This window comes from Onychomys torridus, chromosome 8 (genome assembly GCF_903995425.1).
Source record: "Onychomys torridus chromosome 8, mOncTor1.1, whole genome shotgun sequence".
Lineage (NCBI taxonomy): Eukaryota > Metazoa > Chordata > Mammalia > Rodentia > Cricetidae > Onychomys > Onychomys torridus.
This window is the reverse complement of record NC_050450.1, coordinates 9,054,512-9,173,786: the sequence shown is the minus strand read 5'-3', so window position 1 is coordinate 9,173,786 and position 119,275 is coordinate 9,054,512. Positions and strand designations below refer to the sequence as shown.

Genomic DNA, 119,275 nt, shown 5'->3' with positions numbered 1-119,275 from the left:
CTCCTCTGCTTTAGGATTTCCCTCATGGGAGCCCTGGTTTCTGCTTTTGTACCAGATGGACAGTCCAAGTTGGTCCTCAGGCACATTTGTAGATCCCAGTGACTTTCCAGAGAGCTAGCTATAGTCACAGTCCTGAGGATAGAGTACATAGATTTGGGAATCTATCATATACTGCATGGAGCAAGGGGGAGGGGGCTGAGCATGGCTGGACCTTCTCTTGCTTTGGAAAATACTGTATGATCTAAGAGTTTCTACTTCCTTTGCCTTCTATAATAGTGGTGGAAAGTTTTGTTTCTTCCCTGGGTGCTGCACCAGACAGGTGCATTTGCTGAGAAACTGTTTTATGTCCTTGCTACCCAAGTGCCAGGATTAAAAGCATGCACCACCATACCCAGCCCTTGTTGTGTCTTCTATCCTCTGGTACCTTGCATAGGCCTGAGGCACATACTATCATATGATCTCTATGAGTTTCAGCTAGACTGGTCTATGTAGAGTTCTAGTCAGGGCAACAGAGTAAGACCCTGTCTCAAAACAACAAACTGCCCACATGCTGACAACCTGAACATCAATTTATACCTGAAACCAAATGCAAACTGTTTGTCAATGCTTAAAAAAAAATACAGTCCTAGCCAGGTAGTGGTGGCAGATCCCTTTAGACCCAGCACTCAGAGGCAGAGACAGGCAGAACTCTGTGAGTTTGAGGCCAGCCTGGTCTACAAAGCAAGTGCTAGGACAGCCAGAGCTGCACAGAGAAACCCTGTCTCAAAAAACAAAACAAAAAAGGTTTTATATGTATGGATGTTTTTGCCTGCATGTATGTTTGTGTATCACATGTGTGCAGTGCCCATGAAAGCCAGAAGAGGGCATTAGACCTAGAACTGTTTGTGGTTGTGAGCTGCCATGTAGGTAGAAATCAAACCTGGGTCCTCTGCAAGAGCAACACATGCACTTAAGTGCTAAGCCATTCCTCACCCTTTTCAGGTGTTTTGTTTGTTTAGCACTGTTCATTGTGTAGCCCTGCTTGGCTTGGACCAGATGAGTCTCGAACACATAGCAGTCCCTGCTTCTGACTTCCATGTGCTGGAATCAAAGATATGTGCTACCATGCCAGTTCTCTTTCTGTTTTTTGAAATAGTATCTTGATATGCAGCTGGCAGGTCTCAAGCTTGTGGCAATCCTCCTGTCCTGTGCCTCTCTAGTTCTGGAATTACAGATGACTGCACCACCATACCCAGCTTCAAACGATTTTTTAAAAGCTGCTATGAGATTGGAACCCAGGACTTTGTCCAAAGAAATCAAGTAATTATTAATAAATATCTGTGGTTAAGAGATCAGTGTGAGCTGGGCAGTGGTGACACATGCCTTTAATCCTAGCACTCAGGAGGCAGAGGTAGGCAGATCTCCGAGTTCAAGGCCAGCCTGGTCTACAGAGCAAGTTCCAGGACAGGATCCAAAGCTACACAGAGAAACCCTGTCTCGGGAAAAAAAAAAAAAAAAAAAAAAAAGAAAGAAAGAAAGAAAGAAAGAAAAAAAGAAAAAAAGAGGTCAATGTGAGGGGCTGAAGAGATGGTTCTGCAGTTAGTGGCACTTGATTCTCTTCCTAAGGACCCTAGTTCAGTTCCCAGCATCTGTTAGGAGGCTCAAGCTGTCATTAATACCAACTCCAAGGAATCTGACACATCTAGACACCACAGGTGCCTGCACTCACCTGCACATACATACTAACATGTAGATACATACACCTATGCATAATTAATAATTGATGGGTGGTGGTGGCCCATGCCATTAATCCCAGGACTCAGGAGGCAAAGACAGGCAGTCTCATCTGCAAAGAGAGTTCTAGGTAAGCCATGTATATCTGTTGTTGTTTTTTGTTTGTTTGAGAAACTTGTCTCAGAAAACTAAACTCAAAAAAGCATAAAAAATAAAAAATCTTTAAAAATGAGGTCAGTGTGAGAAATGGAAAGCCCATGAGGAAGCACACTAAAGAGGGATAGGATCTGAGAAAAGCCAGGGGATAATGACCACAAGAAAGGAGATGGAGATGTCACAGGGAGAACCTTTCCAGGAAGACAAGCTGAGTACAGTTCAGACTGCTTACAAACAAAAGCAGCCTTTCCAGTGGAGACCTATCTCCACAGTCAGGAAAGGAGAACGGCTTAAGAAAATACTGGTAGGGGTTGGAGTTTTAGCTCAGTGGTAGAGCGCTTGCCTAGCAAGCGAAAGGCCCTGGGTTCAGTCCTCAGCTCTGGAAATTTAAAAAAAAAAAAAAAAAAAAAGTACTGGCTTCCTGATGACATTAAGTAGATGAAGAGCTGATAAAATCATGAGCAGTAAACACCTTTAAACACTGAGGAGCTGATTTATGCACAGAATCCTGTGGGGGACCAGCCCCCACTTTTTCCCCCAGGGTACTCTTGAGGAGTGAGGGATAAGAGACTTAGAAATGTAGAGGGGAGAGAAACAGAAACACAGGAGAGCCTCAGGAGGGCCTAGCTTCTTATCCACAGCCTAGATTTTTATTCAAAAGGGCTTTCTATAGCAATGCCTGGGATGAGGCAAAAGACCTCCCCCTGCTAGAAAAACCTAGTGCAGACCCTTCCAAACACCTGGTCCCCAGGCCCATGGTCCATCATCCTCTTCTGTAGTCCTGCTGGTAAAGCAAGCTCAGATCTCACTAGGAACTCTGTGGGCTCCCACAGGTCCTCTTCTTAATATTTTAAAGGGCTCACCATTAAGAGCTCACAGCAATCTCCATAGCTGTCACACCTCCCAGTGAAGGAGTGGAGGATGATACAGCTGGAATATGCTTTTTTTGGAATGGGTCTAAAGTGACTACAGCAGTCTTAGCTGCACCAAGCCCTTTTTTAAACCAATAAACTCTTGATGCAACTGCAAATGTAACTGTGTCAAACTTAAAGACTCCCTTAGCTTCAAATATAAGCAGGTTAATGTAATTCTAACATAAATATTACTACACATAATTACAATTCTCTCAAAGTTACATCCAAAAGCAAACTCTTAATAGAACCATTAACACTTTAAAAACTTTAGCAAAAATATACTTTAAAGCAATCTCTTAATAGAACCACTTGCATTTATTGCTAAATAGGGTAAACTTCAAATGCATCTGCATCAAACTTAAGTACTCCCTTATCTTCCCCAAACCATGGTGCATCAATATCAACAGATTAACATAATAACTAACATAAATATTATTATACAATTACAATTCCTACAAACCTACATCCAAAAGCAAACTCTCAATATAACCATTAACACTTTAAAAAATTAGCAAAAATCAAAAAGCAATTTCTTAATAGAACTATATAAAACACAGGGTACATTAACACAACTTGATATCAGTCCTCTCAAGGGACAAGAAAATATTTTTTATAATTATATAGGCTGAGGAATATTAACTCCCCCTTTATAATTTTTTTTCTTTCTTGGAGCTGAGGACCAAACCTAGGGCCTTGCACTTGCTAGGCAAGTGCTCTACCACTGAGCTAAATCCGTAATCCCCCTTTATATTTTTTTCAGCTGTATCTTGAGCTTTAGAGAAAAAAACTTTTCCATTTAAACAGTTCTATTTTTAACACAAAACAGTTTGTGAATAGACTCTATATACATAAGTAAAGTCAAAATTATCCCATTGCAATTGAATCACTCCTGTCCACCTCATAAGTCCAAAAAGTTCAAAAACTCAATTCTGGTACCAGTCTTCCAAATATGAAGAAACCCACAACCAAAGACTTTTTGCAGTTAACAATTCCAGTTCAAACAAGCGTTGCTGAAACTTCACTCTTAGCAGTATTTTATGGCAGTCTTTCCTGAGAAACCTTGCCTCAGGAAAAAGCTATTAGCTGGCTGGGGTAGAGTTCTTTCAAAAGAGACTTTCTAACTGCCAGCATGTTAGGGACCAAGATTTCAGGAACCAAACATGAACCATGGAAAAGTACTAGCTAAGCCAGAGAACAAGTCATAAGCCCACTGCCCTTCCCCAGAGCAGTAACACCTGTTTACTAACTGGAGGCTCCCAAAGATAAGAACATTCTACAGTCAGGTGCCATGGCAACCGAATGTAAAGAGCATTCCACGGTCAGGTAGCCTAGCAACAGAACAAATGGCCCCTGACCAGTGACCTCAGCAAACATCTTGCAGTTGCATGACCTGCACGTCTGCCACGTTCTGCACTCCTTCCACGTCTCTTCCCCTTCCCTCCTTCCTGCCCCTTCCCCTCCTATGCTATATAAGCCATGCGGAGAGAAATAAAGATTGGCAGCTTGATCAGAATTTTGTCTTGCTGTCCGTCTCTTGTGTCCCCTGTCTTTCATTTGCTCCCACAGGTGGGTCGCCCCCGTTGAAACCCCGCTGGCCGGGGCACCAGCAAATAGAAACTGCGAGGCTTTCACAGCTTTCACAGTCCCAGTCTGTCTGTGCCTCCCTTAACCCCTGTGTCCTGAGGCCCTGAGGGCTTTCAATTACCTCTTGCCACAGGGTCTCAAGAAGCCGCCCCTGCTACTATGAGCCGCCTCTCTCAGCACCCAGGGTCCGGTAGGAAACTCAGCCATGGCCAGACACAGCTGCTGCACCCGGGCTGCATTACCTGTTCTGCCCGTAGTCCTTGCATCCCACGCTCCGCTAAAACGCAGCTTCAGGCTCCCAGGTGTTCCCCGAAGGCACTCAGACTCAGCACCTGTTCTCTGACTCTCCTGGTGTGTGCTCCAAGGGCATCTTTCTACGGAGTCTTTGTCTCTGGCACAGCTGCCATGGCACTCTGTGCTCTCACTCTCCAGCTTGGTGCTCCTGCCTCTCCCAAGGCGAATCCGACGGGCTCCGGCCGCCAGGGACTGCTGCTCCCAGAAATAGACCTGCTCCAGCTGGGGTCCGAAGTCTTTGGCCGCTGTCTGCTGTTTGCCTCTCTCTGGGCAGGGCATCTCCACTCTTCACTGCAGCTTTTTTCACAGGAGAAAGCTTGCAGACCCTCGCTACTCACACTGTCTCTAAGGTGTCTGCCACCTGCGCTGCATTGGTGCTCCTCAGGTCTCAGCTGCTGGTTCCTGGCTGTTGCTGCTGCTTGTGCTGACTCTGACATCTGCTGCTTAAGAAGCTATGCTGCCCATCAGGTCTCAGCCGCCAATGCCTGGCCACTGCTGCTTGAGCTGGCCCTGGCGTTCGTTGTTGTTGGCGGCTTCTGAAGCCGCTGAGACTGCCAAGCTCACAGTCTGCCATGGATGCTACTTTCTCTGTCCCAGGTCTGGACTAGGGAATTTCTAAGCTTACACTAAGTTCCTTCCTACTAAGCCTATACAGTTTCTGTATACCTAAAGCCTATTCTACCCTAATATACCTAAGCCTACATTTCTATGACTTACTTAGACTACCATACTACCATTTTTAAACCTAATTTTAATAGATAGATAGAGATTAAGGGAGAGAGAAAAAGAAATCTAGACAGAAAGAGATATATGCTGCAATCTCACTTGGGCATCTTTCAGCCACTTTACTTTCACTCCCAAGAATAAAATACTACATCACCTTTATTTTTCAATTCCTTTCTTTTAAAATTTATTTATTTATTACACATACAGTATTCTGTCTACATGCCAGAAGAGGGCACCAGATCTCATTACAGATGGTTGTGAGCCACCATGTGGTTGCTGGGGATTGAACTCAGGACCTCTGGAAGAACAGCCAGTGCTCTTAACCTCTGAGCCACCTCTCCAGCCCTATTTTTCAATTCCTTATCAGCATGCCTCCTTATACCCAAGACACTCCCTCTCTCCTTTTTCGAGGTCCCTGGTTCCTGTTCATGGTGTCATTTGTGGGGTACCAGCCTCCACTTTTTCCCCCAGTGTACTCTTGAGGAGTGAGGGATAAGAGACTTAGATAGCCGGGCAGTGCTGGTGCACACCTTTAATCCCAGCACTCGGGAGGCAGAAGCAGGCAGATCTCTGTGAGTTCGAGGCCAGCCTGGTCTACAAAGTGAGTTCCAGGAAAGGCACAAAGCTACACAGAGAAACCCTGTGGAGGTGGGGGGAGACTTAGAAATGTAGAGGGGAGAAAACCAGAAACACAGGAGAGCTTCAGGAGGACCTGGATCCTTATCAACCAGCCCAGAACTTTATTCAAAAGGGCTTTCTATAGCAATGCCTGGGGTGAGGCAAAAGACCTCCCCTGCTAGATAAACCTAGTGCAGACCCTTCCAAACACCTGGTCCCCAGGCCCATGGTCCATCATCCTCTTCTGTAGTCCTGCTGGTAAAGCAAGCTCAGATCTCACTAGGAACTCTGTGATCTCCCACAGAACTCCTTCTAAATATGTTTTATTTTTCTGAGACAGGGTCTCTCTCTGTTGCTTTGACCAGTCTGGATCTCAATCTGTAGACCAGGCTGGCCTTGAACTCACAGAGATCCCCAGCCTCTGCCTCCCAATTGCTGGGACTATAGGTGCTCTACACCACACCCAGTTAGAAAATACAAAAATCAAGATTTGTTTATATTTATATAATTTTTAGAATTTGACAAGAATATATTTTATTTTTTCATAAAAGTTCTAATAGAAATAGATTTTTCTTAAAATTACAATTTCAGGGAAAAAAACCCCCACAATTTCAGAAAGCAAAATCTGGATTGTTATAATCCATCACACAATTTACAAAGAATAGTGAAGGAGTAGATCTTTTTAATTGTTGGGGGGCAGACTATGTGCATGGGAACGCAAGTATCAGTGGAAGTCACAAGTGTCAGGTCCCCATAGCTGGAGGTAAGGGTGCTTGTGAGGCATCCTAATGGATGCTGGGGCCTGAACTTGAGCACTAGGCACTTTTTTGTGTGACAGATCTCTCTTTGTAGTTTTGGTGTCTGTCCTGTTACTCGATTTGTAGACCAGGCTAACCTCAAAGTCACAGAGATCTGTCTTCCTCTGCCTCTTGAGTGCTGGGATTACTTACAGGCCTGCACCACCACTGCCTGGCTGCTTTTTTTTTTTTTTTCCTAATAGAGCTTACTAAGTTACCCAGAATGACTTTAAACTCAATCTGTAGCATAAGACCTCCTGACTCAGACCTCCTGAGTAGGTGGGGTCATAGACTTGTATGACCAATCCCAGAACAAAAATTTATTCTTGCTAATGTTTGTGACTTGGGCCTATAATCCCAGCACTCTGGAGGCCAAGGCAGGAGGATAATAAATGCTACGCCATCCTAAGAAACATATGGATGCCCTGTCTCAAAAAAACAAACAAAAAAAAGTGCTTGAGAATATGTCTCCATCGAGAGCTTGCTTAGTATACAGGAAGCACTGGGTTCAATTCCCAGAACCACAAAAAAACAGACGTGGTGGAACAGACCTGTAATGCTAGCATTTGAGGGGAAGAGGCCTAAGGATCAGGAATTCAAGATAATCCTTAGCTGAATAAAATTTGAGACCAACATAGGCTACATGAGATCCTCAAGGAAGAAAGAGAGGTGGGGTAGCTCTTGAAGGCAGAAGACCTAAGTAGAATATTGCAGATCAAATGTAAAGTTCAGGACATAGGAAAGGAGAATTTCAAGAAAAGAAGTGAACTAAACAAGTTCAACATCAAAATGTTAAAAAATGTTTCCCCATTAAACGCTGAAAGCTTTCTTACAGAATCTTCCAGGAGCACCCTGGTAGCTTCTGATACATTATTTATTTACAGTCCAGCTATGTACCTCAGTTTGCCCTCAAACTCATAATCCTTCTGCCTCAGCTTCCCAAATGCAGATAATGCTAGCCCATAGGACTGTTTTTCCCCACCACTTGTTCTGGGAATTGAACTTAGGGTCCACATACTAAACAAGTGCCCTGCCACTGAGCTACATCCTCAGCCAGCTTTTTGGTTGTTTCTGGGTACCAAACTCAGGTCATCAGGCTTGTGAGGCAATTACTTTCACTTTTACCCACTGAGTCAACTGGCTAGCTCATAGCAATTTCTTAAAATATTTTCTGAGTATTTTGCCTGCATATATGTAAGTGTGCCATGTGCCCAAGGAGGTCAGAAGAGGGTGTGGGATCATCTGGAAATGAGTTACAGACAGTTATGAGCTACCACATGGGTGCTGGGAATTGAACCTGGTTCCTTTGCAAGATCAGCAAATGTTTTGAACCACTAAGTCATCTCTCTAGCTCTGTACTGATTTTTTCCATAGGTATGTGTCTGTATTGTAAGTGGCTGCCTACAGGAGCCAGAAGAGAGTACTGGATCCCCGAAGCTGAGGTTACAAGTGATTGTGAACTCCCACCACGTGGTTGCTGGGGACAGGTGGTCCTCTGGAGGAGCAATAATCACTCTTACCTGCTGAGACATCTCTCTGGCCCTAAACTATTTTTATTTATGTGTATGTGTGTGCCTATATATGTGTATGCACATGTATGAGGGGATCAGTGGAGGCAACAAGATGTCATCAGAGCCCCTGCAGCCACAGCTACATGGAATTATTATAGAAAATGGAAGAGTTCTGACTGAGTGAAGTCCAGAGTTAACGTGTCTGTTGAGATGAGCCAGCCATGTCAAGGACCCTCTGTCTCATGGGAAAATGACAAAAAGCCCCTCCCCTGGGGCTGTGAGACTCAGAGGGATGGCAAAGCCTTCCTTTGCTCCATGTGCTGATGTTGATAGTTGTGTGTAGATAGTGTCTACCAGAGTTTAACCCCTGGATATTTACAACCTGAAGAGTGCTCCCTACAGAGTGCAATCCTACCAAGATTGACTAAACCTGCCTCCTTGTTCATTTGTATGCAATAAACATGATGAGTCTCTGGGGCACTACGGCTCCTCCATCCGAGAGTCCAGACTATCTGAACCTACCTTTCCTGTGTGTCTAGTATTTGTCTGTTCTGCACAACCCAAGAAGGCCCATCTCTGGAGCCATGCTGGATGGAGTAGGTTCTGGTTCAGCTGGCACGGGTCTTGAAGACTGAACTCAGGTCTGGAGGAGCAGTAAGAGCCCCTTACAGCCATTTCTCCAGTCCCCCATTGTTGAGACAGGGCCTTATGCATCCCAAGTTTGTCTCCAAGTTGCTATGAATCCAAGAATAACCTGGATTTCTCAGCCTACTGCTTCATTCTTCCAAGTGCTGAGATTACTGGAATGTACCACCATGTCCAGTTCTTATGCAGTACCATTCCAATTTTATATTCTTCAGTCATTAATATAGTCATTTTCTCAAAAGTGGTAACTTGATGCCCTCAAAGCTCTAAAGAGTGTGAGAATCTGCACGGGGTTCTTCTTGTGAGCACACTGAAATTCTTCCCCAAATTTATGTACTGCATTGTCAGATGAATGGAGTAGTGGAGGTGAGGCCGGATCCAACATGCACTATCAACTTGAGTTTGTAACATCTTTTAGACTTCCTATCCCCATCCAATGAGTGCACCTGCACACTGCATCAATGAGAAATCTGCACTTTGGGAAAACACTGATAGGTGGGGAATCATGCTTTTATAGTGAGTGGGAAAATGGATTTGGATTGCTGAGCTGTGATGCCCTCCGTATAAAAATCTATTTGGAGCAGGGAGGTGGTGCATGCCTTTGAACCCAGCACTCCAGAGGCAGAGGCAGGTGGATCCTGGGTTCAAGGCCAACCTAGTCTACATAATGAGGTCCAGGACAACCAGGGCTATACAGAGAAACCCTGTCTTGAACCTGCTCCCCCCATAAAAAAAACCCCACAAAATACCAAAAAAACCCCAAAAACCAAAAAACAAAAATCCTGTCTCAAAAAAAAAAACAAAAAAACAAAAAAAACCCACCCCAAATTATATTCAGAATCTTTTAAATTAGTCCATTAACAAACCATTAAAGAGCTGGACAGTGAGGGGTTGGAGAGATGATTAAGAGCATCGACTGCTTTTCCAGAGGACCCAGGTTCAATTTCCAGCACTCACATGGTAGTGAAAGGACCAAGCAGATGCCATAACAGGCTGTCAGTCTTCTCTCAGAGATCAGGCCTCAATTTCAGTTTTCTGAGACTTAAGCAAAGTTTCTGGGAGGGCCGGGAACAAAAAGTAGCTACCTTTCTGCATGTACTCTGACTGCTCAAGGTTCATCCAGTTGTTTACTGTCTGGGGCCCCTCACCAACTTAGAGCTATGTGCATTGGTCAATATGAATGTGCAAGGCCAGCCAGCCTCCAAGGCAGCTCAAGGACAAAGCCTGGGACTTGTTCAGGCCTGCCCAAAAATGATAACTGTAACCCCCAACCAGTAAATTCAATGGTTACACACCCTCACTCAATCATATGATGCCAAGGCTTGCACCACCCTGTTTGCAGTTTTTCCCTTTAAAAACCCCTCACCCTAAGAGCTCAGAGCTGTCCTCCTTCATCTGGCTAGCCAGTATGTTAGATGCGGACCAAATCCGGGCTTGCTTGTTATCGATAAATCCTTGTGTGTTTTGCATCAGATATCGGCTCTGTGGGGGTTTTGCTCGGGGGTCTCGTGTCTAGGCCACAACAGTAGCTCACAATGTCTGTAAGTCCAGTTTCAGGGGACCCTCACACAGACATACACTCAGGCAAAACACTAGTGCATATAAAATAAAAATAAATTAAAAAAAAAAAAAGAGCTGGACAGTGGCAGCACACACCTTTAATTCCAACACTCAGGAGGCAGAGGTAAGTGGATCTCTGAATATGAGACCAGCCTGGTCTACAGAGTGATTTCCAGGATGGCCAGTGCTGTTATACAGAGAAACCTTGTCTTGAAAAACTCAAACAAATCATTATGGATGTGGAAAGGCCCTATGGAGAACTAGGGTTGCAGGGGCAGTGTGTGTGTGCAGTATCGTGGCCACTGGTAAATCACTGTGTTCATACAAGCAGCCATAGTGAAACTGCATCAAACAGCACACAGACATGAAGTGGAAGCAGGGCTCAGGAGACTTTCAGTGGGACAGAGAAGGGGACAAGGAACTAGCAAGAGTGGAAGGGGTGGGGCTGTGGTAGTTCTAAAGGGGAATCCTGGTGGAACCAGACAAAAGTGAAGTTGGGGAACAGAAGGGACTGGATAACCCCATTACAGCAGATGGACAAAGACGAGGGCAACAGAGTCTGGATCCTCAGAGTGTGGGGTGTGGAATGTTCTTGAGTCCTATAGATATGTCTCAGGATACATAACACTGTGGAAGTGGGTCCCAGTGGGAAGAAATAGTACAGCTAAGAGGGCATGAGAGATTTGGATAGAATTGAAAGACCCATTATTTCTATGTGCGTGTGGACACAGCACTGGCACGGGTATGGAGGTCAGACAACAGGTTAGTTCTCTCCTTCTACTGTGTGGTTCCTGGGGGTGTCAATCTCAGGTGGAGCCATCTTGTCAGCCCAGGATTGTATTTAGATACAGAAGGTACCAATCTTGAGTAAGTTGTCTGGGTCTCCTTTGCATATGCTTAAAGTCGCAGGAGTTATTGTTAAGAGCCAGGAAGAGTAGCTAGGCCTTCAGTGATGGCAGGGAGAGAACAAATGAGTGGGAGGTCAGCTGCTAACGACTCCTCAGAGGGAATCTATTGTGCCACAGAGAACAGGAACAAAATCAGACAAAGGCTCTTACCTCTGGGTATTTTTGCTTTTGTGCTTTATTAGGAAACCACCTATTAAAAGTGGCGATTTTTATTCCTATTTAGTGTTCAGATTTAAAAGTTGAAGGGACTTAGGATTGAAGTTCAGTTAGTCACAGTCTGGTGCTGGCCAATACTAAAGTCTGGGAGGAGTATAAGTGACTCTCCGCCCTCCGTCCCCCTGCTGTCAAATTCTCATGGTTGTTAGACACAACTTGCACATGGCTGAGGACAACAACCGTAACGCTTGCAACTATCATGCATATTCCAACAGAGAAAGCCACTAGGCGGGAGGACCTGTAGAAAACGAGAATGAGCCCCAGAATCATAGTCAGCACTCCCATGATGAAGACCAGTGTGTGCCACCAGGAACATTCATAGAGGGACAGACGACGACGAACAGGCTCCTCCTCCCTACTTGGGGTGCTGCTAGTATCATCCACCTGGAGAGGTTGCTCCATTGCAGTTATTTTCCTGCAGTGATTGAAGGGGAAAAGATTACAGGTCAGAAACAGCTCAGGTTTATTTAGAACCGTGTGGTTGGGGTACGCTTGTAACCCAGTACTTGGGAGGCTGAGGCAGGAAGATTCAGAATTCCCAGCAAGTTCAAGCTTCTAGTGAGCTCAGGGCCAAGGCTTTTTCAGTAAGAACGTGCTTCTAAGGGGTGATCTACACAAGGCACTAAGAGTGTCTTTCAAGGGCTGGAGATCTCAGGGGTTAAAGCACTTGTTGCTCACACAGAGGATCCAGGTTCAATTCTTAGCACCCACATTGTGGCTTATAGCTCTCTGTAACTCCAGTCTCAGTGGATTTAATTCCCTCTATTCAAGGGCAGCAGGCATGCATATGATTCACATGCATGCAGGCAAAAACACTTATACACATAAAATAGTAAGTAAATCTTAAAAAAACAAAAAACAAAAAACAGTATTTTAGGCTGGGCATAGTGGAGCACACCTTTAATCCCAGAGCTCAGGAAGCAGAGGCAGTCAGGTCTCTGTGAGTTCAATGATGGCCTGGTCTACATCTAAGGCTAATGTAGAGAAGACCCTGTCTCAACAAAGAGTTCCTTTCAAGAAGGCCAGACTTAGCCAGGCCATGGTGGCACACGCCTTTAATCCCAGTGCTTGGGAGGCAGAGGCAGGTGGATCTCTGTGACTTCGAGGCCAGCTTGAGCTATACAGTGAAACCCTGTCTCAAAAAAAGAAAAAAAGTTGTTTTTTTTTCTTACAGTGAGAAGGGTAGGGTGGTGGGGCTTCAAACATGGTAAGGAAGCCCTCTACTCCTGAGCTACACCCACAGCTCCACTGTGGTTCTCAGTGGTAATAAAAGATATCATGTAGTCAGGTGTGTTGGCACATGCCTTTCATCCCTGTACTCCTGAGGCAAAGGCAGGAATTTCTGTGAGGCAGCCTGAACTACATGTAGAGTACATATAGGACAGCCAGAGTTACATGGTGAGATCTTGTCTCATGGAAAAAAAAAAAGATATTGTTTCTAGGTGTTAGCAGGTCATTTTGAGACACCTGGAACGGCTCCAAAGAACAGAGCACCGACTTGGGACACTGAAATAAGTAACCACCGCTTCTCCCCAAAGTGTTTTTATTGTCCGACTTCATCCAAGAAGTGAACTTCAAAGGTTCATGTGGACTGGGCTGAAGCGACAGCATGCGCCTGTAAAGCCAGAACTCGTAAACTGAGGCAGGAGGCATTTGGATTCCAGGCCAGACTTGGTACACAGTGAAACACCTTCTCAAAGCAAACAAATAAAACCAATAAAAAACAGAAACAAAACCCTCTAAACACTACCAATAAAGAAGAGGAGGGGAAGGGAGAGGGAGAGAGAGAGAGGGAGAGAGAGGGAGGGAGGGAGAGGGAGGGAGAGAGGGAGAGGGAGAGAGAGGGAGAGGGAGAGAGGGAAAGGGAGAGAGGGAGAGGGAGAGAGAGAGAGGGAGAGAGGGAGAGAGGGAGAGAAGGAGAGAGGGAGAAGGAGGAGGAGGAGGAGGAGGAGGAGGAGGAGTGGGGGGAGGAGGCAGCGGTGAAGGAGGAGTTATGAAAGGTTGTGTTGTGAGCAGCCATGTATGGGTTGGGAATAGAACCTGAGCCCTCTACAAGAACAAGTGTTCTTGACTGCTGAGCCATCTCTCAGTCCCCAGAAATTCAGAATCTTCAGAAAAATAGCCCAGAAATATGGATAAGAACCCTCTCCCCATGCAGAAGTGCCAATTGTAACTTAATGTGCATAGATGCATAAAGCTGTGAAGTTCAGCAGGGTATCTTAAGGCACCTTCAGGTAACCCTAGCAGAGTGCAGATAGTGTTATGAAAAAAAATGACTTTTCTCACCTGGCACAACGGTAGCTCTTAAATAAGCCAGCAAATGCCAGAAATCGTTTCTTCCAAAGCAGCGAGGATTTTCAAGAGGAAGTGTCCTTCAGTGGAGAGTCAGTGTGGCTGTGCCTCATTTTTATGCATTAGGCCCTTGATTGCAGAATTGAAGCAACATGGACTCTCACGGTAGGGGGAGGGGAGCTCATGCAACACAGTATTTTCTTCATTCATGCGCTAATGTGAATACCTCAGCTGTTTGGAAGTCCCTCACTGGACTGTCCTGTGTAAAAGGAAAGGCTAACATTGGAAAGGTTTTACAATGATGGCTTTCATGCTTGTCTTCACCTGCTGAGGATTTGGTAAAGATGTTACAATTGTGATATTTTCATTTTTTTGGTTTGTCAAGACAGGGTTTCATTGTGTAGCCACGGCTGGCTGTCCTGGAACTCATTCTCTAGACCAGGCTGGCCTCAAACTCAAAGATCCACCTGCCTGTCTCGGTGCTGGGACTAAGGGTTAAAGGCGCCACCACACCCAGAATTTTTTTTTTTTTTTTTTTTTTTTTTTAAGACAGGGTCTCTGTAGCTCTGGATGTCCTAGAACTTGCTTTATAGACCAGGCTGTGCTGGAACTCACAGAGATCCTCCTTCCTCCACGTCTTAAGTGTTGCGATCAAATGCTGGCATCAGGATTCCCAGTCCAGGATGCTATTACTAAGCATAGGCGATTTGCAGCTCACACACACCCTAGCTCAGCATTTCCCAGGCCAATCTGAGCACAGCAATCATCTGGCAGCTCCCAACTCTGCCAGACCATGCTGGGTGCTGGGTTTCCAGGTTTGTGTCATCACGGAAGGCTGTTTAACTAGGACCATTTCAAAACAAGGTGTTGTGGATGCTAACCATTCTACCACTGAGCTCCCTTCTGTCGCTCCTTCTCCAGTCCTTTTGTTACTATTTTTTTTAAAGGTTTATTTATGTATTGTGTATATGTCTGGGTGTTTGCCTGCAGGCCAGAAGAGGGCACCAGATCTCATTACAGATGGTTGTGAGCCACCATGTGGTTCCTGGGAATTGAACTCAGGACCTCTGGAAGAGCAGTCAGTGCTCTTAACTTCTGAGCCACCTCTCCAGCCCCTTTTTGTTACTATTAACTAGAAATTTTGTCAAATAGTAAATATTTAAATGGAGTTTTAACTTTTTTTTGGGTGGGTGGGGGAGCTGAGGACCGAACCCCCGGGCCTTACACTTGCTAGGCATGCGCTTTATCACTGAGCAAAATCCCCAACCCCTTAACTCGTTTAATATACCCCTCAAGCAAAATCAAGTGCTTGAAGGGCCTTTTTTCCCCTTTCTGTGTTGTGTAGCTCTGCCTGTCCTGGAACTCACTCTATAGACCACATTGGCCTTGAACTCAGAGATCTGCCTGCCTCTGGCATTAAAGGTGTGTGTTACCATGCCTGGCTCAACAGAACTTTTCTTTTTTCTCTTTTAAAGATTTACTCAAGGGGTTGGAAATTTAGCTCAGTGGTAGAGTGCTTGCTTAGCAAGCACAAGGCCCTGGGTTTGGTCCTCAGCTCCGACCAAAAAAAAAAAAAAACAAAAAAACAAAACTCATTTCTTATGTATCCAGAATTCATTACAGATGGTTGAGCCACCATGTGGTTGCTGGGACTTGAACTCAGGACCTTTGGAAGTGCTCTTAACCTGAGCCATTTCTCCAGCCCCAGAACTTTTCTTTTAATTAAAAGTATTTCATTCTGACAGGTGGTGGCAGGACATGCCTTAAATGGGTGAAAACAAGAAGGCTTAAGATATATAATCCAACCACAGAATTCATTTAGTGCCCTTGCAAGTGCATCCACGTTCTTTTGACAGCCTCTCCCATGAAGCAAGGCCTTGTACTCCCATGAGGTAGTACATAAAACCCTTCAACACACATGCTAGCTCATTACTAAAACTAACCAGACAACAATCTGGGACACACAAGAAACCTCTCAGCTCCCTTTTGTAGTTTACTTTTCAAAAATTATTTTTTTACATGTTTGGGTGTTTTGCCTGCATATATATATGTACATCTCTGTACCATTTCTGTGCTGGTGCTGGAAGGCCTCAGGTCCCTGGAACTGGATTTTCAATTGTGAGCCATCATGCTAGGAATTGAACCTGGGTGCTCTGAAAGAGCCAGTGTTCCTGACCTCTGAGCCATCATCTCTCCAGCCCTGCTGTAGTTGATTCTTACATATCAATCCCCTTACTGGCTACTTAGAATGTTTGCATAAGATAGTTTAACCGTCTAAGTGACGGTTAAATTCTCCCATGCAGAGGGAAAGAAGCTGCTATATGTCTTCAAGTTAGTCAGGTGAGATATGAAACACCACAGTATAATGCCATTTACCCAGAAGCAGATGTCATACTTTAATTAAAAAACCACAAACATACAGAATCACTCTTATCAGCAAATACACTGAATAATAAAAAATAGATTTTTTTCTTTTCCTCAAACCCCAGTTTTTACAAATAGAAACATTAATTCAGGACTATCTCTGGAAACTTTACAAAAATATTAAGTCTAGGACTCACTGTTGAACAAAGGCTGCAGTGGGGTCAGGACCAGAGGACCTTTTGTTATGTGAAGGTGCATGGTACTTTTTGACAGTTCTGGGTACTGAAGACAGGACAGGACTGTGCATATGGCAGCAGTGTTACACCACCAAACCCAGGACTGAAGTTTGGCCTTTCAAGACACTCCTGCTGAACTCCAGGCTCCCTTCAAGCTCATGCTTCTTTGGCCTTGGCTTGAATGTTAGGGATGTAGCTGTGTATACCCAGTCTTGGCCAAGTTTGTTTGTCTGTTGAGACAAGGTCTCACTACACAATTCTGGCTGGCTCAACCCACACAGATCTGCCTATCTCTACGTCCCCCAGGGTGTGCCACCACACCTTGTCTAAGTATTCTTGAAAAGCTTTTAGGGTAACCCTGATGGTCCCTGCAGGCCAAGGAACCTGACTTTAGTTTGAGTGGGCCACTTGGGGTTTTTTGTCTTTGGGTGTGTTGGAAGATTTCCTGGGAGTGAAGAACTTGGCCTCTGGCTTTCTGATTTCCCGCACATCTCTTTTTGTCTTCTTCCCAGAGGCTTCTGGGGTCTCTGTCGATGGTAGGGCCTTCCTTTTCTTGCCCTGAGGTATATCTGGATCAGGCCTCTTTTTTGGAGATTTTTTCCCTGTGACATTTTCTTGCATCTAGAACAACAAAGAACAAGATTCACAATCAAACTTAAGGAGCCACAATTCTGACTGTAACCCTGTAAGTATAACCTCAGCATGGTGAATGAGGAATGGCCTTTCTATTGTCAGATATTTGCTTTCTGTCTTTTTTCTTTTTGAGCCAGGGTCTCCCCTGGTTAGAACTCATTATGCAATCCAGGCTGGGGTCAGCTTCTGCTTCAGACTGAATTACAGGCACATAGAAGTTTCTGAGATAAAATTTCTTTGTGCAGTTCTAGCTGGTTTCGTACTCTGCACCTGAGTCCTGGGATTAAAGGCACACCAGCAATGCCAGTTTTTATTTTAGAATATACCTCTACTTTTTGTTTGTTGGCTTTTTTTTTTTTTTTTTGGACAGGGTTTCTCTGTGTGGCTTTGGAGCTTGTCCTAGAACTTACTTTGTAGACTAGGCTGGCCTCCAACTCAGAGATCTGCCTGCCACTGCCTCCCGAGTGCTGGGATCAAAGGCAGGCACCACCTCCTGGCTTTTTTTTTTTTTTTTTTAAAGTTGCCAGGTATGGTGACACAAATATGTAATCCTAATACTTTGGAGGTAAGCCTGGACTAACATAGCAAGACACTGTCTAACAAACAAAAACTTTAAATCAGTATGTTGTACTGTGCTAGCAGCAGACACATCCTGTACTTAAGTGTTCAGAGTGCACGGAGGGGCCACATGGATTGACCACTCTATATAGGTACCTGGTACAATGAATACCTACATATGTGAGATAATACTTCTAGAAGATACCCTGTCATAAAGTAACACAGGCCTTTTACATTACTCAAGATACTCCAGGATAAAGTAAATCAGTATCTGCCTTCCTGATTAACTCTAAAACTTCTAAAACTTAGCACTGTTTGCCTGATGCATACTAGCTACTAATACCCACAAAAATACCTTCACATTGTCTTGGTCTGGTGTTTCTCCTATTGGTACCAGCTGTGGAATTGTTTCGTCACACTCATCTGTCCCTTTGGGTTGTGCTTCTCCTTTGCTGGTCTTTTTCTTCTGGGATCTTGGTGCCTTCACGGGAGCACTGCTGGTTTCATGTGCTAAGTCATCTTGAGTTAGAAGAGATTCAGCCTTCTTGGATTTTTTCTTTGACATTTTGTTTTTCTTCTTCAGCTTTTCTTTTTCATGCTTCATTTTTTTTTTTAGTTCCTACCAATACCAGATAATAGTTGAGCAGGAAAAACATCCACAGAAAACATGACAGATTAAGAAGCTGAATCCTTTCCCATACAAACAGAATGCACCATTTCCAAGCACTTAAACCCCAGTTCTACTTGTTTGGGGGTTAACAGATGTTTCAATGTGGAGCCCATGCTGGCTGGTCTTTAACGTAAACCTCTCCTACATACATGCCACATAATAAAATTACTGACATGCTCTACCACAACTGGCTGTACATGCACACACACATGGTAGCTGAAACCTGAAACAATAACATCAGAATGTTAGTACATGCTTGTAATCCTAGCTACCTGGGAGGCTGAGGCAGGATGATGGCAAATTCAAACACCAATTTGGTCTACCTACATACTAAAGTTAAGAAGACTTAGATTCTATCTCAAATAAAAAGAAAGAATTGGGGACAGTTCAATATCCATCATCAAAATGTATGCATGTCACTGAGGGGTGAAGGGTAAGGGAAAGAAATTAAACCCTAGTACTTACACTAAGGAAGCAGAACCCATGCCCACTGGCCCTGGCTTGGTCTGAATTATTATTACTTTTAAGTAAGTGTGTACATACATACCACAGGTCAACTGAGGCTCTTCAGGAGCCAACCACTTATTTCTCTTTTGGTTTTTCTATACAGGGTTTCTGTGTAGCCCTGGCTGTACTTGAACTCAGAGCATGTGCTACCACCACCCAGCTTGACACCCACTTTCTTGTTGGGATCTGGGATCTGGGACTTGACAATCTGGCTACACTAGGCTGACTGGCCAGAGCCCCATTGGATCCATCTTTCTCTACCTCCCCGGAACTGGGATCACACTCAGATACCATGCTTCATGGCAAACACTTTTACCAACAGAGCCATCTCCCCAGCCTTGATCCCCCAGTCTCCAATGTGCCTTAGGGTGGTGGTGGATTCTCCGTACTTTCAAGGCTTTTGCCACACAGGCAAAATGCCAATTACTCTTGTACCTTTTTACGTTTGGTTTTTTTTTATTTTTTTCAGACAGGGTTTCTGTGTAGCCCTGGCTGTCCTGGAACTCACTATATAGATCAGGCTGGCCTTGAACTCAGAGATTCACCTGGCTCTACCTCGCAAGTGCTGGGATTAAAGACCCGCCTATTTCTTTTTTTTGGTTTTTCGAAAAAGGGTTTCTCCGAGTAGCTTTGTGCCTTTCCTGGAACTCGCTTTGTAGCCCAGGCTGGCCTCGAACTCACAGAGATCCACCTGGCTCTACCTCCTGAGTGCTGGGATTAAAGGCATGCACCACCACCACCTGGCCCGCCTGTTTCTTTATAGACTGTCAACTGCAGTGATAAAGAACTGGAATGTTGTAATTGCCAGTTGGAATCATCCTTCAATGGCTGTGGGAAGCCCTACCGTAAATTTAGGTAGTAGGTTCTAATAGTAACCAACATACTAAAGAGCATGTAGGAAGGAGGAGGAAAGGCTATCTGTAGAGCCGACTCACCCAGCTGCCGCTATCAAAGCTCCCACAGCTCTCACCAGGCTGGGAGGAGTGTGCGGTAACTCCTCACTCTTTCACTGCCAGCTGCAGACTGTACTTTCAAGTTTTAAAAAGTTAGAAAGTGCTGGGCAGTGGTGGCGCACGCCTTTAATCCCAGCACTCGGGAGGCAGAGGCAGGTGGAGCTCTGTGAGTTTGAGGTCAGCCTGGGCTACAGAGCTAGTCCAGGACAGGCTCCAAAACTACAGAGAAACCCTGACTAGAAAAACCAAACCAAACCAAACCAAACCAAAAACCCAAAACCAACCAAACAAACAAACAAAAACCAAAACAAACCAAAAACCAAAACCACAACCCAAAAAACAAAAACAAAACTGCAAACCTGCTGCTGTTTTACCGAGCAAATGCGGCTCTAAAGTTACCAGCCTGCTTCTCTGGCAGCTGCCCCGCTGTTTAGTCCTCAATCTGGCAAGAGTTCTTTAGGCTATGTTGCTGCCGCCAAATCCAGCTTTTAACTAACCCTCTATCGTTCTATTTATCTATAAGAGTTAAAGGCTGAAGTGAAACCCGAGGGTGAACAGCAACTAGCTGACAGCTCTTTGCAAGTGGCATCTCAAAGAGCTTTGTGTCCTTCCACTCTACCCAACGGACTCGCACTCCACTCGGTCCCTCCCTACTACTTCCTGTGTCCACTGTCTAGACACCCTAGGGCTCTCTATGACTACTTTCGCCAACTAGGTGCTAACTTGGCCTCTTGACCTAAGGTTGATTTTAATTAACACAAATGCAGATTCGGGATTCACAGTGTGATCAAATATCCCACAACAGACAACTTATTAAAGAATGAAGTATATATGGTGGTTTGAAATAAATGGCCCCTATAGGTTCTTCCTGGTCTATAGAGGGAGTTCCAGGACAGGCACCAAAGCTACACAGAGAAACCCTGTCTCAAACAAACAAACAAAAAAACAAACAAAAAAACAACAAAACCAAAACAACAAAACCCCACAAACAAAAAACCCCAAAACAACAACAAACAAACAAAAAGCCCACACCAAGCCCAGTATCTCTTCCTGGTGCAGGTGGATTTGGATGCAGACCTCTCAACCCCTCTAGCACCATGTCTGCCTGAATGCTGCCATGCTGGTAATAGACACTTAAACCTCTGAAATGTAAGCCAGCTCCAATTAAATGCTTTAAATGCTTTAAGAGTTGTCATGGGGGGGGGGGGGGCGCGCTGGGGAGATCGCTCAGTGGTTATGAGCACTCACTGCTGCTCTAAATGTCCTGAGTTCAATTCCTAGCACCCACATGTCAACTCACAACTGCCTGATGCCCTCTTCTGGTGTGAAGATATACATGCTGACAAAATACCCATATAAATGAATGAATGTAGATAAATAAATCTTTAAAAAAGTTGCTGCTGGGTGGTGGTGGCGTAAGCCTGTAATCCCAGCACTCGGGAGGCAGAGGCAGGTGGATCTCTGTGAGTTCGAGGCCAGCCTGGTCTACAGAGCTAGTCCAGGACACGCTCCAAAGCTACAGAGAAACCCTGTCTTGAAACGCCCCCCCAAAAAAGTTGTCATGGTTGTGGTGTATCTTCATAGCAACAGAACACTAAGACAACACGTAACTTCTATAAACAAAGACATGAAACATCACCAAAGTTAAAAACTCAGTAAAGCAATTAACATAATGAAAGAGTTCACAAATCACACTATTCTAAAAGAATATTAATCTCCACATCAACTTTCCGTCATTGTATTGGATACAGCATCTGCAGCACTAAACCCACAAATCAAATTTAAGTTGGGGCTGGGGAGATGGCTGAGTTGGCAAAGGGTTTGTATGCAAGCCCAAGGATCCAAACTCAATCCTTGCCACCCACATAGAAGACGGGTGCTGTGACTGATGCCTGTAATCTTAACTGTGGTGGGTGAATGAACAGACAGGAAGACACTTGGAGCTCTTGGACAGCTAGCCTCGCCTGTCAGTGACCTTCACCATAAGATCCTGTCTCAAAAACCAAGATAGGAGAGCAACCAGGAAAGACATTCAAAACACATTCACTGTGTGTTGTCACCTGGGTGGTGGTGGCCTTTAATCCTAACACTTGGGCAGAAGCATAAGCAGGTGGATCTCTGAGTTTTAGGACAGCCTGGTCTACAGATCAAGTTCCAGGACAGCTGGGGCTACACAGAGAAACCCCATCTCCATAAAAACCAAACCAAACTAACAAAAATGAGATGGCTTAGTGCTCTTCCAGAGGACCTAGGTTCAATTCCTGACACCTACATGGCAGCTCTCAACTTTAACTCCAATCGCAGGTGATCTGACACTCTCAAAGATGTACATGCAGGCAAAAGATCAATGCACATAAATAAACCTGAACTTTTTCCCAGAGAACCCACCTGCCAAGCACATGCCTTACCACTGAGCTATGGTTTTAAATTGATTTAAAACTGAGTCTTGTAACATAGCACAACTGAACTTGCTGTGGCAGAACAAGATCTGAACTTGCTATGTGCTCTTTTGGCTACATTTTTTATTATTGTTGTTGTTTTGTTTTTTTGAGACAAGGTTTCTCTGTGTAGCCCTGGCTGTCCTGGAACTCACTATGCAGATGAGGCTGGCCTCAAACTCATAGATTCGCCTCCCTTTTTCTCCCAAAGGCATGCCCCACTACCACCAGGTTTATATTACACTTTGATTGTTATGCCCACCCAGTATTTTAACTTATACTAACCTTTCTTCTCACGCTACGGAAGGATAAGATCTTTTCCCCCTGACACGTGACAAATGAGGAAAAGATGGGAAGGGAAACTGACTTCTCAGTTTTCAGGAACAAGAGTTTCACACTCTGCCATTTCTGAAACAAAGAAATAATGTCATCTACCTATACACTGCTGTTTCTTTTAAACGTTAAAGACTATGCTTGCCATACTGTACCTCTGGTAGTTTTTCTGAAAGCATTTCCAAGACAGCCAGGATGTTTTCAATGACATGCTGAGTCTCCATTCCAGTGTGACCAACACGTACAGTACTAGAAGTTAATGAATAACAATTCTTAACTTTTTAATTTTAAAACTCCATTTCATGAAGAAAACACCACCATGCTGTGCTGAAAGAATCACACAGGTGGAACAATGAGATTGCTTGGGACATAAAGTAACTTGCCACACAAACCTGACAACCTGAGCTCAAGCCATGGAACCCGAGGGTGGGAGTTCTATCTCAGTGAACTAACTCAGTGCATGAAGAAACTGCCCTGACATCCACAATGCTGGCCACCAAAGCTGTTCTGAGCAGAATCACTCCAAAAGGGTCACTGCTACCTAATAGTGCTCATGTCAATCTACATGGGCCCTTCTCCGGTAAAGAGTTCCTGCCTCTCACAAATAACATATTTTACTTATCAAAGACCAAGCCCATTCCCGCAGCTAAGGGACAGGAACAGACAATGAATGGGAAGCTCAGGAAGGCTCCTGTAGCAGTGGGCCTGCCCACTCCCTCACCAGAGCTTCACTGTGGTGGCATTTTGTGGAGTGTCAGATACTAGCTGCTTGTCCACTGTGCATGTGCACAGAGTTGTTGTTGGTACAGGGGAAGAAAGAAGACAGGAAACCACTGTGCTAAGCAAAGAGAACATAAATAATTCAAGAAACCCAAACTCACTATGCAACACAGGCTACCCTCAAACAAGAGGCCTCTCTTGGCTCAGCATCTGTGGTAGGACCATGTGAGCCGTTACATTTGCCATCTCCAACATTCTTTGTGACTCTGACATCAGCCTATAGCCAAGGAAGGCGTAGAGGCCAGACCCAATGAGAACTCTTAGTTACTTTACTGAAACCAATCAAGGGCCTTCCGGCTTGCAGGCAGGAGGCACACACTGACACTGTCATTGATGATGATGTAAGGCTGGAAAGCAATCACTATCCTTACTTTGTAAAAAAAAAAAATTTTTTTTTAAAATCTGGGCATGGTAGCACAAATACCTTTTTTTGGGAGGGGGGCATACTTTTAATCCCAACGTTCAGAGTAGAGGCCAGAGAATCTCTATGAGTTCCAGGCTAGAAAAATTATATACTGAGACCCCATGACAAGAGCATTTTATTACATTTTAAAAAAGGTTTTTTTTTTGGGGGGGTTGGGGATTTAGTTCAGTGGCAGAGCACTTGTCTAGCAAGAGCAAGGCCCTGGGTTCGATCCTCAGCTTCAAAAAAAAAATTTTTTTTAATTTATTGAGACAGGGTTTCAGTACATACCCTTAGTAGACCAAGTTTGCCTACGACTCAGAGATATACCCACCCCTGCCTTCCTAGTGCTAGGATTAAAGGAATGTGCCACTATGCCTGGCTTATTTTAAACTGTGTGTGTGTGTGTGTGTGTGTGTGTGTGTGTGTGTGTGTGTGTGTGTGTGTGTATGCATGTGAACTTTTGGCCCTGAGACATTGAGTCCCTTAGAGGAAAAATTACAGGTGATTATAAGCCACATCTCACAGTGGATGCTGGGAACTGTATTTGAGTTTGTATTTATCTTATGTGTGTGTGTGCTGTGTGTCACAGTGTGTGGAAGTCAGAAGACAACATGCAGGTGTCAGTTCCCTCCTTCTACCATGGGAATCCTGGGGGTCAAAAACAAGTTCCCCTGCTTAGTGGCCAGGTGCCTTAACCCTGAACCATCTTGTTGACTCCAAAGGTCTTCTCCTTAGCCTAGATGTAAGGCTGTACCTAGTTCTGGACCCTGGGTGGGAATAATGAAACAAAGGGATGTAACCACTTCCTCCTAGCTGAAACATGCCTCCAACAAGTCTGCACAGGCACGTGACACAAGAGGCTCTTCCCCAAGGCTATGTAAGCAGCAGACACTTTCCATGGAGGTGCCTATAGCTGGACCGCAGTGGTGCAGAGCCTTCAGTGATACAGCTGCGCCTGCCAGACAAGTTTCAGCACATAATGTCACCAGTACAGCTCTAAGCTGCTTATCAAGACAGACTCGTAGAATCATTTCTTTGTTCTATGGTTGGTGTCCCCACCTGGGGTGAAAACATATTTATTCACATCTTTCTACCCAGGAAAAATCAGACAATGATGACAACGGACTTGTTAAAGTTACTTCTGAAAGAATTTTCTTAGGAATCCTTTTTTTTGTTTGTTTGTTTTTTGTGTGGCTGTCCTGGAACTCAGAGATCCACCCAAAGCTATGCACCATCACCACCTGGCATTTCTTAAGGTTTTAATAGAAGGACTTGGTTTCATTAACACCACCCTTTAAAGAAAAAAGTAGATTCAGTTACCATGACATGTAAAGTTTCAAAAGGTACACACAGATGTTCTTCTTGTTACCTGCAAGAACCATGTCTGGAGATGTTTAAGACGGTCCCTGTGATACAGTGGTCAATCTCTTTGGACAGATTCTTGGACAGAAGGTTTACAGGTACTGGAACTCTATAAAACACAAATATCAGAACACCACACACAAAACCCCATGCCACTCAAGTCCAGTCACTACAAATAACTTACTTCTTCCTCTGATAGAAATGCCTTCCTATGTGTGTGGGCAGATGCCGTCTAATCCTTTCATCAGTGATGAAGACATCAAAGCTACCTAGGAGGCGGAGCTTGGCTTCATAGGCTTTATATTCTGTTTTTAAAGTTTTAAAAGGGATAATCTAGAAAACAGAAACAAGAGTCAAACCATAAAACATTAAGAACTTGAAACAAGAGAAGAAGAAATATTTAACACTTCCTATTCAGGTCGGTTCTAGATCCACACCCATCTCAGTTTAGTGAATCCCTGAGCACCTCAAATGTGCCAGACACTGCCAAATGCTGGGGACCCAGGACTGTAGTAAGTATAGTATTTTAAGGTGTGCCACTTTTTTTTTTTCCTTTTTTGTTTTTTTAAAGATAGGATTTCTGTGTACCCTGGCTGTCCTCGATTTGTAGACCAGGCTGGCCTTGAACTGACAGAGATCCACCTGCCTCTGCCTTCCAAGTGGTGGGATCAAAGGCGTGCGCCACCACCGCCTGACACGGTGTTACTTTTATTTATGTTGCATTTGTTTAACTCTGTGAAGCTGTGTTACTGCGCCTGTGTAAAATACCTGTTGGTCTAAGAACTGGCCTATAGTAAGGCAGGAGAAAGGACAGGTGGGGCTGGCAGGGAGAGAGTATATAACAGAAGATACGCACGCATGTGCGTGCGTGTGTATAGAAGAGCATACATAGGAAAATGGGAGATCTAAGATGGAGAAGCCAGCCACCCAGCTACATATCAAGCCACATAGTAAGAGTAACATTTACAGAAGTCAGAGAACTGGAAAAGCCCAGAGGAAAAGGGTAGACAGGATAATTTAAAATAAGGAAAGCTGGCTAGAAACTAGGCCAAGCTAAGGCCAGGTATTTGTAATTAAGAATAAGCCTCCGTGTGATTTATTTAGGAGCTGAATGGTGGCCCCCCCAAAATGAGCAAAAATCTCCAACAACACAGAACAAAACCCCAGTATGTAGGCCAGACCGTGAAAGAGAGGACATATCTTGTTTCTTAGGAGTCTCAGGTTGGAGAATGCTAAATTCAAAGCTGGCCTAGGCAATTTAGCAAGATGCTATCTCAAAACAAAGTAAAATAGGGGCTGGAGAGATGCTGTAGTGGTCAAAGAGCATTGGCTGCTCGGACAGGGACATTGGCTTCATCCTCAGTACCCACACAGTGGCTGACAGCCATGTGTACATCCCCCCAACTCCAGGGAATCCAAAACTCTGCTGTCCCTCATGGGTACATGCACTTACCAGATGCACATAAACATGCAGACAAAACAACCAGACACATTTTTAAAAAGCAAATGATAAAGGAGAATCAGAGAGTAATAAAACACACAATCACCAAACAGAGCCAGAGGCAGACACATGACTCTACAAGTATGGAGGGATGGACACAAACAACTATGTTTCTAAATAATGTGCAATGAGACTGCATATGGCTCAGCGGTTCAGAGCTCTGACCGCTCTTGTGGAGGGCACAAATCCAATGTCCAGCACCTATGGAAATAACCTTCTGCAACTCGAGTTGCAGGAATTCCAAGCCCCTCCCCCCACCAGCTACTGCACTCAAGACAATTAAAATGAAGATATAAAATCTGGCCAGGCAGCAGTGGCACACGCCTTTAATCCCAGCACCTGGGAGGCAGAGCCAGGTGGATCTCTGGGAGTTTGAGGCCAGCCTGGTCTACAGAGTGAGATCCAGGACAGGCACCAAAACTACAGAGAAACTCTTGTCTTGAAAAACCAAAAATATATAAAATCTGACATGCATTTAGTTTTTCAGCCACAAATCAGAATAGCCCCTTCATCATAAGCAAAATGTAATACAGCCAACCAAAAACCATGACAAGTAGACTAAAAAGAGCAAAACAGGGGCCGGAGAGATGGCTCAGCAGTTAAGAGCACTTGTTGCTTTATGAAGGACCTGGGTTTTATTTCCCAGCATCCATCAGGCAGCTTACAACCACTTGTAACTCTAGATGATACCCTCTTCTGGCTTCCAAGGACACCTGCACCCACATGGTACATATATGTAAGCTTTCAAACACACATACCCATAAATAAACAAACTAAAATAAAATAATGCAGTGTATCATATTTCATTTCAATTAGATCTCTGGAAGGACTTCAAAGTAGTAACAGGATTTCTACCTGAGAGATGCTATTAACTCCATGCTTTTTCAAAAGCTTTTTATAGAAACATTCTGTCTGTTCAGGTGATTCACAGTCATCTTTGGTAAACAAACAGACTTCTGACGAATCTGATAGAATACTATGAGGCAAAGCCCTGTAAAACATGACCAAAGACAAGGAACAAAGCATTATTCCAAATAATGTGTATTATCCAAAACATACACATTTTCATTTAAAATAATGTTTGAGGAGGGGGGGATGTACCTTGGCACATATGTGGGTTCAGAGGATAACTTACTGGAACTGGTTCTCTCCTTCCACCAAGAGATGTGAACTCCAGTCACTAAGCCTGGTTAGCATGCATCTTACCTGAACCACTCTGTCAGCCCCATTTAGCCACACTTTGATTTTTTTTGTACTTAGCAAATATTGCTCTGAATAAAAGCAAGTTAGGTGTGGTGATGGTATGCCTATAATTCAAGTTTTTTTTTTCCCCCAGAGCTGAGGACCGAACCCAGGGCCACTGAGCTAAATCCCCAACCCCAATATAATTCAAGTTTTAAGAGACAGAGGAAGGAATGCCAAAAGTACCAGGCCAGTCCATTCCCCCCCTCCCCAATCAATTTAAGACAGGTAGGGGATGAACAGAGAAAAAAGGACCTCCCCTAAGTAAGAGAAATCACCAACGTGTAAAATTGAGCAAAGATATGGGAATAAAGAATGCAAACAGAGGACTGGGAATGTAGCTCACGGGTAGAGCAGTTACCCAGCATAAGACCTTGGTTCCACCCCCCAGGGAGATAGCTTAAAGTATTTACTGTACAGACAAGGATCCATTCCCTGAACCACATCAAGGAGAAGCCTGGTGATGAGCACTAGTTATCTCAGGGAAGGTGAATGATTACAGGAGGATCCATGGGGCTCAGTGGTCAACTAGGCCACCTAGTTGGTGAGCTCCAAGCAAATGAGACCTGCCTAAAAAGGGGGTGGATGATGCTCCCAAGGAAGTCCTCTTCCCCTCCATGCTCATGTGCTCATATACCTGAAAACATGTTTACAGACATATGTGTTAAAGCAATGTGGGGGCTGGAGGAGTGGCCCAGAGGACCCAAGTTCAGTTCCCAGCACCCACATAGCCATTTACAACCATCTTTAACTTCATTTCCAGGGGATCTGATTCTCTTCTGATTCCCACAGGCTCCTGCACACACACAAATATTTGGGAATCAAAAATGTCTCTTTTCTAAACCTCCCTGAGCCTTCATTTTTGGAGAAAAACAAGCTATACTCCTACATGCTGCTTTGATAAGAATAGCAAGCAGGTTATCACACAAAATATAATACACTTCGTCAAGTAACAAGTTTGAGAGTGAACACAAATTATTTTTTCTCAGTAAAAGGCTCTCAGAACCAACTTATAATAACATGATTATTTGTTTTCTTTTTCCTTCTAAATCTGCCTGCATCAGAGGAATCTGACCCAACATATCTAAGATGAATATAAATACATACTGCAGGCCAGATGAATGAATCAGTGGGTAACACACATGCTTGATGCCAAGCCTGACAACCAGAGCTCAATTCCAGAACCAATATGGTAGTAGAGAAATTATATTTATTCTCTGACTTCCACATGTGTGCACCTAACTGCCCCCTCAAATAAACGCAACTTAAAAAATTTTTTTTTATTTATTTAATTTCAAGACACGGTTTCTGTGTAGCCCTGGCTGTCTTGGGAACTGAACTGCTCTGTAGACCAGACTGGCTTTGAAACTCAGCAACTCAGCAGTTAAGTGCACTTGCTGCTTTCCCAGATGATCTGATTTCAGCTTCCTGTACTCACACTGGGCTGTTTAAAACTTTTCCTGGAGGTGATCTGACACTTTTTGGCCCCTGCAAGCACTGGACATATGTGGTACACATTCACATAGACAAGGCTGGCTTGGTGGTGAACACCTTCAATGCCAGCATTCAAGAGGCAGAGGCAAATCTATTCCTTTGAGTTTGGGGCCAGGCAAGCCTTTGTAATGAGACCCCCCCCTCCCAGTAGGAAGAAAAGCCAAAAAAATCTGAACAGATAAATTAGAACTTACACTCGGACCCGCAGTTCTTTCTCTGGAATTTTCCATAATATCACCATTAGAAACAAATTCTCATTCTCATTCAAAAGTAACTCATTATTCTTTTTTCTTGACTTGGAGTGTACAAACAGAACTTCTACTGCCTTTCTAATCTGCAAACAGAAATAAGTCAATTTTCTCAATTTAGGTCAACCGTTGCTCCTACACACACACACACACATTTATTTCCTTTGCTCCTCTTTTTACTGGGCAAATATCAACCAGCATACTGGGCTCTTAGAATTTCAGTAGTGCAATTTAAGAATCCATCAAAAACACCCAAGGTTCCTGCTTCTGGGATCTGTTCATAAGCTGTCCTTTCTACTTAAGGAGAACAGGCTATAACCGATGCTTTCTTCTGCCCTCCACGAGGGAAGGAACAATCACGAGATGCGCATAGTGCTCGGAGGAGTAATTGAGCATCATGTGCCCGGCCCTGAGCACGCTACTTTTCACACGTGCGCGTACAAATGTCCTGTAATCCTGCAGAATTGAGCGCAGAGGAACTGCTTCAATAGGAAGCAAACAGGCCATAGGCCTGAGGGAAGCAAACCCGCCGCGGTGCGTTTTCAGCGACCTTCTTTGGGCTCCGGGGCGCCCACCCAGTCTCGGGCCCGCTCTGGATTTCCAGGCCTCTCGCTCAGCACCTCGTGCCTCACGCAGGCCCTAACTACCCTGCTTCCGGATCGCTGACTCCCAAATCACTCGCCTGCTCTTTGTCCAGATGTTCCAGAGCGGCCGGGGTCGCTCGCACGGCGGTTGCCGTGTCAGCTAAATCCGGGGAAGAGAAAGACGCCGAGGCCTCCATGACTGCCTCGTGCAGAACCCAGGAGCTAGGAATACCTGCGCACGCGCAGGCCAGGGGCCCGGAACCGGAAACCAAAGGGTAGGGCCAACGAGGGGGGGGAGTCTTGCGTCATTTCCTGAAGGATGTGCTTTTCGGTACACAGGCTTCCTTGCCGGGTAGTTTGCAGTGAGGACGCCTGAGCCGGCGCCTCTCCTTCGGTCCCGCTCTTCCTAAGGCGCCAGGTCTTGCAAGCTGTCCACGGAGGACAGCGGGAGAGAGCCTTGTCCTCAACCCCGTGCCGTCCCCTGAGGCGCAGGAAGCTGTGGCTCCTCCGCCCGGTTGTGGCTTCGGGCGTCATTTTCACCAAATTGGTGGTGTTCTGGTGAAACACTGAGGAACCGCGAATCCCAGGAGTGTGAGGAACAAAAAGATGAGTCGGTCTCGGAAGCGTCTGCTCAGGTAAGCCCCTGGACTACCAATTGATGTAAAGGCGGATAACGCGGAGGAGAACACTCCAGAATGTCTCCTTTCTACCTCTCTCCCTCTCGCAGAGGACACCACCTCCTAGAACCTTCCAGGACTGTTAGAAGCATACTTTATTTTTTTTTCTCTTTACGAATAGATACAATTGAGTTTTCTTTTTAAATTAAGAGTAGTTTAAAAAAAAAAAAAAAAGCCGGGCGGTGGTGGTGCACGCCCGTAATCCCAGCACTCGGGAGGCAGAGGCAGGTGAATCTCTGTGAGTTCGAGGCCAGCCTGGGCTACAGAGCGAGATTCAGGACAGGCACCAAAACTATACAAAGAAACCCTGTCTCGAAAAACAAAAACAAAAACAAACAAACAAAAAAGAGTAGTTGTGGAGCCTACCCATTGTTCTTACCTTGCCTCATGACATAGTATCTTTGCGGTTCTTGTACCGGAAGCTCTGAATAGTACCATGAGTTTTTATTTTGTTTTGTTTTTTGAGACAGGGTCTCTCTATTATGCTTTCTGGATGTCCCGGAACTCTCTCTGTACACTAGGCTGGCCTAGAACTCAGATTCTCTTACCTCAGCCTCCCAAGTGTTGAGGTTAAAGGCATTCGCCAACACACTCCACTTACTTTATTTTTAGTCAATATCTTGCTGTTTAGCTCAGGTTGTCCTGAAACTTGACGAAACCCTTCTCTTCTACGTCCCACATACTTGGATTACAAGAGTTGACTGAGTCCCCACCCCACTTTGTACCAGCACAGCTACGTTTTTGAGGCCTGAAGAAATGGAGTAAAATGTTCTCCATTGCCAGTTGTTTTCCGAAAACACGCCTTCTGTGAAAGAGTAATGTTCTGCTGGTGTCTGATAAGGACCTTGTCTTAAGTCAACTTTAATTCAGATTCTTCAAATGTAGAAGACATTTTGAAAAAAGTCATTGGCCCCTACTTCTACTTGTCTGTTTTAGAATCTAGTATAAGATGGACTTTTAGCATATTGTAGTGAATTGTTACATTGTGCTTGAGATAACCAGGCTTCCTAATACTCTCAAAAGAGCATTCATTGGTGGTATAAGGTGTTCTGCTGCCTGAATGCAAGTTTGAGAACCAGACCTTTTTTTTTTTTTTTTTTTTTTTTAAAGAGATTTATTTTATTTTATGTGTGTGCTTGTGTGTATATCTGTGGACCACATGTGTGCAGTGCTGGTGGAGGCCAGAAGAGGGTGTTGGATCTAGAACTAGAGTTACAGATGGTTGTAAACCAGCATGTGGGTGCTGGGAATCAAACACAGGTCTTCTGGAAGAACAACCAATGCACTCAACTGCTGGGCCATCTCCAGCCTCATGCACCATACTTTTGAGCCAAGGAAATGGCATGAAAGTGTTTGGAAACAGTAAGTGACTAAAGCCAGAGATTTGCAAAATGGAGGGATGGGATATGAGACTTTAAAAATTGACAGATTAACTAGTTATCAAACTATAGTTACACTTGAGAGAAATCATAAAAATACTAATAGCAAAGGAAAAGTGGTGGATTATGCTTTAATAAAGTTAATCTAATTGTGGTATTACAAGGGGAAAGAGCTGACACACTGATCTGATATTCCTACTCCCAAGTAATGGAACATCAACATACACACATCTTTCAATGTGGGCTGATTTAGTGGCTTGGTTCTTTCTTTCTTTCTTTCTTTCTTTCTTTCTTTCTTTCTTTCTTTCTTTCTTTCTTTCTCCTCTCACAGAGATCCACCTGCCTCTGCCTCCGGAGTGCTGGGATTAAAGGTGGTCGCTACCACCGCCCAGCGACTTGGTTCTTTCTAATACAGTATTGAAAAGGTGATAGGATGTCAAGCCTGACATGGTACTTGTTATCTTGGGGCAAGAGGATTGCAATGAATTCTAGGCCATTCTGAGCTATAGAGCAATACTCTTTCTCAGTGTCATTTCTGAAACTAGTCCCCTGATTACTCTCTTGTGTATAGTTTTTCTCTTGACTACTCCCTCGTATTCATTCCTGTGTAAGGCAACCCCTGGGAAAGGGATGCCATGTGTGAGGCTGCTTTGGCAACTAGCTAGTAAACACACACTTAAAGTTGGAAGTAGAGCTTTCTTGGCAGACACATGAGAGACTCCAAGCCAGAACCATCCAGCTGTGCTGTTCGCAGCTTCCTTTCAAAAACCGAGTAAGCTTGTGCTAATTTTAGCTGTCCCACTAGAGTATTTGTTCTCTGTCAATAGGTATTTGCTAGAAATTTATAGTCCTTTTGGCTTTAAGCCCACTTACATATTCAACTATGTAACTCTTTACACCTCACATTCACCAAGTTTTACCACAAACTCATTTTCAGCTCCTAACCCTGCTGCTTTTCTTGTATTCCTTCCCAGTACTGGGTATTGCTAAGACAAACATGAGAATTGTCTTTAGCTCTTTTCACTTCACTTGTGAGTGTGATGGATAGTAGTGTGCTGTGTGGGCTGGTGCTCATGTCACTAATATCAGCACTTGGAACTATACAGAATTGGGAACTTCAAGGTAAGCCTCAGCTCTCTGGAATGGTTAAGGCCAACTAGAGCTACACAAAACCCGACTCTTGCTGGGCGGTGGTCGTGCGCACCTTTAATTCCAGCAGCTCAGGAGGCAGAGGCAGGTGGTTCTCTGTGAGTTCAAGGCCAGCCTGGTCTACAGAGTGAGTTCCAGGAAAGGTGCTACACAGAGAAACCCTGTCTCAAAAAACAAAACAAAACAAACAAACAAAACAAAAAAACTGTCTCAAAACAAAAGAAAATAAAACCTTGGAGGTAGATGGAAACCTAGATTATTCTCAAATTCCTGAGCCTCAATTGCTAGACAAATGGATGGTATTAATAAAATTTGAAAATTAAAATTAAAGGGAACAGATTTGGAGGTTGTCTGAATGGATTCTTTTACTGGTGAGATGACTCAGCAGGTACAAATACTTGCCATCAAGCCTGGAAACCTCTGTGACCCAAGGAACACATATCATGAAAGGAGAAACCAGATTCCTGTAGGTTGTCCTCTGATTGCCATGTGTGAGCTCTATCACATGAGCCGTGGCACGGATGTGCCCACATGAATGCACACACATAAGAAAATGCAATAAAAATAATTTAAAAAATATTCTTTTTCGTGCTGGAGAGATGGCTCAGAGGTTAAGAGCTGTTCTGCTCTTCCAGAGGTCCTGAGTTTCCCAGCAACCACATGGTGGCTCACAACCATCTGTAATGAGATCTGGTGCCCTCTTCTGTATACATAATAAATTAATAAATCTTTAAAAAAATATTCTTTTTCACTATTTCAAGTTTAAAGTTCCAGTGATATGTCTAAGTAATTCTGGGATGTGGAGAAAAATGTTTCTGAGGGGACTGGAGAGATGGCTCAGCAGTTAAGAGCATCTAGCTACTCTTCCAGAGATCCTGAGTTCAATTCCTGACAACCACATGGTGCCTCACAACCATCTGTAAGGAGATCTGGTGCCCTCTTCTGGTTTGCAGACATACATGCAGACAGAATACTATATACATAATAAATAAATTAAATCTAAAAAAAAAATGTTTCTGAGGAAAACAAAAAGAACTTAGCAGTCATCTTCATAGGGAGTGTGACAGCTCTGGAAATAAATTTGATAATAAATTAGTAAGAACAAAAACAGAGCCATAAAGAAATCTTTCATTGTAGATTAGGAGGAAAAAGAGTCAAGAAACAGAAATATCTGAAAACAACTAGGTGGTGGTGACACACACATTTATTCCTAATATTCAGGAAGCAGAGGCAGACAAATCTGTGAATTCCAGGACAGGATGGTCTACAAAGAGAAACCCTGTCTTGAAAAATGGGGTTGGGGAGGAAAGAAAAGAAAATGGCAGGGGGACCCAAGCATAAGGATGTGTCATGTTTCTTGAAGGCAGTGAGGCACCAGTTTACAAACTGGATGCTGCCCTTGGTCTTGCTGGTGGCAATAGCAGCATTGACATCTTTGGGAACCACATAACCATGGTACAGCAGCCAGCAAGCTAGATATTTTACCATGGCAAGGGTCACATTTCACCATCTAGTTGGTTGGCTCAAAGCAGGCATTGGTGATCTCTGCTACAGAAAACTGCTTATGGTAGGCAGAGATGATAGGGGTATATGTGGCCAGAGGGAAGAGGATGCCAGGGTAGGGCACCAGATTGTCTGAAATTCTGTCAGATCAACATTCAGGGCTCCATCAAATCTGAGGAAAGCAATCATGGAAGACACAAGTTGACTTTTAAGGTGTAGGTGGGGTGCTCAATGTCAAGGTTACTACTAGGACAGATGCCATAGATGGCCTTGTCTACCCTGAAGGCACAATCAGAGGGCTCCAGGGTGGTGTGGGTGGTGAGGATGAAATTGTAAGGCTCAACCACAGCAGTGGAAACCTTGGGGGCTGGGTAAGTAGAGAACTCCAGCTTGGACTTCTTTCTGTGATCATCTGCAGGGAGGTGAACCCAGAGCCAGTTCCTTCAGCAAAACTGTGGAAAACCAAGAAGCCCCGAAGACTGGTGCACTGGTCAGCTAGTAAGCAAATCCGGTCTGAGACCACAAGGTCAGTCCTCTCCTTGCCTGTGATGAGCTGCTCAGGGTGGGGAGCTGTCAGTAGGTACCAGTGCAAACTTCATCAATAACTGGATTTCAGGGCTGCGAACACTGCCTGTTAGGCTGGATGCCGTAGAGTTCCCAACGAGTATTGCTGATCTGGATACCACCCTGACCAACTTGGATGGAGATGCACTCACACATGGTAGCTACGGGTTAGAAGGTGAGGGTGACAGAAGCAGACAGCTGGTCCCTGTCACCGTCCCAACAGGTAAGTAACGCAATGAGGCTATTTGCTAGTTTGGTTTTTATTATTATTATTATTATTATTTTTTAATCTTATTTTTTTGTGGTTTTTCGAGACAGGGTTTCTCTGTAGCTTTGTAGACCAGGCTGGCCTCGAACTCACAGAGATCCACCTGCCTCTGCCTCCCAAGTGCTGGGATTATAGGCATGCGCCACCACTGCCCAGCTTTATTTGCTAGTTTTTATAGCTCCTTTTTCAGGATAGGTAAGAAGCCTTTCCCACCAGCTCAGTAACAGCTAATGTGGTTACTAATGGAGATCATTCCCCGATTCAGCCTTCCCCATTTTTTGAGGTCCGATAAGAGGCCTGGCCTTCATGGCCAGAGTTTCTCAAGGAGTAGCTAAAACTATGGGATACATGGAGATCACACTATGTCTATAGGTCAGAGTTTAGGACAGGTAGAAAGAAATAACAGAACTATTAAAGAAACGGTAATTAAATTGTGGGAAGAAACTGGCAAAGGAGTGGACAGAATTTCTCCCTACTGTTTGTTTTAGGATCAGGTCCAGCCCCTACCCTGACAAGTGGACACCATTTGAAATATTTGGCCAAGCACCTCCTTATTCCTGTCAAGGGAAGGCCAGATTTTTGGACTGTCTAATCATCCCTTCCTCAAGTCCTTACAGGCACCATAGCAGACAACTAGAGACACCCAGAGTCATCACGCCCACAGTCTCCACCACCCTTGACTGAACCAGCACACAGGTTGCCGACCTGGGGACTTGGTGTGGGTCTGCCACTTACCCGGCAAGACTCCGGGACCTTCCTAGAAGGGACCGTATCCTGGGATCCTGACTCCGCCAGGAGCTGTCAAGGTAGTGGGGACTGCAGCTTGGATCCACACTCCCATCTAAAAGTGGACACAACCAGCCATGTGGAAGGTGACAAGTGGAAGGTAATAAAACTCCAAGTGCCCTCTAAGGGTGTGGCTCAACTCACCTTGAACTGACACAGAGGTTGGGGATCTTGATAGGTCACTCCTATATGTGACCAACTAAAAGTGTTGACTGAAGTCTGGGATTGGGAACTGTCTCAAACAGCAGATAGGAAAGTAAGAGGTGTTTTCTGGAATGCCAGCTCCCAACCTGTGTTTAGATTCCATCTATGTGATTTCTTGAATAACAGTGAACTTATGGCTGAATGGGAAAGTTATAGTGCAGTTCACACAGGATGTGAGACCAAAATGCTAGAAACATCCTTCTGGTCTTCACCATTTTATGCATGCCTGGCCCATGTTTTATTGTCATAATTTATGTCATAATTATATTCATTCATTTATTTATTGTCATACGTGGGAAAGAGATTATCATTGCTCTACCCCAGGCTGTGAGACTGAGTCTGACCAGGGTGGATATAAAGACCAGTTTATTGGGCCTAGAGAGATGGCTCAGTGGTTAAGAGCACAGACTGCTCTCCAGAGGTCCTGAGTTCAAATCCCAGCAACCATCTGTAATAAGATCTGGTGCCCTCTCCTGGCCTGCAAGGACACATGCAGACAGAACACTTTATGTATAAATAAATAAATAAATCTAAAAAGAATTTATTTGCCAGGCGGTGGTGCACGCCTTTAATCCCAGCACTTGGGAGGCAGAGCCAGGGATCTCTGTGAGTTCGAGGCCAGCCTGGGCTACCAAGTGAGTTCCAGGAAAGGTGCAAAGCTACACAGGGAAACCCTGTCTCGAAAAACAAAACAAAACAAAACAAAAAAGATCAGTCAACAGGTATATCCTTCTCAGGATTGCAGACCCGGGAGCTGCAACCCCTTCACTTTAAAGATCATGACCTGGAATGAATTGAGCTCAAAATACTGGCTTCCAGGCTTTGTGTTTTTTTTTTTGTTTGTTTGTTTTTTTGGGAGCTGAGGATTGAACCCAGGGCCTTGTGCTTGCTAGGCAAGCGCTCTACCACTGAGCTAAATCCCCAACCCCGGGATTTGTGCTTTTAAGAAAACTAAGAAACAGTCCTGGTGTAAAATTCACTCTACGGAAAAGGGTACCATGCTACCTAGCCAATCCTGTAGATCCTGGAAGGAACTGGCTGCCTCTCCCAGAGACTGTTATCTTCTTTCTCTGTCCTCCCTTCTCAGGCCACTCCACCCATGATAGTAAATCAATCCACAATCACAGTCAAGGGGCTACAGTGACAGACTCAGTCACAGCCCTGCTAAAGAATGGACTTCAAGTTTTTTTGGTTTTTTGTTGTTGTTGTTGTTGTTTTTGTTTTTCGAGACAAGGTTTCTCTGTGTAGCTTTGCGCCTTTCCTGGAACTCACTTGGTAGCCCATGCTGGCCTCGAACTCACAGAGATCCACCTGGCTCTGCCTCCTGAGTGGTGGAAAGGCGTACGCCACCACTGCCTGGCGGACTTCAAGTTTCATCCCCTGATGATGCCCCTGAGCTCAAGACCTTGAAGTTAATGCATTAGTGGATAAATTATACACACCTTAGCCTAGGAAGAGATTGTTAGCTTTGTCTAGTTCCCAGGCCTCCCTTTTATATGGGTGTAGGGGTCAGTCTCCCTATTATCAACTAAATTGTAAACAGAAAGGAACTAAACTCATCCTGGATTTCCAAAGAACAGGTACTTGGTGAATCTCTTCCACTTAGAATTACCCAGCTTCCAGCTTCCCTTTATAGCTATGCCTGTAATACTCAACTGTACGCCAGTTGGTCTGAACTTATTAAAATGTACTTCCCATCCCTTTTAAAAGCATACATAGTGGGCCTGTACATTTGAGCTACAAATCCACAGAAAAACTAAGTAATTGTGATGTTGCTTTTTAAAAACCCTTCCCTCAGGGGTTGGGGATTTAGCTCAGTGGTAGAGCGCTTGCTTAGCAAGCCCACGGCCCGGGGTCGATCCTCAGCTCAAAAAAAACCAAAAAACAAAAAAAAACCAAACAAACAAACAAAAAAAACAAAAACAAAACCTTCCCTCAATCCCTTTTGGGTGGTATGCCTTTGGTTTGGCTTTAAGGCTGTCAACCTGCTAGCAATTTAAATAAATTCATCTAATTATACTCTGGATTGAGTCTGTGGTCCTTTCCTGCTGTCTCAAACTCTGTAACAGCTCAGTCTCTCAGGCCTTTTTTTTAATTATTATTTTCTTAACTCTCAGGTTTTAATCCTTCTGGGGCACTGGTTTTAAAATTTTGGTCTCTCTGTAGTGAAATTCTTTAAAATATTTCAGTTTTTCCTGGCCCCTCACAATCTGGTTCTATTTTTGTGCTGGGGTCCTAGTTGTTAAGGCAGGGTTTCATGTAATGCAGGCTGCCTCAGAATCTGCTCTGGGTTACCTCAGGCTAACTTGGAACTACTGATCTTCCAGCTACTAGGATAGGCTGATGGCACTGTGTCCAGAGATCTGTTGAATTTGAAACTGTTTTCATGGTTCCAAGGAATCCATCCCCCCACCCCAGACAGAGTTTCTGTGTAACCTTCCTGGAGGTCCTTGGAACTCTTTGTAGACCAGCTTGGCCTTGAACTCACAGAGATCTGCCTGCCTCCCTCCCAAGCGCTGGGGATAAAGGTGTGCATTACCACCACTGTCCGGCCCCCAAGGAACTTCTTAGTCTTTTAAATTTTTATGCCTGTCAGGAGGACTAGTGAGTGGGTTTTGTTGTTGTGGTGGTGGTGGTGGTGGTTTTGTTTTTGAGACATTTTCTCTGTGTAGCCCTTGCTGTCCTTGAATCCACTCTGAGATCCCCCTGCCTCTGCCTCCTGAGTGCTTGGACTAGAGGGGTATGGTACCACCAATGCTCAGGAGAACTAGTCTTTTTGGTTTTGGTTTTGGTTTTTCGAGACAGGGTTTCTCTGTGTAGCTTTGCGCCTTTCCTGGATCTCACTCTGTAGCCCAGGCTGGCCTCAAACTCACAGAGATCCGCCTATCTCTGCCTCCCGAGTGCTGGGATTAAAGGCGTACGCCACCACCGCCAGGCGAGAACTAGTTTTTTTTTTCTTTTTTTAAAAATAACATTTATTTTATGTCTATGAGTCTCTCTCTGCACGTATGACTTTATGCCAAAAGAGGGCATCAGATTCCACTAGAGATAGTTGTGAGCTGCCACATGCTTGAATTCGGGACCTCTGGGATCTGGGAGAGCTACCAGGTCCTCTTAAGTGCTGAACCATCTCTCTAGCCCCAAGAGAACTGTTTTGAAATCTGAGCAATAACCTGCAGATTTACTGCTTTTGTTGTTGTTCTTGTTGGGGTGTGACTTTGACTTATTAAGGGGAGCCCACCTCCCCCACTGGCTAATATTTTAGGACAAACTAAAAACACTAAATTTATTCATGTTTTTAAATTAACTCAAGTCATCTTAGGTTAGGGAAGCACTTCACTGAAGACTAAATAACTCAAATTAATTTAATTATTTGTGTTTGATTCTAGAATATAACCCAAGGCCTCTTCCTTGGTAGGCAGTCACTTTACCAACTGAGCTTTCATGGGGGCAAAGACCCCAAGGACCACTTGTCAAAACTTGAGTCTGAATTTGAGAGCCCTTATTAAGTCAGCCATCAGCTGTTTGGAGAGAAACAGTTCTCACAGAGCAACTCCAACTGCTTTCTGCAGGGAGCTTTTATTTTTATTTGTTTTTGTTTTGTTTTGTCTTTTTGAGACAGTATTTCTTTGTGTAGCCCTGACTCTCTTGGAATTCACATTGTAGACTAGGCTGAATTTTTTTTTTTTTTTTAAGTTTTATTTATTTATTATGTATACAGTGTTTTGTCTGCATGTATGACTGCAGGCCAGAAGAGGGCACCAGATCTCATTATAGATGGTTGTGAGCCACCATGTGGTTGCTGGGAATTGAACTCAGGACCTTTGGAAGAGCAGCCAGTTTTCTTAACTGCTGAGCCGTCTTTCCAGCCCCCGGCTGGTCTTGAACTCAGAAATTTGCTAGGCTCTGCCTCCTGAGTGCTATGATTAAAGGCATTTCCCCACTATGCCTGGTCTCTGTAGGGAGCTTTTAAAGGCACAAAACACCCTGGTTGGCAGCTGCAGATGTAGAGCAAGCAAGCAGTTTAATAGAAGCAAAAAGCTGCACTTACCTGGACCATCTTGACCTCAAGCTCCTGGGACTGGGTTAGGTCATTTTCTAAGGGATTTTCCCATAGGAAGGGTAATATAAGTGGAGGGAGTGGTGGTCAATACTAAGTCAGGCCTTAGATGGCTGCAGTGGGTACAAGAGGGAGGAACCTTGGCCCCATCACAGCCACAGCCCTACAATCCATTCTTGTTCTTACTCTATCCCTTTCTCCCTCCTTCCTCTCCCTTTCTCTCAAGATAGTGTCTTACTATGTTGCCCTAGCTGGCCTGTAACTCACTGTATAGACAAGGTTGGCCTCAAACTCAAGAGATTTGCCTGCCTCTGGAGAGCCTGTAATTGAACCATAACCAGTCATAACATTTTCTTCAATTGATGTTGCTTCTACCTTTTCTTCCAGAATTTTTTATTTAATCCTGGCACTTGGTAGGTGGAGGCAGGAGGTTCACTACATAGACAAGTAAAACATAAGACTTATTCTCAAAAAAACAAAAATGTAGCGGCACATGTAGTTAATTCCAGCACTTAGAAGGCAGGGGCAGGTGATCTCTAAGTTTGAGTCTAGCCTGGTCTCCATAATAAGTTCCAGAGCTACATAGTGAGACCCTGTCTCAAGAAACCAAAACAAAAAACATATGCAAAAGAAAAACAAACCCAAAAACAACAACAAAAAACCTATCAAGCACAAGATACTGTTTGAGCACACACAAGATTAATATCTACACAAACTCTTTATCCATATAACATGGTATTTCTGCCATTGAAAATAATGAAGTTTGGAGCCGGGTGGTGGTGGCACATGCTTTTAATCCCATCACTCAGGAGGCAGAGGCAGGTGAATTTCTGTAAGTTCAAGGTCAGCCTAGTCTACATAGCGAGTTCCAGGACAGCGTGGGGTACACAGAGAAATGCTATTACTATAAACCAAAAAAAGAAAAAGTAATTTAAGTTTGGACCAGTGATATAGATGGCAGTACACCCACTACCTATTTTGTGGCTTGACTTTTTTCCCACTAAGTGGGAAAGAAAACTGACATATTAGCAAGTGGTCTTCTCATCTCTACATTTGTGCCATGACATGTTTATCAAGCTCCGCATATAAATTGCAATTTAAAAAGACAATAATGAAGTTTTAAATTAACATAGTAATTGAATTCCAAATTACACATATTTATTAAAGAATCCTATAGCCGGTGTTGACACACACCCTTAATTGCAGGCAGATCTCTGTGAGTTCAAGGCTAGCCTGGCCTACAGTGTGAGTTCTAGGACAGCCAGGACTACACCAGAGAAACTTTGTTTTTTGTTTTTTTTTTTGAGCTGAGGATCAAACACAGGGCCTTGCGCTTGCTAGGCAAGTGCTCTACCACTGAGCTAAATCTCCAACCCGAAACCTTATCTTAAAAAACAAAAAGAATACTATAGTGATAATAGAGTTGCATGCATGTTCAGTGGTTTTTTTTGTTTGTTTGTTTGTTTTTGGTTGTGTATGTGTGTGTGTGTGTGTTTGAGACAGGATTTCTCTGTTGTGTTGGTGCCTGTCCTGGATCTCACTCTGCAGACCAGGCTGGCCTGGAACTCACAGAGATCCACCTGCCTCTGCCTCCTGAGTGCTGGGATTAAAGGCGTGTGCCAATACTGCCCTGCCTCAGTGTTTACATAGGTGCCTGGGATCTGAACTCAGGTTTTTATACTTGTGAAATACGTGAATTATTTGTAAAAAAACAAAAAACAAAAACAAAAACATGGACTAGGGTGTAGTCCTGGTAGAGTACCTACCAGTCATGGTAGTGCCTAGTCTGCACTGCAAAATACAGACGATAAAATATTTGGGGAAGAAATCAGTGCAATTAGGGTGGATTTGGAGGAACTCTGTCATGGTACATGTCTGTAGTCCTGGTATTTGGGAGGCTGAAGCTGCCCAAGCTACAGAGAACTTGTTTCAACAATCCAATTACTTCAGCCTCATACACAAGCTGAGATTAGAGGTGTAGTGACTTGTTCAGCTACAGTTCCCCCACCCCCTCACCCCCATCTATCTCTCTCTTGGTTTTTGAGACAAAGGTTCTCTGTGTAGACCTGGATATCCTATAACTCACTCTGTAGGCCAGGCTGGCCTCAAACTCAGATCTCCCTGCCTCTGCGTCCTGAGTGCTGGGATTAAAGTCCTGAGCCACCACTGCCCAGCACTTTAGTAGGCATTTCTATATGGAACAATCGGGCAACTTTTGTAAATACCATTTACTTCATAGTAAACATACAAAGCAGACTTTAAAGTCATTTCAAGTGTTCCAGTGTCCAGGTCTCACTAAATACTATGAAGAATCTAAAGTTGATTCTTTCTAAAGATTGACCGAGATGATTCTTTGACCATGAATTTGTGTGTGTGTGTGTGCGCGGCGCCCCTTTTCCCATGTGCCTGCCCGTGTGGACATACACATAAAGAAGGTTTTTTGTTGTTTTTTTTAAAAGAATGACTAAGCTGGGCATGGTAGTATACGTATACCTTTAACCCCAGCACTTTGGAGGCAGAAGTAGTCTGAGCTCTGAATTCAAGACCAGCCTGGTTTACAAAGGGCTGTTACATAGAGAAACCCTGTTTCAAAAAACAAAAACAAAAAATTAGTAAGGAAGCTCCAAATGTTGGAGAAAAATCCCAAGTGTCAAAAAGAGAAAAAGAGAGCTGGAGAGATGGCTCAGGTGTTAAGAGTGCTGACTCTTCTTCCAGAGGACCCGAGTTCAATTCCCAGCACCCACATGCCAGCTCATACATGTAACTCCAGTTTCAGGGGACCCCCACACCCATGGCAAAACACAAATACACATAAAAATAAAATCCTTCTTCCAGAGGATCTGAGTTCAATTCCCAACAACCACATGGTGGCTCACAACCATCTGTAGTGAGATCTGGCGCCCTCTTCTGTATACATAATAAATAAATAAATCTTTAAAAAAAAAGAGAGAGGAAAAAAAGACAAGTTATACTTTGCTGAATTATTCAGAAAAGCAGGCCAATTTAAACAGGCTACATGACTGCAACCTAGTAAGCTACTCCTCAGAAGCAGTTTGATGTGTGGGGTCTCTGCAAACACCAGGGTCAAAAGAGTTATGATCCATAGGAGGCAAGAAGGAAATGTAGTTCAAAGCGACTCAGTAGCCAGTATTGGTTCAAACTTCTAGAGACTGGCATCAGTCCATTTACTTTAGGCATATTTAAAGACAGTACTATTTGGAAAAAGTTTTCTGGTGTAACACAATCCCACATACACAGGAAGCATAATTTGAAACTCTTCTCAAAGTACATGTCACTTCTTCCATGAAGATGGGTTCTAGAGATGGGCTACATGTGTCATCTTAGGGGCCTAGGGGAGGATCTGGTGTGGTCTCGGTTATGCAGATAGTGTAGAAGTCATCTGAGCTAATAGCCATGTTGGGAGCAGGCAAAAGCACCTTGTCCTGAGTACTGCCATTTTGACTTCAGACTCCTTTTTACCTTTAGGGTGAAACAAAGTTCAAATTCCCAAGTCCTAAGAAAGCTGGGAACTTTCCAACGGCTGACCTACCTGCTCCTTAAACCACAGAAAGTCTGTTACGCATGCTTACACTGTTCCTAACAACAGAAAGAACAGATGAATTATTGGTCGAACTCAAAAGCTTACATTCTGTGAGTTGTCACTGATCGAACACATAGGGAAACCCCCCTAATCTTTGAATCTTACATGCTGAACTGAATGTTTGGGGACACAGCAGCTCCGGAGTCTGTCCCTGACCAGTTTCTGTTGTGCTGTCCAGTAAAAAAATCTTGCTTTGAAAATCCTCTTGGGTCTTCTCTGCTTGATTCAGAGCCTCAGACCCACAACAGCCACCTTGGGTCCTGCTTGTGGGAGCTTGGTATGGTCTGGCCAGCCTGGTCTAGAGTGAGTAGCAGGGCAGCCAGGACTAGTTCACAGAGAAACCATCTCGAAAACCAAAGATGCTAAAATGGATTTTCCTTCAAAATTTCCTTTTAAGTTCCAGAAACATCAAAACTTACTTGTTTTCTCTTCTTCTGTCCTAGTTTGGGAATTCTATAACCGTTCACTATAAAACTATGTATAATAAATACAACTGGTGCTATTTTTCTGCTTTGAGCTGGTCTAAAATAGGTTCCCTGTGCCACTTTCTCTAAAACACTCCACTGCAAGTCTTGTGCCTACAACATACAGTTCCTGTGTGGTGCCCAAAGACAAAATTAATGAAATTAAGAGAATTCTTGTTAACAAGGAATCAGTTGTATGTATTGGTAGATAGTGTTGGAATCCTAATTATTGAACAGAAAACCACAGGATGGGAAAAAAAGCTACAGCTCAGTAGGCAGTGTTTTTCAGCATGTAGTTTGATCCCTTGAACGCCAGTGGTACTTGCCTGTAATCCCAGCATTCAGGAAGTGGAGTCAGGAGGATTTGAAGTTCCAGGCCAGGCCAGAGTACATGATACTGTCTTTAAAAACAAGGTAAAAGTCCAATCACTTGGAAGACTGAGCTAGACAAATCTTGAGTTCAAGTCCAGCCTGATCTCCATAGCAAATTCCATTCCAGCTAGGAATACATAATGAGACCCTGTCCCCAAAACAAAAACAAAGAAAAATGGGAAATTGTTGGGAAATGTCACAAACATGGTTTCTTTAGGACTTTCTAATACTTTGTGTGAGAGAGATACATGCCTGAGGCGGCCAGAGGCATCAGATCCTCTGGAGCTGGTGTTAGGCAGATTTGGTGGAAACAAGTGCTTTTAATTGATGAGCAGTCTCTCTAGCCCCTATTTAGAACTTTGAGGAGCCCTGCTCACAAATTTTGTTTAAGCTAAGACTAGTTTAATGGCTAGACTCATGACCAAAATTCTGACCTTTTGTGTAAGGACAGCTAAAGCAGGAACCCACTGTGTCTCATGAAAGTAACTATATGTATGAACTGGACTATGGTGATACATACCTATAATCCCACAAAAATCAGGAAACAGAAGCTGGACAATCACTACAAGTTTGAGGCTAGTTTTTTCTACATAGTGAGTTCCTGTCTCAGCCTTCCCTCACCAAAGATGAGTGTACAAAGAAACATACTGTTGCCATTCAATTAACCACTGTGTTTGCTGTGTCTGCCAAATTACTCATCCTTCACGATAAAGAAGGGCACATACCATTTGGTCTCTTGATCTTTATTAAAAATCCTGAATTTGTAGAGGTTCATAGCTTGGACAGAATAATCACTGATATTTCTCCAATTGTATTCACATAAAACCACACAATGTGATGTTATTTATTATCAAGTATCTCTTCTAACCCTTCCTGGAGGGCTATTTTTGTTCTGTAAGGTTGTCATATAACCATACAAAAAGCCTCACACACCAAACAAACTTTTAAATTCTGTGATAACATCCTGTTAGGTCCATCCAATAAGTCTGTTAGATATTTCCAATACTTGATACAAAAATATCATAGAGAAAGTAGCACAGAGTACAGCAGGTGATTATAAACAAAGAGACAAGCACATCAAAAGGGAAGATGACAATTTTTACTGTTACAAAACGAAATTTTTAAACTTCAGTCATTTGAGTAATTGCAAGAGCAGACTAAGGGCTTAATCCTCACACAGGCACCAAATCAGGCACAGTAGGTAGCTACAAAGCATAAGGAAAGGGTTGTCTTCCTACCTAGAACACTCATTCGTGCTTTGGAATTAGGCTAATAGCCCACCAGACCTAGCCAGTTCTCTTTCATCTTATCTTGTAAAATGGGCTCTAGGTATTAACCAGTTCAGTAAAAAGGAGTCACTAGGTCCCAGCCTGAGAGATCCATATTAGTTAAGAAGTGTGTATGTTTCTGAGCCCAACATGTCCCTTCAAATGCAGACTCGCAGGCTCAGAGCTTAGTGTCACCTAACACATGTGGGAGAAATGGGGGTGAAGACCATGACCTGAGGAGGGCCAGAGGGCTAGCTCCAGCACAGACATTCTTCCCCGGGCAGCAGGAAAGGAGGTAGCAAGGACTTAGGCTGACATCTGAAGCACTAAGCTAATGTGCCTAGCAGAGGGGTGCCTCAGGAAGCACAAAATGCCATCTGCCCATGCAGTCCACAAACCTGAGGTTTCCAGGTCAAGATTTAAAGGGCACAGTGGCATGTGTGACAAGGCAGAAAAAAGCAATACTCTTCTGAATCTGCTTTAAGAAGTCCATGTTTTCTGCCTAATCAGGCTTAGTGACTATTTACTTTTCCCTTGCACCGGAAAACAAGTTTTAAATCTCTACCCCCATACTTCCACACCCTCATGATAATCCTTAGTAAATAACTTGGCTAGCATATTATTGTTTCAAGGACGCATAGGATTAGAGGTATGTGAGAAGTATATTTATTGAAGGGAAGACTTATTAAGTTCCAGGATTCTAAATATTAAGAATAGCCCAGAACAAAACCCATCAAGTATCAAATCTACCTTATCTGAATTCTGGCAATAAATTGGTTCAAATGCAATCGACTGAATTACTACTGGAAAATAACACTTCCTATTCCACACACTATGAGATCTAATTTAGCCAATAGCTAAATTTAAACCTATTAAATCATGAATTGTGCATATGTAATTATACCTATGGCAAGATTTCTAAAAAACAAGATCATGAATAATCAGATGGCATCTGTTAGAATCACTGAAAAATTAGCTGGAAGAAATCAATACAGTATTTTGAGGTAACCATTCCTCAAATGCAACTGATTGCTTTCTATCTACTTTACATATAGATCTGTGAGAGGATTAGTTGCAGTTTATTCTAATAAGGTAGGCCAACAATGAATATGAACATCTACTCATTCTACAGTCCAAGATATAGTACTGTAACCAGAATTTTCACAAATGGTATAAAGGTTGGAAGTTTCTAACAGTGAAAGCTACAGTTTTGTCCCTTGACTACCTAAAGCTCTACCCAAGGCAATGAAGTTATCATTCATGAAGCAGCAGTGAGCAAGAACATGCCAGTGAGCAAAGTTGCTGGAGTGCTGCCATGTGTAAACAGTCATCCAAGATCATGGAGTCATTAATTACTAGTGTTCCTGGAGACTGCCGAGGGACTATCCCCCCCCCCCCATATTAATCTTGGGTTCTTAAGTTATAAAACTGTATCTGGTTCCAAGTATAGGCCAAAATACTTGCAGCACTTCAACTGATGATAGGAATTGTTCAACCAAATAACTTTCAAAGTCGCACACTATAAAGTAGATCTAAGTGGTTCTCATAAATAGCAGACACGATGAATCAATTATCTTGTTACACTGAATAGCTTGTACTTCAGTTTACAAAGATTTTACATGTAATTATTGTGTACTTCAAGATTTTTAATTGAAAACAAGGGGGAAATGTGTTTAATCATTTACAAACAGTTACTTTGTCATTGAATTTCAGGCAGTATACACTCAGCCCAACTTCTTGTGGTTTGGATTGATATAGACCCCCCCCCCCACACACACACAAGATAGCAAATTCTGTATAAACAAAAGATGCTGTATTTTCTCTTTCACAGAAAAAGATGACAGTTAAGATGTTTTTAAATGCCATCACTTAAAAATCAGATATGCTCACTTAAAAGATTAAAATAACCTAGCATAAAAAAGTTGTGTGATGAAGATTAATGTACAATGGGTGGCCCCAAATCATGATGCTACATGCCTATGTTAAATATAGTTGAAAAAACATGAGATCTTTAATATCCAGAATGTGTAGTTATCCTATTTTGCATTGTCAACCACATAAAAAGTTTATACTTGCAAAAGACTGAATGATAGCACACAACTGTATTGCTCTTTAAAAATCCAATATCTGCACACATTCCAAGTTTACTTCAGACAATTTATGTCCTTATTCAAATAACAATCTGATATATTAAAAACTATTTTAAAACGGGAAGTCTAATTAGAGATACTTTTTTCAAACTTCAAAGTCCTTAGTATGATGTTAATTCTGATGTGATATAATTCCAATGAAAATCATTTACAGTAACCTTTGTACTTATGTTATCTTGTAGAGGTAGGCCTTTCACAACGCTGTCTAAGCCATTCCACTTAAGGATCCTGGCAGCATGCACATAACATTGTAACAGTGTTAAGTGTTTAAGAGCAGACATAACTTGTTTTTAAAAATATGTTTAATTTCAAAAGGGAAATCATTGGAAATAATTTCAGTAACTTAAAGGTTCTAGAGATTCATAAAGACTCAAGCGTTTGCTAATATTCTATTAGCATGGAAATATCAAAAACCATTTTGATCTCATTAGAGCTCCCAAATGTCACAGAAAAATAAAAGCCCAGATATTTGCAGGCATCATAAAAATTAAATTTCATGCAATTTAATAGCCATATGTGTAGTTCAAAGCTGGAGGGCTTCCCTAGGCCCTGTTTATAAGACAGCAACTCATTTATCTCTGCAATTGGCATTTCATTGTTCAGAAAAGACTTGTGTTTTGTTCTATAACTGGAGAGGAGATACAGTTGGCTAGGCTTTTCTTTTCTGGGGAGTAAGATTACAGGGATGGGCCATGCCAATAAACGTAGTTAAAAAGAATCTTAGAAATCACCATGTAAAAGAGGTCAAATCTCATAAATGGAAGCACACAATCAACATGAAGGAGGCTTCTAACAAACCCAGAGACTGTCTCTTCTACTTCCCATTTATTCTCACAAAAAAATTCCGGCATACCTGTAGTAGTTACCCTTTAAACTAAATCCACCACACCACAATGCTGCACTATGGCTCTTCCAAATCACGGTTAGCAACTTACAGCTTCTATTTAAGAAAACTCAAATAACTGAGCTAAAAACCTATCCTGTGCTTGATTCTACTTGTTCATTTTAGTGTGAGAAAGACTCTGTGCTCATTTAGTCACTGGATTGAGAACCGGCATGAAGAAGCAAGGCTCTTCCACCCTTCAAAGTTACTGACAGTGAGTAACTTGTGGCACTGGCATGTGTAACAGATGGGCTTTGTACTCGATGCATGTAGCTCTTAGAACAACTCACGGGAGCTGGCCAGTCTTGGCATGCTTTCTTTTCTGTGACTGCCACTCATGTAACAAGCTAATGGAAGTGTCTGGAGGGGACAGTTTTATTAAGCTTTACCTAGAAAGGTGACAATAATGTGTTCGCTTACTGTGTTTAAGAAATCATATTAAGATATAAATTGGCAGAAAATAACCAATAGACCAATTAATAAAGCAGTGTCACAGTTGCACAAAGGTGTTTATGTTTGCAATGACCATCAAAATAAGGGATCAAACAACACATTCTTTTCTTTAATACAAACGTGAGCAGTGTTTGTAAATGCCCCATTTAAAGTGAGTGGGTAGGGAGCATTTAGAAAAATCCAAGTAATAAAATGTATTCATTTACTTGGCAGTTAAAAAGATAATGCAACAATGTTACATTGAGATAAAAAACAGTATTCAAAAGCAATTCAAATACCGAAAAGGGTTTCAAATTGAATATTTTATTAACATGGTAGTTGTCTTTTTAACATGTGCACACACACTCGCACACTCAGAATGATCTGCCTGGAGGGGGGAAGGCTAACTATGCCTAAGGGGAAAATGAAAAATAAAAAAATTCGTGTTGGTTTTCATTATTGTAGGCAATTATGTCCACATCACTTACAAAGCTATTGCCAAATCTGTCCAGGGAAGCAAAGTTTGAAAGGGGGGCAAAATCTTGGGGAAAATTCAACAGTGGCATAGCAGAGCTCTCAATATGAGAAAGCTGACATAATGTGGACTTCTGTGAAGTTTCTCTGCAAAATATGGGGAGAAGTTTATCGATGGGCAGAAAAGAAGAGAGGGCGGTGTGAAGGAGGCTTTTGCAGTCAATATTCCTCACAGTATTGTGCAGGGTCATCAAGAAAATGCTTAGTCTTTCTCTGGAACCAGTTTCAGAACTTTTCCAATTGCAATGGTCTTACCTAGAAATGAAATTTTGAAACAGACAAACAACACCTTTCAGTAGTTAGCAGCAAGGTTATATACTGTAATAAGCCTCACTAACCAAAACAAATATAGTTGTTGTGCAAAAATTCCTGATTGAATAGCTTTATCCACCCAGACTATAGTAGATTTCATCAGGCTCTAATGGCTAACTAAGATTATTTAGAGCTGGGCACAGTCCAAATGACTAATCTTACCACTTGGGTGGTATTTCAAGTGATCTCTTGATTTCACGGTTAGCTGGGCCTTACACAGAAATGATGCCTCAAACAAAACCAAACCAAACAACAAACAAACAAAAAAACCTGTTAAACTATGAAGTATAAGGAATGTCACTATCAACAAATTTGGAAGATAAGGTGTTTAAAGTGAAACCATGACCTAGTCAAGCTTTGGGGGGAAAAAAAGGTAAAAATCAGCTGGGCGGTGGCGGCGGTGCACGCCTTTAATCCCAGCAACTTGGTAGGCAGAGCCAGCCTGATCTACAGAGTGAGTTGAGTTCCAGGAAAAAACCAAAACCAAAACAAAAACAACAAAAAAAAAAAACAAACCCAAAAACAAAACAAAAAAACCACACAACAGTTTTATACTGTATTCTCTACCATGGCTTAACGATATTGAACATTACCATTTTAAACATTTATCTGGATTTCTGTTGAACCACAAAGGTTTGCATAGTTTCCTAGTTGCCAGACAGGGAATTCACACTTGTAATGCCAGCCCTCAGGAGCCACGGCAGCAGCAGGACTGCAGTGGAGTGGAGGCCTGCCCAGGCTCCACTAGGAGACCCGGTGTGAGGTACAGTTTGGCTTGCAGAGTGCTGCCTTCAATGTATGCAGTGCTGGCTTTGATTCCCAGCACGTAGGAAATAGAGGCAAAAGGGTCAGAAGTTCAAGATCATCAGATCATCATAAGCCACACACACAGTAAGTTTGAGGATAGCTTGGACTACATGAGGACTCATCTTTAAAAGTTAGAAATTTTATCCCACAAAGAAATGTTCCATAACAATCAATTCGTTTTCATACCAAGGAATGTTCAGACTGTTAGAGGAAAACTACAGCTATTCTGCATCAATCAAAGGTAGATAGAAATGGATGCCCCCAAGGATGTGGATTACACATTAAACAAACAAATCATGTAGCCCTTGTATTCTTGTTTACTATAGAAGTCTTCATTATAGAATGTCTTAGTAAATTAATTTTTCCCCAAGTGTAGTATTATAAAATGTTAAAATTAAGTCTATAGAGCATTACTGGTACTATATGGTAATTCCATTTGTTGTTTAATATATCCAACTCAATATACTTATCAATCTGACTATTACAGAACACACATCTGGATTTTCTTTGAACCAGCTGTAATATGGACACTACTCAGATAATGCTGACTACTAAAACCTGACTGGATCAAAGACAGGGAAAACCTCTTACCCTCATCTCGTAAGGTAAAGCGCCCCATCTGAGGGAAGTCTTTAAAGGTCTCCAGACAGATGGTCCCTGCTGTCCTCAAACGCGCAATGCATACTTGATCTTGTTTCACAAAACGGGGTCGAGTCTTACTTTTTTCTCCTGATTTTTTGTCTACCAAGCAGATTAAGGCCTAGCCAATAAAAGAGGGTAAGAAATAAAATTTAATGTTAAATATAAGTAACTCAAAGAATAAATTATGTAGCCTGGCCATGTACTGAATACCTGTAATCCTAGTACTTGAGAAGCCAAGGCAGGAGGATCATGAGTTCCAAGCCAGCCTAAGCTACATAGAGATATCCTGTCTTAAAACAACAAAAACAAAAGACAGGTAGCAAGATAGCTTTTCAAGCAAAGGTACTTGCCACATAAGTCTCTGGACCCGAGTTTAATTGCCAGAGCAGAAGTGGAAGGAGAGAGCAAACTCCACGTGTACCATGACACACCCATCATCCCCGCCACCCAAAAAAAAGGGGGAAAAGTATAAATGTATTGTTGATCAGAAATTATCAAGAATCAGCACTCTTCCAAAGTAAACAAGCCAGTTATCCTAAAAACAAACTCACTGTTATTTCGACTTCCTCGATACAGGTATGAATATGCAGCACCGCATTATAGCCTGGGCAGATGATGGATTTGTGCTCTATAATCACTATCTGTCAAATTAAAAACAAAACAAAACCCCCACAGCTTTATCTTCAATGCTCTAAAGGTATAATATTCCAAGAAGCAACAGAAATCACTTTTAATATGCTATACCTTGTTATTTTGTTGAAAGGATAGCTCAAGTTGCCCTACCAAAGTTCCCCATTCAACATTCTACTGTCTAGAAACTGGCAAGTGCCTGGTTTATATCTCAGTTCAACAGGCAGATGTTGAGAAGTCTTCATCCTCTACTACCCATGGAACTAATGTAACAAATCACCTCACACCAGTTATGTGATCTGCCCATAGCTTATCCATTTCTCAATGCCCAAGGCCCAGTTAGTATGTACATGGCATTAAAAACAACAAAAAGGGCTGGAGAGATGGCTCAGAGGTTAAGAGCACTGAATGCTATTCCAGAGGTCCTGAGCACCCACATGGTGGCTCACAACCATCTGCAATGAGATTTGGCGCCCTCTTCTGTGTACATGATAAACAAATAAATCTTAAAAAAAATACAACAACAACAAAAGTAAACTTAGTCATACTTTTCAGGGGAAAGGGCTGAGATTTATTATTAATGTGTATGAGTGTTTTCCTTGGATATTTGTACGTGTACCACATGCACACATGCTTTTTGCTTAAAGAGGCCAGAGGGAGGGTGCTGGATCCCTTGGAACTGAAGTTACAGGCAGTTGTTACCTGCAGATCCTTGGAACCGAACCCAGGTCCTCTATGAGAGCAGCAAAAATTCTTAACCACAGAGCCATTCGCCAGTCCCAGTTTAAGCACACTCAGAGAGTTCTGTCAGGGCATCAGTGTTTTGCTGTCACTCTCCCAAGAAGGTAAGTGTGACCCAAGTCTAAAAACATACTGGCTCTGGAATAGCAAACTATGCAGTAGTCAAAAATTAAAGCCATTTAAACTAAACTTATTGATGATTTATCACTGTTACCTTTACAAAGTAAATAATATTCTAAATTTTAACAATAAGCCAAAAAATAAAATGGAGGCTACAAAAAAATCCCACCTAATAAATTCTTATAGCATCTTGAAATGAGTTTGACTACTTTAGTTCCTCTGATACTGGTCATGTGGCAAGTCAGCCCAAAGGCACTGAAATTCTAACCACTTAGGTTCTAACAACCAAGATGAATGTGGTGACTTGTTTACCTGGGCATCAAATGTGCGTCCAGAATGACAAAGATTATTAAGATCACAAAGGATGAATCCTGGAAGAATCTCCTCTTCTTCAATTCCTTTCAGTCTGATTTTGAGGTTTTCCCCTGGGGCTACAGAATCCGTTTCTACATCATCAGAAAGTATTCCAAGAACTTCCACATTGTGCTTAAAAAGAAAGCAAAGTTGGAGGTTTGCTGAAACATGCATGAATTATATAGGACATAAAATGACTCCAATGTTCACTTATTAAGAAGCTACAAATTCCCAAGCCAAAATAAAAATTTAGAGGGAAGAAAAGGGCTCAATCCCAGGGCCTTGTGCATGTCAGAAAAGTGCTCTACTACTTGATACAAAGATGAAACTGTCACAACTTGTAATATCATGTTCTAACAACTTCTAAATAGAATACAGAATAAAAACTCCATTTTCAAAATTCCAACACTGATAGTCCTGTCAACTTGACGACATCTGGAACCTCAGGGAGGCAAATGCCCAGGCACCCCTGTGAGGCATCCTTGTATAGAATTACCCCAAGTGAGCTCCTGAGGGAAGAACCGTCTTTACTGTGGTGGGCTCCTTCCCTGAGCTGGGGACCTGCACTATAAAATGGAGAAAGGAGGCTGGGCAGTGGTGGCGCACGCCTTTAACCCCGGCACTCGGGAGGCAGAGCCAGGCGGATCTCTGGGAGTTCGAGGCCAGCCTGGGCTACAGAGTGAGTTCCAAGACAGGCTCCAAAGTTACACAGAGAAATCCTGTCTCGAAAAACCAAAAAAATAAAATACAATAAAATAAGAGGGGCAGCTGACACTAGCATTCATCCTTGCTCCTGGTTGCGGATGCACTGTGACCAGCAGCCTCAATCCGTAGCCTTGACTCTCCTGCTTAACTAAGAGCTGAAAGGAAACCTTATTCCCTTGAGATGCTTCACTCACCAAAAAAATGTATTGTATATATGGGTGTCTTGCTTGCATGCATGCATGTATGTGCCCCATTGGTGCCTTCAAAGGTCAGAAATAACAGCAAATTCCCTGGAACTGGAGTTATGTTTTGTTGGGAACCACTGTGTGGGTGCTGGGAACTGAAAACAGGTCCTCTGCAAAAGCAACAGGTGTTCTTAACAACTGAGCCGTGTCTCCAGCTCCCTTGATTTGCTTTTAAAAAATTATTTTTTGGCCGGGTGGTGGTGGCGCACACCTTTAATCCCAGCACTCAGGAGGCAGAGCCAGGTGGATCTCTGTGAGTTCGAGGCTAGCCTGGGCTACCAAGTGAGTTCCAGGAAAGGCGCAAAGCTACACAGAGAAACCCTGTCTCGGAAAACAAAAAACAACAACAACAACAACAACAACAAAAAACAAAACAAAAAACAAACAAACAAAAAACACGTTCCTCAATCACTCCAAATCTCTTATTTGATTTGCCCATATCATTAATGGGACAGGTTGATAGTTTCAAACTTTCATGGTGCACCTTCTAGCTCTAACATGCTTGAAGGATCAGCTGACTCTTCCATTGTCACTGAATAAAAAAAGACTCATGTGTTCTTATATTTCACACTGAGCATTAATAAAATAATTATTACTTATAAAAATTGGTGGAAAAGAAGTTTCTGAAAAATTTGGAATCTGATATTTTCAAGAACGACCGTATGAACACAGGCTAAACTCTTACCTTATTTGGCATCATTACAAGCTGCTGGCCTTTACAAATAGATCCAGATTCCAGCTTTCCCAGGACCACAGTCCCCATATCCTATTGAAATTTAGAATAAAAAAATTAAAAACACACAGACTTTTATTGCTGGTTATAGCAGGTGAACAGCCCCAAGTGAAATTCTATAGGATTTATCTATCAAGTAAAGTCTTTAGTTTAATAAGTGGCAGAATGCTTATGATATTTTTTTAAGTCTAATCTTTTTGCCTTTATATATAATTTACTTATTTTTATTTAATCGGCATTGGTGTCTTCCCTGCATGTATGTTTGTGTGAGGGTGTCAGATCTCGGAGTTACAGAAGGTTGTGTACTGCCATGTGGTTACTGAGAATTGAACCCAGGTTCTTTGGAAGAGCAGTCAGTGCTCTTAACCTCTGAGCCTTCTCGACAGCCCCTTATTCTTAAACACAGAGGAGGTGATAAATACTCCCACAATAATATGTATCTTATGCCTTAGTATTTAAATAACAAGGAATGCCCAAGGTTCAAGAAGAAAGCTTCACGCAGATAACCACAGAATTTTATGTTGAAAGATCTGAATTGTTTGTACAGATCTAGACACTTATCTGTTGGTAAACTTTAGAGTGGAGCTAAATGAAAGACAAAAGACTTAAAAGTAGGTAAATATTACATGAATTGGTACTGTCAGAGTTTAAAGATTAAGTTGAGGGCTTGGGATGAAGCTCACTGGTAGATAGCTTACCTGATCTGCACAAGGCCCTAGGTTAACGACCCTGTATTGCAAAACAAAATACCTAAATAACAAAGTTGAAAATCCAACTGAAACCAATGAAGTGGATTTTTTTTGGTAGGGGTTTGAAGTTTTTTTTTTTTTTTTTTTTTTTGAGACAGGGTCTCACTATGTAGCCCTAGCTAGCCTGGAATTTGCTATGTAGATAAGGCTGGCCCTGAGTTAAAAGATCTACCTGTCTCTGCCTCCCAAGTGCTGAGATTAAAAGCTTGTACCACCACACCCAGGAAGTGCACACTGACAACATAAGCCCTCATGTATTGTTGTACTATTATAACTTAGTGCACTATTCTTGCAAGGCTGCTTATCAGTATGTACAATTTTTAAGGTGAAAAAATTTTCAGAACAGCCTTTTCATTGCATCAATATTGCAGCTAAAAAATGACTAGTTTACTAAAAATATACAAGTTAACCTTGTTGAGTAAATCATAGCCTTCCATATGCAAGCTCTCAAAAGGACAATAAACATTGTTCCTAATACATTTTTTATAACTTTTAACAAAACACAAATGATTTCAACTCCCCTGAAATCCAGTAACTTTAATATTTGAGGTACCTTGTACTTATCGACAATTGGCAGCCTGATTGGTCCATCAACTGATCTATTGAAGTTTGGCAAATTATCCAGATATGGAATAAATGGTAAGCCACTGAGAACAGAACAATATCCATCCATTAAAGAAAGTTAACAGTAATTTTTTAAAAACCTATGCACATTTTTCATTTATTTATTTATTTATTTATTTCCATTTCATGAAATTTACACCTCAGAAAACTAAAATAAAACAGAATACCTTACTTGGCCAGATATGGTGACACCACCACGTAATCCCAGTACTTGGGAGGTTCAGAGTAGAGGTGAAGAAGTTCCAGGCTAACCTAGGCTACATAGTGAGATTCTTGTCTCAAAACAGAACACAACAAACCAAAAAACTACAAACACACTTTTGGATGTTCGTCTATTTGTGTGAGTACATGGATATGGAAGTCAGAGGACAATTTGCAGAAGTCAGTTCTCTCCTTTAATGATCTGGGCTCTGGAGAAAGACCTCAAGTCATGAGACTTGGCAGCAAGGACCTTGACCTGCTCAGCCATGCTGGCCTAACTTCCCAATAAATTTATGTGATGTCTAGAAAAAAGTGACTTGTATAGCCCACGTTATAATACTAACCACACGAGGATGATTTTGCTAGGTCTTCTTGACTTGTCTCAAACTCAGACGTCTTGCCTTACTCAGTCCTCAAGTGCTGGGATTATAGGCATGTACCACCACGCCCAACTCTGTCCCCTAATTGTATGTACTGTGACATGTTCTCCGTATCAGATTAGGGTTCCATAGGACAGTTTCCCCTTTACTCTGACTGTGAGGCAGCACTGTCTATGGGGGCCGTGTGTTCTGCAGTAATCAAAAACTGATTCTAACATTTGTGTGCAAGTTCAAGAGATTCACAACAGCCAAAAAAGAAAGAAAACCAAATTTTTTCTGTCCAATTTCAAAGTGCTACAGTAAGCAAGACTGTACCGTCTTAAGATAAACGGTTAAGTCTTAAGATAAACAGAAGAGAAGTGAGTGGAAAAACAAACAAGCAAATAACATTTATGGCCATCTTATTTCTAATGATGATGATAATGCAACAGGGAAATTATACCAAAATAATGGGATTCCCATATACCAAGCAAATGAACCTAGCTAGGTAAAGACCATAAATAAACCTTACACAAAAATTAACTCAAAACAAAACAAAACAACAAACAAAAAAATGAACTGAAAACTAAATAAATATAAAAGGAAAAAAGTTTTTTAGATTTGTCTTTTTTTCTTATGTGTGTTAAATATTTTGTCTGTTCGCGCATGCACAGGCGTGTGTGTGTGTGTGTGTGTGTGTGTGTGTGTGTGTGTGTGTGTGTGTACTAACCAACAAGACAGCATCAGATCCCCTAGAAGTGAAGTTGAGCAATGATGTGAACAATCATGTGGGTGCTGAGGACTAATTTCCAGGTCCTTTTAAGAGCAACAAGTGCTCTTACCTGATGAGCCATCTCCAGCCCCGAAAACCTAAAATCTTAACACTTAATTACTCTAGAAACTAAACTGGCCCCATCCTCTTTCTTCTGTAAGGCTAAATCTTTGTGACCTTGGATCAGCCGATGCTTCTTAATATTTATTTATTTATTGTGTATGTACCATGGTGACATGGTGCACATGTGGAGCTCAGAGGACTGGCAGAGGTTTGTTTTCCTTTTCTACCATGTGAGTTTCAGGGAGTGAACTCAGGTTAGCAGTCTTGGCAGCAGGCACCATTAATATGCTGAGCCATCTCACTAGCTATGTTTTACAAAACAAAACACAGATGTGGTGACTCACATCTATAATTCTAGGACTTCTGAGAGAAGATGGGAGGCAGAGATAAAGTCACGTGGAAGATCACAAGCCAGCAGGAACAGAGTGTAACGGCAGAAACAAGAGTCTCTGTCTAAGCAAGGAAGGTGAGGACTAAGCTCTAACAGGTGCATTCTAACCTCCACCTAGGCACATGTGCACCTGCCCTCATACACACAAGGAAAAACAGGAATGGAGGGTTGAGGATAGTTCACTGGATTCACCAAACATGAAAAAAATCAAAGAAGGGAAAGGTAAGAATGAACTTAATATAAACACTTGCTAATTACCTAGTAAGGGACTTGTACATAAGAAACCCTTCTGGGATTTTGTGTGTTTGAGTGAGTGGGGCTGGGAAATTGAACTCAGAATCCTCATGCTTGTAAGACAAGCAATCTATTGACTTGAGTAATAGGCCAAAGCCCCCGTAAAGAACTCATAGGGCAGCTAGGTGGTGGTAGCACATGCTTTAATCCCAGTACTTGGGAGGCAGAGCCAGGTGGATCTCTGTGAGTTCAAGGCCAGCCTGGTCTACAAAGTGAGTTCCAGAACAGCCAGGGTTACACAGAGAAACCCTGTCTCGAAAACAAAAAAAGAACTCAGATGGCTCACTGAGTATAGTGCCTGCTATGCCAGCACAAGGACATGAGTCTGGACCCAACACCAATGTAAAAGCCAGGTGGTGGCATGCATCCATAATCCCAGCACTGGGAGGAGACAGCCTGATCCCAAGGCTCACTAGCCAGGCACTCTAGCCAAATCAGGTAGTTTCAGGCTCAGCAAAAAACTCACAAAAATAGCTAGTGTCAACCTTAGGCCTGTACATACATAAACATGGGCAAAGCACATCTTCTTACACACACAGCATACACCACAGACACCCCTGCACGTTACACACACAGCATACAACACACACACACACCTGCACATTACACACATTAAGTATACAACACACAGACACCCCTGCACATTACACACACAGCATACAACACACACACCTGCACATTACATACATAAGCACACAACACATAACTCCTGTGTATTTCACATATTAAAAAAAAGAAAAACACATAAGCATTTTAAAAGTCAAAGATCCTGGTATTTTTCAAACCAAGACTACAGCTAAAATTTCCTCAATTACCATTTAGATATGCCCATCCTCCTTTTAAAAAAGTAATAAAAGGTTACTCACATGTACCAAGGACAGAAATCTGATTGCTCTTTGAGATTTGCTCCCGTCAGTCCTGAGCAGGGCATAAAATGAATGTCCTTTTTTGGATTGAAGCCAACTTTTTTCAAGAATGGTACTAGTTTCTCTTTACATTCTTCATATCTATGAATATTTAGAAATAACACAATTATGCCAACTGAGTGTTCACCAGGGAACTAGTGTTTCACCAGGGAACAAATGAAAGCTTAGAAAAACTGGAATAAATAATGCAAACACTAACAAAACATCCTTTTCTTCACCAACATGCCTGTAAACAGCCAGGAAAGCATCCACGCTTACCTCTCGTTACTCCAGTTCACGGTTGGATCATCCATCTTATTAATAAGCACGATTAAGTGTTTGACACCTGCTGTCTTTGCCAACATTGCATGTTCTCTTGTTTGTCCTCCTTTTTCAAATCCGGTTTCAAACTCTCCTTTCCTGGCCGAGATTACCTATTCCAAGAAATCAAGTAATTTATTCTTAGACATTCAGATTCCCCCCACCCCACTACGAAATCTAGCAGCAAAACATGTATTCTTTAACTTCTATTAAGTTTCCAATGGGCGGTTGAGGTGCACACCTTAATCCAAGCACTTGAGAGGCAGAGGCATTTGGATCTGAGAGAGTTCAAAGCCAGCCTGGTCTACATAGCAAGTTCCAGGACCCACAGGACTGTTACACAAAGAAACCTTGTCTCAAAAACACAAAACACACACACACACACACACACACACACACACACACACACACACACACACACACGTTTCCAAGATAATGGGAGCATGTGTGCTATACAATGAGCATGTTGAAATGGCTTAAAGATTTGAGGGTTTGGGTTGAGTAGGTATGGCCCATTGGTAGAGTTACTTCTTTTCTTTTCTTTCTTTCTTCCTTCCTTTCTTCTACTTTCTTTCTTTCTGGAGACAGGGTTTCTCTGTGTAGCTTTTCACCTTTCCTGAAACTCGCTCTGTAGCCCCAGGTGGGCCTACCTCTGCCACCTGAGTGCAGGTATTAAAGGTGTGTGCCACCACTGCCCAGCCTGGTAGTTATTTCTATGGGCTGTGCCACACAGCCCAATGTTTTCCCTAACCCTTCAACTTCCATAAATCTAGGATATGTACATAAACATTTCAAATACCGTCTTTTCAGGTAAAGGATGTGAGGTGATATGTATTTAACAATTTCATAGCCCCAGGTTCAATCTCTGTTGTGTATGCATACAGGTGAGTGTAGGTGCCTGCTAAAGCCAGAAGCATCAGATACTTTTGAAGCTTGAGTTACAGGCAATCATGAGCCACCTGATGTGGAACCTGAGAGAACCTCAGGTTCTACGCATGAACAGTATGTCCTCTCAAGCACTGAGCCATCTCTGCAGCCCGCACTGTGTTTAATCTCTAATACTACAATCAAAATGAATGTGTGCTGATACATACTTGTAATCCTAGCATTTAAGAGTCTGAGACAAGAGGATAATAAGTTTGAGGACAGTATGTACTACCAAGCAAGAAGGAAGGGAAGGAGATATAGGGTTAATTTCAATCTTTGTGGGCTTAGCATTAAAAGAAAAGACAGGCGGCGCTCTGTGAGTTCAAGGCCAGCCTGGTCTACAGAGCTAGTCCAGGAAAGACTTCAAAACTACAGAGAAACCCTGTCTCGAAAAACCAAAAAAAAAAAAAAAGGAAAAGACAGAGCCGGGCGGTTGTGGCGCACTTTTGATCCCAGCACTTGGAACGCAGAGCCAGGCGGGGATCTCTGTGAGTTTGAGGGCAGACTGTTCTACAGAGTGAGATCCAGGACAGGCTCCAAAACTACAGAGAAACCCTGTCTCGGGGGAAAGACAAAAAAACTGCAAATAAACCACTAAATTCTGACACAGATAACAGCTACAATAAAATGTTCAATGTATTTTTATAAGCCAATTATAAAGAGTTCTTGGGGAGGTAAGAGTGACAAAAATGAATATTATGACTATGTGTAGTGTTATAATGCACTACAACTTCCTGAGGGTAAATTAGAATATTAAAGTTAGGTTGTGGAGTACACCTTAAATCAGAGGCCAGTAAATCTGAGTCTGAGGCCAGCCTGGTCTACATATCAAATTCCAGGCCAGCCAGAGTTACATGGTGAGACCCTATTTCACAAATCAGTGCTAGAGCACTTGCACAGTAATATATAAAGGTCATGGGTTCAAGCCTTACAGTGGGAAAGAAAAGAGGAGGACACATGCACCATTAATAAATACGCCCAAATACAAACAGCCCGGAATAGAAATGTCTTTCTTACCAGTACAGCCAAGTCAGCTTGAGAGGCACCACCAATCATATTTGGGACAAAACTCTTATGGCCAGGAGCATCTAGAATTGTAAAATGCTTCTTTTCGGTTTCAAAATAGGCACGACCCACTTCTACCGTTTTACCCTTGTCTCGTTCCTCCTGATTTGTGTCTAAGGCCCAAGACAAGTACCTGGAGGATATTTTTTAAAAAAGAATACGATTATCATTAAAAATATTCTTCTACCAAGAAGCATGTAACTATGACATCCAGTTTCATCTCCACTATTCATCTGTGTCATAAGACTAGTAAAATAAAACCAAGAAAATTAAATATGCATTGTTAGGATGCAAACAGAGCCTATACATAGTGAGCTAGTCCATAAGCAACATTATTCATAAGAGGAAACTGACCACTTAGGGAGAAAGACTACTTAAGTGCTGGGTGTGGTATTACACATCTCTAAATCCAGTATCAGAGAGATGGAAGCAGGAGAATAGTGAATGTTTGAGACCATCCCAGCTACCCATCAAAAATCCTGTAAGAAAGAAAAGAGATGACAGAGAAAAGGAAAAACAAAGATGAGCCATGATATTAATGCTGTGGTTTGAACGGAATGTCTCCCAAAGTCTTGGGCATGGGATATTCTGGTCCACAGTTGGAGGCTTAGAAGGTGTGGCCTTGTGGACGAGGTATGTCATTGAAGGCTGGCTTAGAGAATTTAAAGCCTTACACTATTTCAGGTTCACTCTCAGCCTGTGTGCTCCAGCCACCATGGTGGCCTGCTGCTATGCCTCTCAGTCATGTGGATTTGTATCCCTCTGGAACTGTAAGCCCAAATAATTCTTCCTTCTGTAAATTGCTTCTGGTCATGGTGTTTTATCACAGCAGTAGAAAAATAACTATTACAACTAATTCCAGTATCACAGAGTGAAGTCAACACCTCCTTATTTCACTTTTCTAATTATGTAACAGAATACAATGATTGCAAAAAACAGGACATTAAAGCCAGAGCGTGTTTCATACCTGTAAGCCAATACCTGTAATCATTTAAAGACTAACTACAATAAACTTTGAGGCCAATCTGGGCTACAAATGAGCTCATCTCAAAAAAAACAAACAAACAAAAAAAAAAAAAAACAAAAACATATTTCTCCACAAGGCCACCATTCACAGCATGTTGGAACACTGGTTACTTACTATTAACTACTGATATGCACCAGTAATGACATATGCCTTTGATTCCAGCACTTGGGAGGCAGAAGCAGGCAGATCTCTGTGAGTTTAAGGTCAGCCTGGTCTCCAGAGTGAGTCCCAGGACAGCCAGGGCTACACAGAGAAACCTTATATCGACAAACAAAACAAAACAAAAATTCTAGTATTACTACACAATGTGAGAATTATCTACAGAAATTGTAACAGCTTGTAATCTTTTAGTCTAATACTAATTAAGACTTCCCATTTGCCAGGCATGCTGGCACACCCCTTGAATCCCAGCACTCAAGAATCAGAGGCAGGCAGACCCCTGAATTTGAAGCCAGCCTAGTCTAAATGATGAGTTCCAGGTCAACCAGAGCTACAGAGACCCTGTCTCAACAACAACAATTGAGTACAGAAATGTGGTCCTTTCTGAAAAGGAGCATTAGTGTCGCATTGAGATAAGGGCTGCAAACTTAAGTGCTAGGGACTTAACCCAAGTTTCTCATACAAGCTAAGCATTCACTGAACTACTCACCTACACTCCCAAAATGTGTAATTTTAAAAAACAAAATAAGTAAGGTCACAAAACACCCTCCTGCATGCGTTTGCATGTGTGCTCGCAAACACACACACAGGATCTTTTCTCTTACCATTGATGATTTTTTTTCTTCCAGCACTTATTTACATAATGATCATATATCCCATGTACAATCATAGCTCTTTTCTCTCCAAATACCACTGCAATGTTAAGTTTTAGTCTTGCTTAGTATAAATTTCGTAATATCAACTTTTTCCTCCCTTTGGTTTTGAGACAGTTTCTCTGTGCAGCCCTGGCTCTCCTGGTCACTCTGTAGACCAGGCTGGCCTCAAATTCAGGGGTCTACCTGCCTCTGCCTCTGAGTGCTAGGATTAAAGGTGAGCACCACAACTGCCTGACAAGAAAAATATAATCTTTTAATGGTTATACAATTGCTGAATTAGATGGATGTCTTAAAATTTATTAAACAATTTTCTTACTTCCAGATCTTCTTTATGTAAGTTAGGAAGTTATCATCTCACATCATAATGTGAGAATAAGAAAACTTTGCCTTTATTATATAGTATTTTAGATGTCAAAAATTTGTTTTAAATCACTTCTATTGAGATAGGGCCTCACTATGTTGCCCAGGTTGGCCTCAAACTCTTGGTGTCAAGCATCCAGAGTACTGGGACCATAAGCATGTATCACTGGGCCTGGCTGAAAATATGCATTTGAACAGACTACAAAAACATTAAGGGTACTGTGTTTCCTTAAAAGTAACTTCTAGTATCATAAAAGTTTACTATACCAGGTTTCTCTGTTTTTTTCTTTAGCTTCTCGTTCATATTTCTCAAGTGTCCTTTTGTCCACCATTCCAGTCAAATACCTGAAAACAGTTAAAGACAAAAAAAAAAGAATACGCTTTAGTGACTCAGTACAGTAAGGGAATTGTTCAGCACTTGAAGAGACTCTGAACCACAGGAAAATGGGTATTGAGAGAAGAGCCGCCCCCTTCATCTCTGTGCAGAGCGCAGTTTGCAGCAGCCAGCCTTCCTCTTCCACCATGGGGAAGTCACCCAGGGACTGAGTCCAGGTGGCTAGCTTTGGTGACTTTGCCCACCGAGTCATCTCACTAGCCAAAAACCCAGCTCTTTTAAAGTCAATGTGCATTTGTAGAGCCAGTATAATATAAAAAGGATATTTGTATCATTTCAAATTATTAGATGAGAACAAAAGTACTTCACAGTGAAAAACACAGTCAACACCTTACAGAGGCCATGACCTGAGCTCACATTAATACTTTGTAAACTATATTGAGTATGTACAACACAGTTCATAGCATCATCCACACAGGACACAAAATATAGTACGTCTTCTGTGACAATCTTTTTTTTTTTTTTTTAAATTGGTTCATGTTCCTGGAGTTGTGTCCATGCCAGTGGATGCCCACACGCTCCAGAAGAGAATTTGACATCGCTGCTGCCGTTGTTGCTGTTATAGCAGTGGCGGCCACTGCTGCTACTGTTTCTGGGATTGCCATTTCATAACTGGTTACTACAGCTAGCACAGTGGAGACCCTGACAGCAAAAGTAGCTACCACAGTTAATTAATCTTTCATTCTATTGGGCATGACAAATTGAAATCTATAGTTATATACATTTTCGATAGGCTTTGAAAGTTATAAATTTACAAACTCAAGTTCCATTTGCTTTTGGGATACCATCTTACAAGGACTCCAATTTGCAGTAGGGCTCGTTAAGGAATGACTCAGTTGCCTTTAGCCTACCGGCTATGGGTGGATTAGGACTTCTGTTGGTCTTTTCTGTGTTGAACACACAGATTTCAAGCCCAGCACCATTTTGAGATCTTTGGCAGCAGTTAATTCTGCAGCTCACACACAGTTGAGCCTGTATGTTAATGAATATTCAGAGATGGGTAATGCCTGGGGGCCCTCACCAACCTAAGACAGAACACCTGTGTGGCCTGGACAGGTGTCTCCATGATGGGTAAGGTGACCTGCTGATGTCCCATGCAACCTAAGTCAGAAGCTCATTTTTTAGTAAAAGGGGGGACCTGTAGGTCCCTGGCCCCCGTTTTGGGTAACTGTTGCTTTGCTTGCTGACCTTGACCTAGATATCCTCCCTATGCTAATTCCCTGCTGGGTTCCACCCTCCTGAATGCTTAAGGGAAGTTCCTGGTCTGTGTTTCCTGCATGTTGGGCATTAACAGCTTAGATGCAAGACTGTAAAACATCAGTAGCGAAGTTCTGCCCTCTGGGGTTCTCCTTCAATAAACGACATTTGACATTTTAAAAATATATATATTTTATTTTATTTTTGGTGCATTTATGTTTTGCCCTCATGTATGCCTGTGTGAGAGTGCCAAATCCCCCAGACTGGAGCTACAGACAGTTGTGAGCTGCCATGTGGGTGCTGGGAATTGAACCTGGGTCCTCTGGAAGAACAGTCACTTCTTTAAGCCATCTCTCCAGTCCCTTCTGTGATATTCTTGATACAAGAAAGTATCAGTCCTGTCCAAACCACAGAACATTATATGAAATAACCAGTTCACATTCTTTAAATTACTAAGGCCAGGGGTCAGAGCCGGCTCAGCAGTTAATAGGTTTTCTTTTCTTCAGGAGGACTTCAGTTCAGTTCACAGCACAAACATTAGGCAGCTCAAGTCACCTGTAACTCCAACTCCAGGAGAGCCAACACTCTTTTCTGGTCTCCTGGGGCATTACCATACACATACATTTTTAAAAAGGGAAGGGGGCCTGGAAAGATGGCTCAGTGGTTAGGAGCAATTGCTGCTCTTGCAGAGGACCCAAGTTTGACTCCCAGCAGCCACATGGGAGCTTACAACTGCCTGTAAACCACAATTGCAGGAGATCTAGCACCCTCGTCTAGCCTGCTCAGGTACATACATGCACATAATATATATAATACAAGTAGGCACATGAACACATACACACAAATGCAAATCATTTGTTTTTTAAAGATGACAAAGACCATAAAAGAAGGAAAACTGAAAATGTTACAGATTGAGGGCTCTGGAGATATACTAATGCTATATATATATATATAATTCAAGATCATAAGAAATTAACAATGACAAAATTGGTGAAATTCAATAAAGATCGGCTGTTTAATTAATTAGTTAATTAATTAGTTTGTTTGGTCGGTTTTTCAAGACAGGGTTTCTCTGTAGTTTTGTGCCTTTCCTGGATCTCGCTCTGTAGACCAGGCTGGCCTTGAACTCATAGACATCCGCCTGCCTCTGCCTCCTGAGTGCTGGGATTAAAGGCATGTGCCACCACCGCACGGCTCCTGTTCAAATTTTTTTTTTTTTTTTTTAAGCTGAGGATCGAACCCAGGGCCTTGAGCTTGCCAGGCAAGTGCTCTACCACTGAGCTAAATCCCCAACCCCCTGTTCAATTTTTTAAATGACCATCAGATGTCCTGTTGATGTTAAAAGTTGCAATGCAAACTTGAAGATTATGGTGGCACCCTGCAGCCTGGCATCCAAACCAACCAACCAATGAATCAACTAACACCAACCAAGGTCAAGCTTTTTGCCTCTGAAATGTTTTTGTTGTTGTTGTTATTTATTTATTTTTCCAAGAAAGGGTTTATATATGTAGCCCTGGAAACTCACTCTGTCGACCAGGCTGGTAATGAACTCACAGATCTGCCTGTCTCTGTCTCCTCCTGAATGTAGGTAGGGATCAAAGGTGTATGCCACCATCACCTGGTATTTTTTTCTTTTTGTAAGCAGTGCTGAGGACTCAACCCAACACCTTATGTATGGTTGCTTAGTTAGTACTCTTGATACGGATTTATATCCCCAGCCCTGGTTTTCCAGTTTGATTATAGTTTATGTATGATTTTCACATTAGGTTAAACTGAATAAAGAGACTGTGGAACTCTGTATTGTTTCTGGTATCTTTCTGTAAGACCAACACACATGTACCCACATGCAAATGAACATGTAAGACAAAAAATTTCATGTTAAAGATTCCGCAGGATACATTAAGATCATTATATATAATATATATCCTCTAATTTATATGTGTACAAATTCTAATGTGCAAGCAGTGAAGTTCTGTCAAATGGTTTTTCAAAGTGAGATAATTTTAAAATAGCTTTTGTCAATGTGAGACTATTGTCTGAATAGCTTCCTAGTAATGCATGCTAGCTGTTATTCAATCCAAATCCAAGCTCCTGTCCTTCTCATCCCAAATATTACCTACATAATCACCTACAGTATGATGTTCTTCACAATCTGAATGTAAAAAAATCCAAAGCAGTGAAGAGGCCACCCTAACTACAGCCCATCAATAAAAAGCATACTGTCTAAAACATCATCAAATAGGTATAACACCTGCAACCACAGAACCTTCTTAGCTAACTGAAGATCTCTCTTTTAGGGACATTTTCAAGAGTAACAACAGCAGGATTACCACTGAAGACTATCAATTAGGCAAACCAAAAGCATGGCCTTGGGTCCTCTGATGACCAACTCCGAACAAACAGGTCCAAATTTTAAGAAATCCCAATTTTGGGACCTTTTAAATAATTACAAAAATGTACCAAATTGGGAAGGTAGCTCAGTAGGTAGTTTACTGCACAAGCCTCAACAACCTTAGTTCATATCCCTAGAACCCAGACACAGCAGCACACATGTCTGTAATCGGTTAGAATTCTACCCTTACTCCACTTGTGAAACCGCACATGAGCAATTCAGGAGTTAAGCAAAAGGTCTTGCATCTTACAACGTGTGCACAACGTGGAACCACAATCAGTGCATGCATAGTATAGCTCTGCATGAGTGGTATAGCTCTGTAAGCCCACCTGTGCCCGCTCACCAGGAACCCTTAAAAAGCCTGATGCAGACCCCACCCTCTCTCTCTTTCCCATTCTGCTCTGCTCTCTCTCTCCCAGCCCCTTCATCTTTCTCTCTGCTCCTTCCCAGGCTTGGTTCTCTTGTATTCCACTCCCACACCCCTAATAAAGCTCTCTACTACTAGGCAGTCTTGGACGTGCCTCATGACCTTTCTGCCTGTAACCAGCGCTGCTTATCATTCATTCCAGCCATCCCTTTATAGGGATCGGGAAGCTGGGGGGTTGGGGTGGAAGGACAGCTAGCCTGGTATACACAGCAACCAACAAGAGACCCTACCTCACCCAAGGAGGAAGGTGAAGACTGGGGATTCCCTTTGTCCTCTATATGCACAACATGGCATGCAAGTGCTCCCCCCAACACACACACATGCACAAAGACATATACACACATGTAAAAAGATTTTTAAAAAATTGTAATACCAGAATGCATTACTAGAGGTCAGTCAGTGTCTTTGCAAGTAGGTAGCTTGTATAAAATGGTAAAACTTAGCCAGGCGGTGGTGGCACACGCCTTTAATCCCAGCACTCGGGAGGCAGAGCCAGGTGGATCTCTGTGAGTTCGAGGCCAGCCTGGTCTACTGAGCAAGATCCAGGAAAGGCGCAAAGCTACACAAAGAAACCCTGTCTCGAAAAACAAAAACAAAAAACAAAAAAGGGCAGAACTTGGGGGTAGGGAGATGGCTCAGTGGTTACAGCACTTGTCACACAAACATGAGAACAGAAGTTCATATCCCCAGAACCTATATAAATGTCAGGTGGGAGAGGCAGGTCTGCCATGCCAGTTAGTCCAGCCTCACAGGCAGGGACAGAATTCCAGCGTAAGACGACCAGTGAGATTAGCCAAATCAGGGAGCTCTGGGTATGACTGAGACCCTTGCCTCAATGAATAAGCCAACACCAATCTTGGATCTCTGCATATATGCAAACACATGTGCAGACCAACACACATGCATAGGCTATAGTTAGGGTGACCGTTTCACTTGTTTATTTTTTTTACATTCAGATTGTGAAGAACATCATACTGTAGGTGATTATGTAGGTAATATTTGGGATGAGAGGGATGGGGGCTTTGATTTGCAGTGAATAAAAACCAGCAGGCATTACTAGGGAGCTTAATCAGTGTATACACACTCTCACCACCACCCTTCTTTGATTGAAAAAAAAAAAAAAATCTTGGAATGATGGCCAGACTACTTGCCTTTGATTAAATCTACATACATTTCAGGAGCGAAAGAACAGTTCGCTCCTGAGTCAAAATCAAACTTTGGGTTTGGGAATATAGCTTATTTTGTTTGGTATTCACAGATCCTGGGTAGGAACACCAGCACCAGGGGCAAATGAAAACAGGAAGCTGGGGACTAGCGAGTTGGCTCAGTGATTAAAAATGTTGTTCTTGCAGAGGACCCAGGTTCATTTCCAGGCAACCCCATAGTGGCTCACAACCATCTGTAATAGTACCAGGTAATATGACTCTTTCCCTTTTTTGTTTTTTTGAGACAGAGTTTCTCTGTATAACATCCCAGCTGTCCCAGAACTCACAGAGATCTGCCAGCCTGTTCCTGGGATTAAAGGCGTGTGCCACCATTGCCCGGGTGATATGACTTCCTCTTTTGACTTCTGTGAACATGAGGCATGCACACAGTGCACATACATAGTATGTAAACACATATAAATAAAATAAAAATACATCTTAAAATAAAAATACATCTTAAACAAACAAAAACAAAACAGAAAGCTTTCATTACTCCAAGAAAATTATAGATACACCGCAACTTGCCATGATTCTCTCTTACTCCATCACCAGTCAAAAATACCTTTAGCCAGACACGGTGGTGTTTAATCCCTACACTTGGGAAACAAAGGCAGGAGGACAAGTTCAAGGCCAGTCTGGGCTACATACACAGTGAGACCATGCCCCCAAAAAACCAAAGTAATTTTATTTAGGCATTTTGGAGGTAGAGCAGCAGAAGGATCAGGAATTCTGGGTCATCCTAGACTACATACTTGATTAAGGCCACCCTGGGACACATGCTTCCTCAAAAATAAAGAATAATAAAGCACCTAACCTTGCTTAGCCTAACTCCCTTCTACAAACCCAGAACACTTACGTTAGCTCAAGTCGGGCAAAGTCAAGTGATACAAAGCCACGTAATATGAGAGTGCCGAATGTCTCATATATAGACACCAAAGGACACACTCACGTGCGTGTGCGCGTGCAAACACACACACACACACACACACACACACACACACACACACACAACTATTTAGCTGACACTAGCAACAGTACATTGTAGAGGACTGTTTAGCTTGGTGATCAGTGACTGGGAACTATCACACACTGTCATTGTCAGCATCATAAAGGAGGATCAGACCACCTAGGAAAAGACCTACGTTCAAAGTATGACTTCCAGTTACAGCCAGGGACCATCTGTATATTCAAAGCCAGCTAAGACTTCCCGTAATCTTGGGTTCTACATTAGTTTTCATAAAGTTTTAAGAGGGCCTGGAGAAATGGACCAGCAGTTAAGAGTACTTGCTGCTCTTGGTGAGGACCCAGTTCCATTCCCAGCATCCACAACAGACAACTTAAAACCTCCTGTCATTCTAGTCCCAAGGAGATTCAGTAACCTCTTTTGGTCTCCCCAACCACCTGCATGGATGGTTGCACAAACATAAATGCATACACATACAAAAACAACATCTTTAAAATTTTGTTATTGTTTCCAGACAAGGTCTCATTATACCACTCTGGCTAGCCTGCAACTCTACATACAGACAAGACTGGCCTTGAACTCACAGAGGTCCATCTGTTTCTGTCTCCCAAGTGCTGGGATTAATTAAAGATATGTAACATCATGCCTTGACAAAAATTTTCTTAAAGGGGGGGGAAGGGGGAGGTGGTCTGGAGAGACGGCTTGGTGGTAAGAGAATTGCCTGCTCTTCCAAAGGATCCAAGTTTAATTCCCAGCACTCACATGGCAGCTTACAACTGTCTGCGACTCCAATTCCAGGGAATCTAACACCCTCACACAGACAATACATGCAGGTACAAGACCAATGCTCATTAAAAAAAAAAAAAAAAAAAAAAAAAAAAAGTTATTAAAAGAGAACAACAACAACAACAAAAAGAACAACAACAACAAAAAAGCCAGGAGGTGGTGGTGCATGCCTGCATGCCTTTAATCCCAGCACTTGGGAGGCAGAGCCAGGCGGATCTCTGTGAGTTTGAGGCCAGCCTGGGCTACCAAGTGAGTTCCAGGAAAGGTGCAAAGCTACACAGAGAAACCCTGTCTCGGAGAAAAAAAAAAAAAAAAAAAAATGGAGGAGGAGAAGCAGCTGCCAGGTAGTGGCACACACCTTTAATTCCAGCTATTCATTATTCATGTGCAAACATCATCACCACTACACACACATACACACAAGCACATACACATACCATATTTTGCTTTGTTTTAGAAATACAGTGTTCCATGAGAGTCTCACAGTGATTAAAACTAATGATCATACTACAATAAAAATTACTTAACCTCTGCCTTCCCTACACAGATGATTTATGATTAAAGTTTCTAACTTGAAGTGCTGACCAATTTTTATCTCCCTTGTCTGGCAAAATGAACACTTACAACATCTGAAATTTATCCAACCAGATTAACTCTACCATTAGATAAAAAGAGACTTACATTATTTGCCCTCCAATGGTTGACTTGCCCGCATCTAAAAAGAATAGGAAAAATATGGGAACACAGGTTAAAAACAACCACCAATATATACAAATATAACTACAGGGATTTTTTAGCATACACAATCAAGTCTTGCAAAATCAATTGAATTGTAATAGTAATTTCAGGATCAACTTCTAGGGACCCTCTCCCTTGTACAATGAATGAGGCTAGGATTCCCCATAGGGCAATGATGATTGAGAAATGCTTTCCTAATAAAGAAGACATAATTTAACTCAGGAGGCTGAGGCAAGAAGAACATGGGCTGAAGGCTACATAGTGAGTCCCTGTCTCAAGGTGGAGAGATAACACAGAATTCAGTATTTTCTTCTCACAATTTGACAAGTTAGAAATCATATAATTAAGCAAAGTCTTGTTTTGCTAAGTTAACTAAACCAGTTACTTAGCAAAACATCCAGAAGTTACTCTAAATTACTAATTTCTTATTTCATACAAAATTAAGCTGACTAGTAACAATGTTAATCCCATTAAAATCATATCAACTAAAGAACAAAAAACATGCACATTTCTTGGATACAAACTAATTATCTATTACATTCTGAAGCTTATTTTCTTCCAGTTTTTATGCCATTTCAAAACAGTTCATCTGTCCAAATTTCAAGAACAAAGCATTGGTTTTTTGTTTTTTTTTTTGGGGGGGGGGTCAGCTGAAGCAAGTTAAAAAACATAAAACCAGCGGTGCATACCTTTAGTCCTAGCACTCAGGAGGCAGAGGCAGAGAAGAAGGTGGATCTGTGAGTTCCAGGACAGCCAGAGCTACACAGAGAAACCCTGTCTCAAAACAAACAAAAAAACACCCAAAGCACTTTACATGTGACCCTGCAGTCAACTCCCACTGTGTGTGCATGTGGACAGAACATTTCAGATATTTCATTATTTTGACTCAGTTTTACTCTTTTACATCTCCAAGCAGCTAACAAGATGTTTTAGACTTTGATGTCCCCAATAACTCTGGTCATTGTTTATGAGATCTGTGAGAACAACTTACCGACATGACCAATGAATACTACATTTACATGTTCTTTCTTAGGAGCACCTGGGGATGCCACCACAGACTTAGGTTTTGGTATTTCTTCTTCTTCCTCCATCATTTCTTGGGTACTTTCTTCTGGTGCTCTTCCATCTCCTGAGGAGCCACCCCCAGGCTCTGCTTCACTTATTTCTTCTTTGTGCTCCCATGATTCTTCTGGGGACATTTCTGTCTCTCCATTTTCTACTGAAGAAAGGTATTTTAAATCAATATCTTGAAAAAGACTTGCCTGCACTTTAAAGAGTCTTTAAAGTGGCAAATACAAGTCACTTAGGTCCCTATCCTGACACCCATGACACAGGCAGAGATGGCTGGGTTTTCAAGCTGGCCTCATTGCTGACAGCCCATACCATAACACACAGCTACACTTAGCATGGTGTTATTTCCTAAGGGTAGACTACATGTAAATAAGAGAGCCATCATTCCCAACTGCACCTACTCCAGTATCAAGATGTCCTGACTGTGGGGAAGAAAAGGAAAGTATAAAAACCAGAATAAGGTATGTGAAAGAATTTAGGAAATAAATTTTCTGTGTAAATAATAACTTTTGGCATTAACTTTGATAATCACCTGGGAAATAGAAAACTTAAAAGAGTACTAAAGTTATTTATTTTTTTTCCGAGACAGGGTTTCTCTGTGTAGCTTTGCGCCTTTCCTGGAACTCAGAGATCTGCCTGGCTCTGCCTCCCGAGTGCTGGGATTAAAGGCATGCGCCACCACAGCCCGGCTAAAGTTATTTTTAAAAGGATGGAAATTTTGATGAAATGTTAGACTAGGCATGATGGGATATGCCTGTAATCCCAGCATTCTGAAAATAGAGGCAATAAGATTAGTAGTTTAAGGCTACAAAGATCTAGCCTCAAGAAACAAACAAACACACAAAGTCAAGGGAACAAGCACTATGTTTAAATTAGCGAACACTTTTCTACTCGATTCCACTTGCAGTCACTAATTTGTCTAGGTTGTGTTAAAATCCTAATATCAAAAATTTCCTTTTTTTTTTTTTTTTGGTTTTTCGCAACAGGGTTTCTCCATGTAGTTTTAGTGCCTGTCCTGAATCTCGCTCATGTAGACCAGGCTGGCCTCAAACTCACAGAGATCCACCTGGCTCTGCCTCCTGAGTGCTGGGATTAAAGGCGTGCGCCACCACTGCCCAGCTAATATCAAAAATTTAACCGTGGCATAAGCATAGACATTTCAGTCATCATGTGAATCTTAAATCTGGAAGTTTCCTATTACTGTATTAATATGGTCAGAAATTCTTACCAACAGGTTCTGAAAGTTCCATGCTAACAGATGAATTTGAACCTAGAGGAAAAATTGAAACAATACATATTCATAAAACAGTATCTAATTTTACCCATCATAGACAACTTAATGTTTTTTTGCTTAGACATTAAAAAAGAATTACCTTCACACAGTAATGACTGTTCTTGAGAGGCCTCCACAGGGGCTGGTTAAGAAAAGTAAGTTCTATTAGGAATTGAGTTAGCTTTTGACATATAATAAAAGTAGAATAAACTATCACAAACCTCAGCAACTCAGAACAATGGCAGCTAACTTGGGTTTTTAAATCAGAAGTCTGTTTAGCCTACTTTTCAAAACTCTATCAACTGCAGACAATTAAAAGAAATCTGGGCACCAGCAAGGTGGTTCAGCAGGTAAAGAGCTCACCACCCAAACCTGACAACCTGAGTTCAATCCCTAGAACCCACAGAAAGGTGGAAGGAGAGACCCAATTCTACAAAGCTGTCCTCTGGCCTGCACACACGGGCCATAGCATATTCACACCTGCACTTACACAAAATGGTAATTGAAAACTCTACTGACAGCAGCCAACTTTCAATAATGGAAATGTTAGTCCTACTTTCCAAAACTTTCCTTCACAGGTATTATCAACGTAACACAAAGCCCACAACAAATACTATTATTGGACTGTACTTAATCAATATGCGGCCTCTTCTTTTTCTTCTGATAATCCACCAACCCAACAAGGCTGTAATTGCCATGTTTATCAAATCCAAGTAATTTGATACTAAGATAAATGGCAATTGTTTGAAGCCTCTAGAATACATACATTAATATATTCAAAAAAAGGTGATTCTTGCCCGATGTGATTCCAGGAGGCAGAAGCATGCTGATCTCTGGGTTTAAGACTACCCTTGTCTACACAGCTAGTTCTGGGACAGCCAGAGTTACATGGAGAAACTCTGTCTCAAAATTATTTTGTTTGTTTCAATACAGGGTTTCTCTGTGTAGTTTTGGCTGTCTTGGAACTCACTGTGTGGACCCAGCTGGCCTTGAACTCAAGAGATCTGCCTGCCTCTGGTGCTGGGATCAAAGGTGTGAGCCACCAATGGTCTCATAGGAGTTCACCTACCCACAGCTTGGTAGCCTAAATGGGATCAGTCTGGGTCCTCTGCATATGTGTGATCTGGGTCCCTGCCTGCCCATAACAGATACTTGGTAAGTGTTAATTGGTAGAACTGAGCTGTGGGTAGCAGTTTCCATTGAGTGAAAAGTGACAGCTGCTGACTCATTCAATCCTCTCAGCATGTCTATCATTTCAACACTCTAGTGATAAACCAGCAGGATTTCAACCCAGGAATTCAGCTCAGTTTTAGGGTCCTACCACTACTCTGTTACTTACTGCCTCCTTCGCAAGATCACTACCTGAACTTCTCTGGTGAGTAATTTTTCCTTTCCCTTAAATCGTTCTTCAAAATGGAAAAGCAAAGCCAGGTGTGGTATACCCAGCTACTCTAAGACTGAGGTAGGAGGATTCAAAGTTCAAGGCCTGTCTGGGCCTTGAAAAAGAAAAGCAAAAAAGAAGGGCTGGCAGGATGGCCCAGTAGGAAAGGCACTTGCCACACAGCCTGGTGATGTGAGTTGTTCATTGGAGGTACAGTTTAGTGGTAGAACATATGTGTCCCGAATTAAAATGATTCTCCTAGGTCTGGGGATATGGCTCAGTCTGAAAAGCACTTGCTGCTGCTCATGTATGAAGACCCCAGATCAGCTCTAAGTGGACACAAAAGGTCCAGTGTAGTGCACATGCTTATAATCCCAACCATGGGGATGGCAGAGAATGGGCTTGCTGGCTTAGCCAGTCTAGTCTAATCAGTGAGCCCCAGGTTCAGTGAGAGACCCTGTCTCAAAAAAATAAAGAGGAGGGGCTAAAGATGGCTCACTGGTGAGAGCACTTGTTGCTCTTGCAGAGGACTCAGGTTTGATTCCTAGCAATCAAATGGTGAGGCAGTCACCCAAACACCAAACCATCACCAAACCCCAGTTCCAGGTGATATGACAGTCACCAATGTGGTACATAAACATTCATGCACACAAAAAGTTGATGCACGGGGCTGGAGAGCTGGCTCAGAGGTTAAGAGCACTGGCTGCTCTTCCAGAGGTCCTGAGTTCAATTCCCAGCAACCACATGGTGGCTCACAACCTTCTATAATGAGATCCAGTGCCCTCTTCTGGCCTGCAGGCAGAACACTGTGTACATAATAAATAAATCTTAAGAAAAAAAATTAAAAAAAAAAAAAAAAGTTCATGCACATAAAGTAAATTTTTGGTTTTGGTTTTCTGAGACAGGGTCTCTCTGGTAGACTTGGCTGTCCTGGAACTTGCTTTACAGACCATGGCCTCCAACTCAAAGATTTGCTTGCCTCTGCCTCCTGAGTGCTGGGATTAAAAGCGTGCACTGCTACCACCCAGCTAGCACATTTAACTTCCCCCTCCCCACCCACCCCCAGACAGGATTTCTCTGTAGCTTTGGAGCCTGTCCTGGACTAGCTCTGTAGACCAGGCTGGCCTTGAACTCACAGAGATCCACCTGCCTCTGCCTCTGCCTCTTGAGTGCTGGGATTACAGGCGTGCGCCACCACCGCCCTGCTCACATTTAACTTTTAAAAAATGATTTATATATTTTTATGTTCACTGGTTTTTGTCTGCATGTATGTCCTTTATGAGGGTGTTGATTCCCCTAGAAGTGGAGTTACAGACAGTTGTGAATTGCCAAGTGGGTGTTAGGAATTGAACCTGGGCCCTTCAGAAGAGCAGTTAGTGCTCTTAACCACCGAGCTATCTCTCCAGTCCCAGAACATTTAATTTTTAATGAATTAACTTTAGCAGTTTTCCTTTCTTTTTTCAGTTTTTTTCTTTCTTTTTTTCCCCCAAGGCAGGGTCTTAGCTCTGCTTGACCTTGAACTCAAGAATATCTATCTGCCTGCCTCTGTCTCCCAAGTGTTGGGATTTAAGTATGTATGTACTGATTGGTTGATTTTGTGAGTGTGTGTGTGTGTGTGTGTGTGTGTGTGTGTGTGTGTGTGTGTGTGTTAGAGAGAACATATGCACAAGCAGATGCTATAGTGGGAGCATGCACATGCATGCAGGTCAGAACAATGTTTTAAGAGTTGATTCTCCATTAATGGGGGCAGAGTCTCTCTTACATTTGCTGGACTATTGGGGTGATTCTCTTCTTTGCTTCTCACTTTGCAAAGTAATGTTGGGATTATAGATACACACCACAACAACTGGCTTTTCAACATGGGTTCTGGGGCTCCATCTCAGTTTGTTAGGCTTATATGGCAAGCCCTTGCTTGTTTGTTTTTTATTGTTGTTGTTGTTTTTAAAACAGGGTCTCACTTTGAGTTCAGACTGGCTGTAAACTCATCAAGTAGCCCAAGCTAGCTTTGAATTTGGTGGCAATCTTCCTGCCTGGATTATAGGCATGTGCCTCCAGACCTAGCTTCGTTGAGGTTCATGCTGGTTCCCTGCATTTTTTTTCTACCTCACTCCATTGCATTCACCCAATTTTTTGTTTTGTTCTGTTTTCTGAAACAGGGTTTCTTTTTGTAGCCCTGGCTGTCCAGGAACTCACTATGTAGACCAGGCTGGCCTTAAACTCAGAGATCTGCCTGCCCTGCCCCTCAAGTACTGGGATTACAGACTGCACCACCACCACCTGGCTTGAATTTTTACTAAGAATGAATACAGTAAAAACCATTTTTGGATGTGACAGCTTTCTCATAGAGGGTTATGGAAGTGCCTTACTCAGGAGGTTGGAGTATTCCTTAAATAAGAAACTAAACATCTCCAGCCCTCAAGGAGACCAACCTATCTCACCAAAATTGCATGTTGAGAGTTCTTTCTGCTATAGGCAATACTGGAAAACAGTGAAAGACAACAGAACAAAGTCTGCTGAACACAGAAGAACACCATGGTTTGTCTTAATTCTCAAACATTCAAGACATAGAAATATGGCTAGACATTGCAGCAAGCTGGTACTGTTACTCATGAGGGTGAGACAGGAGAATCACTGAATTTGAGGCCAGTCTGAGATTCACAATGAGTTCACAGCTAGCAAGAGCTACCACAGTAAGACCCTGTAAACAAACAAATACAAAGTAAAGTAATGAGACCTGAAATCCCAGGTACTCAGAATGTGGAAGCAGGAGCACATGAAACCCTGAGTTCAAGACTAGTCTAGGGCACCATGAACAGACTCAAAGTGAAGAAAGGAAGGGATAGGGGTGGGAGAGGAGAGGGGAAGGGCACAGGTACAAAGGCAAAGAAACCTGTTCAAAGCCTTCTACTATTCCATCCATCCCACCATCCATCCATCCAGCCAGCCAGCCATTTATTTGCCATCTACTTTTCTTGAATGCAGAAAGAGGTAGTTATAGTACAGCAGTAAGACAAGAGATGTGGGAAATTAGACCAATGGACCTAGTTTTGAAAAAATAGAGACTGATTTTTTGTTTGTTTTTGTGAGAAAGGGTCTCACATTACATAGCTCTGGCTGTCCTGGAACTAGCACTATAGATCAGGCTGGCCTCAAACTCACAGAGATTCACCTGACTCTGCCTCCCAGGTGCTGGGATTAAAGGTGTGCACCACCACCTGGCTGAGATTTTTGATGTTAAATTACAAGGACCTTTCCTTGTAATTAGCAGTCATTATCACTAAAATAAGCTTTGAAACCAGAGCCAGCTCCTCCATTTATTCATGGGCATAATCTTACTAATGTATTTTAACCTGTAATTTTTGCATCTATAAATAAAATGGGCTGGCAGTATCCCAGCATTGATACTGCTGAGACTAAGTGGTAAACTGTAGTGACTACTCCGTCAATTTACAACAAGCATTTCAGAGTCCTACACGTATTACAAAACTTTTCAGAATGGAAACATTAGAAAGGCAATTCCAGCGCTAGTCTGTCAGAAAACCCATGCTGGTTATAGAAACTGGCTATAGGCATTCCCTTCTTCACCATTAAACAGCATGGTGTGGCAGACAGAGCCCTAAACTAGCAGCTGGCAAATCAAGACTCCAGATTCAACTGTGTCAATAACTCTGGGAGTGATTTAGGCTTCAATTTCCGTATCCAAAACTGAGGCTGTATTTCTGCTGGAGTCATTTTCAGCCCTAATGTTCGAAGAACCTATTAAAGCAATGCCTGATATCAACGTGACTTTCTGTAGCGTAACAAAAAAGGTCTTATTTACAATTTTATGTCTCATCTACTTCAAAAGCAAAAGTATATTAAAATAACAAGCCCAAACCACTCCAGATAGTGTCAGTAAGATACAAAAGATAGAAAACATTGTCCTACTACCAAAATCAACTACCCAAAGATGGACAGATTGCTCAATTATATGCACTTTTTTTTTCTTCACTTCAAATGAAATGACGTTCAGTCACCTAGTTGCAAATAAGCTATAGCAATGGAAGATGCTTAGGAAAGTCTTACTGTTTCTTTCTTTCCCCCTGAAAAAAGAATTACGGTGGGAAACAGTAACTAGTTCCTTTTAGAACAAAGCTTTTTATGAGTAAACAAACTATATCTACTGCCAAGCTCCTCAGTTTAAATCCACTGAAAACAAAGACAAAACTTTTAGGAACTCAAACCCACTACTGTTTGGTAAGAAAGAATCCAATAGTAAGATAGGCAATATTCTACTTTGCCAAATTCCTGGAAAAATTAAAAGTAATCCCAGCACTTGGAAGGCTGAAGAGAGGGAGGAGAGGTGAGTTCCGGTCCAGCCTGGAAACACAGTAAGATCCTGCCTCAGAACAAAAGCAAGGCATGCCTGAAGAACACCTGGCAGCAAACAGACACATCTTACGATTTGGAGAACAAGATTGAAACCATTTACTGAGGGATCCTGAATCGCCACCATTCTCTTGCCTCCACATCCTTTGCATGTCTTGGCACATCTATGTTAACTCAGCCCAAAAGTTTACTGAGTCTTTTTCATTCCTTTTCTCTTCAGCCAGAAAGATAACTCTATTTTTAACACTTTTAAGATAGTTCCTCCCTGGCAAACAAAGGCAAGCAAATCAAGGTTGTATTCATTCTTTACAGTATTTCCCTAACTTGTCTTGAAAATCTGATACTGTTTCTCTAGTGTCAAGCATCTAGATCTAACTTAGGGTCTTTTGATACTAGACAAGTGTTCTACCACTGAGCTATGTCTCCTGTTGCCCTAATAATTCTACTTTCAAAATGTGTTGTTTTACTATTACTGTGTGTACATGCATGCATGCATGTATTCCACAGTTTGTGTGTGAAGTTGTTTCTCTCTTTTCCACTTACTTTTGTGGGTTCCAGGAATCAAGCTCAGGTCATCAAGCTTGTCTGACAAGTTTTTTGTTGTTGTTTTTAAACCTAATCTTGCCTGCCCTGTTCATGTTGTACCATTTCAAAGAAGTAATATATAAAAATATATACTAACAGCACTAAATAAAATATGCTCCAAAGGTTTGTTTCCAGTCAGAATCTCAGTTTACACAGCCACTCAACTGAATACTAGCTAATGCTCCCTAAATCCTCACACTCAAGCTGTCCATATGTGTGAAAACATAAACCAAAACCCAAACATCTAATCCCCATCACTGTGACAGTCTAGGAACAATACTTATTACCAATTTTTTCCTACTGTCCTCTACTTAATATTCCAACAAGGCCTACCAGTGTCTTTACATCTTTATTCCTGCAGACATTTAAATTGTAAAACAAAACCCAAATCAAAAACATAGGTTGGGAGGTTGGGCAGATGGCTCAATGTGTCAGAGAACTTGCTGTTTAAGACCTGAGTTCAAATCCCCAGCACTCACTTTAAAAAGCTAGGCATCACTCACTTTAAAAGGGCAGTGTGGTACTACTATAGGCACAGGTATATATATATATATATATATCTCAGTGCTGTAGTGCTGTGGGGAACCAGAGGGCCAGAGATAAGAGCTCACTGGAGTTTAACTGACCCCCAGCCTAGTTGCCAGTTCATAACAGATCCTATCTAAAAGGGGTATGGCTGAGAGTAATAAAGTAGGACACTCTATGTCTTTCTCTAGTTTCCTTGAACCCCACACACAGGTACAACACACACACACACTCTCTCTCTCTCTCTCTCTCTCTCTCTCTCTCTCTCTCTCTCTCTCAGGCTGACATGTGTAGCTAGATGGTCGAGTCCTTGCCTAGCATGTACAGGAGGCTCAGGGTTTCACCATCGGCACCATTGAAAATAAAAGACTATCCAGTCTTAAACAGGAACTGGTTAACATAATAAGGTATAAGAGTTCTGCAGAAAATAACCATTATTTGTACTTTGGATACTTGTACTTTGGATACTCTCTAATCTTCTAGCCTTTTTAGAAGAACCTTTTGAAACTATCCAGTGATCAGAAAGCCAGGCAGGCACAGTGGCAAGCACCAGTATTTTTCACAGCCTCTGGCTCAAACAGGAAGACTGAAAAGATAGCCTGGGCTATACAGTGAGACCTCAGTGGTAGAGCACTTGCCTAGCAAGCACAAGGCCCTGGGTTCGATCCTTAGCTAAAAAAAAAATCCAAAACAAGACTAAGGATGGAGCTCAGCTGTTAAGAGTGTATACCTAGCATGCACAAATCCCTGGGTTTGAGCCCCAACATCATGTACACCATGTAACTTGCATGTGGTGGGGCAAGCCTGTAATCTTCGCACTTGGGAGGTAGAGGCAGGAAGGAGTGTAGCAATGGGGAGACCAGCCTAGGCAACATGACCTTGTCTTCAAAAAAAATAAAAAATAAAAATCCATTAAGTGATAATGGTTGCTTAACTTTGAGAGTATACTAAAACTTAAGTAAAAACTTTCCAATCATTTTTAAGACCTCTATTTTCATTGATAGTCACTAGCCCAATTTCCTAGGCTCTGCAGAAAACTGGACTTAATGGATTATGCTTACTAACACTTAAATGAGTTCTACTTAATCATTGTTAGGAATTTGGCGTTCTCACATTTCAAAGAGAACGAGGTCAACACCGGGTGGGTTCCCAGTCCTTACTGGATGGCTGGAGACAGGCATACCATCTAGCAGCCTTCCAAGGAGCATGTGAAGACTCGGCACCAAGCCCTCCTCTACTACTTGTTCAGGCAGTGCTGCATTTCAAAGGGAAAAAGACAAGTCACCCTGTCTCCAGGAGAAAGGAGAGACAGTTGTCAGTAGCAGGCCCAGCCTGAAGGTTGTTCTAGAGCCCCACTCCCTCGTACAAACACCGACCACAGGCTGTCTTGATAACGAGGAAACAGGCCACATACCTTATGGACAATTTCCTCACCATCAAAGCATTTGGGTTCCCCTTAGTGAGGTGCAGGCTAGGTGCTACTGCCTTTTGTTTTCTCTGCTTTCCCCAAGCAAGATCCACTGACGGCAACCTTTTTTTCAACCCAAAGTTCCCAAACTTTAGTCCCACAGAGCTCTAGATTTCTACTCAGGCAATATTCAGACATCACACACAGAAGGTTTTTATTATTTCTCCTTGATGGGTATAGGTTCTTACTCTAGCCCAGGTGGATCTGGAATTCATGGAAATTCTCCTACCTCAGTTTCTCAAGTGTTGTGATCACACAACAATTAAAAAAATTTTAAGCCAGGTGTTTGTCTTTAATCCCAGCACTTGAGAGGCAGAGGCAGTTGGATCTCTGTGAGTTCGAGGCCACCTGGTCTACAGAGCAAGTTCCAGGACTGTTACACAGAGAAACTCTTTCCAAAACAAAACAACAAAAAGAAGTTGAGTTTCCTAGTTTGAAGGGAAAAACATCAGCCACACACAAATAAAAGAGATGTCAGTCAACAAAACAGTCAAATCCCCAGGGTTTGTGGAGGGCAGTAGGTATGTCAAATCAGTCCTGCATATATAGCCCCAAAGTTCACTGTTCACCCCACCCCTAAACCCCCTTTCCCTCCTGGAGAGCAACTAAAGCAAAAGTTCCCCAAGTAACAATTCCAGGAGAACTTTATTTTTTGGTTTTTCGAGACAGGGTTTTTCTGCAGCTTTGGAGCCTGTCCTGGACACACAACTCACAGAGATCCACCTGCTCTCGAGTGCTGGGATGACAGGCTTGAGCCACCACCGCCAAGCTTTCCAAGAGAACTTTTACTTATTTTTGGTTTTATTTATTTATTTTTTTTCTGAGAAGGATGCTGCCAAATAGTTCCAGTAGTCTTCACCTAAAGATCTCCCTGTCTGAGCCTCCTGAGTCCAGGGGTTACAGACAAGCACCACCACACCTGGGTGAGAGAGGCTAGGTGATCCTGACATTTGTCCCCTGCTTTCTCCAAGCATTGTCCTGCCTCTGCCTCCAGAGTTCTGGAACTATAGGCATTACCTAGGAGTACCACCATACCAGGCTAAAGTCCAGAACTTCAAACAAAGAAATTAACAATATACTCTCACTTGAAATGAGCTCAAACGATCTGGCCCACCAATGTTCCTGCTAAATAATTAAAGGAGAGTCAGCCTTTCTCCTTCCCTTTCCTTTTTCTCTTTAAGGCAATACCATAGTTACTCAAATAAGCACCAGCATGAAGGCATACTTAAGTTCACTCAACGGACATTGGTACAAAATCAGCACATGAAAACAGGTGCTACCAATTACACAGCCAGCTTGTAAATAGATGTTTAAAGACTGAAACTAGAAACGAGACAGTGTATCTAGTAGTTACTGCGAGAGACAACTACTAAGTTATCGGAAATATTCAAGTGTCCCAAGTAACAGACTAGACTACCAATCAATACATGAACACAAACTAAGCTTTTCTAGCAAGCAGCCCGTATAAGGTCAACACTTTTAAAGCAATTAAAGTCTACACGTGCCACCCAGAAGGAAGGTATTGACTCCCACTTAAAAACCTCACATAAGTCATTTAAATTTCCTTCCAAATGTAACTACTGAGGGATCTTTCTTACATTTTTTGAACTTTTTAAGTTTTCAAAATGATAAGAGTGGAAAAAGGGTCTTTGTATTGACAGCCAACAGTTCCTGGCGGATCGCAAGCCTGCAATGCATCTTGGGATTCCTTCAGGTCGGCCGGTGCCACAGATATTTAAAACGCAATTACAGTTCCAACAGTAGAAACTGCAGCAGGAGCAGTTCTGTGGGTCAGGAGAAGATACAAGTCTTGTCCCCAAACTGCTAGGCTCTCACACTCCCACCTGCGGGACTTCAGACCTCATCAGTCCCCACTTTTGGGCCTCGTGGCACTGACTGGCCAAGGGCCTGCCGGATCCCATACGGCTCCTGTGTCTGCGGGTGAACCGCGGTCTTCGGCGAGGGGCGAGCTCGCCGGGTGTCCGGGTCTCTGCTCCTCCTCGCCCGGGCGCCCCCAAGCCAGGCAGCGTCGGGACTGGAGGTGCCCCACCCAGACCAGCCGGCGCCGCTGTCAGCGCCCCACGTGCGGCCGGCTGGGCCGCGCGTCCTCTCCACCCAACCCACGGCGGAACTCCGGCCCTAGCCCGCCGCCCGTGCCCTGGGAACATCCAGCCCGGCCATTACCCGAAGGGCCTCCCGCGCTGCTGCTCGCTCCGTGGTCGCCGCCGGCCGCGCCAGCTGAGGATGGTGGCGGCTGGGCCGGGCCCCGCAGGAAAGACGGCACGAACTCTGCGGCGTGGACGTTGGGGACGAAGGGCTTGGCGTTGACGTTGAGTTGCCGGCTGAAGGCCGCGCTGAGGTTCTCACGCTGGGCCTCGGCCACCGCAGCTATGGAGCCGCTGCCGCAAGGCCCTGGCCCGGGTGTCTCCATATCCGTCTGGTCCCAGCAGTCGGGAGCGGAGTCGCTGCTGCTGCTGCTCCCGCCACCGCCGCCTCCGCCGCCTCCGCCGCTGCCGGGATCCATGATCGGGGGGGCCGTGTGTGTGGTGAAGAGAGGGCGGGAAATGGAGGCGGGGGCGGCCGACCGGGGAGGAGCAGGCCGCGCTGACCCGGCGAGGACGGCAAGACAGAGGGGCCGGCGGCCAACGACTCACTCCTCGGCGTCTTGGGCGTCAGCTACAGTCCAGACTGGGCACTCACGACCGCAGCGACAGCAGCACAACCCTCCTCGTGTGTGCGAAAGGATCTCCTCCCACCCAGCCCCAACTACCGCCGCCGGCCTCACCGCCAACCCCACGCTTGGCGTGGATTGACCCCTCGCTACCACCCGTACCTTCGCCTCGGTAGTTCTCGGCTACGTTAGCCTGCGTTTCTGCCTACGAAGCCCTGCCGACAGCTAAACTACAAGTCCCGACAGCACCCGCGCAGACCTGCTGCAGTTTTCTCAAGGGCCGACGGGAGTCGGAGTTCAGCGAGCAAGCGTCACCGGAAGCGGCTGGAGGTCCCAGCAGGCAGCGCGAGGAGGCGGAGGTCTGGTGGCCGGTCGGCGCTCCCATCTGTCGCAGGGTGGGGGCAGGGACGGGCCGTACTTTGCTGGGGCTGGGCGGTGGGCCGGGCCCTTGGGCACGCGGCAAGGACTCTCCCCCAGCCTGTAAGGACATGGACAGCAGGCCTAACCTAGGGGAAAAATTGTTTTTCTTTACCACTTTCAAGACCCTTTCTGTCGCTCAGTCTCTGTACTGTGTTCTTTTTCTGGCCACCCCCAACCAGAGTTTGCCCTACATTTCAAAGCCGGCGGGGAGCGTCTTTCCTTTTATGTATTCATTTGTGGAAGAGGCAGTAAAACCGTGAGGTGTTACAGCTTAAACTGCAGTGTGGCTCATAAAGGAATGGGCCCAGAATGTACGGCGAAGAGATTGTTAACTGGAAACTTCCATGACTCACGTTATGTTTGACTAGTCATTAAAATCCCTCACCTAAACTTTTTTCCATCCGTTCCTCCTCCCTGCCAGATTTACGAATTAGTCATGATTGCCATATTTCTTAGTGTACCCAGCGGTACCTAACAGGGCTATTTTGATGCTTCCAGTTCCTTATCTGCCATTAGGTGAAGTGGCTTCCTTTTAAATGGCTGGATTTGTCAGCTATAGTCACAGTACCTTAGTAACTGCATCTCACACTTGCAGGTTGCAATTCAGTAGATGTGGGGAAAGTGACAAGCAAGGAGAAATACCGTTCACCTTTAGTCCTTACTGCAGCAAGTAGGAAAAACCTAAGTATATGTTAAATTCTCCTGTAATTCACCCGTTGAGACCAACACAGAGAAAAACAAACTGAATTTTACTTCCTCTGAAAGGAGTCTAGACAGAATGCAACTAACCTGTTTGGAAATTACATAATAATGTGGTAAAAAAAATTTTTAACGATTTTGGGTTATTTTTAAAAATCTAGATCTAAGTTGGAATGCTGACTTTAAGCATCTGTATTGTAAAGGAGCTAAGTGAAAATTTGGCCTAAGGAGAGAGCTAAAACATGAAGCTCTCTAAGACTGCAGGCCTGAAGAGGGCACCAGACCTCATTATAAATGGTTGTGAGCCACCATGTAGTTGCTGGGAATTGAACTAAGGACTTCAGGAAGAGCCAGTGCTCTTAACTCTTAACCTTTGAGCCATCTCTCCAGCCCCTCAGTTCCTTTTTTTTTTTTCTCCCTTCTTCAAGACAGTGTTTCTCTGTGTAGCCCTGGCTGTTCTGGAACTCACTCTGTTGACCAGGCTGGTCTTGAACTCACAGAGATCCACCTACCTCTGCCTCCTGAGTGCTGGGATTCAAAGTGTTTGCCATCATCGCCTGGCTTCTGGTTTCCTCTCAGTTACTTTTTAAAGGAAGTCCTCAAACTAGGAATTTTTTTCTTTTATGGTTGGTTAGTTGGATTTGTTTGTTTGTTAAGCATGGACAGAGGAAGCCCAGGTTGGCCTTGAACTCCTGACCCTTTTATCTCCACATTCCAAGTGCTGTACTTGCTTGCATATGCACCTCCACTCTCAGCTCTAACTAGTGTTTTGTAGATGACTTTTTTTCCTTGTGTGTGTTTTAAGACAAGGTCTCCTGTGTGGCCCAAGCTAGCTTGAACTCAAGATCTGGTAGCTGCACAGCACCACTGCTTTCTTCTTTTAGTCATGTCTCTAATAAGTCCATTTGTCACTCAAGTTTGCATTCCCCAGCCCACTCCAGAGAAAATGTCAACATCTGCATGCAGCTGACTGGAGTGGCTCACCACAGTCTTCCAACCACCTATCATTGTATAGAGCCAACCGCTGGCTGATAATGTTAGCTCATAACAACTAATTTAATGAACAGTTTCTTTGAAGTGTCAGAAACTGCTAACACTGTTGTTTGGAAAAGCAGTCGATGGGCCTAATGTGTTGCTTCAATCCTGTAAACCCAGTACCAAGGAGGGCCAAGACGGGCAGTCCCTGTAAATTCAAGATTAGCTATTGTTGGGCTGGAGAGATGGCTTAGAGGTTAAGAGCACTGACTGATCTTCCAGAGGTCCTGAGTTCAATTCCCAGCACCCACATGGTAGCTCACAACCATCTGTAATGACATCTGGCGCCCTCTTCTGTATACAAAATAAATAAATAAATCTTTTTAAAAAAGATTAGGTATTGTTTAATCTGCACCTCTAGTGTTAGAACTGTAGACATGTGCTACCATGCTGGCTTTCCTTTGGTTTTCAAAGGCACTGCCTTACCAGACAGCTCCAGCAGGGAAGAGAAATTCGTTAACAACTAGAACTGTGCTAAAAGTGGGCAACTGGAGGACAGGGCTTGTCGTCTTTGTCCCACTCCCTATCATAAATCTAAGCAAATGAAACACACTTCTGAGTGTAAAGTGCTGGTGCTGCTGCCCTTTATAATAGTCATACACACATGAAGACCAGAGAACAACTTTTAGAGTTCCTTTCTCCTTTCATCTTGTGGAGGCAGGGTCTTTCTTGTTTCTGTCATGCTTTGTACTCTAGACTGCCTGGCTGCAGAGGTCTGTGACATTCTTCTGTGCCTGTTGTCTTAATGTAGGAATGCTCTGATTACAGAGTCACATCACCATATCCACCAGGTTTGTTTGTTTTTTTTAATATGTGTGTGACTGTAGATATGTTTGTGCATGCCCAGTGCCCACAGAGGGCAGAAGAGGGCATTGGAACTGGAGTTGCAGAGGTTGTGAGCCACCATGTAGGTTCTGAAAGTTGAACCCCAGTCCTCTAGTAGTGCTTTTAACCACTGAGCCATCTCTAAAGCCTCATAGCCAGCATTTTCATCTGGTATGGTGATGTGGTAGTTAGAATAAGAATGACCCCCATAGACTCATGTGTTTGAATGCTTAGTCCATAGGGAGTGGCACTACTAGAAGGTGTGGCTTTGCTAGAGGAAGTGTGTCACTAGGGGATGGGCTTGGTTAGTGTATGTCCTTTCTGTCTTAATGATGAGATGGAATGATAGAGCCACAGTATCATCTGGGGCTGAAATACAGGCAGTACTGAGAAGCACTTCTCCAGAGGATTGTGTCTCTAAAGTAGAGAGCACCCAGGGCCTTGGTCAGCTGTGCCTAGCTCTGGCCCTATATTAACAGAAAGGAGCTTTTAAAGGATGTCTAAGTAGCATGTCACCAAGTGGAACCATCTCATTGATTCCATTGAAAGTAGCTGTTGTGCTTCTTTGCACGTGAAGCCCGGGAATATAGAGCACAGCAGAAGCCTGACAGCCATCAGATGACTCACATTACAAGTCCATTCATCCTGCTGGAAGCAGGGTTCATTTACTCTCAGTAACACATTGCTTGTCATGTTGTATGCCCAAGAGCCTAGCTTATTACCCTTCTCATGCTAGGTGTAACAGGGCCCCACACCTTAGCACAAGTGACACCCAGGCTGTAAAACTCACCACCTACCAAGATGAAAACAAAGATCTATTCTGTCACAGTTCTGGGTAAGTCTCAAAGTATTTGGCTTCTGTAGTTTCACTTCTGGCTAACTGTTCTTGTTAACTGAACTATGTAAACCCAGAATACATTTTTTTTTGTGCTAAAAAGCTTAGCCTGAGAAAGGCTCAGGGCTATCATGGGATCCCCAACATCCAGTGTAGTCTCCAGCAGCTAACGAAGACTTTCTATTGCCTTAAACCCATGTCTGAGCAGTCTTTTCTGGTGGACACCTCACATTTCTGGAGGCCCCAGTGACATTACACCTTGAGACACCTGTAGTTAGAGTTTTCCTGCCTGGCCCATAGTCAGGACAAATCTCTTACCCGCCAGGCCCATAGATGCTCAGAACCAATGAAGTAAACACACAGAAACTTATATTGTTTACAAACTGTATGGCTGAGGCAGGCTTCTTGTTATCTAGTTCTTCTATCTTAAATTAACCCATTTCTGTTAGTCTATACTTTGCCATATGGCTTGTGGCTTACCATTACCTTACATCTTCCTTGTCATGGTGGTGGCTGCCAGCCTCTCCGCTACAGCCTTTCACCTCCCAGAATTCTCTTCTCTCTTGTCCTGCCTATACTTCCTGCCTGGCCACTGGCCAAACAGTATTTTATTTATACAGAGCGATGTCCACAGCACACACCAGGGATCTCAAGCCCCTCCGAGTGGAGTGCAGTGGTCAAAGCTCTCCGGGTGGTACACAGCCTGAATTCCAGGTCCCCAGTGTAGGGCCCTGGAACTCCCAAGTTGGGTAACTGCCACCCTGCTTGCCGACCTTGACCAGATGTCCTCCCTATGCTGATTCCCTGCAGGTCTCCACCCTCCTGAATGCTTAAGGGACGTTCCTTGTTTGTGTGTCCTGCGATTGGGCTTTAACAGCTTAGATGTAAGAAACATCAGTAGCAACTTCTGCCCTCCAGGGGTTCTCCCATTGTGCTGTGAGCCTGTATTTAAGGTTTCTTCCCTCCTTCAATAAACAGCATTCGGCATTCTGCTGACACAGTGGCCCGCTGTCTCTTGTCTCAATCCATAGTCCCTGGCTCGGACATGGTGGGCGGGTGGTGGTAGCGCAGGTGCTACCGCAACACCCAGGACTCCATTTGATCAGTCACTGCCTAAGGCTTCACTCCAAAAGGAAACAAATTAGAAAGTCACCTGCTCTGTCACCTCCGGAGGTAAGTCTGGTTAAGATGTCTTCTGTTTGGACACATAGGGTCAGCTGGACGAAACCACTGATCCAGTGGTCAGTGAGCCATGGGAGACATCACTGGATTCCCTGTCTGTCGAGTGTATGGATGTGAGGTAGCCATCCCTGGTTGTATGGATGTGTGTGTGTGTGTGTCTGTCTGTCTGTCAGTTAGTTCTGGTTCCCTATATTGACTAGTGGCTTTCTCTGGTGTGAGAACACTCTGGCTTAAGACCTGTGTCCCCTCCTGTTGGGGACCTGAATCGTTTTGGCTCTACCAGTTCACCCAGGAAAAAAAAAAAAAACTGAAAATCTAAAAACAAAACAAACAAAACCCTCCACCTGTCCCACTCCAGGAGCAGGAGCACCGCTGGAGGAGAGGGTTGGTTCCTGTGTGAGGTGGGGAGGGGCCAGGCCTCTCATCCAGGGAATGCACATGGGGTGGGGGCAGTGGTGAAATAGTTCCACCAGGTGAGAATTCTCCCACTCCTCTGCTCCCCAATTGACCCTAAACAGCCCCAGGGAAGGGAAAAAGGGTGTGGTTTTTTTGTTTTGTTTTTTGTTTTTTGTTTTTTAATAGGATTTCTCTGTGTAGCTTTGGAGCCTGTCCTGGAACTACTCTGTAGATCAGGCTGGCCTCAAACTCACAGAGATCCGCCTGCCTCTGCTCCTGAGTGCTGGGATCAAAGGCATGCGCCACCACGCCTAGCTTGAAAGAGGATGTTTTATACCTTTCATGAATCATGTCTCTTTTTCAACCAAGTTAGAAAAATTAGAAAAATATAAGTAGGTCCCGCTGCTGGACGTAGCTCACGAGGTGTTTCACAACAGAGGACTGGTTGCGATGAGACTTTTTACAAAAACTGAAAGCCAGTGTCACCTTTTCTGATATGAGACACAGCAAAATTTTGGTGTATTACCCTCTGTCAGAAGACTATCTCCTAGCTGAAAGTTCTGCCTCTAATCAAAAGATACAAGTGAACTATCTCTCAGATTGACAGCAAAGATTCCCAGGGGGATAGGCAGAAACCAAGCCCCCAGGGCCGACCCAACACCAAATTCCTATAATTGTTCAGCTACCTCCATCCAGATTAAATACCCAATGGCCCTGGAAACAAAGGGGGAAATTGCAGGCCATATTGCGTGGCTTTGAAAGTCAGGCCTGGTGTCCTGTCAATCACCCTGGAATATACTTCTGTCTGTGAAGCAAACTGGGACATCTGATTCTCGTGAGTCTGATTCTTCCAGAGAAACAGCTATACACTTGTCTTAGGGTTCTATTGCTGTCAAGAGACACCATGACCACGAAAACTCTTATGAAGGAAAACATTTAATTGGGGTGGTAGCTTACAGTTCAGAGGTTCAATCCATTATCATCATGGTGGGGAGCATGGTGGTGTGCAAACAGACATGGTGCTGGCTACATCTTGATCAGAAGGCAACAGGAAGTGGACTGTCACACTGGGCAGTATCTTGAACATATAAGACCTCAAAGCCTGCTTTCACAGTGACAAAGCTCCTTGAATAAGACCACACCTCCCCTGCAACAAAGCCACACCTCTAGTGCTACCCTCCCTGAGATTACGAGGCATAGTCACATTCCACCCTGCCCCTCATAACAATATCATAATGCAAAATTCATTTAGTCCAACTTCAAAAGTCCCATAGTCTACCACAGTCTCATCGATGTTTAAAAGTCCAAAGTTCAATGTCTCTTCTGAGATTCATGCAATTTTTTTTTTTTTTTTTTTTTTTTTTTTTTGGTGTTTTCGAGACAGGGTTTCTCTGTAGCTTTGGAGCCTGTCCTGGACTAGCTCTGTAGACCAGGCTGGCCTCGAACTCACTGAGATTCTCTTGGCTCTGCCTCCCAAGTGTTGGGGTTAAAGGCATATGCCACCACCACGGCCCTGCAATCTCTTAACTGTAATCCCCTATAAAACCAAGAGCAAAAAGCAAATCACATACTTCCAACATGTAATGGCACAGGATATACATTATTGTTCCAAAATATAGGGAAGGGAGCATAGTGAGGAAATACTGGACCAAAGCAAGACTAGAAACCATCGGGTAAACTCCAAACTGCATCACCACGTCTGATGTCAAAACACTCTTCAGATCTCCAGCTCCTTTCAGCTCTGTTGACTGCAACACACTTCTTTCTCTTGGGCTGGTTCTCCTCCCTGTCAGCAGCTCTCCTTGGTGTTATGCCCAGATCAGGGATCCCTAAAAGACCACCACAAAGACCAAATCTCATATGTAAAAGTAAATACCCTTTATTTTCAAGCTCTGAGCTTGTTCTCTCTGTTTGTCTGATGCAGTGGTAAGAGCAGAGAGCTCAGAGTCCAGGCAGAGTGGGTTTGTTTGTTTTTTTTAATCATTTTATCATAGCAGAGGTTGGGGTGAGGGGATTTCCATGGATAGGGTGACATTTGTCTAGGGGTATCTGTAAAACAAAAATAGGTGTGTGTTAGACTCAGGGACATCTGGCCACCTTATCTAAAGGTTTGAGATGTCAGGTACTTCCCCTTAGAGGTAGGCCCTCCCTGGGTTGGGTCACCTTATGGCTTTTCCTGGGTCAGGGTGTTGCCTGCCAGAAAGCCTGTCATAGAAGCTGTGTGGTCAAGCTGTTTTGGACCCCTCCACACTTGGCTGGCAGGTATCCCATGACTTTGGCATCTCAACATCTTGAGGTCTCCAAGGCAATCCAGGCTTCAACTTTACAGCTTCACAAAATGGGTCTCTCTGGTCCTCCATGAAGGGACACCCCGACACATGCCTGACCTCAGGGGCTTTCCTTAGTCACAGAGGCAAATTCCATAACTCATTTCTTCTTCTTCTTCTTCTTCTTCTTCTTCTTCTTCTTCTTCTTCTTCTTCTTCTTCTTCTTCTTCTTCTTCTTCTTCTTCTTTTTGGTTTTTCGAGACAGGGTTTCCCTGTGTAGCTTTGTGCCTTTCCTGGAACTCACTTGGAAGCTCAGGCTGGCCTCAAACTCACGAGATCCGCCTGGCTCTGCCTCCCGAGTGCTGGGATTAAAGGCATGTGCCACCACCACCCGGCCCATTTCTTCTTAACTCTAAAACCAGAACCACGTGGCTGAAGCTGCCAAGTTCTACTGCTTGCTGAGGCTGGGACATGGCTACTTCGTTCAGTTACATCTTCACTAGCTTTCAGTCTTTCACTTCCTAAGCCTGGCTGTCCAGAAACTTGGCCTCAAACCAGAGATCCACCAGCCTCTCTCTTCCCAATGCTCGGTTAAAGGCATACACCCCTGTAAGAGTTTTGTCCTTAATTATATCATCATCCTGGGATGAGGGCCAGCCTAAAAAGCGTACCCTCCCTTCTCCTTTCTCCCTTCTCTTTTCCCTCCGTGCGGTCTCTCTGTCTCTGTCTCTCTCTCTGTCTCTCTGTCTTTCTCTCTCCTTCTCTCCCCCTCTCTCCCAATAAAGCTCTAGAAAGGTAACCATAGCTCATGATTTATAGCACCGATTTAACCAACATTTGGTGCCATTTAACCAACAACCCCCACACCTAGCTGTAGACTTTAATTTCTTTCCACAAGTTGGAAACTTAGCTAGGTCAGATCTTACCCCAAGGTCCCCACTCCCTTAATTCCATTTCTGAATCAATTTATCTCCTTGGATCGGAGGACTTAGCTCTGTTTCACTTCCTGGTGCACATTTTCTCAGTCTGTATATTTTGTATTTTTATTTGCTCAACTTGCTCCTTTTCATTATAAATCTTCATCAGAGTTAACACTAATAACCAGATGTTCTTAGTGTTGTGAGATTTCCTCTGCCAATAGAATTAATCCAAAACTTTAGCCTCAGGCAGAGTCTTCAGACAATGGCAAAAAGCCGCCACATTCTTCACCAACATATCACCAGACCAGTCTCTAGGCCACATACTAACATTCTTCTCCTCTTGACCCCACAGTTCATCACGCTCAGCACCGCTGTCTCCCATGCTCCTACTAGAATGGCCCATTAAGCAGTGCTTAAAGCAATCCACCGCTTTCCTAACCCAAACTCCCAAAGTCTGTATTACTCCAAACAAAACCATGGTCTGTACCTCATGAGCAATACCTCTGTCCCTGGTACCAACTTTGACCCTAGTTAGGGTTTCTATTGCTGTGAAGAAACACCATGACCATGGCAACTCTTATAAAGGAAATTGTAACTGAGTGTCGAGACATGGGTGTGTGGGATCATGCGGATCCATGGAATGAAGACTCAGAGGCATCTTAAGAATGAATATAGCCTTTCATGGCTGCAGGGGGTTCAGCCTCGAAGGACTGAAGCCTTTCCTTTCACCTCAGGATATTTTATTTCTCTCCAATACAGTTTAGCCAGTTAATTTCCAAATGCTCAAAACAACCTGAAAGGGGCTTCCAATGATACAATGCCAAGTGCAAATTCCTCAATTTCTCAGGTACCACGGTTTTCCAGGTTTTCTGAATCAAGTTTTGCATAGGCCTTTGTATCCTTGGGAAACTCCAAGACAAGATTCACATAGAGGGCAACAAGGGAAACAAAAGGTATCTGCTAGACAAAAAAGATGGATTAGGGCAGGTGCTACTCAGCCAGGCTAGGTGCAGCTCAGCATGAATGCTGTCACAGGAAAACATTTAATTGGGATGGCTTGCTTACTGTTTTAGAGGTTCAGTCCATTGTCATCATGGTGTGGAGCATGGTACTGGTTACATCTTGATCAGAAGGCAACAGGAAGTGGTCTCCCACACTGGGTGGTATCTTGAGCATAAATGAGACCTCAAAGCCTGCCTCTACAATGACACACTTCCTCCAAAAAGATCACACCTACTCCATCAAGGCCACAACTCCTAATAGTACCACTCCCTCTGAGCTTATGGGGGCCAATCCAAACCACCCCAACACTGAAAGATGCATTCTTAGCTTCCCATTGGCCTAGGTGAGTCAACTCATCTTTTTTTTTTTTTTTTTTTTTTTTTTTAAGATTTATTCATTTATTATGTATACAGTGTTCTGCCTGCCTGCATGTGTTCCTGCAGGCCAGAAGAGGGCACCAGATTTCATCACGGATGGCTATGAACCACCATGTGGTTGCTGGAAATTGAACTCAGGACTTCTGGAAGAGCAACATTCTAAGCCATCTCTCCCAGCCCCCCAACCCCCATCTTTGCTTTTTAAGTGGATAGACCCAGAGGGAGGTTACAATGAGCAACTTACCTGGACCAGGTTGTCCCAAAAATTTAAAAATTCTCCAACCCTGTTTGATGAGACACTAAATGCTGACTTCCACCCCTTCTCTCCAAGCTTTCCTGGGAAAATAGATTATAAAAGGGCCACTGGGGGACTGCTGCAAGAGTTACAGAATGTCAGCTCAGAAAGCCCAACTTTGTCCATCAGAGATGACCTATCTTGGCTATCAGCTGAGAGAAAGCAGAAGGAGCCTGTCTCAGAGTAGGATTGCTGCCACCCATCAGATCCCAACTCCAAAGACTAAGACAGCTATTTCTGCCTCAGTATACTAGAGTTTGTGGAAATAGCAAGGTCTCTGAGCCCCTAATCTGGACTGAGACTAAACAAAAAGCATTTGAGCTTTTAGGAAAGTCTCTGACTTTGGCTCTAGTCCTAGCACTTCTAGATGTCTCAAAATCTTTTCAAGTCTGTCCAGGAAACAAAAGACAACAAAAGAGGTTTTAACCCAAATTTGGGGCCATGGAAATGCCCTATGATATACATGTCCAAACAACTGGACCTTGTAGCCACAGGATGGCCCACCCTGTGTGGCAAGCTATGACAGCTAGTGTTGGTCTAATGAGAAGAACAAGTTAACTTTAGGTTAAGGTTGTGTACTCATGGCACCCAATGGTAAGGTTGAGGCCCTCCACTAAGGAACACCAGAGCAGTGGCCATCTAATGACTACATGATCTAGTACCAGGCCCTACTCCTGACCCACCTTAGAGCCTCATTTGAGAAACAGCCTTAGTTGGGTTTCTATTACTGTGAAGAGACACCATGACCACAGCAACTCTTCTTGAGGAAAACATTTAATTGGGGCTGGCTCATAGTTCACAGGCTTAGTTCATTATCTCATGGTGATAGACCTAGACTCAGGGTACTACCTTCTCTGGTGGGCGCCCCAAGAACCCAGACTCCAGTCCAGTTGATGCAAGCAGTTTATTCAGGCATTTGTACAAATGGGCTGTCTCCTCTCCACAGAGTAAGAGAAGCCCCAAACTGCAGTCACGTACAATTTTTTATAGGCCAAAATCATAAGCTTTACATAAGATTGTGGGGCTCTACAGGATTGGTTACTTTAAAGGTTACCTTAGGTTCAGTTGAGGGTTTTTTTTCGAGAACTTCTGGGGGGTTTACACCTCAGGGCATGGGCAAAGGTTACAGTTGTTTTTCCCAGAACACAGTAATTATCTTAACTACGGTTGAGCAACATATTTTAACAGAAATCTTAACTGTGGTTGAACAATGGTTTAGCAATTCTGCTTTTAGTACAGGTTTTAGTTCTTCATTCCCAAGTGGGTGTGGGGGTAGACCTGAAGGCTCAGGGTCTTTCATTCCCCCATTTTCTTTTGGACAGATTTTAATCCTAAAATTACGGTACGTCAGTACCCCTCAGAGTCTGATATTGTTGCATTAGGACAAGAGCCTGTACAACTGATAATCTTTCACGAATAAACTGCAGCAACTTATTTAAAATGCATGGACCAAGGGTTAAAAGCAAGAGTAAAATAAGCAAGGGACCCATGATTGTGGACACCAGGGTCATCATCCACGGGGATCTATTAAACCATCCCTCAAACCAGCCCTGCTGGGCTTCCCGATCTCTTTGTCTTTTGTCCAGCCTGGTTCTGAGCTTTTCCATGGAGTCCCTGACCACCCCAGAGTTATCTGCATAGCACTCTTCTCCTAGGGCTGCGCATAGGCCACCCTCCTTTAAAAATAACAAGTCTAGCCCTCTTCTGTTTTGTAACACCACTTTGGAAAGGGAGGTAAGGGACTGCTCTAACTTTGAGACTGATTGTTCTAGTGCTCCGAGGTCCTCATCGACTGCCGCCTGGAGGGTTAAGTAATGTTGATTCCCTTGAACCAAAGCAGCTGTCCCTGTCCCCACCCCTGCTGCTACCCCAAGTCCCAACATGACTGCCAGGGTTAGGGACACAGGGTCTTGTCTAAAGCGAGTGGGGTGGTGAGAATAGAAGTCATCAAGGGTACCTGCTGGGTGGTCATATACTCTGGGGATAACCTGGACCAGCACGCAAAAGGCTCCCTCTGTTGCCTGCTTGAGAACATCAATTGACACACAGGGGGTTAGCCCAGTGGTGCAGGCCCACCTTAGGCAGGATGGCATAAGGTCCTGTCTGGTTGGCAACAGGGATAGTCAAATTACAGAGACCAGTTTGTGGCCCAGCTGGTTGCCCAAGGCAAAGGCCACTGACTTCAGTTAGGGTCAGTTTAGGAGTGGCATTCCAGCGGCAGTTGGAGGCCTGGCGAGAGGTGTAATTTCCGGTGGCAGCAATACCCTCATAGTAAGGGGGCGCCGCTCCTAGACATAACCAACTGGGATCTGCTAGGCCAGGGTTGGTCTGATTGACAACCCCAAAAGCCCCCTTGACTATGTTGGGCAATCTGTTTCTGGTCCCCTGTGAGCTCCAGGTGCTGGGCCTGCTAGGGCCCTGGGTCGGGGTTGTTCACCTGGGGGCTGGGGGTCGGCTTTCTGGGCTCAGTGGGGACCTTTTGTTCTGACAATACTTTGTTCGGCTCCAATACTTGAGGGGCGACTGAGGGCACAAACCGATGGGAAAGAGTGAGGAGGGTCCCCCAGTCATATCCAGAAGGATCATATTTTCAAAGTCCTCAAACTCCCTCTAGGGCTGATGGTGTCTTACAATCAAGTGTTAACCTAACGAAGGGGCCCTGTGGGTAAAGAGGTCTTTACCCAAAAATCCATCCATAGGGGGTCATTGCCTGGTGTGGTGCCCCATTTTCCTGCCAACCTACCAAAGGACAATGTCTCACAGCCCCACCTATCACAGTAGTTTTCCTGTGGGGAGTTGCACCCAGATCTGCGAACGCCCCTGTTTCCTGGGCAAACATACCAGTCACCAAGCTCTGCTGCTGTCTCTGCTTCCCTGTTAAAGGCCTTGAGAATTTGTCAGAGGTCTATTTTCATCTCTGTCGGGCATCCAATCCCGTATGGGCCAGTGAAGGATGCAGTGCTTAGAATGACATCAGTGCTGCACAGATAGGGTCCAAGTGGTAGTTCCTGGTACGTGAGGGTTGTTAGCAGACAGGGTCCCAGTTACCCCCATCATGAGGACCAAGATTAGGCCCCCAAGATTTTGAGCTTTAGAGGATTTGGGGTACATTGAAGCTTCCATCTGGGCGCCTTGGGGTCCTCACTGGTCTCAGCAGGAGCTGGCTTGACGTGGGAGGCATGGATCCAGGCTGCAATTCGTCGACTTTGATGGCTGTTGGTGTGGGCAGCAGCACGGTATAAGGTCCTTTTCAGCGCGGCTCTAAAGTTTTGGTCTGGTGTCTGCGAACGTAGACAGAGTCCCCAATCTGGAAGGAATGAGGCACCGTGGGTGGTGTGGACTAGACCTGGTTCTGGATGAGTTGTAGGGCCTTCAGTCGAGCCTGGAGGCTGGGGGATGTGGCAAAAGAGTCTATGTTAGTTCCCAACAGATCTGCTATTGGGGGAGTGCCCCCATAGAGGATTTCATAGGGGGTCAGTCCAAAGGAAGCAGGCTTGTTCCGGACTCAGGACAGGGCCATGGGGAGGAGTTTGACCCAGTCTCTAGTGCCAGTCTCCATCGCTAATTTGGTGAGGGTCTCTTTTAGGGTCCTATTCATACGTTCTACCTGTCCTGAGCTCTGGGGTCTGTAATTTCCAATCTAACCCCAGTACCCTGGCCACCAACTGACTTACCTGGGAGACGAAGGCAGGGCCATTGTCTGACCCTATTACCTTTGGCAGGCCAAAATGGGGGAAAAGCTCTTCTAAAATCTTCTTGACCACCACTTGAGCCATCTCTTTCTTTGTGGGAAAAGCTTCCACCCACCCGGAGAAGGTGTCTATAAAGACTAAGAGATACTTAGCTCCATACAGCCCGAGGTGGACTTCCGTGAAGTCCATCTCCCAGTTTGTCCCTGGTCGGGATCCTCGTGTGTGTGTGTGGGGGGGGGGGGCCCTTCCGGCAGCGCCTGACAACTGGCATTCACCTTGGCGCAGGGGACACAAGACCCCGCAATTTGCTTAATCAGGGAATCTAGTTTGGGTATGAAGTAGAGTTGTTCTTCCCTCTGTAGTAGCTCCTTGAGCTTTTCATGTCCCAGATGGGTCAGGCAGTAGAGGTCAGTCACTAGCGTTTTAGCCATCTTTTGGGGTAGGACCGTTTCATCCTGGAGTCTCCAGGCCCCATCTTTTTCACTGTACTGTGCCCCTATCTGTTGGACAATGTCCAGGTCTTCATCTGAGTATTCATACTCAGGGGGTTGTAGCTGTTCTTCAGACATCTGGAAGGCTCTCCCAGGGCAGCGGCCTTGGCTATCTCATCCGCCATCCTATTTCCCCGAGCCACAGGGTCATCTCCTTTCTGGTGGCCTGGGCAGTGAATAATACTCAGTCTTTTGGGCAAGTGAAGGGCCTCTAGGTGATCCAGGATCTCTTGTTTGTTTTTAATGTCCTTACCGGCAGAGGTCAGTAACCCCTTTCTCCGATATATTTCCCCATGGACATGTGCGGTGGCAAATGCCTACCGGTTATCAGTATAAATATTAACTGTCCTACCTTGAGCTGCTTTTAGAGCCTGCGTGAGGGCTACCAGTTCAGCTCGCTGGGCTGAGGTTCCAGGTGCCAAGGCCATCGCCCAGATCACGGTGGTGCCATCCACCATGGCCGCCCCTGCCCTTCGTTCACCCTGGTGTAGAAAACTGCTTGCATCCGTGTACCAGGTGTAGTCCGCATCCAGAAGCGGCTGGTCTGTTAAGTCTTCCCATCTGCCATGGGTTTCAGCCAGCACTTGATGGCAGTTGTGCTGTACTGCAGCCTCCAACCCCTCCCCTCGGGGAGCAAGGTGGCTGGGTTGAGGGAGGCAACTGTCCCAAAACAGATCCACTCAGGATTTAGCAACATAGCCTGATAGTGGGTGACTCTGGCATTTGAGAGCCACTGGTCAGGGGGCTTCCAGATCACAGTCTCTATGGCGTGTGGGACCATTACTGTGAGAGGTTGCCCCAGGGTAAGCATGTCAGAATCTTTGATCAGAGTAGCTACTGCGGCTATCATGCGGAGGCAAGGGGGCCATCCGGCCGCCATACTGTCCAGTTTCTTAGAAAAATAGGCTACTGGTCTTTTCCAGGGGCCCAATTTTTGGGTCAGGACCCCTTTGGCCACCCCTCTTTGCTCATCCACTATAGAGTGAAAGGCTTTTTCATCTCCGGGAGGCTCCGTGCTGGGGCTGGCTGTAAAGCCCTCTTTATGTCATCAAAGGCCTGCTGTTCCTTCTCACCCCACGCAAAGGGAGCATTGGCCTTCGTGAGGGGGTATAGTGGGGCTGCCATCTCGGCGAATCCCTGTATCCAGAGGCGGCAAAAGCCTGAGCTCCCCCAAGAACTCTCTCAGTTTCTTTGTGCTGGCGGGTGGGGGTATAAGGGCCATGGCCTGTTTACGCCCTTCAGTTAGCCATCTTTGGCCCTCCTTCAGAAGATACCCCAAGTAAGTCACTTCCCGTTGGTAGATCTGGGCGTTTTTGGCTGAAGCCCGGTATCCCAGTTCCCCAGTCTTTGTAATAGATCCCCGGTACCTTGGAGGCATTCCTGCTCTGTTGCGGCTGCCAGAAGCAAATCATCTACATACTGGAGGAAGGTCAGGTCCAGATGGTTGACTCAGAAGTCTGCCAGGTCTTGATGCAGAGCTTTGTCGAACAAGGTGGGAGAATTCTTGAACCCTTGGGGCAGCCTAGTCCAGGTCAGCTGCCCCAAGAATCCAGATTCTGGGTCCCTCCATTCAAAGGCAAAAAGGGGTTAGCTCTGAGGGCTCAGTCTTAGGCAGAAAAAGGCATCTTTCAAGTCAAGCACTGTATACGAGACATGCCCAGGGGGCAGGGTGCTGAGCAAGTTGTAGGGACTAGGCACGGTAGGATGAATGTCCTCAGTCCTCCCGTTTACCTCTCTCAGGTCCTGGATGGGCCTATAATCATTAGTGCCAGGTTTCTTAACCGGTAATAAGGGGTATTCCATGATGACTGGCAAGACCTTAGAATACCTAATTGTACTAGTCTCTGGATGTGAGGCCTGATTCCCTCTTTTGCCTCCTTAGTCATGGGGTATTGACGGATGGACATGGGGGGGGCTGTAGGTTTTAGGTCTATCACTAGTGGTGGTTGCTGGGTGGCCAGTCCCATGCCTGCTGTTTCTGCCCAGGCTGGAGAGTAGTCAGTGAGCCATTTGGGATCCACTTGAGGAGCCTTTGGAGGGGCCTCATGTAGCTGGTGCTCATCTTTCAGACTTAGGGTTACCTGAAGAGGCTGACCCTTTGGATCTGTGACAGAAGCCCCTTTCTCATGGAAGTGAATTTGGGCCCCTACCTCAGAGAGGAGGTCTCTCCCCAGCAGTGGGTAGGGGCATTCTGGTACTAGCAGGAATGAGTGGGTGACTCTTCCAGTGGACAGGTGGACTTCCCTTTCCGATGTCCAATTGTACAGTTTTCCCCCAGTGGCTCCCTGGACCCACGATGTTTTGGAGCTTAGGGGTCACTTAGTCTGGGTGAGGACCGAATGTTGTGCTCCACTATCAACCTGGAAGGTCACTGGTTGGCCCCCCACTTTAAGAGTTACAGGGGGGGGGAGGCTCCTGGCCCTGACTCACCTAATCTTCTCCCAGGGACAGCACTGGGACGGGCTTACGTGTCTTCTCTTTTCCTCTGGTGTCTTCTCCCTTTTGTTAAAAATCTTTTCAGCTTCCCTTACTAGGTCTTGTAGGGTCTACCCCTGAAGTCCCTCCAACCGCTGTAGTTTGGTGCTGATATCAGGCGCGACTGTCCGATGAAGGATATTATTACTTCAGCTTGTTTCTCTGGAGCCTGAGGGTCGAAGGGAGTATACATGCGGTATCCCTTCATTAATCTTTCTAGGAACCCTGCCAGAGTCTCCTCTGACCCTTGAATTATAGCATGTACCTTGGCCAAATTGGCGGGCGTTATACCTGCCCCCTTGAGACCCGCCAGGAGAATCTGGCGATAGAGACAAAGTCGAACCCTACCGGCCCCGGTGTTGAAGTCCCAATTGGGGCGAGACAAGGGGAAGGCCTCATCTATCTCATTCAGCAGCTGGGTAGGTCTGCCATCATCTCCCGGCACATTTTTGCAAGCCTCCAGGAACACACTCTGTCTCTCTTCCATCATGAGGAGGGTCTGTAAAAGCTGCTGGCAGTCCTCCCAAGTGGGCTGATGAGTCAACAGGATGGACTCTATCAGCCCAGTCAATGCTTGGGGGTCTTGGGGAAAAGATGGGTTATGAGTTTTCCAGTTATAGAGATAAGAAGCAGAGAATGGCCAATACTGGGTTTGGCCAGCCACCAAGTGGAGGGGAAAAACCTGTGACATCCAGGTGCCCTCCCCTTCCCCAGTGCGATTGTGCTGGAGGCTTAGGCGGTTACTGGGAGGGGGTGAGGGGTCTCTGCAGGGAGAGGGGTCTCTGAGGGAAGAGTCTGCCTCCCTTGTGAGTTCCCTCCCTTGTGGCAGAGGGCCGGCATAAGGAGGGGCAAATCCATCAGCAACAAGTCTCCCTGGCCTTCAGGGAGGACGAGGGTTCCTTCCTAGGTTCCTCGTGCTGAATTTCCTTGAGAGGGTAAAGGGAGGAGGTGGGAGGTGGTGGTGGGGGGTGGGCAGCAGGGGCTGAGGGGGCAAGGGAAGTGTAAGGGCCTGGGGGCAGGGGTACAAGGGGAGTTTGGGAGGGGGGATGGAGGTCAGGATCCTAGAGTAGCTGGGGCAGATGGAGTGGAGAGGAACGGATTCACCCAGACAGGGAGTCCCTGGCCAGATTTTCCCAGAATGAGATGTAAGGCACTTGGTCTGGGTGCCCATGTGGCCCTTGGTCATAGACTCCAGCCTTCACCTGTAAAATGATATCAACGTTAAAGGTCCCGTCCCTCAGCCAGCCGACCTCAAAGGTTGGCCACTCCAAGGAACAGAAAGTGATCCATTTCTTCTTTTTGACCTCCAGGGAAGCGCTGTGTGCCCGGGCGAGGACATCTCTCCAGTTATCTAGAGTCAAACATAGGGGGGTAGTTACTTGTTGCCCCATATTGAGAGAAGGAGAGAGAGGTAAAGCCAGATTCTGAAGAACACAAGAGAGACAATTATAGACAAGACGACAGACACAATCCGTGTGGTGGTCGATCAGCGGCAAACCGAAGCTACAGATTCGGATGGGAGAGGCCGTCAATGGTTTCACTCCTCGGGAAGGAGCAACACTAGGTCCTTCTCCTTCCGGACGACCCCAGAGGAGACCTCCAGGGTGGGACTAGGGGTCCCAAGGCACGTCTGCCTCCCCCACAGGTCCAATAACCAGATACAGGTCCTGAGCAGGCACAAAATACAGATGCCAAATCGACCAGACAATGGACAAACACAGAACACAAAACACAGTTCGAGCTCATTCTTACCTCCAACTGGCCCCAGAGTGGGGGTCTGGGGTCACCCCCCCAAAATCCCAGATGAGCCCCAAATGATAGACCACCAGACTCAGGGTACTACCTTCTCAGGTGGCCGCCCCAAGAACCCAGACTCCAGTACAGTTGATGCAAGCAGCAAGAGGGTTTATTCAGGCTTTTGTACAAACAGGCTGTCTCCCCTCCTCAGAGTAAGAGAAGCCCTGAACTGCAGTCATGTACAATTTTTGGGTTTTTTGTTTTTTGTTTTTGTTTTTTGAGACAGGGTTTCTCTGTGTAGCTTTGTGCCTTTCCTGGAACTCACTTGGTAGCCCAGGCTGGCCTCGAACTCACAGAGATCCGCCTGGCTCTATGTACAATTTTTATAGGCCCAAATCATAAGCTTTACATAAGATTGTGGGGCTCTACAGGATTGGTTACTTTAAAGGTTACCTTAGGTTCAGTTGAGGGTTTTTTTCCGAGAACTTCTGGGGAGTTTACACATCAGGGCATGGGCAAAGGTTACAGTTGTTTTTTCCCGGAACACAGTAATTATCTTAACTACGATTGAGCAACATATTTTAACAGAAATCTTAACTGTGGTTGAACAATGGTTTAGCAATTCTGCTTTTAGTACAGGTTTTAGTTCCTCATTCCCAAGTGGGTGTGGGGGTAGACCTGAAGGCTCAGGGTCTTTCAATGGGGGAGACATAGTGGTGTGTAGGTAGACAAGGTAGTGGAGAAGGAGCTGATGTGCCCAGGTCTCAAGACCCCCAAGCAAGACTACCACAGAGCCAGTATCCCATGCAAGCAAAATAGAGATTTTTATTAACAAAACAAGCAAGCTTGGTCTGGTGTACAACATCGGACACAGTGGGTGGAGGAGAACGGCCCTGAGCACTCACTTTAAGGGGTTTATATAGGAAAAGTTTACATGCATCTTGGGATTGACCAGGGGGCTAGGGGTGAGGCAGTTCTTTGAAGTTACTGGCTGAACTACAAGCATGAGGTTACTGATGGCTAACAGGATTCAGGGTATCTACAGAGACATAATTTTTTTACTCACTATGTCCTGCTTTTGTTGAACCCAGGATATATACACTCAGGTTTATTGTTCCAGTCCTACTCTCCTCTGAGGTCAACTTCTGGTCAGTTGAGCCCACTCATTACTCCCCATATCTTGTTTTGCCAAGTCTAGGATATATAGATTTATTTTCTCAGCCTTGTAAGTTTAACTTCTGGCCACTTCTAAAACTGCTGGTCAGCAAATACCTTTGGAGGAAGGGAGGGGGAAGCATCTCCTAAGATGGCTACTGATTTTTCCCTTTCACTGAGAGTTCTACATCTTGATCCCAAGGCAGGAAAGAGTCTGTGCCACACTGAGCATAGCTTGAGCATGGGAGACCTCAAAGCCTGCCCCCACAGTGACACATTTCCTCCAACAAGGCCATACGTACTCCAACAAAGCCACACCCTCCCAATAGTACCACTCCCCAGGGGGCATTTCATAGAAACCCACCTCCATCAATTCTGCTACTTTCTTACCTGATGACAACCAGCAGGAGCTCATCCATGACTGTCACAAGATGAAAATAGCCAGGTGGTGGTGGTGTACACCTTTAATCCCAGCACTCGGGAGGCAGAACCAGGTGGATCTCTATGAGTTCGAAGCTAGCCAGGTCTACAGAGTGAGATCCAGGACAGGAACCAAAACTACGCAGAGAAACCCTGTCTCAGGGAAAAAAAAAAAAAAAAAAAAAAAAAGATGAAAACAGGTATGTGAAGTCACAGTAGTTATTTCAACCAAAATGATTTGGACCCAAGACAGGTACCTCAGCCCAGAAAGCAGAATTGATCAATCTGACCCAGGTTCTCAGGTGAAGAAAAGGAAAGTCTACCACCATATACATGGATAGTTGCTATGCTTTTAATACCAGGCATGTCCATGGTGTGATCTCTAGAGAAAGAGGGTTTCTCAATACTGGGAAAGGAACATTAGGAAATCTTGGTCCTCCTATAGACTATTTGACTTCCTCTACAAATTCCTGCCCTCCACTGTGGAGAATATAAAAAAGATGCCTCCCTTGAGGCAAGAGGTACCTGGGCTACTGACCTGGCTGCCTGACAAAGGGCCCAAAGACTATTATTATTCTGATGACATACCTGACCAGTGCTGCCTGAGACTCCATGGTAAAGAAGAAATGGACAGCTCACCAACAGGTTGATGGAGGACACCAGAGGGAAAGATCATTCTCCCAAAACTGGCAGGAATCTGATAACTGATCTTCACCAGGCTAATCATCTGGGGTCCACAAAACTTTCTGAGTTGCTCAGACCAAGGTATGTTACACCTAGACTGGACAGCCCAGTGTGGAATGTCTCAGCCAGATGCCAGGTTTGTGCTCAAGTAAATCCAAACAGAGAGCTCCTACCCAGGAAGGGGTCTGAATGAGAGGCCAATACCCAGGGGAACTCTGGGAAAACTGACTTGGCTGAAATCAGCCTGCCAGGGGAAGATAAAAGTATTTGCTAGTTTTTATAGATAGCTTTTCCAGGTGGAAGACGCATTCCCCATCTGACTGAGACTGCTCAAATAGTAGCTGAAAAGCTCCTCTAGGAACTGGTCCCTGATTTGGCCTCCCACTAGCAATGGAGCCTGACAATGGCCTGGCTTCCATAGCCCAAACCTCTCCATTAATAGCTAAAGCTTTAGATATAGATTGTAAACTTCATTGTGTATACAGACTGCAGAGTTCTGGCCAGGTAGAAAGAATACATAGAATGTTAAAAGAAACTCTAACAAAACTTTTATTAGAGTGCATTGAAGAATGGAAAAACCTCTTTTCTTTGCTTTGGGTCCTCTGTACCCTCTGTAGGGAGGGATTTACCCACTCTGAGATTATGTTTGGGAGACCACAGCTTCCCATGCTCTGAGACCAGTAGTTGGCAGAACTCTATCATCATTCCTTCCTCAATTCACTACAGGCCCTCCAGTTCTCCATGTAGGCTATTCATTGGACTATCTGAGATACCCAGCCAACCTCTGAGTCCACCACCAGTAATACTGTCTATGTCAAGTGAGTAGCCAAAGGGGCACTGGAACTAACCTGGAAAGGGCCCTATGAAGTGATTCTCTCTACTCCTAAGGTGATGAAGATAGTGGGCATTATACCCAGGTCAAGAAAGTGGAAACCACAGATGCTGACTGTCTCCAGACTATGGGTGTTGCTATATGATTGCACATGTGCTGTGCAGAAGCCAAGCAAGAGGCTTAGTCATCCCTTACATCCTTGTAATGCGTGCACTGTGTGATCACATAATCTATGTGCATGCATGGCATAGCTATGTGAGCCCATACATGCATGTGTGGGGGGAATCCATAAAAAGCAGGTCACAGATTCCTCCCCTCTCCCCTTCCTCCTCTTCCTCTCTCTCCCTGCACAATATCCATAGGCCTAAGCACATTCTTTTCTGTCTCCTTCCCCTAATAAACTCTCACAGTGGGTTTTGTCTTACCTCATGGCTTTTCTCGAATGGTAAACAGCACTAGAACCAGGCAAATCTCTGTGAGTTCGAGGCCAGCCTGTTCCAGGAAAGGCACAAAGCTACACAGAGAAACCCTGTCTTGAGAAACAAACAAACAAACAAAAAGAATATATTTTGAATACATAAATTCCCTTTCTGACTTATTCCACCCTTTATCTGACCCCACCACCTCCTCTACTCACTCCCCTTTTGGGTTCCAAATGAAGCTGACTACCACAGCTCTTGAGGGACCTTGGAAGCTGTGCATTGTGTTGGAAGAGTCGGGCTGCTGGTAGGACAGAGACCGGTTCTGGGAAAGGAAGGGGAAGAAACCAAGCCGGAGAAGAATGAGGATGAAGATGAGAACAGAGATGGGAAGGAGGCAGACTTCTGAGAGGACAGAGGGAAGGTCAGAGAGGAGCTGAGTGTGAGAACGGAACTGAAGCTGTGTAGACAGAACTGTGTCATAGGGGAATGACGTGGACGGACAGAAGAGCTTGGTGCACGTAGGTTCCTTTCCCTCAGATTATTGTCACAGTCAGTAGCGTCTCTTCTGGGCCCCTGGGAAGGAGCTAAAGAGGCTGCACCTCAATAATTTCCCGAAAGCTCACTGTGACTGGGAACAGCCCAAATTAATGTAAGAAGACTGCGGCTTATCCAGATGCCTGTTATTCTGCCTTGCTGATGAACTGGATAGCAGCAGTATTAATGGGCCCCTGACACTATGCAGTGTGCATGCATTGCAGTTTGACTAAATGTGTCTCTTCTGTTGCTTTCCAAACTAAGTAGTCAGGTTGATCAGGACCTAGAAATATTGTTTCCATTTCTGAATTAACACAGCAAGTTCCCTTGCAGAAATGATCCTATAAAACTGGAGAGCTTAGACTTACTTCTCATGAGATAAAAGAAAACTCTTCATGCTTTGGGAGAAACCTCTTGTGTCTAGGCTAATTGATCAGGAGAAATTAAAAAATACAGATCCAGGGAGGCTACATAGCAGGGGGACCCTAGGATGACTGTGGCTTATAGTAAGTTTTGCTTTTACTCAATCACTGGGCAACCTTCAGTGAAACATTTCACTATTAGGATAAGAATTTGTACTGTATCGAGCTGACAGTAGAAAAAAATTAATAAAAAATTTTCATTGCTGAAGTAGTACGTGCTTGCTTAAGATTATTTATAAAAAAATAAATTATGGGGTTGGGGATTTAGCTCAGTGGTAGAGTGCTTGCCTAGCAAGCACAAGGCCCTGGGTTCGGTCCTCAGCTCCAGATTAAACAAACAAAAGCAAACAAACAAAAACATTATGTATTTATTTTTAAAAAGATTATTTATAATGAAGCCAGGGCACGATGACTCACTTTTGTAATCCTAGTACTTGAGAGGCCAAGAGCAAGGGGAGTTGCTGTGGGTCCTTCATCTGTCAGTGCTACACAATAAGTTCTAGGGCAGGCTGGGCTACTAATGAGACTCTGTGTCAAAAAATAAAATTAAAAATTTTAATTAAAAAATTTTAAATTTCTGGCTTCAATCCTCAGCTCAAAAAAAAAAAAAAAAAAAATCAGTAGCGAACTTCTGCCCTCTGGGGTCCTCCCAATGTGCTGTAAGCCTGTATTTAAGACCTCCTCCCTCCTCAATAAACGATATTCAGCATTAAAAGAAGAAGAAGAAGAAGAAGAAGAAGAAGAAGAAGAAGAAGAAGGAGAAGAAGAAGAAGAGGGGGTCAAGATCATGATGGGGAAACCCACAGAGACAGCTGACCGGTGCTAGTTGGAGCTCACTGACTCTGGACTGACAGCTCGGGAACCTGCATGGGACTGAACTAGGCCCGCTGAATGTGGGTGACAGTTGTGTGGCTTGATCTGTTTGTGGGGTCCCTGGCAGCAGGACCAGGACTTATCCCAGGTGCATGAACTGGCTTTTTGGAGCCCATTCCCTGTGGTGGGATACCTTGCTCTGCCTTGATACAATGGGGAGGGGCTAGGCTCTCCTTCAACTTGGTATGCCAGACTTTGTTGACTACCATGGGAGGCCTTACCCACTCTGAGGAGTGGATGGGGGCAGAGTGGGAGGGAGGTGAGGAGGCGGGAGAAGGGAAGGGAGGGGGAACTGGGGTTTGTATGTAAAATGAAAAAATTTTAATAAATATATATATATATATATATATATATATATATATATATATATAAAAGAAAACTGAAAGTAAAAAAAAAATTTAATTTAACTTAAAACAAAACAAAAACAATCTTGCTATAGTTGGAAAAAAACTCAGAGAGAGACAGAGACAGAGACAGAGACAGAGACAATCAGATAGTTGGTACCAGTCTCTGGTCTTCTAGCCCCCCTGGCTAACCATTCCACTGTCAGAACTGACTGGGCCTGTCGTTCTCATTCTGGTTGGATTACTGGTGGAGCCCTGCATTTTAAACTATATGGTCAATTATGTATCAGTTCAGTAAAATTAATGTCCTTAGGACCAACTACCCCTCTTTAGAGCAAGATGAGTCCACCATGTGACTCATTCACTAAGACCAGTGGGGAGTGTAACAGGGCCCCAGACCTTATTTGGCTCCAGACTTAAGCACAACTGACTGGAATGAATGAATGGAAATGTCATTCATGCTGTAAAACTCAGTGCCTAGCCAGCACCACCAGTCAAAGTAAAAACAAAGACCTAATCCATTGAAGTCCATAGTTCTGAGAATGTGTTTTAATGTACTAACCTTGCTTTTTGGCTTCTGTAGTTCTGTTTCTGACTAACTGTTTTTGCTAATTGCAGTATGTCACCCCAGAATATGATTTTTGTGCTTAAAGGCTCAGTGCTACACTGGGATCCCCAATACCCTGTATGGTCTCCAGTCAGCTAATAAAGACTTCCTATTGGCTTAACCCCATGTCTGAGCAATCTTTCCTTGTAGGTACCCCACAACACTATGGCCCCTTGCATGTTTTCATAGACTCTTTTGTTACCACTCAGCTGAATCCAGAAATGACTGATAGCTTATCCTGTCAACTATGGCACTGGTTCTTAAGTTACAGCTATAGCCAGGAGTGGTGGTGTATGCTCAAGAGGCCTGGGCAGGAAGATTCCAAGTTCAAGGCCAGCTTGGTGCACATAGCCAGGTCCTATGTAAATAAAAAAACTTCACATTTGGGTGCTGAAAATCACAGGCTCTCAGGCACCCAGCACTAAATTATTACCTATTCATAGTTGCTCAATCCCAGCCTTTCTTTTCTTTCCTTTCCTTTTCTTTCTTTCTTTTTTTTTTCAAGACAGGGTTTCTCTGTGTAACAGTCCTGGCTGTCCTGGAACTCACTATGTAGACCAGGCTGGCCTCACAGAGATGTGCCTGCCTCTGCCTCCTGAGTGCTGGGATTAAAGGTGTGCACCACCACCACCTGACCTCAGACTTTTTTTTTCCTCAGACTTTCTTGACTTGGCTCCTATAGCATTTTGACATGCCAAAGGAATAGCATTGGGATCATTATAATGCTACAACCATACCTGCCAGTGCCATGACAAATCAGACCATGCCCAAATCAGGGAAGAAAAGAGGTGGTACCATGAATCTTTAAAACACCTCCCTTCTCTATGGAACTCCCTGGTAACAGCCGCAGCTGGTTCTGGAGCTCACACCAGTCATCCCAGAACCTGGGGAAAACAGAAAGATCAAAAGCTAGGCCAGAAAGATCAGGTCATCCTCTGGTACATAGCCTGTTTCTGGGACAGCCTGGGTTAAATACTTGAGAGCCTGACTTAGAAAATCAAAATATGTCAGGCATGGTAGCACACACATTTGATTCCAGCACTTGGGAGTCAGAGGCAGTCAGATCTCTGTGAGTGTGAGGCCAGTGTTGTGGGGCATCCATCAGACAAGACTGCTTCTACACAGGTTTAAGCCAATAGAACATCTTTATTAGCTGCTGGAGATTATACTGGGAGTTGGGGATCCCAGTGTAGCACTGAGCCATTCTCAGCATTAGCTTTTAAGCACAAAAACTATATTCTGGGTTAACATACTTCAGTTAACAAGAACAGTTAGCCAGAAACAGCACTATAGAAGCCAAAAAGCAAGGTTAGTACATTTGGAGACTTACCCAGAACTATGTGCTATGGAATAATCTCTTTGTACACTGTGTGAATATATGTCACTGTGGTTGGTTTAATAAAGAAGCTGATTGGCCAATATCTGGACAGGATACGGTTAGGCAGAAGGGCCAAACTGAGAATGCTGGGAGGAAGAACAGAGTCAAGAGTTGCTAGCAGCTGCAGACAGATGCAAGATGGGAGTGCTATACTGAGAAAGGTACGGAGCCACATGGCAAAGAGAAAGATGGGTTAATTTAAATGTAAGAATTAGGTAGTAACAAACCTCAGATATTGGCCAACCATTTCTAATTAATATTTTTATTAAGTCTGTGTGTGGTTATTTGAGAGCAGCTTGCAGGACAGAATTAGGTAGTAACAAGCCTGAGCTATTAGCCAAACATTTATAATTAATATTATGCCTCTGTGTGGTTATTTGGGAGAGGCTTTTAGGATAAAAATGTCTGCCTACAACTATGGATTTTGATGGATTAGGTTTTTGTTTTCCTTTTGGTGGTATGCTCTCTAAATATTGTGTTTTATGGCCTGAACAGTACTCCCATTATGTAGTCAGTTGTGATAAGGTGTGAGGGCCTGCTAGGGTCTTGAACCCTGTTACATATGTGATGAGTTCCAGGCCAGCCAAGGCTACATAGTAAGACCCTGTCTTAAGAAACAAAGAAAGAAGCTGGGCAGTGGTGGCGCACGCCTTTAATCCCAGCACTCGGGAGGCAGAGGCAGGTGGATATCTGTGAGTTTGAAGCCAGCGTGGTCTACAGAGAGAGTCACCAGGCCAGATGATCTGAGTTCAATCACTAGAACCCACCTGCTGTGAGAAAACTGTCTCCTCAACTTGATCTTCCTATCTTCATACATACTACTGTAGCAGAAGTACAATCCCATTCAATGGTAATAAACAACAAATGAGTTTAAAATTAGCTTAAAACATGCATAACAGCTGGGCAGTAATGTCACACTTCTTTAGTCCCAGCACTGAGGAGACAGAGGCAGGAAAATTTCTGTGTGTTTGAGGCCAGCCGGATCTAAGATCAAGTTCCAGAACAGCCAGGGATACACAGAGAAACCCTGTCTCAAAACAGCCACCCACTGGGCAGTGGTGGTGCATGCCTTTAATCCCAGCACTTGAGAGGAAGAGGCAGGCTATCTCTCTGAGTTGGAGGTCAGCCTGGGCACAGAGAAACTCTGTCTCGAAAAACCAAAGGGGAGGGGGAAGAAAAAAAAAGGAAAAAACAAAGCAGCCACCCACCTAAGAATAATAGTAATAATGCATAGCATAAAATTTACCATTTTATGGATTTTGTTGTTCTGTTTTGTTTTGTCTCTATCCCAGGGTAGCCTGGAACTCACTGTGTAGCCAAAGGTGGTCTCAAACTGCTGATTCTGCTGTGTTGAGTGCTGGGATTACAGGCAGTGCTAGGGATTGAACATAGGGCTTTATGTGTACTAGGCAATCATTCAACCATCTAAGCTACAAAGCCAACCCAATTTTACCTATATTTAAATGTTATAGTTCAGTGATATTAAGGGAAGCTGGGCCTGGAGGTGGTTTGGCCAGCATATTTGAAGCCCCAGTTTCAACCCACAACATTGCATTCCAAAAGTTCAAGGGCAGCCTGGGTGGTTTAGTAAGAGGCTACTTCAATAAGATAAAAGTAAAAGAATAGTTCTGATGGTGTATCTCAGTGATAAAGCACTTATGTAAGAACTCAGGTTCAATATCAGGGAGATTTTAAAAAAAGGAAGGAAAGAGGGAAGAAAATTCTCATTGGCCAATCTACTTTTCAGTCTATTCTGCCTTCCCTTTCTTGTGTATAGAACCAGCCTTTGCTCAGGCCATGGTAACACTTCTTTTGGATTGCAACATTGTCTAGAATCAAAAGCAAAACCATGGGGCTAGAGAAATAATTGGCTCAGTGGTTAAGAACACTTGCTGCGGTCCCGGCAGTGGTGGTGCACGCCTTTAATCCCAGCACTCAGGAGGCAGAGCCAGGGGGATCTCTGTGAGTTCGAGGCTAGCCTGAGCTACCAAGTGAGTTCCAGGAAAGGCGCAAAGCTACACAGAGAAACCCTGTCTTGAAAAACCAAAAACCAAACCAAAATAAAACAACAACAACAATAACAACAACAACAACAAAAAAAAAACCGCTTGCTGCCTTTACAGAGCATCAGAGTTCAGTTCCCAGCACCAGTTCAGGAAGCTCACAACTGCCTAAAACTCTGGTGGATCTGATATCCTCTTCTGGTCTCTCTGGTATCCATACTCATGTGCATACAAACCCACACACAGACATACATACATAAGAAGTCACAAAATAAAAGAAATCTTTAAGAATTGTTTAAAATTCTCCAGTAGTAGAGTATGTTTGAGGTGCTAAGTTCAACCTACAACACTGCCCTCCCCTAAACCAAAAAAAAGTAAACAAAAAATTTCTGAGCCAAGAGTGAGGGCACACATTGGTAATCCCAGCACTTGGGCAACAGAGGTGGGCAATTCTGTCCAGCCAGGACTATATAACAAGTCCATCTTAAAAACAACAACAAACCAACCAAACAAGAAATTCTAACATGCAAGAGTGGGGGAATGCATCCTTTTACAGAGCAGATTCTTCACAAGTCAGCCTTTTGAGTAAGCAAGGTCCCATTATGCATTTTAAAAAATATTTGTTTATTATCTGTGTATGTGTGTGCCTGTGTGAGCTTATGTGCATCATATATTTGCAGGAGCCTACTGAGACCAGAAGTGCGCATTGGATCCCTGGAACTGGAGTTAAAGATTGTTGTCTGGAGATATTGTTGGTTCTGCAACCTCTGAGAGAGCAGACAGTTTTTTGTTGTATGTTTGTTTGTTTGTTTTGGTTTTTCAAGACAGGGTTTCTCTGTGCAGCCTTGGCTGTTCTGGAACTAACTCTGTTGTAGACCAGGCTGGCCTTGAACTCATAGAGATCCACCTCCCTCTGCTTCCCAAGTGCTGGAATTAAAGGCGTGTGCCACCACTACCTGACTAACAGCCAGTTTTCTAAACTGCTGAGCCATTCTTTTCAGCTCCATCACAATGTATTTTTGAGACAGGGTCTCATTATGTGGCATAAACTGGACTTGGTTTTTTATCTTTCCTTTTTATTTTTTTCTTTTTGTAATATTATTTATTTGTTTATTATTTTCAAATTACAGAGATCTTGTCTGTAGGTGAGTGTGTTGCAACTCTGGGATAAAGGTATCCTGACTGTTCAAGAGTCAGGTGATACTTTGAGATTCTAGGACAGCTCTGACAGCTGGAGCTGCCATGGGACAGCTCAGGTCTGGAGAGAAAGGTATCCTGACTGTTTGGAGTCAGGCTATACTTGGTGCGGTGGGGGATGGTCTCCCCACAGTATATAACAAATCTGCTCCTCTGCTGGACAGCCACTCAGCTGAGCTTTGCTCAGCCCCCACTTAAGGGGGCTTCCTAGCAGAGCTCTGCTTCTTCTCTGGCCAAGATGTTGCTTTTTTTGCTTCACTCTGCTAAAGGGGAAACCCCAGCAGAAATGTAGTAATCTCCTCTAGCACCTGCAAAAAGTTGTTACTTTTTCTGCACCACCTTGCTCAGCCCCCTAAGAGAACATCTCTGCAAAGTTTTTTCTGCCCACTCCACTAAGGGACCTCTTAACAAGGTTCTTCTCTGCGCTGGTGAATGAAGATCTTCACACCCAAAACTCTTTTGACAAAGAGATTTATTTGGGAAGGAGGAGTCCAGGAGAGTGGCTGCCTCTGCCAGGGTGGGAAAGAACAGCCCACAATTGAACAGGCAGGGTGGTTTATATAGGATATCTTGGGGGTTGAGTTCCTCCAGGGAGAAGATTTTCAGTCCAGGAATTTGTTAGTTTTTTCTGCTCAAAGATTGGCCAGTTTTGTGGGCTAGGGGCAGAGATGGCCCTGATTTCAGAGCCACACTGTATTCTTTCACTGGCCTTTCTTAGCTTTTTGGCTCTAATTCTAAGGCCAGGGCACATTTCTTTCACTGGCTCTAATTCTAGGGATCAAGAGTGTTTCTTTGGTACTGGTTTCAGAGTCAGGGCATGTTTCTTGGGTTCTGTGTTTGGGGACAAAGTAATCCTTCCTGTGGCTCAGGTTCCAGATCAGGTTCCAGATCACTGGTTCTGGGCTCCAGGGTCAGGGTGGGTTTCTTTAGACAGTCCCCTTTCCCTACATTGTCTACATCTGCCTCCTAAATGTTGGAATTAAAGGTGTGTCCCTTTTGACAAAGAAGCCAAAACTATACAATGGAAAAAAGAAATTATCTTCAATAAATGGTGCTGGCATAACTGGATGTCAATATGTAAAAGATTACAAATAGATCCATATCTGTCACCATGCACAAAACTCAAGTCCAAGTGGATCAAAGACCTCAACATAAATCCAGTTACACCAAACTTAATAGAAGAGAAAGTGGGAAGTACTCTTAACGCATTGGCACAGGAGATCACTTCCTAAATATAACACCAGCAGCACAGACACTGAGAACAACAATTAATAAATGGGACCTCTTGAAACTGAGAAGCTTTTGCAGGGCAAAAGACATGGTCAATAAGACAAAAAGACAGCCTACAGAATGGGAAAAGACCTTCACCAACCCCACATCTGACAGAGGACTGATCTCCAAAGCATATGAAGCACTCAAGAAATTAGACATCGGGCTGGAGAGATGGCTCAGTGGTTAAGAGTACCGACCGCTCTTCCAGAGGTCCTGAGTTCAATTTTCAGCACCCACGTGGTAGCTCACAACCATCTGTAATGAGATCTAGCCCCTTCTTCTCTGTACATAATAAATAAATAAATCATTAAAAAAATAAGAAATTAGACATCAAAAAACCGAACAATCTAATTAAAAAATGGGCTAAAGAGCTAAACAGAGAATTCACAAAAGAAGAATCACAAATGGCTGAAAGACATTTAAAGAAATGTTCAACATCCTTATTCATCAGAGAAATGCAAATCAAAACGACTCTGAGATACCACCTTACACCGTCAGAATGGCTATGATCAAAAACACTAATGACAGTCAATGTTGGAGAGGATGCGGAGCAAAGGGAATACTACTCCACTGTTGGTGGGAATGCACACTTGTACAACCACTGTGGAAATCAGTATGGCGGTTTCTCAGAAAATTGGGAATTGAACTAAGACCCAGCCATACCACTCTTGGGCATATACCCAGGGAATGCTCAATCATACCACAAAGATACATGCTCAACTATGTTCATAGCAGCACTATTTGTAATAGCCAGAACCTGGAAACAACCTAGATGCCCACCAACTGAAGAATGGATTAAGAAAATGTGGTACATATACACAATGGAGTACTACTCAGCAGAGAAAAACTCTCTGGCAAATGGATGGAACTAGAAAAAAATCATCCTGAATGAGGTAACCCAAACCCAGAAGGACAAACATGGTATGTACTAACCCAAACCCAGAAGGACAAACATGGTATGTACTCACTCATAAGTGGATTCTAGATATAAGGCAAAGAACAATCAGACTGCAACCCACAGAACCATAAGACTATATATATGGCATTGGGGACCCTGGAATGACTGTTGCTTATAAGATTTGATTTTACTCAATTACTGAACAGCCCTCAGTGAAACATTACACTATTAAGATAAAAATTTATACTGTATCAAGCTGATAATAGAAAAATAAATAAATTAATCTAAAAAAAGAAAAAGAAAAGAGAAATTTGAACTATTAAACAAACAAACAAACAAACAAACATATTTTGCTAAAGCAAAAAGAGGAAACTAGGGGCTCATCATTCCTCTCCACATTCTATTCTTTCCCTTGTATTATATATTTTAAATTTTTTATTGGTGGATTCTGCTGGAGTATCCACTACAGATAAGCACCAGAGGGCTCCTGTTGCTAATCACCCTCTGGAGCGATGGAAGGATCTTTCTTTCTTTCTTTCTTTCTTTCTTTCTTTCTTTCTTTCTTTCTTTCTTTCTTTCTTTTAAAGATTTATTTATTTATTATGTACACAGAAGAGGGTGCCAGATCTCATTACAGGTGGTTGTGAACCACCATGTGGGTGCTGGGAATTGAACATTGAACTCAGGACCTCTGGAAGAGCAGACGGTGTTCTTTAACCTCTGAGCCATCTCTCCAGCTCCAGAAGGATCTTTCTACTGACACTTGGTGTTGGTGTGGGCCCGGGGTTCTGCTTATGTCTTTCCTCAGGACAATGAAATTCCTCATTGGGTTTCTGAGCACCGAGTGCGCCCTGTGGCTGCAGCTGAAGCCCAACATGGCAGAAACCTATTGGGCCTTTGTGAAAAACTCTCCCCTTCTGATGCCAATGGGGATTGAAAGCCCAATAGGGCCAACTTTCACAAGCATTAACGTAAACCTAGGAACTGCAGCCACGCGGTTGGATTCTCTAGAAGGTAATGTATGGTAACTACTTTTTCAAGTATGTTTGAGAACATGTCACCCAGACACCTAGGAGATTAAGGATAACACTGAAGATCACTGACCTCCATTTAGTAACAGTAGCATGACAGCTAAGCATTTTCATTCTCACAATCCTATTCAAGCTGGAGTAGTACCTACATCTCAGGAGTGCCTCCATGCAACATTTTTTGGCCTCCTGAAATTCATTTAGCCCCCTTTGAAGATACCTTAAAATTTGTGAGCCGGAATGTAGCCATTATGAGACCATTAGTTCAACTCCTTGTGAGCTCCCTGTTTTTTCTTTATGGTTCTTAGTTGTTCTTTTGCAGAGCTGCCAGCTTAAGTCGTGCTGGGATCAAGGATAATGGGCCTTGGTGGTTTGTGTTCCTGGAGTTGTGTCCATGCCAGTGGATGCCCACAT

The 119,275-nt window shown here is 43.7% G+C and overlaps 2 protein-coding genes and 1 long non-coding RNA gene across 4 annotated transcripts; 1 reads left to right on the top strand and 2 right to left on the bottom strand.

Moving 5' to 3' along the window:
* Positions 1 to 16,305: 16,305 nt before the first annotated feature.
* Rsl1d1 (ribosomal L1 domain containing 1) lies at positions 16,306 to 30,488 on the bottom strand. Its single transcript, XM_036197992.1, has 9 exons — positions 30,342 to 30,488; positions 29,606 to 29,745; positions 27,531 to 27,666; positions 25,359 to 25,507; positions 25,182 to 25,283; positions 22,782 to 22,875; positions 22,579 to 22,701; positions 18,081 to 18,344; positions 16,306 to 17,155 (listed from the first exon to the last, which is right to left on the bottom strand). The coding sequence occupies exons 1-9, from the start codon at positions 30,438 to 30,440 to the stop codon at positions 16,925 to 16,927; spliced, it is 1,338 nt and encodes a 445-aa protein (XP_036053885.1). The 5' UTR covers positions 30,441 to 30,488; the 3' UTR covers positions 16,306 to 16,924.
* Positions 30,489 to 30,548: 60 nt separating this feature from the next.
* LOC118589296 lies at positions 30,549 to 37,195 on the top strand. The gene is made up of 4 exons (XR_004945655.1): positions 30,549 to 30,878; positions 35,370 to 35,477; positions 35,568 to 35,738; positions 36,272 to 37,195. It is a non-coding gene; the product is annotated as an uncharacterized LOC118589296 (long non-coding RNA).
* Positions 37,196 to 45,997: 8,802 nt separating this feature from the next.
* On the bottom strand, positions 45,998 to 86,279 carry Gspt1 (G1 to S phase transition 1). 2 transcript variants are annotated; one of them, XM_036194667.1, is made up of 15 exons: positions 85,658 to 86,279; positions 75,247 to 75,288; positions 75,102 to 75,143; positions 73,794 to 74,018; positions 72,746 to 72,779; positions 64,967 to 65,044; positions 62,450 to 62,630; positions 60,464 to 60,618; positions 60,146 to 60,286; positions 57,129 to 57,222; positions 55,779 to 55,859; positions 54,102 to 54,275; positions 52,850 to 52,939; positions 52,248 to 52,416; positions 45,998 to 50,792 (listed from the first exon to the last, which is right to left on the bottom strand). In XM_036194667.1, the coding sequence occupies exons 1-15, from the start codon at positions 85,995 to 85,997 to the stop codon at positions 50,740 to 50,742; spliced, it is 1,899 nt and encodes a 632-aa protein (XP_036050560.1). In that variant the 5' UTR covers positions 85,998 to 86,279; the 3' UTR covers positions 45,998 to 50,739. The 2 variants fall into 2 exon arrangements, with proteins under 2 accessions (XP_036050560.1, XP_036050559.1); XM_036194666.1 differs by having other exon boundaries at positions 73,794 to 74,021; positions 85,658 to 86,278.
* Positions 86,280 to 119,275: the final 32,996 nt, after the last annotated feature.

Excerpts from the sequence above, each read along its gene's own strand:
- Rsl1d1 (XM_036197992.1), bottom strand. The coding sequence starts at position 30,440 with ATGGAGGCCTCGGCGTCTTTCTCTTCCCCGGATTTAGCTGACACGGCA. Across the intron at positions 27,667-29,605 it reads AAAGAACTGCGGGTCCGAGT|GGCTTTGCCTCATAGTATTC; the intron begins GTAAGTTCTAAT and ends CATGTTTTACAG. Across the intron at positions 22,702-22,781 it reads TTTCAGAAAAACTACCAGAG|AAATGGCAGAGTGTGAAACT; the intron begins GTACAGTATGGC and ends TCTTTGTTTCAG.
- Gspt1 (XM_036194666.1), bottom strand. The coding sequence starts at position 85,997 with ATGGATCCCGGCAGCGGCGGAGGCGGCGGAGGCGGCGGTGGCGGGAGC. Across the intron at positions 60,287-60,463 it reads GTGAACTGGAGTAACGAGAG|ATATGAAGAATGTAAAGAGA; the intron begins GTAAGCGTGGAT and ends AAATATTCATAG. Across the intron at positions 57,223-60,145 it reads GATTTCTGTCCTTGGTACAT|TGGCTTACCATTTATTCCAT; the intron begins GTGAGTAACCTT and ends TTCTGTTCTCAG.